The sequence below is a fragment of the Nuphar pumila genome, chromosome 15 (assembly GCF_984573655.1).
Source record: "Nuphar pumila chromosome 15, dmNupPumi1.hap1.1, whole genome shotgun sequence".
In the NCBI taxonomy this organism is placed as follows: domain Eukaryota; kingdom Viridiplantae; phylum Streptophyta; class Magnoliopsida; order Nymphaeales; family Nymphaeaceae; genus Nuphar; species Nuphar pumila.
The window spans coordinates 57,995,243-58,139,421 of NC_143263.1; the positions used below are offsets into that span (position 1 = coordinate 57,995,243).

Consider the following 144,179-nt stretch of genomic DNA (forward strand, 5'->3'; position numbering starts at 1 on the left):
AATTTTGTCAGTTAAAAAAAAAAAGCGGACACAATTTTAAAGATTTTTATCTCAAAACTTTTTGCAAAAAGATTTTAAATCTCTTTACCAAATTTCTGCATTTTCTTTATACATATTTTTGCCTTGAAAAACCATTTTTTTCCAAATTCTTGAAAAAAGACAAAGTTTTATCTCATATTATAAAAATTCCAAAAAGAAGTTATTTCTTTTGCCTTTTATTTTCAAATAAATGGTGTGGGACCCGCCTTGAACTAGCATCACACTCAGATTCTTAGATATGTTTCTTATTTTCAAGTGGGGTCCACCTGGAGATGGTACCAATTTGCAAATTCCTTTTTCTAGTATTATTTATCTTATAAAATAGTCAGTGGGCCCACACATGGGTGGCGCCCCACTTGAAAATAAGAGATTTGCCAAACAAAATAAAACTTTATTTTCAAAAGGATTTTAAAGTTGGCTGAGGTGGCATTTTCCCTAAAAGCCTCCCATTTATTCCACTTTTCATTTTTTTATAGAAGCAACCTTAGATGGCGCCACAACCAAAATTTCTTAAAATACTCATTTTACCTAAACCTTAGGCAAATGAACCATTTTTTTTTTAAAATCATAAGATTCGTCCCCTTTTGAAAATGGCAAATTTTCAAAGCATTGAAATTTCAGTTTCAAAATTTTTCAAAAGCTGTAACGGAACCCCTAAAAGAAAGCTGCGATTTTTTTGAAAGGAGGCTAAAAAATCTTTAAAAGTGGAGGTTTTAGATGAAAAAGGGAGGCCGATTGATTTGGTTTCTTCTTTTATTCTTATCGCAGGTACCCTCCTCTGGAGCTTGGAACTTTTCCCCTTTTGGAAGTTGTTTCTTCCATCCAGCGTGAAGAGCTTCATACCTTTCAACTTTTGTTGGGCTGTGTGAGAGTTCATTTGGGACAGGAGATCCAACCGTCTCTTCCCCCATTTCCTTCAGCCTAGAGGAAGAGGATCAACCTCTTGATAGTTGGCTACAAGTCGTTGGGGTGCAGAGGATTCACAAAGCTTTTTACCCATCTTCCTTCAGCCCAGCAGCAGAGAACGACTCTTACCTGTCTACAAGGTTCATTTGAGGCAGAAGATCTACAAGGCTGTTTACCCATTTCCTTCAGTCCAATAGAAGAAGATTGACCCTATCATCATTGGTTACAGCTTCATCGGGTGTAGGGGATGTACAAGGTAATGCAAAGCTATGATTCTACCATACTTTCATTCAATTTTATTAAATCAAAATCCTGTTTGCAGTTTGTTAGCTGGAGTAAACGTAAGATGAATGTCCATTTATTGTTTTATTTTCAGCATAATAGCAGGATTTTTTTTTCTGTTGTGCATCATATCTACAACCCATCTACTGTTACATTACCTCTTTCCTCTTTGACATTTCATTTTTTTTTCTTTCTGGTTTTTCTACATCTTTTGTTATCTTTAACATTTCACATTTTTTGTATCTCATGTTAGCTTTACCATTTCACGTTTTTCTGTTTTTTCTGCATCTTATGTCATCTTTTGACATTTCACATTTTCTGCATCTTATGTTAGCTTTACCATTTCACGTTTTTATGTTTTATGCATCTTATGTCATCTTTTGACATTTCATATTTTCTGCATCTTATGTTAGCTTTACCATTTCACGTTTTTCTGTTTTCTCAGCATAATTTAGATTTCTGCATCCTGTAGGATTTGACACTATTAATATTGGTTCAGGTAATTACCTATATTCATAGTAGATCTTAGTTCATATAACACCCATAGTTGTATTATATAGTGATAATCCTCTGTAATATCACAGCCTCTCTACTGTAAGATTTGTTTTTATTTTCTCTTCATCTTCTCTAGTTTTCACAACTCTATTTTCTCTTCTCTTAGTCTTCTTGAGTTATTGAAAGCAGGTTGTGCGTCATCAAGCTGCCTGTAGCAGCATTGATGCCATGTATTGGCAACAATATTGTTGCCCATTGGATTGGAGGCCAACATATATAACACAAGTTTACCCTTTTGCTTTAAGGTGTTATTTTCACCGTCTTTCTAGTTCTTCGTTTAAATGTCCATTATATTATTTAGATATGTTTGGTTCATTACAGTTTTCTTTTATTTCCTATTTTTAGCATACACAGATATGCAGTCTGTGATGCTAGTTTATTGCTAATATTCTTTGATATAGTTGATTAATTCTAAAACCTTTAACCTCTTAATAACATACAACCTACCTAGTAATGTTGTACAATATACGTTTTCCACCTATTGCATATTCCTGTTTAAGTTTTGCTGAATCACTGTGTTCCTGTTACCTGTCAAATTTCTGTTTTGGCTGCATAAACCAGTAAAATCTGCTGTAGATAAGAATACAGGTTTTTTAAAGAAGAAACCTGTCATAAATAGGGATATATAGGTAGATATTGTAGTTTCTAGCATTATAACATATTTCTTGTTTATGAACCTTCTTAATATCAGTTCATAGCAGATGGTTCATGTGAGTTACACTCAGCAGCTACTCACACATGCCATATTGCCTAACATTTCTCGGTTATTAGTCATCTCACCTAGTAATTCCTACACTTACTGCAAATTTCAGTAGTGTTGTCTTCACCATACCATGTTATTATTTTCCCATACACATCATCCTTATCTCATATATATACATATACAAGGGCGTCCATGTATAGTTATATCCAATACCTATCAATTTCATTGCATATTTTGGCTACTACACAGGTTGTCCATGTATACCAAATATGCACAACATCACTACCCTATTTGTTCACATTGCCATATAACACTAATGCTCATCTACCATTACTCTTCCCTTGTACACTTTAGCCACGACTCATCCATTGACATAGCTACCTAAATTCAGCATAAATTTTCTGTAAATCATTAGCCTTTTGCACAATAATCTCCATTATGTATAGCCCATTGATGTAGATATCTATTACCTATGGAAATTCAATTATTATGCATATTTTCCTTTTTATCTATATATATATATCTACATTTATATACACATATATATATATGCATATATATATATACCTATATATATATGTATCTCTTCATGTACATTGGTTTTCACGTATAAGCCTTTAGATTGATATTTTCTCCTATGAATACATCTCCATTACCACATTTCATTTAGCATAAATTTAAGCATTTAAAGATATATGTATATTTTTCATTTAAGTTTAAGCATGGTACCTAGATATTATCATAGGCATTTCAGTCATGTTTTAGCCATTGCATTGTGTATTCCAGTGTAATTACTTAGGCATTGTCATTAATGTGAAATTTGCACATCTCTTTTTTGTATGTCGTATTTCTCGTACTAATTCTCATTTTGCAGAAAAATATGGAAGATAGGGTTTCTGTTGGAGCTATCAAATATTTAGTTATATTTTTATTTTTGTCAACAATGTAATAATCAAATGTAAACTTTGGAATAATATTTATTTTTCTGCTTATATTAAGATGCATTTCATATAGTTTGAATTCCTGCAATATCCTGATTATGTGGTTCATGCATTTTATTTCAAAATCACTGTGGATGAACACGAATGGCACGTGCACCAACTCTTAGAGAGTTGATGAACTCGGTGGAGTCCATATTTACGGCCCTAGTCGGAATATGGACAAAACCCAGATTCAACATCTTTCTACTAGTCACACAGAGCCTACACTCTTAGGCTATCTTCAAAATTGCACATCATATTTCCAATTTTGCAAAATATTGTTAAACTCTAAACATGTTCATGGCCACAGTCACAATATGTAAAGGATTTACTTTGACTTAATACACTATTTTCCAACAAATTTCTCAGAAAATCTTTTCAAAGTGCATTCATTCATTCAAATCATCTGCATCACGGTATCGTCTGCTTTTCTCATGAAAATTTCACTCCATGGAAATCGATTCCTCAAGAAACTCTGAAAATTTTCGAAGTTGGATTTCCCAAGTCAAGTTTTCCTATGATTTTTCCTGGAAAATGTTATCTTCTCAAGATTCATTTTCAAAAGGAATTTCTCATCTTTCTCAAGAATCAAAATTGATTTTTAAATATTTCAAGGTCAATATTCCCAGGATTTCATTTTTTCGAGTTTTGATGTTCCTTCTCAAAAGAGTTTTCCAACAAATTTCAAGCATTTTTCAAAGAAGATTTTCAAAATCAGAGTTTTCCTGACAAACATTTTCCTTTTCGAATATTCATCTTTTCTCAAGAATTCTCTCTATTTTCTCAGGATTTTCTCATATCATCATAAACTTTCTGGTGATTTCCAAATCCTTTCATCTGAGTTTTCTGAGAGATTGATTTCCATCTTTTGACTGAGAAAGACTTTTCCAACTCCCAAATGTTTTCTAAGCATACATCAGGTTTTTCCAACTTGCATTTTACAAAATTACATAGCACGTGCCTAAATTCTCTGTGCATTTAGGATAGAACACAATTTTGATAATTTAACTAAGTCAAACATACTTTTGGTCCTTGGTTCGATTACCCCTGTTAAAGGCGACAGAAATGGTCGAACCTCGTACCGACAGGTTGAGCCCCATCCCATGGATTTTCCCGCTATTTTCAAAATGAAGGCGAGTATTTCAAAACAATTTTCTCAAACTCTGGTCAAGTTTGACTCGCGAAAGCATTTTTCTCTCTCTCCTGCAGGGAAGACAGAAAATTTTGCGACGATAACAGGTTTGGCGACCGTGATGGGACCTGTCCTTGTCTGATCAAAAGTGTGCTTGACTTAGTGCAATCATCGAAACTGTGTTCACAAAATGTCAACTCTTTACTTTCTGATATCATGCAAACCTAGGAGCCTAGATTTTGACCTAGCTGACATTGACTGCATATAGACTAAGCATGGTTTGGTAGGACTATATTGAGGAGACATTTTCATGCACACATAGACTTAGGTCTAAATACAACTCTCCTTAATTTAGGATCAGAATGCAAACAATGTATGCTTCTTCAAAGATTTTCAAAAATCTATCTCTCTAGGATTTAGAGCCTTCTATTTCTTGCATGTGATCATTTTTTCAAACCTCCCTTACCTACTTTTACCCGGTCTTCATGTTGCTGGGCTCTCTTCCAGAACCCTAGTTCGGGATAGAGCCTCACAACTGAGCCACTTATTTGGGTTAACGCCCCCCTACCACGTACCGCAGGCCACAGTCTGAAGTATATCAGTAGGCGCTCAAGGATGTTGGAAAACCTTACCTTAGAACCAGAGTTGAAATTATATGCCACGTACCTCGGATTTCGGTTCGGGTATATCAGAATAACTAGATTGAACAAAGATGATCTGAACCTAGAGTTAGGATTAGGGTCCTACAACTGTTTTTTAAAATGATGTATCTTACCTTCTAGGGAGTGTTGTTTGTGCATAAATGTTTGTGCAGTATGTGAATGTTTGTATGCTACCTTTATTTCTCTCATATTTTCCCCAAAAATATTTTCAAATATCCATATTCTCATCTTTTCCCTTTATTTTCTCAAACCCTGGATGATTTTCCCAAATATCCAATTTCTTTCAAAACTCTAGGTGATTTTTCATTCTTCCGTTCTACTGGATCTCGAATTTCCAACTGCATTTTATATCTTGCCTACTCTGAACACCCAAAATTTTTCAAAATCTTTTAAATATCCCCCTTTGCCCCTGATTTCATTTTCTGAGCAATTGAGTCGCTTTTAAATCTAAATTCCAGTTCATTTCTCAAGTTTTACTGAAATTAAATTTATTTTATATATCTTACTCGATTTCGGATCTGGATCCATTGTCAAGATCCAAATCTGAGCCTTGTTGTCCAACCTTTTAAATTAAAATTACAGAAAATACCAAAAATAGTTTTTAAATAGCTCAGACAGTCCATCTGGCATTCGTTTGGATCCATCGCGTTGTATTTCTCAATTCGAGTTTCAAAACTCGAACATTTTCTCTTAACCTGGATCCAAACCCATTCCTCTGAAGAAATTTCTCCAAAATAACCCAGACTTTTCAGGAAAACTCTTCTTTTGTAAATATTTTGAAATTTTGCAAAAGTAGTTTAAATTCCTTAGTTTTTAGAATTTTATCTTCAAAAAATATTGAAAATTTCAAGAAAAGAACAAAAAAATAAGAAAATAGAAAAAAACACAAAAAAATTGCCTTAAAAAATAAAAAAAAGAGCACCCTTTTGAAAAATCGAGTTTTGTGAAAATACTTTTTAGCAAAATTTGTTAAGGATCCCTATTTGTGAAAAATCTCAAAAATGAAAGGGACCCTTTTGCAATTTTTTTTTTAGGGTTGGAGAACCCTTCGTAAAAATCAGAGAGGGAGGACAACGCCTTTCTCCCTCTCCTTTTCTCCATCTCGGCCTTCTGAACCCTCCATCTCTGAACCCCCTTCCTCCGCCATCGATGCCCAACGACTCCTCTCCTTCCCGAACCCTCTTCCCCCTCTTTAAGAGGGGCACGAGGGGGAAACCTTCAGCCATCCGTTTCCACCCCTGCTCCCTTCTCTCTCTGATTAAGATCGACTTCACCCCTCCACACGACTCTAATCCTCTGCTTCCTTAGTTTTTGTTCTGAAGGAAGTCCTACAGCCGAGCGCCGTTCCTCTCCTCCTTCCTTCAAAATCCCTGCAACAATCAAGTAAGTAGTCATCCTCTTCCCCCTTTTCTTGATCTTCTGTAAAGCATCTTTTTGTTTTTACGTTGTTTTAAGTTTCCTTCTTTACCTTCTACGCTTTACTCCCGACTTGTTTTTTTTTTTCTCTCCCCATTTTCGCACCATCGATGATGTTGAGTTGCCTGTGCAATCTCAACTCATCTCTGTGCAACAATAAAAGGCATGAACTATTCCAACATTTTATTTCTGTAATTGTAAATTTTCCTCTGCTTTGAATTCCTCATCTTCTTTTATCTTGCATTTCTCCGTTGTATTTGCATTTCACGATATATATTCTCGCAACATATTTTTATGATCTCTGAGAACTTATTTGCCTCATTTAGAAGCCAAAGTCGTCGATCTCTTCTGCGATGGGTGCCTTTTGGGTTTATATTTTTGCGAAATGGTGTTTCAAGCAGATTGCCCACCTAGGCGATCCTTGTTCCCAGGGATGATGTTCCTGCGATGTTATCCTAAATGCATGTTTATACTCATTTGTAGCAGAGATGCACGATTTTGTCCCTGGATTTCGATCATGTGGTATGCCTGGATCATTATGTAGCAATTATTTTCGTTATGTCTTATATCTTTAATCTTCTCGTTCAACATATTTTTTTTATTCACCTGCATAGCTTAGCAGATACTGATCATGCATAATATTTGCATTTTAATAAACATTATTTATGTATGATCCATGTTAAAATTACTATAAAAACCCATTTTTATCGTTAGTTTTGAGAAACCGCATTGAATTGAATTTTATCAGAAAATCAGTTTTTTCAAAGCTTTCCCTGCAGTTTTAGTGTTTTTATTAGATTTAGATTTTTTAATTGTAGTTCAATTAGTTTAGGCTTGTATTAGCTAAAATTTAATTAGTTTAGTAAGTTTTGATTTTTAGAAAAACATGTTTTTCATAAGAGACCTTGTTTTGGAAATTAGCAAAAATCTTCAGACTCTTTGAAAAACCTGTTTTAACCTAATTAGATCATTATAAACTCATCTTTTCCAGCCATGGAGGTTGTTTTTCCAGCAGCCCACACACACCCTCCATCTTGCCTCTCTCTTCTCTCTCTCCCTTGCTATCTCTCCCTCTATTGCCGATTTCTCCTCCTCTCTTCTTCTCCCCTTTCTCTTTTTCCCCCTCTGTTTCATCAAGCCTCGAACCCCTTCTTCATCGGCAGCCTTTTCTTCTTCATCGGGACCGTGTGCACGCAGCTGGAATCACCACCCTCTTCTTCCCAATCCCTCAGTCGGAAGCAAATCACGGTTTACTCCTTTCTCCTTTTCTTTTCATCGTAACATAGGTTGCATTGCATTCCATGCATCATAACTATTTAATCTTTTCATAACTTGTGTATTGCATCTAGATCTGCATACTAGATTAGATTCATCATCTGAAAAAGAAAAAAAAATAATAATAAAAATGTTGTGTCGTTTTCTTTGATAGTCGTGTAGTTTTTTGTTTACTCGGTTTTGACACCAATGCTCTTCGTTTTCAACAGGTTAGTGTTGTTTCTTTTCAGCAATGTTTAGTTTTTTTTATTTCATTAGTCGGTTTTGGCATCTAGCGTTTGTTTTTATTATCTGTTTTTTTTAGTCGGCTTGCCTATTGCACACGTTTTTGGTTTAGTTTGTTTCCAGCCATTTGTTTTCATTAGCTAGGCAATAGTTATCCATTGAATTCGTTAGATAGTGATTCAGCCCAGCAGTAGTTGTTATTTCAGTAGGTCTGATAGCATTAGATGTTAGTGCTTATTTTAATAGTTTATTAAAGTAGCTAGTAGATTTCCATGATTTGCGCAACTTGCAGTTTGGCTTAACAGCAAATAGTGTTTTTATTTTATGCATTGCGTGTGGTTGTAGCTTAGGATAATTTTGAATTGTTTTAGTTAGTTTAAAGTGTGTTGGGTTCATGTTAGTGATTTTAGAGTTATAAATATTATTTAGTATGTATAGGTAGTTAATCACCAATAGCCAGTTGCCTTTTGTTTTTAATAATTTGTGTTTTATCACGCATAGGTTAGATTATTTCATTACATAGTTCTGTAATTTAGTGGGTACTAGGTCCAGCAGGTTTTGTTTGACTCACGTTAAGTAATTCAGATTAGTTTTATTCTTCATCTGCAAGTAACTTTAGATGTAGTGTGATTCGGATTAGCCAATTAGCATATTTACTATTAGCCAATGTTTGTTTTGTTTTTTTTAGTTCTTGTTCATGTTATTAACTTGTTAATATTAGTTTAATTACGTAGTTTGTCATGTTCAACTGAATGCTTTCTTGATCTTTAGTTTACTTTTGCTTTTTGAAGTCTTGCTTTCTTGAATTAGTTAGGTATTGGTTAGTTAGAAAATTAGTTCTTGAATTCGTGTAGTTCATTTGTTTTGTTCTCTTGTCTTTGAGTATTAGTATTTCATAGTTAGTTCATGTCTTTATATCAGGTAGTTGTGATTTTTCATCATATTTACTGTAAATTTTTCGTAGAATTTTCGTTTCTGCTTTGTTTTGTGTTGTTGTGTTTTGCAGGGAAGCGTTGGAATGTACGGTGAGCCCCTTTCTGTGCCCTCAAGGTACCCTCTGAGGTCCCCTCAAGCCCTCAGAAGTACCCTCATAAAAGCAAAAGTTCAAGAAAACATACATTACCTCAAGAAGGGACAAAAGGACTCGAAGCACTGAACCCTTTTCTTTTCTTTTTAGATTAGGGTTTTATTTTATTTTATTAATTGGGTTTGTAATAAAACCATTTATTTATTTTGTTTAAGCCCTATGCGTAGGGCCATACTCCCTTAGTTATTTAATTATTTAATTTATTCTTTTAGTTTTGGCAATAAAGAGTAGTTTAGCTTGTGTGTTTGAATACAAGTATTTCCCGTTCCCTGAGATCGACCCGGACTCCACCACTCGTGCGAGCCGGTTTTTATATTTTTTGTGTCTGGCTTTCACTTGATTTTGATTAAAAATATTATTTTAAAAATTGTTTTCATAAAACTCACACCAAATTTTGGCGCCGTTGCCAGCGAACGGCGTAATATTAGTATTCACTTTATTGCCTAGTGTTTGTTTGCATTTAGGTTTAGAACCACGTATGTGCATATCTTAGAGACGAGCTTACTTTTCTGCACAGCCCACCTACTAGGATCCCCTTAGAGGTGATTGTGTACGATTGGTACCGTACATATAGATTTCATATTTCTTTTGCATAATCTCTGTTATGTGTAACTGCGTGGTGTGTTTGTTTAGTTTTTGTTGTTTTTAGTTTACTCGCTTTGTGGTTTGCATGGTTTGGCCGCTTAGTGTGTTAGTTAGGTAGAAAACCCAAATTAGGGTGTGTGCTACACCGGTCTACTCCAAGGTGTACGCAATGGCTGACGATCATCATTTGATACGTCCTTTGAGGGAGTACTTCATGCCAAATACGTATACTCCCGCCTCTTGCATCACGAGACCTGATGTAGGAGCGAGCCATTTTGAGATTAAGGGCAGTGTGATTCAAATGCTACCTTCGTTTTATGGCCTTAGCAATGAGGACCCATATCGTCATCTCGACGAATTCCTTGAGATTTGCTCGACTGTGCGAATCAATAATTTTGGAGATGATGCTATGAGGTTGACTTTATTTCCGTTCTCTCTCAAGGATAAAGCCAAGCACTGGCTAAAATCTCTTGAGATGGTTCGTATTACTACTTGGGAAGGAATGCAGCGCGAATTCCTCAAAAAGTACTTCCCAATTGGTAAAACGAATCAGTTTCGTAAAGCTATAACCAGTTTTTCTCAAATTGAGGGAGAACAGTTTCACGAGTCTTGGGAGAGATTGAAAGATCTTCTCCGCAAGTGTCCCCATCACCAGGTGACTCGTTGGCAGTTGGTGCAGTATTTTTATGACGGGCTTACAGAGAAGCACCGTCAAATGGTTGATTCATCTTGTGGGGGCACTTTTATGCTCAAGAGTGAGGACGAGGCATGGTCTCTATTTGAGACCTTGAGTGAGAACAGGATGCATCATACCTTGTCTTCACGGCTCGATAGGACTACATCTCTGTCTAGTGGTCCTAGGAAAGTTGGGATTTCCGAAGTTGGGTCCGAGTTAGAATTGCGTACCATGGTTGACCAGTTGACTAGGAAGTTAGATCAATTCCTAGCCAATTCTTTGAGAAGTCCAGTAGGAAGAGTGTGCGAGCTATGTGCTAACCCTGCACATTGTGTTTCGGATTGTCCGGCAGCACCGCTATATCCTGAATTTGTTCAGGAGCAAGTGAATGTTGCCCAAGGTTTCGCTAAACCCATGCCTGATTCATTTGCACCATCATATAACCCAGATTGGCGAAACCAGTCCATTTCCCTATCCCATCAGCCCTCCCAGACACAGTATAGACACATTAACCCTTCACAAGGTTACTCGCATCCTATATTTCCACAGGTTCATCCCCAGTCTAGTCTACCTTCTCTTCAGGAGCCCATTCCAAGCTCATCATTTCAGGAGAAGATGTTAGAGGCCTTTTCTGACATCAAGGCCACTCTTTGCTCCCATACGCAGTCAATAGCCAAGCTAGAGACTCAAATCGGACAATTGGCTCAGGCCTTCAGTAGGCAAAGCGAAGGGGGCCTATCTAGTCAGTCTGTTGTCAACCCAAAGGGAAATGATCCTATGTCATTTGACCTGCACCCCACATATTCACATCCTGCGCAGGTTAAATCTGTTGCATCCCTTAGGAATGGGAAGGCGTGTCACCCCATTCAGGAATCGATTCATGAACCCAATGTCCTACTCACTGATGAGTCGATCTCCTCCATTAGGCCCCAGGAGAAGGGGCAAGGCCCACAACTTCTACAATCATCATATATTGACCAAGCCCCAGTCCCCCAAGCATTCAGACCGCCGATTGCTTTTAGCAAGCAAGAGGTGCAGATGTAAAAGATGCTTGACCTAGTCAAGAAGGATCATATTCACCACTTGTCTGAAGTTGCAGTCATTGATAGTCGGTCGGTCCTAGGCTCTCATTTACTGACCAGTCTCTCCGATGAGACTAATCTTCGTTCTTCATGTCGAGAGAGTCATGATACTACTTTTAGAGGTAGACGGGATGAAAACACAGTGCGTAGTGTCACAGATGACACTCTTTTCTTCATAGAGCCTGACTTCATGTCCATCGATCTCATAGACGATGAAGGTTTTTCCAGGGATCCGTCTGGCTGGGGACGTGAAACTTAGCGCTTTATGGGAGGCAACCCATATCTTGTATATTATTAGCTTTGCTTAGAATTTATAGATTTTATTTTGTTTTTACTTTTTAGTTTTATTCATGAGTTTTTCATGTTCTTTTTGTTTCATTCATGGTTTTCATGTCATGTCATGTATACATTGCATTCATTACATTCATAGAACGTACATTTTTAATTCATGTCAGGTTATTCTACTCTTTTCCCTCATTTATTTCCTCTCATGTGCATTCACTTAGTTTCATATAAGCATGGGGGAGTGCCACTGGGATAGTGTCATTCAAGCATGGGGGAGGGTGTAGTTTGCACACCTTGATATTTCTGTTTACGTTCTTGCACATGTTTACACATCTCTCATGAAAAGTAGATTTTTAAAGAAAAAATTTAAACTTATATGAATGTTATTTCAAATTTGATGTTTTTAGAGGATTTTTAAGCCCCACGAAAAATTTTCTGACATAGATCTAAAAATTATGGTTGTTTATGCGGATTTCGAAGAATTGATGATAAATACATGTTAGAATTTATTTTGAATTACAAATATGAATATGCACAATTTTATTTTTGACCAAGCAAATGGACAAAAGTGTAAAAATGAGCTCAAAAGAAAGTGAAAAAAGAGCATGCGTTAGGTTGTTTGGATAATTCCACAATCCTTAGTAGATGGAACTTAGATGCAAGTTGAAACTTTTAATTCCATTTCGAAAAGGAGAGTGAAAAACTTCATGACCCTAAGTAGCTGAGAACAGATACAAGTTGAAATGTTTAATTCTCATGTTATAAAGGTGAATGAAGGAAGTCATTTTTATGTCTTAGTTGATATCTTTTGGTATGTATTGAAAAAGTATAGAAGATATTGACATTGCACAAGGCATAAAAGCAGACCACACGCAAGCTATAAGAGAAGAATGAATGCGCAAAAAGAAAAAGCGTGAAAAAAATGAAAAAAATCGAGAAAAGAGCTGAAAAAGAAAGAAAAGTTCAATGTTTAGAAGTGTGATTGAGAAAACCTGTGCAGAAAACATATGAGTGAGGATAAGTAAATAATAATATGTTTTCTAAGAATAAAACATAAATAATTGTGATATTTAGAAAAGTGAAAGAAATTCTTTTTCTGTGGTGGTATATAAAAGATTCTAATTATGTTTTGATTTTGAAATAACATGAAATATTTGTGAAAATAAAGTCTTTGATTATATACTACTTATGAGGATGTGTAATATTATGCATACATGACAGAGATGTTTGTGGGTAGCATCACTGCAAACCCTCACGAGACCTTACTCGTTCACTGGGGTAACCCAGGGGTTGAAAGGGCTTGTTGCATGGGCTAAATGCAACCGTGATTCCTACGAAAGTGAGTTAGGTTTTTGTTTTGATTAGTTTATCATTTTTGTTTTTTCTTCAGTTTGCTCGAGGACTAGCAAACGATAAGCATGGGGGTATTTGATCATGCATAATATTTGCATTTTAATAATCATTATTTATGCACGATCCATGTTAAAATTACTATAAAAACCCATTTTTATCGTTAGTTTTGAGAAACCGCATTGAATTGAATTTTATCAGAAAATCAGTTTTTTCAAAGCTTTCCCTGCAGTTTTAGTGTTTTTATTAGATTTAGATTTTTTAATTGTAGTTCAATTAGTTTAGGCTTGTATTAGCTAAAATTTAATTAGTTTAGTAAGTTTTGTTTTTTAGAAAAACATGTTTTTCATAAGAGACCTTGTTTTGGAAATTAGCAAAAATCTTCAGACTCTTTTTGAAAAACCTGTTTTAACCTAATTAGATCATTATAAACTCATCTTTTCCAGCCATGGAGGCTGTTTTTCCAGCAGCCCACACACCCCCTCCATCTTGCCTCTCTCTTCTCTCTCTCCCTTGCTATCTCTCCCTCTATTGCCGATTTCTCCTCCTCTCTTCTTCTCCCCTTTCTCTTTTTCCCCCTCTGTTTCATCAAGCCTCGAACCCTTCTTCATCGGCAGCCTTTTCTTCTTCATCGGGACCGTGTGCACGCAGCTGGAATCACCACCCTCTTCTTCCCAATCCCTCAATCGGAAGCAAATCACGGTTTGCTCCTTTCTCCTTTCTTTTCATCGTAACATAGGTTGCATTGCATTCCATGCATCATAACTATTTAATCTTTTCATAACTTGTGTATTGCATCTAGATCTGCATACTAGATTAGATTCATCATCTGAAAAAGAAAAAAAAATAATAATAAAAATGTTGTGTCATTTTCTTTGATAGTCGTGTAGTTTTTTGTTTACTCGGTTTTGACACCAATGCTCTTCGTTTTCAACAGGTTAGTGTTGTTTCTTTTCAGCAATGTTTAGTTTTTTTTATTTCATTAGTGAGTTTTGGCATCTAGTGTTTGTTTTTATTATCTGTTTTTTTTAGTCGGCTTGCCTATTGCACACGTTTTTGGTTTAGTTTGTTTCCAGCCATTTGTTTTCATTAGCTAGGCAATAGTTATCCATTGAATTCGTTAGATAGTGATTCAGCCCAGCAGTAGTTGTTATTTCAGTAGGTCTGATAGCATTAGATGTTAGTGCTTATTTTAATAGTTTATTAAAGTAGCTAGTAGATTTCCATGATTTGCGCAACTTGCAGTTTGGCTTAACAGCAAATAGTGTTTTTATTTTATGCATTGCGTGTGGTTGTAGCTTAGGATAATTTTGAATTGTTTTAGTTAGTTTAAAGTGTGTTGGGTTCATGTTAGTGATTTTAGAGTTATAAATATTATTTAGTATGTATAGGTAGTTAATCACCAATAGCCAGTTGCCTTTTGTTTTTAATAATTTGTGTTTTATCACGCATAGGTTAGATTATTTCATTACATAGTTCTGTAATTTAGTGGGTACTAGGTCCAGCAGGTTTTGTTTGACTCACGTTAAGTAATTCAGATTAGTTTTATTCTTCATCTGCAAGTAACTTTAGATGTAGTGTGATTCAGATTAGCCAATTAGCATAGTTACTATTAGCCAATGTTTGTTTTGTTTTTTTTAGTTCTTGTTCATGTTATTAACTTGTTAATATTAGTTTAATTAAGTAGTTTGTCATGTTCAACTGAATGCTTTCTTGATCTTTAGTTTACTTTTGCTTTTTGAAGTCTTGCTTTCTTGAATTAGTTAGGTATTGGTTAGTTAGAAAATTAGTTATTGAATTCGTGTAGTTCATTTGTTTTGTTCTCTTGTCTTTGAGTATTAGTATTTCATAGTTAGTTCATGTCTTTATATCAGGTAGTTGTGATTTTTCATCATATTTACTGTAAATTTTTCGTAGAATTTTCGTTTCTGCTTTGTTTTGTGTTGTTGTGTTTTGCAGGGAAGCGTTGGAATGTACGGTGAGCCCCTTTCTGTGCCCTCAAGGTACCCTCTGAGGTCCCCTCAAGCCCTCAGAAGTACCCTCATAAAAGCAAAAGTTCAAGAAAACATACATTACCTCAAGAAGGGACAAAAGGACTCGAAGCACTAAACCCTTTTCTTTTCTTTTTAGATTAGGGTTTTATTTTATTTTATTAATTGGGTTTGTAATAAAACCATTTATTTATTTTGTTTAAGCCCTCTGCGTAGGGCCATACTCCCTTAGTTATTTAATTATTTAATTTATTCTTTTAGTTTTGGCAATAAAGAGTAGTTTAGCTTGTGTGTTTGAATACAAGTATTTCCCGTTCCCTGAGATCGACCCGGACTCCACCACTCGTGCGAGCCGGTTTTTATATTTTTGGTGTCTGGCTTTCACTTGATTTTGATTAAAAATATTATTTTAAAAATTGTTTTCATAAAACTCACACCAGATACCTTCGTTGTAATTCTGTTTATGTCAAGATATCATCGGTCTCATATCTGATTTGTATTCTCTTAAGTTTGTAGCATATTGATTAAACCAACATCGGTTCTTCTCCTTTTTCTTTATTATCCTGTGCATATGCTTCTATGATACCTTTGATTTCCCCACAACATCTCTTTTATCTTCCACATAGCAAGCAAAGCTCATGTTGGGATTGGGAATCCTGATATCTCTGTCACGATCTTGGAGGAATTTTTTTTAAAGACTGCTGAAGGTGACCTTGATATAAGTTAAGCTTGTTAGCCTTGCTAAAGCCCATAATCAGAGACGGATGAGTACTTCCATGTGCTTCTCATTCTTGTTCTCACTGGAAGACCTGCATGAAAAGTCATTATTAGGGGGCTATTAGGTGCCTCTTGGAAAATTCTTCTGCACTGAGATTTCCTGCGATATTTGATCATCATCATTTTGTTTAGTTTCTTGATCAGTATTCAAATCACCATGTTGTAGCTGTGGAAGATTGTGACCCTGTTGAGAATAGTCCAGGTAATGGTTCGCAATGCATGCCAGTATGGCAGCATTGTTGCAAAATGCTCTGTACATAGCACAATATCTCTATTCCCCCGTATTACGTGTTGTATTTACTATGTACAACTGATCTGCTGAGATCAATTCGCCATACGTGAACCTAAGTATATAACAGTGTTTGTTATTAATTCACAGAAAATTTCTTCTAGATGATTTAGTTTGATGAAACTGAGCCACTGGTGCATCTAGTCATTTGGTGGTCCATCAGAAGATTCATCTGGTTGTTTGACTTAAGGTATGTTCTTATTATTCAGCAAAATGAATGTTACATTAAGGTATTTCATGCTAGATCCCTGTGCATCCCATTCCCTTAGACCTACCACTTCCATTTATTGTATTTTATTATATCCTGTAATTGTATCTGTGCAGGTTTTCACATTTTTTTTTTGTAGTTATCGTCCCATAGTATTGCTATGCTATTAACGTGTTATGTTGTTGCACATCTTATAGCTTTTCTTCCTCTGTTTTCTTTTTTTTTCTTTCCTTTGTATAAATGCCATCTGACGTTGCCATATATCCTCATTGCATTTACGCAATGAGCATTTCATTCATTGTATCATTCTCATTAGATGCATTTCATCCTCATGCCTTGCGTGCTGTCTCTATTCTGGTTTCTCTTTAGATTCCCTGTAAAACCTACATAGCACACCACTTGATATAACATTTGCACAAAATTGTCTCCTGTTTATTTGGATAGGCTATTCTGAGAATCTGCTACAGGAAATATAAGGAAAATCAGAGAATTATGATTCGAAGTTGCTGTGTTTAGGGACCCATCCCTAAAGGTTAATAAAGAGGCTGAACAAAGCCTTAGCCAAATTGGGGAGTTCTGTAACAAAGAAGTCATCAGCTGTACAGTATTTAAACCTGTCACCTATTAACCTCTGTATATCCGAGTGGCAGAAATCAATTCACGTTTGGTTGAAGTATATTTATAATCCATGATAGTGTGATATTTGTATTCAACAAATAGCATTACTATTTGCATTTGGTCTGGGCATGACAGTAGTTTAGACACTCAGTAGGGTTGATTCAATTCAACAACTTTTTGTTTGAGATAATGCCTTATTTCTACTGTTTAAATGCTTTCATTATACTGTAAATGTGCATCACTAATGAATCATAAAACGTATCGTTGAATGGAGGTCAGTTTAGACTCTTGTCATTGTTTGGTTTGTTATCAATACTATCGCCATCTGTGGGAATCAGTTTGCAATTGTCTTCCTGATAAAATGTCGCTTAAGCTTAATTTCTCCTAATAAAATTGTTATTATAAGGCGATACACACCAATTGTCCTTGCTAGATAAGTTGATAAATTCATTAGCTTCTTTTTGATGAAGCCATAGAATTGCTACTTTGTCAATATCACATTCTTCTTTTCTTTTATTCTTTTGGGAATAAAAGGGGAGGTTCAGGTCATGGCTTTGGCCCAGTTACCCATTCTTTATAATTTACCAACAAAAAGAGTTCTCCAAAATTAAAACAGAGCTCTCAGGTAGGTCACATGATGCAATCAGTTAATTACATTGATTGGGTTAGGGTTGTTCTTAGGGATTCCCTATGATCGCGGTATGTTCTGGTTCTATTAATTATATTCTCATGGATTATGTTTTATGATGTATATCTATTTTCAAAATGATGAAATACCTAGTCAGGTTTTCCATTGGTACTACTGACAGTACAAGAAAAGGTCGGCTGATCAAAGGAGCAATGAGTTTATATAAGCATAGCTTATTTCCTACCACAGATATTGTATTTTTAATATAGAAGTAGGTTTGTGGTCAATGTTTAGAATCTCAATCCATGTTTCAGGTGCATGCAACCCTCAGTATGTTGTCCTTCTATATCCTCCTTATGACCCCTGCAATCTTCCACTCCTTACCTGCCACACTGGTTGCACTTTTGGAAGTGATATTTTTAAAACATATTTTTCAATGAAAACAAAGGAAAATCGTCAACCAAAGATATAAAACCGACTTTCCACCGAAGTGGCGAGTACGGGTCGAATCCACAGGGAACGGGATATTTCTAAAGTAATTCTAAAATAACACTTTATTAACATAAAAAGTTTACAATCTATGCCAATGTTTACAAGTTACATTAAATAACATTCTAACTATGAAAATAAACTACAATAGGCGGCTAAGTCTTCAGCAGGTCTCCAAGGGCATTTCTGTCTTTTCACATCAAGTGTAGTCGCACATCACAATTGAATTGCATCTGTTAACCTGTTCTAACTTAACAACCTACATAATAAAAACACAAAGTCACTAACTAAATCAATACTTAATCTAAATTACATCTATAACTAATTCTAAACTATTTCTACATTAAACTACAGTTAATTTAAATATATAAAACTAAAGTTATACTAACTAAGAGAACTAACTAAGCTAAGCAACTCTAATTACTCTTAATACTGTTAATATACTAACTACAATGTTAGAAAACAGTAAAACTACACGAAATCAGACAAATAGTTAAAAGACTGTTTTGTCCCTAAAGAAGGCAAAAATGGATTCTGATAGCTTTTCGCAAAATGACTTTTTGAGGAGTCAAACGAATTTCAAAATTTATCAAATCACTTCTATTCTGTAAAAGATAGATTTAAGAAACTGACACATTTTACAGAAGTGAAAAATACGTTCTGGATCTCCAGAACTAAGCGTTTCAAAATCAGGATAATTTGGGAAATCGCAGGACCCGAAATTTGAAAATCCGAAAAAGCTGTTTTCATAAAACGCTTAAAACACAGACCAAATCAACTCGAATTGAGCTGAAATTTGGTCTGCAGACAGTTAACACACCGATGTGGAAAATAGAAAAATAATTTTTGGAAAACTCAATAAAAATCTACATAAAATAACGCGTGCATGAAATGGTAAAAATTAGGGTTTTGGTAAAGTGCACTATTCATCGCTTTGAATCCACAATTGACATTTGGACATTGAACCACGTACAAAAACAGTCCTAACTCAACCTAACCTACTGTTAAACTACAACAAACAATAACAATTAAACTAAGTTATAAAATCTAAGAAATAACCTAACCTAAACTCACTAATACTCTAAATAAGATACCTAAATCAATATAAACTCTAACTAGACATAATATATAACATCTAATATCACTAACTAAATTAACTATCTATTCTAATATTAATTCTAACTTACTAAAACAACTACTAACTTACGGTTAGTCTAACTAGCTAAGATTACTTACTAACTAAATTAAACACTAACTATGTTAACTAACTATCTAGGGGTTTAACTAAGGCTAGGGTTAGTAGGGGTCGGTTAGGGTTAAATTAGGGGGTCGGTTAGTTCCTAACTAAGGTCAACTAGGGTTTAGTTGGAAATTCGACTAGGGTTAATTAGGTTAACTAAATACCTAGGGTTAATCTAACTAACGAGGGTTAGTTGACTAAGGGTAGGCTAACTAATTTTGGTCTACTAAAGTTGACTATGGTTAGATAAGGGTGGTTAGGGTTAGTAGCATTAACTAAGGAAATTAACTACTTAGGGTTAGGCTAATTACTAGAGTTAAGGGAGGAGCTAGGTGGCGGTTTTGGATATGCTTGAATAGGGTCCACGCCACCTTAGGGTTACTTCCTAACTAACTAAGGTAGGGGTAACTAACTATGGGTAGGTACCTAGGGTCAAGCACTAACTAGAGTTAGCTATGGTCGACTAGGGTTTGCTAGGGTTGACGAACTACTTAAGCCTAGTAATTAGCTATGGTTAGGTATTTAACTAGAGTTAACAACTTAACTATGATTAGCTAGGGTTAACTAATTAGTACTAACTACTAACTAAGGTTAGTTGAGGGTAAACTATAGTTAGACTAGGGGGTCGGTTGAGACTAACTAGGGGTTTGACTAAGCTAGTTAATGGGTCGGTTAGGATAACTAAGGTCGGTTAGGGTTAGGAGGGTGTAACTAGGGTTCGGTTGTGGTTAGCATCCTAACTAAGGTTGATTAAAGTTTTAACTAGGGTCGACTAGGGTATTTAGGTTCTAACTAAGGGAGTTAGGTTCTAATTGAAGTTTGACTAGGATTAGACTAAGGGTAAATGCTATAATAATTAATGGTTAGTTCCTAAAAACACTAAATTCAATCTAAATTAATTACTACATTAAATATACACTACAATTAGAATCTAACTAATTAGACCTACACGAATTTACAAACCTAATTTAATTCAATAGCTTACCCAAATTAAATACACACGATTTTCTAAAATCTAATTCTAATGCTACATTACTAATTTAATTAACACCTAATTAAGACTAAGTCAATCTAAGCAATACTAAATAGGGCTTTAAAAATAGCAATCCACGAATTTGGTATGAAACCAACAACTCCTCTTCTTGCATTAAAGACACATTGGGAAAGCTTTTGATTTCAAAAACCGTCCAACCCATTGGATTCACACGTTTTTTCCAAATAGGCATTAAAAGCTATTGAATCCTTTTTGAAAACCTTCAAAAATCACATTCCACGAATTTTGCTGGATATAAAAGAGGCTATAACATTAAATTCTTGCCTTAATTGCTCATTTGAAAAACTCTTATTTTTTAAAACCATCCAGCCGTTTTTCCTTCTTTTCATTAAAAGCATTAACTTTCTTTTTGAGAATCCTTCCCAAAGCACACTATACGATTTTGGCTAGATTTAAAAGAGCATATAGCATTTAATTCTTGCCAAACTCGTGGAAACCATTAGAAGGACCTTTGGAATTCCCAAGGGTTTCCAAAAATCGTGTACATGCGTTTTAAAGAGTCCTTGGAATTCCAAAGGTTTCCTCTTTGGAAAAAGAGAAGTCATTTATGACTTGGTTGGGAAATAGGGCTTTTATTAAAAGCAATTCACGGATTTAGAGGAGGTGTATTCATACCAAAATCGTCTTCTCACTACAAAGACCTCAATGCCCCTTCATCTAAAGGCTATCCTAATTAAATACCTATGCTAGAATAAAATTAATCTAACTACCTTAATATATCTACAAATCAATCAAAGGGCATAATGGGAAGACTATCAAAAATCAAAACCTATCTCTATTAACTACTCCACGAAAATTAAAAATCACTAAGTCAATACTACATTAGCTAAACGAAAATTCAAAGTTATAATATTCTAATTAACCTATACCTAGAACTAATATCAAACGAATCCAAACTTAAGTTAACCAACTCCTACCTATAGAAAATTGAATAAAAAACGGATTGAACAAAACCTATTATACAATCTATACTAAATGAACAACTAAAAGATACAAAACTACTACTCTAAGCAAAATCTACATTACACTATATCAACACACGTTAAAAACTGAAATATTAAACTATAAGTAACTAAAATAATCTAACTACTATACTATGAACAAATTAATTCAAACATGACCTGCTGAAACAGAAATCAAAAACAGAAAAACTCTAAGAAAGATTTTACTACAATCGACTCTTCTAAAACTAAAACAGAAAATTCGAACGAAAATTAAAATTGAAATACCAACTTCAAACACCTAATTACATTCTAAACTGATCTAAATACAAACTTGTTAACACATAACTGGACGACAAACAGCACCAAGAAAAATCAGAAAATTGAAATCACTATTCACTTTCTAAATCTAAAGAAAACGTCTAGCACAAAGAGTTTACATCTACACGAATCCTAATATAATAAACTCGACTAAATCGAAGTACATGAAGCTTGATAACAATGAAACAAATTGCAGACAACACACAACCGAAAAACATATCACACGCACATGCATCCTAAACACCAAAAGCTTCCAATGTTGGAATAAAAAACAATATTTTTAATAACCCAAACCCCTAAACATTCTACATGCTGGTTTATGCATGAAATTTTCTACACTATGGCTGACGAAAATACAGAAAAACATCCAACACATTACACACGCACATGATAGGTTTTAGCTAGAAGAGAAGGGAGAAGAAGACCTACCTCTTAGGCGATCCGAAGACTGAGGGGAAAAAGAGAAGAGCGGACTTTGCTTGGCTTTGCACCGTTTGGGACCTCGTTGATGCTGGAAATACACCATGGTACCATGTCCTACAGCTGCAACACGTTGGAAATCCATCGAAGATGAAATGTGAACTGATTCTCGATCGGGGGGCGTAGAAGATCAGATGGAGGTAGAGCCGGCCCTTCGCGTTGGAGTGTTTCGCACTTCCAAATGAGAATAGATGTTTCCCACCTCTGCTGCACCTGCAAAACACAGCACACATGAAGATTAGCCAACATTGGAGATTAAAGAAATGGAGAGATTGTGAAAGAAGGCAAGAAAAAGCTTGAATCTCAAGCTTGTCTTCATGCTCTAATGGAGATGGCGTGAGGTGGAAGATGAGAAGGGGGCTGGAGTTAGAATCATGCCCCTAGAGCACAAAATCCAAAGCAAAGATAGATGAAATGGGCGCCCCTCTCCCTTTTGACGTTTTGGCTTCTTTTGACTATTTTACAAAAACAGTGTTAAAATAAAAATAATTCCTGGGCACCTCATTTTACAGGGGGTTTTTAGAAAATGTTTTTACAGAACTTAAGTGGGATGGAGCTGGGTTAAATCCATGTAATTTGGTCCAGATCCAAAGTCCAAATTGGCGTCTGGATCCAAATCTCTCAAATCAGATCCGATATTTGACCCATTACACTGTAAATGCCATAATTTCTTCAAATTAACTCCGATTTTGATGAAATTTGAACCAGAGCTCCCTAAGATCATTATGCACCTAAGTGTATGCTTTTAACCTATAAATAATGCATTTATGCAGTGAAATTGTATTAATAAAATATGATATTTATGCATCATCAAATACCCCCATGCTAGAATAATTGCTAGTCCCTAGCAATTTACTCTACCATGCAATGAAAATATGGAGTACCCATTTAACCTGAAAGCTCTTATTAAATAAAATAAAATAAATAATAAATAAAAAACTAACTCACTTTTGTAGGAATCACGGTTGCATTTAGCTCATGCAACAAGCCCTTTAAACCCCTGGGTTACCCTAGTGGACGAGTAAGGTCTCATGAGGGTTTGCAGAGATGCTACCCACAAACATCAAAATCATGCATGAATAATTTTTCAGAAATAATAGGCAATTAAAAACTTATTGTAAACAAATATTTCATGTACTCTACATTTTCAAAACAAATTCAGAAATTTCTATGCCACCACAGTAAAAATTATTTTTCTTTCACTTCTCTAAACTTGTAATTATTTATGATTTTTCTCAGAAAATCAAGTACTATCATTTTTTACTCATTAATCCTCACCTGTATATTTTCTGCACAGTAATTCAATAATTCTTCTTAAGAATTGAATTTCCCTCTTTAAGCTCATTCTTTTTCTTTTGATATTCTATTTTTCACTCTTTTTCATTATTCTAAATTGAGCACTATTTCGAATATCAAGTTTTCATGACCCGTGTAGCGAGCTTTAGGTCAGTGACTCCCAAGCCGACCGGCCTTAGGGCACTAGATACAAAGTATCCCTCAGACTTAATTGCTCGAGTCACTAAACCTTCAATTCTAATAGTTACGTATAGTTTTCCTTTCATCACATGCAATGTCTCTATCTCTTAGGCTTTCTATGCAGTCCATGTAACAAGCTTTCGAATCAGTCGCTCCCAAACCAGCTGGCTTTAGGGCACCAGGTGTAAAACACCCTTCAGACTCTACTTACTCGAACTACAAAGGCCACAGATGTCGACTAGATAAGAGAATGATCTCCTTCGTTATCCATTTCGTAAGAGACTCAAACATTTCAACTCGTGTCTGAGTTCTACTACTTGGATTCATGAAGAAATCAACAACTAAACGTAGTTCTATTCTATTAAGCTCATTTTTCAAAAACATCATTCAATTGCTCACTTTTCTCATAAACCACACTGTGCATACTTATACTAAAGTGATTCAAAACTTTATAACATGTAAATACTATCTTTTCTTTATCTATTTCATAAACAACTACTCTATTCAAATCCGATCAGAAAAAAAAGTTCACATGGGGCTTGTACATTTCTAATTTGTCAGATCATGCAGAAATTCATTCATAAATGCTACAAATAATTCTTAAAAGACCTACTTTTATGAGTTTTAAGCTATCAGACATAAAGAATTTTTTTTAAAATTTGTGCATCTAAACCATCCCCCCATGCTTGAATGACACTGTCCCTAGTGGCATACAGAATAATGTAAACATGTAATGCAGATGCACACTATAGAACAATAAAATGAATAAGGAGAAAGGATTGATACAACCTGGCATACTCGACCCTCTGGAGTTTTTCATTGACTGGACTCTGCACTACCACTATGCATGTACAAATGCATAGTTTTCTGCTCATTTGGTCAATGTTCTACTCTTGAAGGCTTCTTCATATCCGATTACTTGGACTCATACATTGATGGATCGATTTTCATACATGACAATCATGAAATTCAAATGAAATCAAAATAAAATTCAAAATAAAACACATGAATACTAACTACTTTATTTTAATATACATATGATACATCCAATACTACAGTTAATAATCTAAGAACACTAATACATAAAACAACTAGACTATGTTAGTCTTATTCTATCAATGCAATTAATAACATAAATCTAGATCTAAATCAGTAAAACACTAAACAAAATAGCAGCTAACCTATGTTAGAATTAAACTAAGATAATCAATCTAATCTAAATCAACAAGTTAGCAATTACTCTACTTTACTCTATGTCCGACTAATCTAATTACTTAACAAAATAAAAGATACATCTACTCTAAATCAGAAAGTTAAACAACTAACTGTTTTAAACTATGTTAAAGCTATCTAATTAATCTATGAAATGAAAGACAATATAAATTAAATAACTAAGTCAATAAACACAGAAAATCACAACTATTTCTCTAAGAATCACCTATCTAATTGATCATTGAAGCATGAAATTAAGTGAATCTCATAAAAAACAGCAAGTGAACCTATATTTGTCCAACTATGTTAATTCTACAAACTAAAACAATTAAAACAAACTAAACTAAACTAAACACATATATTAATAAAATGATATCTCAAAAATAATCAGAATAAATCGCCGTTCCCCGGCAACGGCGCCAAAATTTGGTTGCACTTTTGGAAGTGATATTTTTAAAACATATTTTTCAATGAAAACAAAGGAAAATCGTCAACCAAAGATATAAAACCGACTTTCCACCGAAGTGGCGAGTACGGGTCGAATCCACAGGGAACGGGATATTTCTGAAGTAATTCTAAAATAACACTTTATTAACATAAAAAGTTTACAATCTATGTCAATGTTTACAAGTTACATTAAATAACATTCTAACTATGAAAATAAACTACAATAGGCGGCTAAGTCTTCAGCAGGTCTCCAGGGGCATTTCTGTCTTTTCACATCAAGTGCAGTCGCACATCACAATTGAATTGCATCTGTTAACCTGTTCTAACTTAACAACCTATATAATAAAAACACAAAGTCAGTAACTAAATCAATACTTAATCTAAATTACATCTATAACTAATTCTAAACTATTTCTACATTAAACTATAGTTAATTTAAATATATAAAACTAAAGTTATACTAACTAAGAGAACTAACTAAGCTAAGCAACTCTAATTACTCTAAATACTGTTAATATACTAACTACAATGTTAGAAAACAGTAAAACTACACGAAATCAGATAAATAGTTAAAAGACTGTTTTGTCCCTAAAGAAGGCAAAAATGGATTCTGACAGCTTTTCACAAAACGAATTTTTGAGGGGTCAAACGAATTTCAAAATTCATCAAATCACTTCTATTCTGTAAAAAACAGATTCAAAAAACTGACACATTTTACAGAAGTCAAAAATACGTTCTGGATCTCCAGAACTAAGTGTTTCAAAATCAGGATAATTTGGGAAATCGCAGGACCCGAAATTTGAAAATCCAAAAAAGCTGTTTTCATAAAACGCTTAAAACACAAACCAAATCAACTCGAATCAATCTGAAATTTGGTCTGCAGATAGTTAACACCCCAATGTAGAAAATAGAAAAATAATTTTTGGAAAACTCAATAAAAATCCACATAAAATAACGCGTGCACAAAATGGTAAAAATTAGGGTTTTGGTTCAGTGCACTATTCATCCCTTTGAATCCACAATTGACATTTGGACATTGAACCACGTACAAAAAAAGTCCTAACTGAACCTAACCTACTGTTAAACTACAACAAACAATAACAATTAAACTAAGTTATAAAATCTAAGAAATAACCTAACCTAAACTCACTAATACTCTAAATAAGATACTTAAATCAATATAAACTCTAACTAGACATAATATATAACATCTAATATCACTAACTAAATTAACTATCTATTCTAATATTAATTCTAACTTACTAAAACAACTACTAACTTACGGTTAGTCTAACTAGCTAAGATTACTTACTAACTAAATTAAACACTAACTATGTTAACTAACTATCTAGGGTTATTTTACTAACTAAGGCTAGGGGTTTAACTAAGGCTAGGGTTAGTAGGGGTCGGTTAGGGTTAGATTAGGGGGTCGGTTAGTTCCTAACTAAGGTCAACTAGGGTTTAGTTGGAAATTCGACTAGGGTTAATTAGGTTAACTAAATACCTAGGGTTAATCTAACTAACGAGGGTTAGTTGACTAAGGGTAGGCTAACTAATTTTGGTCTACTAAAGTTGACTATGGTTAGATAAGGGTGGTTAGGGTTAGTAGCATTAACTAAGGTAATTAACTACTTAGGGTTAGGCTAATTACTAGAGTTAAGGGAGGAGCTAGGTGGCGGTTTTGGATATGCTTGAATAGGGTCCACGCCACCTTAGGGTTACTTCCTAACTAACTAAGGTAGGGGTAACTAACTATGGGTAGGTACCTAGGGTCAAGCACTAACTAGAGTTAGCTAGGGTCGACTAGGGTTTGCTATGGTTGACTAACTACTTAAGCCTAGTAACTAGCTAGGGTTAGGTATTTAACTAGAGTTAACAACTTAACTATGATTAGCTAGGGTTAACTAATTAGTACTAACTACTAACTAAGGTTAGTTGAGGGTAAACTATAGTTAGACTAGGGGGGCGGTTGAGACTAACTAGGGGTTTGACTAAGCTAGTTAATGGGTCGGTTAGGATAACTAAGGTCGGTTAGGGTTAAGAGGGTGTAACTAGGGTTCGGTTGTGGTTAGCATCCTAACTAAGGTTGATTAAGGTTTTAACTAGGGTCGACTAGGGTATTTAGGTTCTAACTAAGGGAGTTAGGTTCTAATTGAAGTTTGACTAGGATTAGACTAAGGGTAAATGCTATAATAATTAATGGTTAGTTCCTAAAAACACTAAATTCAATCTAAATTAATTACTACATTAAATATACACTACAATTAGAATCTAACTAATTAGACCTACACGAATTTACAAACCTAATTTAATTCAATAGCTTACCCTAATTAAATACACACGATTTTCTAAAATCTAATTCTAATGCTACATTACTAATTTAATTAACACCTAATTAAGACTAAGTCAATCTAAGCAATACTAAATAGGGCTTTAAAAATAGCAATCCACGAATTTGGTATAAAACCAACTCCTCCTCTTCTTGCATTAAAGACACATTGGGAAAGCTTTTGATTTCAAAAACGTTCCAACCCATTGGATTCACACATTTTTTCCAAATAGGCATTAAAAGCTATTGAATCCTTTTTGAAAACCTTCAAAAATCACATTCCATGAATTTTGCTGGATATAAAAGAGGCTATAACATTAAATTCTTGCCTTAATTGCTCATTTGAAAAACTCTTATTTTTTAAAACCATCCAGCCGTTTTTCCTTCTTTTCATTAAAAGCATTAACTTTCTTTTTGAGAATTCTTCCCAAAGCACACTATACGATTTTGGCTAGATTTGAAAGAGCATATAGCATTTATATCTTGCCAAATTCGTGGAAACCATTAGAAGGACCTTTGGAATTCCCAAGGGTTTCCAAAAATCGCGTACATGCGTTTTAAAGAGTCCTTAGAATTCCAAAGGTTTCCTCTTTGGAAAAAGAGAAGTCATTTATGATTTGGTTGGGAAATAGAGCTTTTATTAAAAGCAATTCACGGATTTAGAGGAGGTGTATTCATACCAAAATCGTCTTCTCACTACAAAGACCTCAATGCCCCTTCATCTAAAGGCTATCCTAATTAAATACCTATGCTAGAATAAAATTAATCTAACTACCTTAATATATCTACAAATCAATCAAAGGGCATAATGGGAAGACTATCAAAAATCAAAACCTATCTCTATTAACTACTCCACGAAAATTAAAAATCACTAAGTCAATACTACATTAGCTAAACGAAAATTCAAAGTTATAATATTCTAATTAACCTATACCTAGAACTAATATCAAACTAATCCAAACTTAAGTTAACCAACTCCTACCTATAGAAAATTGAATAAAAAACGGATTGAACAAAACCTATTATACAATCTACACTAAATGAACAACTAAAAGATACAAAACTACTACTCTAAGCAAGATCTACATTACACTATATCAACACACGTTAAAAACTGGAATATTAAACTATAAATAACTAAAATAATCTAACTACTATACTATGAACTAATTAATTCAAACATGACCTGCTGAAACATAAATCAAAAACAGAAAAACGCTAAGAAAGATTTTACTACAATCGACTCTTCTAAAACTAAAACAGAAAAGTCGAATAAAATTAAAATTGAAATACCAACTTCAAACACCTAATTACATACTAAACTGATCTAAATACAAACTTGTTAACACATAACTGGACGACAAACAACACCAAGAAAAATCAGAAAATTAAAATCACTATTCACTTTCTAAATCTAAAGAAAACGTCTAGCACAAAGAGTTTACATCTACACGAATCCTAATATAATAAATTCGACTAAATCAAAGTACATGAAGCTTGATAACAATGAAACAAATTGCAGACAACACACAACCGAAAAACATATCACACGCACATGCATCCTAAACACCAAAAGCTTCCAACGTTGGAATAAAAAACAATATTTTTAATAACCCAAACCCCTAAACATTCTACATGCTGGTTTATGCATGACATTTTCTACACTATGGCTGACGAAAATACAGAAAAACATCCAACACATTACACACGCACATGATAGGTTTTAGCTAGAAGAGAAGGGAGAAGAAGACCTACCTCTTGGGCGATCCGAAGACTGAGGGGAAAAAGAGAAGACCGGACTTTGCTTGGCTTCGCACCGTTTGGGACCTCGTTGATGCTGAAAATACACCATGGTACCATGTCCTACAGCTGCAACACGTTGGAAATCCATCGAAGATGAAATGTGAACCGATTCTCGATCGGGGGGCGTAGAAGACTGGATGGAGGTAGAGCCGACCCTTCTCGTTGGAGTGTTTTGCACTTCCAAACGAGAATAGATGTTTCCCACCTCTGCTGCACCTACAAAACACAGCACACATGGAGATTAGCCAATATTGGAGATTAAAGAAATGGAGAGATTGTGAAAGAAGGCAAGAAAAAGCTTGAATCTCAAGCTTGTCTTCATGCTCTAATGGAGATGGCGTGAGGTGGAAGATGAGAAGGGGGATGGAGTTAGAATCATGCCCCTAGGGCACGAAATCCAAAGCAAAGATAGATGGAATGGGCGCCCCTCTCCCTTTTGATGTTTTGGCTATTTTACAAAAACAGTGTTAAAATAAAAATAATTCTTGGGCGCCTCATTTTATAGGGGTTTTTAGAAAATGTTTTTACAAAACTTAAGTGGGTTAGAGCTGGGTTAAATCCATGTAATTTGGTCCAGATCCAAAGTCCAAATGGGCGTTTGGATCCAAATCTCTCAAATCGGATCCGATATTTGACCCGTTACACTGTAAATGCCATAATTCCTTCAAATTAACTCTGATTTTGATGAAATTCGAACCAGAGCTCCCTAACATCATTATGCACCTAAGTGTATGCTTTTAACCTATAGATGATGCATTTAAGCAGTGAAATTGTATTAATAAAATGTGATATTTATGCATCATCACACACCTACCTTACCCTGTTTATAACTATCAATTCTCAGCCTTGCTGCATGTCACCATCTTCAGCAGCATTCTCACAGACACATTCTCACTGGCTGTAGTATCTCTTTACTGTCATAAATCCCAGCTACCCTTCCTTACCTTGTGCATTCAGATTTATAAACCATCAAACACCACTCAATCCCTACCACTTCAGCATTTTCATTATACCTACATTATCTCCCTGCACCATGTCTTACCCCTTACTGAATTCCTGTGTATCCATAACACAACAGCCCTATGGGCTGCTGTGATTGACTTTGCTTTCATAACTTAGATCTACCTATCTCACTTACCATCTAGTGATAGTCATCATATCTCAATCCGGTGCCTGTTCCAAGATCTAGTTATGTTAGGCATTATTACAAAAACTAGTCCCCAGTAACACAACATGAGTGCATACCCAGTTTTCACCTCTCCTATCTCACAAGCTATTGTATATGTCATATATATATGTGTATATATATATATATATATATATATATATATATATATATATATATATATATATGTACCTATATATATGTGTGTGTGTATATATATATATATATATATATATATATACATATATATGCATATATATATATGTATGTATATAGGTATATATGTCACTTTCCCTTTTTCCATCATGAATATCTTGGCATATGAGCATTTTACCATTGGTATCTTTGACATCCATATGATATGTGCAATTTTCTTCTATTTTCATACTAACCCAGTGTTTTGCAAGGAATACGTGGAAAATGTCATTACTTGGGAGTTGTATTTTCAATTTTGAGTGTTGTAATAAGTTAGGTCTTAATGAGAAGGTACATTTTCTGCACTAGATAGAATGAATGAGCATATAAATATCATAAACCACTTGCTTTCATATCATTTTCATCTTATTTTCTAAAAAAAAATCACGAATGGGAACACGAATGACACGTGCACCATTCTAATAAAAGGTGATTAAATCCTAAGTTGATGATTCATATCAATGGCCATAGTTAGGATGTGGACAAAACTTAGGATTTTCACCTTTTATGGAATAACATTGGATCCACACTGGATTCTCTTAAAAAATCATCATATTTTCAAATATTTCCTTATTTTATTAGAGTTTAATTTAAAATTAACTCAATATATATATATATATATATATATATATATATATATATATATATATCAATGGCCATAGTATGGATATATTGAGAGTTAATTTCATTTTAAACTCTATAAAAGCACCAAAAATGTGTTTTATTCTTCATCTGAATTCCAATATGATTATTATATAATACATTTCAATGACCATAATCATGAGTGTATTATATCCTTAATCTTATTTTAATTCACTTAAAGAATGAAATAAGATTTTCAAAATTTAATTTCAAATTCCTTCTTCATCCATCATTTAGGATAGAATTACATCATATTTTCAAAATTCTTTTTGAAAACTCCAAGTGATCTCAAATATCTTTCCTCCATCTCTATTTCAATTCATTCTTATATCTTATTTCAAAGATTTAAATTTCGATTTCAAAGTCCAATTTGACTTTGAGATTTCAAATTCAATTTTATATTCAAAATTCTATTTCCAAAAATTCAAACTCAAAGTTCAAATTAACTTTGAGATCTCTGATTTATCTTCTGATTCCAAATTCAAACTTCAAATTCAAAGTCCAAATTGACTTTGAAATTCATTTGTATATTCAAGATTCAATTTCTAAATTTCAAATCAAATTTCCAAGTTTAATTCAAACTTTGGAATTCTAAATTCATCTTCAGAATTCAAATTCAAATTCAAATCAACATCTCAAATCCAAAATCAAAGCTTTAAGATTGATTCTGAATCTCAAAATTCCAGTCTCTTCTAAAGTTTTAAATTCAATCTGGGTTTTCAAAACCCAGATCCATCTTCAAAAGTCCCATTTGGACTTTCAAAATCCAAATACAAAGTCAGATCCCAATCCTAACTTGGATCCAGATTTTCAAGTGCAATCTCCACTTTTGGATCTCAGACTTCAAATCCAAAAATCTATTCTAGGATCCAGAATCTAATTTCATCTTGGATCTCAGACTTCAGATCCAAAAACCATTTTAGGATCCAGAATCCAACCTTATCTTGGATCTCAAACTTCAGATCCAAAATCCCTTTTAGGATCCAGAATCCAATTTTATCTTGTATCTCAGACTTCAGATCCAAATTCCATTCCAAATTTTGGATCCAATTTCATCTTGGATCTTAGACTTCAGATCCAAATTTCATCATTAGATCTCAGATTTCAGATCCAATTCCATTTTAGGATCCAGAATCCAATTCCACTTTGAATTCAGATTCCAGATCCAATTCCATATTGAATCTTAGACTTTGGATCCAATTCCACTTAGGGTTCCAGAGTTCAACTTCATTTTTTGGATCTCAGACTCTAGATCCAAATTCCATTTAGGATTCATACTTTGAATCCAAATCTATCTTAATTTCCATATTTCAAAACCAATTCCATTTTTAAATCCCATCTGGATTTCTTAAATCCATTTCTATTTTTAATACCATTTAGACCCTGATTTCAAATTCTAAATATGGAATTCAATTCCACTCCAAATTTCATTTTCTCTCCTAAATCTAAGTTTAAAATTCAAATTTAAAGTCCATTTCTGACTTTGAAGTTTCATTTCTTTTTCTCTAAATCTTCAAATCATTCTTCTGAAAATCAAAGATTTATTCTAACAAACTCTGATTATTTTCGAAGACTTAAAACTTCAAATGTCTCTCTCGATCTATCTCAAGTTCTAAATCATTTCTTCACTCTATTATCAAATTCATCTCAGGAACACTTGGAGATTTCCAAATCAATTTTTCAAAGAGAGTATACATCCTTGCATGGCACAAGCATGATTCTTTGTGCATTTAGATTCAGAATAAATTCTTATATAATATTTAGGCAAAGCAAAAAGACATAAATTCGACCCTTAGTTCGATTACCTCTGGTAAAGGCGCCAAGAACGGTTGAACCTCGTACCGATGAGCGAATCCCATCTCCCAATTTTTCCCGCAAATATTTCAAAACAGAGGCGAGTAATTTTCTAAATATTTTCAAATCAAGGACAAGTGAGACCCCGCAAAAGAGTTCCTCCTCTCTCTTCTCTTCTTTCTTTTCTCTTCTCTCTTCTTTTCTGTCTTTTATTTTACTCCCCTGAAAAAGGAGGAAAATAGAGGTCAGAAAGGAAAAAAGAAGGAAGAGAGAGAAATACCAAGAGAGGAAAAATTTTGCGATGATCACAGGTTTGGCCACCGTGATGGGACTCATCTTTGTCCGGTTGAATTTGTGTTTTTGCTTTGCTTTGATATTATCTAAGTCTTTATTCTTTTAATGTCAGCTTCATTTCCATGCAAACCTTAGGAGCCTAGACTTTGTCCTAAGCTGACATCATTGCATATAGGATCTAAGTATGGTTTGGTAGGACCATATTGAGGAGATTATTCCATGTTCATATTAGATTTAGGACTGAAAATACAACTCTCCTCAATTTTAGGGATTGAATGCAAACAATGTATGCAAGTGTATGCTTCTCTTCATTTAAATTCTATCTCTTTTAGGACTTGCATTAGAGCTTTCTGGTTTTATTGCATGTTGAGCATATTTTGAAAACCTCCCTACCTATATTGTCTCGGTCTTCACGTTGCTGGGCTGTCTCACTGAACCATAGTTTGGGAGAGAGCCTCACAACTGGACCACTTATTTGGGTTCACGCCCCCCTACCACATACCTAAGGGCCATAGTCCGAGGTATATCGGTAGGTGCTCAAGGATGTTGGGAAGCCATTACCTTAGAACCGGAGAAATATTTCTATGCCACGTACTTCAAGCTTCAGCTAGGGTATATCGGCGTATCTTGATTGAAATCAGATGATCTAAATCTTAGAGTTCGGATTAAGGTTCTATCAGCCATTTCAAATATTGCATTTAGAGTCAGCCTTTTGGGAGTTCTGTTTGTGCATCCTTGCTTGTATATCTGTGATTGTATGATATTTTATATCTTCCTTATATTATCCAAAACCCTGGGTATATATTATTCAAATATTTCTATTTGTTTTTAAAACCCAGGTGTATTTTCCCTTCTCTTCTTCTAAATTTCTTCAAAATTCTTCTGATCCTGCCTGCAAGTTCTTCAAATTTTAAATCTTTCCCATTTATTCTCAAATTTCATTTTCCCTTCTATTTTTCTTCTGATTTTATATTCTTGTTTATATTTTTTATAAATAAAATCTCTTTTCATCAAGAGATATTGTGAACACCCCAAATTTTTCAAAATGTTGTAAATATTCCCTTTTTGCCCCTGACATCATTTTATGGGTAATTGAGTCACTTTTAAATCTAAATTCCATTTTATTTCTCAAGTTTTACTGAAATTAAATTCATTTTATGTATTTGACTCAATTTCGGATCCGGATCCAGATAAAAGATCCAAATCTGAGCTTCGTTGTCCAATTTTTAAATCAAATTCTTAAAATTATCAAAATAACCTTTTAAAAGGCTCAGACAGTTCATCCGTTATCCGTTTAGATCCATCGCGTTATATTCCTCAATTCGAGGTTTAAAACTCGAATATTTTCTCAAAACTTGGGTCCAAACCCATTTTCTGAAGAAATTTCCCCAAAATAGCTTTGAAAATCCTCTTTTGTAAATATTTCTTAAAAAATTATAAAATGATTTTTTACTTTCTCCCTAGTTTTATAGTTTTATTTCAAATAATAAAATACCAAAAAAATGGAAAATACAAAGAAAAAAAAAGAAATATATATATAGAAAAGAAACAAAAATTGGTTTTTGAAAACTTCTTTTTGAAAAATAAGCCTTTTGACAAAAACCAGTTTTTTTGCAAAAGCCTTTGGAAAAGAATCGGCCTTTTAAAAATCTTTTGATAAAAAGCTTTTTAATGAAAAAAAAATGAGGGTTACGGCGCCTCTTCTCTCTCTCTCTTTTCGCAAATCCTCCCTCCAGAACCTTCTTCACCTCCTGCTTCCATTAGTCACCCGAACCCTCCATAGCCATGGCTCCAGAACCGTCGATGGCCAACGGCCTCACATGCCTTCCCCTATCTCCAAACCCTTCATCACCAACAGCCTTCCCTCAGTCTCCACCGTCGATCGCCAACCACTCATCTGCAACGGAAGCCTCTTCTGGAGGTTTCTTCTTCCTCTTTAAGAAGGGGCACACAGGGGAAGAGAGGGAGCATCGGTTTTCCTCTTGATTAGCATCGCGTCCTCCTTCATTTTCTTTCCTACAACCGATCGTGAAAAGGTTGATCCTCCTCCAGTTCTAGTGAAGGAGTATCGCCTTTACCCGGATTCTCGTAGTGCTTCGCTAAAGAAAGAGGAAGATTCGACTTCCCCCCTTTCAGAACCCCCACGACTATAGGTAAGCCATCATTTTACTTTCCTTATTTCAATAAAATCTCTGCTTTACTTTTCCTTCTTCTGTTGCTTATTTCCAGCATAATTCGCAAGATCAACCTGCATATAGCAGTGACAATCTGTGTAATGCTACATCAACGAAACAACTTTGTTCCAATACATTTTCTGTGCTTTTTCTCATTTTCCATTTTCATTTTTTTTCAATGCTTTTAGTCCCCTCGATAATCAGACAACGCATTAATTTTCTCTAATTTTTTTTCTCAATCATCGTATTGTCGATTTCTATTAGCATCTGTATTAATCCCCAACCCGTTTCTGTTTGGCCTCCCACTTCGATCATCGTTATTACCATTTTTTTTATGTAGAGCATCATCTCTATTCTATTTTAGCATTTTGAGGTGTTTAAAATCTCGTTCCATCATGTGAGCATCGCCCCATACCAGCCTCCATGCACGCCAGGCCTCCCAGTCTGCAGAAACTATCTTCTAAGGAAGGGAAAGTCCAATGTGAGCCGTACGGATCGTTTGTCCCCTTTCTTAGGTGGGTGTTCACGGGTGATGGTCCAGAAGCTAATGGCCCTCGTTGGCCGTGACCCCTTGTTTTCCCTTAAATACTATCATTGTTGGGTACCACTCAGAACTGATGACCATTACAGATCATTTAGTTCTTTATGAAGTTTTCATGTCTATGCTCTATATCGTTACATGCTGCCATCTCCTTTTACCTGTTCTTAATAGTTTCATTTTAGCATTACACTCTAGGCTAGAGTTGATATAGATCATCCTACAAAGTCTCATAACCGCACTCGTTATGAGATCATGTTTTTTTGCATCTGCTACTCTAGGTGTCAATCCTTTAGTTTCGTCATTTTATATGTATGAATGCTCTGTTTTGATATCATAACTTTGTGTATTGTTTTTCTTAATAATAAGATTGGTAATCTAATTCATTTGTTAGATCCAAAAAAAAAATGGGTAAGAAGGGTAAGGTTGGTTGTCAAAGATGGTGATGGAGCTCTTTTTCCATCCATTCGATATCTCCTGTAATTATGGTTATTTTTGCACTTACAGTATGATGATCCCATCTTGCTTGAAGAAATCTCAGACTTATTAGGGAGGTTCATTGCATAACCTGTTCGCAAATAGCGAATTCATCATGATTTTTCAGATAGTTCTGCATAATTCACTATTTACTTTCACGAGAATTTGTTTACAGAGTCAACTGTTGTGAAAGTTATTGAATATCTGCTCACCATATATCTCCATTTTTGTATAATTCATTGTATAGATCATCGTTTGTCTTTAAGCTGTTATCTTGCAGAGTTGATTTCTCACCGCAATATTCATTAATTGCAACTGCCGAGTTAACTGAGTTTCATTGATAAATATTAAATTGCAATTTCTACTGTTTGTTTTATTAAAGCTCTTTTGCTACTTCAACCGAATTCTATTAAGTTTCATTAGATCTTTAACTAAGTTCTTCACTAAACTGGGTTGATTAAGTTTAGTAGAATTTGATATGTATAGATGATTGCCTGAGTCCTCCTAGTTTGATTCCCCACCAAAGGGGGTCATTGGTTTTCAGACATCATGGAGATCAAGACAAATAGGGATGGGAAATTGAATGTAAGATCACCTTGTGCACCCAAGTGGGCTAACAAGGATTAACAAGAGAGAAGCTCTGTGGCCTGTGAATAAATTTCATCTTATCTTATCATCTTTGTCATTGTCATTCCTTTTTTTTTATTTACAATATTGTCGCACCTATGGCACATATCACTCACCACATCTCACCATCATCTCGGTTCACGACTGTATCTCCAACACACTTGTGGATACATCAGTATTTTATTTCCATTTATATTTCCGTCATTTATGATATCCGTTAGTGCCTATCAAGTTTCATTAATGTACCAAGTCATACCCATCACAAAAACACACTAAATATTAGCAGATTTGTGATAAGCAAAGAAGAAATATCCATCTCGGTGTACTTTTGTTTTCTTTAATTTTACTAAAAAAGAAAGAAAGAGAGGTGTCCAAAGTGGTTTCGAACTCGAAATCGAGTGCCGAAGGAAACCATCTATTGAATTCGTATCACTATGATCCAATATGTCTGTTGGACCTTCAAGGTGAGTTGTTGGTTATTCATTGGACCTTTTCCCATCTATCTCTGGTAGAGAGGGTAATTCGGTGGAATTCTGAAAGAGACCATCTGTTGGTAACCTGAGTCGAGCCCCAAAGAAAACTTCTTGTTGGATTTGGAGTTTTTCCATGGCTAAAGGGCCAAAAATCCCTAACCCCAGCTTCGCAGGGAACTAACTCACAGGGAATTGTCTTGTACGATTTAGCATACTATGCCATCTGTGTCTTTGGAACACGAACTCTTTCTTTTGTATTACAGGTTTCACTCTCCAGTCTTCTGCAACTACGAAGTCCTTCATCCTGTATGATTCCTTTCTCTTTTCCTCTTACTAATCCTTGATTATTGGTTGGCATTATTGTTTAATTCCTCTAGTCCTTGATATAGCATAGAAATTATTTTCTTCACCTGCGGCGGGATATGCTCTTAACGATCCAGGAGTCTATAAAGCTTAGCATGTTAACATTAATGTTGTTAAATTTACAGTAGTTTGATTCTTATGCAGTTGGAATTTCTTTTTCATAAAGCTCAGTATATTAATATTATCTGTATTTTACATCAGCTTAACCTTTCTTTTCCATCTAGTTTGGATTTCCTGTAACCCCAACAGTTGGTGTTAATGCTAGTTTCGATTTCAGCAGCTTGATGTCCTTTACAAAACTGAATATATCCAAGTGTATACAATAATTTTATCTTTAGTCGTAGATGTTGGTCTTAGTCATGACAGAGCATATACATGGCTGAACACAACTGATTTAGTTTGGAATTTACCTGCTTCACATCATAACTCAACAATATTGGTTTCATTCAGAGACGCTGGATCGATTCAGCATCACATTTTCATTGTTTAAATGGTCTCCCTGTATGGTAAAAAGCATACTACTAATGAATCATGGAATAAAGGTCAATTCAAGCCCCCTATTATTGATTGTTTGTTGTTAATAATATCATCTTCTGTAGAAATCAGTTTTGCACTTGCAGGAAACAATGCACAGGGATGACCGTTTTCACTACCAAGAATAAATTGAGGATTGTTTGAGTTACAAGAACTGAATCTCATTGATTATCTCACATTCCCACGAGTCATCTTATCCTCTTAGACACCCATCGTGCATAGCATTTGCCGCAACATGTCACCAGTCCAAAACCCGGTTCCATCTCCCATTTCATCTCTCCAGTATAACTATTATGACTCACTATGTGTTGTGACTCTCGTCCTTTCACAACAATTCAATAAGTTGCTATGTTTCCTTGAGATACCCAGCAGAACCACTGAGTTTTGCATTTTTCACATCAATTCCAAGAATTGCTGTGTCATTTCTCCGGTTGTTGTGATTCCCTTTGTTTCCACAATAGAACTCTTGCATCAGTATAGTCTTCCAAACATCACTACTTACATGCATTTAACCCTTGCACTTAGATATCTTATATCACTGTATATGCTCATCATGGTTCAAAATCCATATACATATCAACCCCTTGTACATCATATGTATATTACCCCTACATTTGTGTTCTGTCATAACATATTACATAAGCATTATAGGTATTCGTTCCATCATGTAAATACATAGGCTTCCTCATTTATGACACATTGGAATTTCATTAATTTGAAACATAGGCATTAGCATTCCATCATTTACCCTTTTTTTCCAATATGATATTTGTCTCTATACCCCTTTTACCTTGTCAAAACTTGAATTTTGCAGGAAATATGGGGAAAATGTCATTACTTGAGGATTGTAAATGCTGTAATAAGTTAGGTCTTAATGAGAATTTACATTTTCAGCTTTTAGATAGAATGAATGAACATTGTAAATGTCATAAATTGCTTATTTTCATGCTTTTTGCCTTTATTTTCCAAAATCTCACAATGGTGAAACACGAATGGCACATGCACCATTTCATAAAAGGTAATTAATCCTAAGTTGATGATTTACATCAATGACCATAGTCAGGATGTAAACAAAACTTAGGATTTTTATCTTTTATAAAATAACACTGAATTCACACTGGATCCTTTTTCAAAACTCATCATATTTCCTTTAAATATTTTCCTCGTTTATCATAGTTTAGTTTAAAATTAATTCAATACATATATCAATGGCCATAGTCAGAATATATTGAGGGTTAATTTCATTCTAAACTCTATAAAAGCACCAAAATATGTTTGATTCTTCACTTGAATTTAGACATGATTATTATATAATACATTCAATGACCATAGTCAAGAGTGTATTATATCATTAATCTTATTTACATTCATATAAAGAATGAAATATGATTTTCAAATCCAATTTCAAAATTATTTAAATTCATTCATCATTTAGGATAGAATTGCATCATATTTTCAAAATTTCGAGTGATTCTTCTTCTTCATTTCTCAGATCAAATCTTATTTATAGATTCAAATTCAATTCTATCTCATTACAAGATTCAAAAAGTCAATTTCAAAGTCCAATTTGACTTTGAAATTTCAAAATCATTTTGTATTCAAACTTCAAATTTCCAATTCAATTCAAAATTCAACTTCAAAGTTCAGTTTGACTTTGAAGTTCTTGATTCATCTTCTGATTCAAAATCAAGTTTATTTTCTTATTTTCAAATTCAAAGTTTGAGATTGATTCTGAATATCAAAACTTAATCTTCCTAAGTTTTAAATTCAATCTGGGTCTTTCAAAACCCAGATCCATCTTCAAAAGTCCCATTTAGACTTTCAAAATCCAAAATCCGTTCTAGGATCCAGAATCCAATTTCACCTCGAATCTCAGATTTTAGATCCAAATTCCATTTAGGATCCGGAATCCAATTTTACCTTGGATCTCAGATTTTAGATCCAAATTCTCTTTAGGATCCAGAATCCAATTCCATCTTGGATCTTAGACTTCAGATCCAAAATCCGTTTTGGATTCCAGATCTTGGATCCAATTCCATTTTAAAATTCAGAATTCAACTTCATCATTGGATCTTAGATTTCAGATTCAATTCCCATTTAGGATTCTAAATCCAGAATTCAATTTCATCTTGGATTTCAACTCTATTTAAGATCCAGACTTTGGATTCAAATTCCATCTTGAATTCCAGATTTCAAATCCAATTCCATTCTCAATTCCATATCTCAAATCCAAATCTATCTTAATTTCCAGATTTCAAATCCAATTCCATTTTCAAATCTAATATGGACTTCTTAAATCCATTTCTAGTTTTAATACCATTTAGATCCTGATTTCAAATTTTAAATATGGAATTCAATATCACTTTAAATTTCATCTCCTTCTCTTAAATCCAGATTCAAAATTCAAATTCAAAGTTCATTTCTGACTTTGAAACTTCATTTTTTTCTCATCTTCAAAATCATTTTCCCAACTTTGATCATTTTAAAGACTCAGAACTTCAAAATATCCTTCCTAATCCATCTCAAGTTCTAAGTTAGATTCAACTATTTTCATTATCACATTCACTTCATTTTCACTTGGGAAAATCCCAGATTTCCAAAGTTATTTTTTTTTCAAAAGAGCATACATCCTTGCATTGCACAAGCATGATTCTTTGTGCATTTAGATATAGAATAAAATCTTAGGTAATATTTGGGCAAAGCAAAAAGGCATAAATTCGATCCTTGGTTCGATTACCCCTAGTAAAGGCGCCAGGAATGGTCGAACCTCGTACCGACGAGCGAATCCTGTCTCCCCATTTTTCCCGCAAATATTTTTCAAAACGGGGGCGAGTAATTTTCTAAATATTTTCAAATCAAGGTCAAGTGAGACCCCGCAAAAGAGTTCTTCTCTCTTCTCTTTCTTTTCTTTTCTCTTTTCTCTTCTTTTCTGTCTTTTATTTTCTCCCTTCAAAAAGGAGGAAATAGAGGCTGGAAAATAAAGAAGAGAAGGAAGAGAGAGAAATATACAAGAGAGGAAAAATTTTGCGATGATCACAGGTTTGGCGATCGTGATGGGACCTCGTCTTCGTCCGGTTGAATTTGTGCCTTTGCTTTGCTTTTATATAATCTAAGTCTTTATTCTAACATATGTCAGCTACATTTCCATGCAAACCTTAGGATCCTAGACTCTATCTTAAGCTGACATCATTGCATATATGATCTAAGTATGGTTTGGTAGGACCATATTGAGGAGATTATTCCATGTTCACATTAGATTTAGGACTGAAAATACAACTCTCCTCAATTTTAGGGATTGAATACAAACAATGTATGCAAGTGTATGCTTCTTTTCATTTAAATTCTATCTCTTTAGTACTTGCATTAGAGCTTTCTGGTTTTATTGCATGTTGAACATGTTTTTGAAAACATCCCTACCTATATTGTCCCGGTCTTCACGTTGCTGGGCTATCTCACTGAACCATAGTTCGGGAGAGAGCCTCACAACTGAACTACTTATTTGGGTTCGCCCCCCCTACCACGTACCTAAGGGCCATAGTCCGAGGTATATCGGTAGGCGCTCAAAGATGTTGGGAAGCCATTACGTTAGAACCAGAGAAATATTTTATATGCCACGTACTTCGAGCTTCGGCTTGAGTATATCTACATACCTTGATTGGAATCAGATGATCTGAACCATAGAGTTAGGATTAATGTCCTACAAGCCATTTCAAATATTGCATTTAGAGTCAGCCTTTAGGGAGTGGTGTGTACTCATCTTTGTTTGTGCAGCTCTGATTGTGCGATGTTTCCTTGTATTCTCCTATATATATCAAACCTTCTCGAAACCCTGGGTATATTATTCAAAATTTCCTCTTATTTTCAAAAACCCCAAGTGTATATTTTTCCTTCTCCTATATTCTTTCTTTCCTTTTGTGTCAACTTTTCTTTAAAAACCCTAGAAATCCCTTCTTCTAAAAATACCTTGATCTTTCAAATATTTCCAGGATCTATGTCTGTCCCCTTTTCATCAAAATATCTATCTGTAAGTCCTAAATTTTTTTATTCTCCTCATTCTCTTTGCCTCAGTATCATTTCGATGGCGTCTGATTCCCTCAATGTTGTATTTCCCAGAGATCATATCTTCTATCAAATGAGGGATGAAACTCCAGATCATCGGGTCATCCAGTCTCACTCCTTCTTCCCCCAGTGGTATTATTCTTGGTTCGCCACCTTCTTGTGTATGTTCCCAGACCACTTGGATGATTGTGGATTGGAGATGGCATCGACAGTGGGCAAGCGAACCATCAACGAAAGTTTGATTCAGGCTATGACAGAACGGTGGAATCCACGTACCTGCACATTTTGGTTTCCATGAGGAGAGATGACTCTGCTAATGGACGAGTTTAGTGACATCATGGGACTGCCAGAGTCAGCTGGTCAGCCAGATGACCCGGTCGAACAACAGTTCCTGATCAATGACAAGGGGGTAGATGTTTAAGAAGCGTTAGCCAGAGCTACAGGGAGCAGATCTTGGCCTCTCACTGAGATCAATGGAAGTCAGTTCATCGACCTGTTTGAACTCTATCGCAAGTATGGAGCCTACGAGGAAGTCGACACCTTGTCCCGAGCAACGAGAGAAAGAATCCAGCATGCCATGATCATATGCACAGTGGGATTAACATTCTTTCATGATGGTCAGAATTTCATCGATGTCAGAGTCACCCAACTCTTTCGAAGATGGGGAAGCAAGCAGACCCGTCAGCTTTCAGTGTCTGTGGCAGCTCTAGCCTTTCTCTACAGAGGCTTAGCTCGTTTTGCCCTCGAAGAGACCATTTTGGTAGAAGGATGCACGTATGCTTTACAGTCTTGGTTCCTGCAACACGTACCATCGAAGGTCAGTTTCTTCAGGTTTAGCAGCAAGAAGCCGAAGTCTGTTGTTCAGTATCGAACTTTGATTGAGAGTCTGCATCAGGAAGAGATCCTTTGGGATTACTTCGACAGACAAGAATCAGTTTCTCGCTACACTTATGCTCGTAGCAAGCGTTACAAACTGCTTGGTCCTTTCTTCTGTGTCGACTATCAGCCAGAGAGGTGTCTCAAACAGTTCTCGCAGCGGCAGGTTCGCGCCAACATTTGTTTTCCAGCAGACCATATGCCAGAATTCGATCTGCAGTCGGATCAGTGGTCTGGGGCATATCATGTAACCAAATACACTTGGGACTCCTTCATTCCTTTGTCTGTATTTCTTGATCCTAATATATCTTTGGAATATCGAGAATGGTGGAAAATTGTCTACCCACCTTCTCTTTGTATTTAAATTTTGTCATCAATAAAAATGCAACTTTGTGTTCTGTTAAAAAGCTCTTTGTGGCCAAAATTTTATTCTTTTTTGCTTATGTGGTCACGATTCCCGTGACGACCTCATCCCTAGTGATGAGACTTTTTATCTTATATTCTTCTTCAAAATTATCTCTTATCATGATGGATGACCTCGCCTAGGTAACAAGGCATATTTTTTTCCGTTATCACAAAAATGGTGACACAATTATCACAAAATTTGTGATGACCCGATTTCTGGTAATGGGATAACCTGTTTAATTGTCTATCAATTCCTCCTTCCTCGTTTTTTTTAAAAGGTCATATTTTCAAAAATTCTTCCGAGCTCTAACCATTCCTTTATTCCGCAGAAATCATTGGCATTGACAAGATGGTTCAGACAAGAGCCGAAAAAGAGACTGCTCCTTAGGACAGTGACAACGAAATTGAAGCAATGGATTCTACCAAGTTGGTCAGAGGACAGAGTCAAGGCAAAACCGATGATATAGATCCAGCCATGTATAATCTGTTTTAGAGAATGATGGCCAGAATGATGTCAGAGCAAGCTGAGGCCAGTCAGAAGAAGGTTGTTCCAAAAAGCAAACCAAAGAAGAAAGTTGTGAAAAAGCCAGTCAGGATCATCAAAAAGAAGATCCAACCTAACACCACTTCTGAGGAATCAGAATCAGTTGAAGAAGAATCAGAGGAAGAAGAACAGCTTGTCTACCATCATAATCCTCCGCAGCAGTTTATGAAGATCGCTGCAGAACCCGAATCAATAAACAAACCTATTCCGACTAATGATCCAATGCACGGACAAATGAAAGAAATGAATCAGGCCATTAAGGATATCCAGGACAAAAGAAAAGGCAAACAGACTTATTCTGGTAAAAATTTCTATAATGGCCTGAACGGGGATGACAATCTGGAAAATCTCCCTCGCAAGTTCCTCAAATTTGATGGAACAGGCAACCCTAAGGCTCATTTGGCTACATTCTATGCAGAGTGCGACCGTTTTAAGAAAGACAACCAGGCGTTATTCATTTGCTTTCCTCGCAGCCTAGAGGGAATAGCGGCCAGGTGGTATGCAGACCACATCAATCCTATCGAACTACTAGAGTTCGATAAAGTCGTAAACTTGTTCATTGAGCGCTTCATGTTCAATGTTGAAGCATCACCAACTCTCAACCATCTGTACAATCTAAAGCAGAATGAGAATGAGAGAGCCAACGAATTCATTCACAGGTGAAGGAGCACCTGTAATAGAATGAAGGTTCCCATCCCAGAGGAGCACGCGTTGCAAATTATCTTGAACAACTTTGCTCAGCCTCTGAGGAACCTCGTTTCTACATCTCCTGCAAAGTCATTCATCAAACTGATTGAGAGAGCCGAGTGGCTCGAGACTGAATTGGACAACGGCCTATATGAAGGGTACCCTTTTGTCAAAGGGAATCCTGAGCAAAAGAAGAAGGCACACATGGCTTACTCCACGGATTTTTTCGATAACAACAGTAATTCTGGCAGCAAGAAGAGCAAGAAAAATTGCAACAAGAATGCCAAACACTCTAGGGCTGAAAGAACAAACTCTGTGGCCCAGAAAGGGAAATTTGTTAAGCCACAACCTGTCCAATCAGCACCGTAGCCTGAAGCGAAGCAACCAGAGAAGCTGAAACATGAGGGATGGAGTTATGATCGGGAGTTTACAACTTTAGAATAGTCCCGCGAAGACATCTTGGAATATATGACGTCGAAAGGAATGATCAAACTCCCCAAGGTGGCAGATCCTCCTGTGGCTATGGGTAAATGGACTGATAAATTTTGCAAGTTTCACCGGATTGTTGGACATGACACCGAGCACTGTTTTGTCCTTAAAAACATCATCTAGGACTGTATTGACAAGAATTTGTTGATCGAGGATGAGCAACAACTAAAAATCTTGTCCAAACCATTTCTTAAGCATTCAACTTCAGTCATCACAGAACAAAAATTTTCTCTGCAAGACAATATTCAGCCATGTTCCAGTCAGGACATTCAGGATCAACATCAGGTCCTCGTCCTTCGTCAAGCGTAGTCTTCTGCCAAGAGGGTGGATATTACTGCATTTTCTAGTAACAATAAACCAACCAAGGAGCCAGCAAAAGTGACGACAGAGATTGCCAAGTCAGTTCCTAAGATTCCGAAACGCTTCATCAAAGCAGCCTCGAAGAAAGGAGAAGCTTCAGGGTCAGTACAGAAGCCAATCAATGCTCTATCAAACATTTCTATCCTGGATCTGACCCATGCTTCCCTAGAGCACCAACAAGTGCTAGAAGATCTGCTAAGAAAGATCAAGGTCCAACCTAGCACCACTCCGCAGGATATGGCCCAAATAGTCAATCAGGCTATGACGAATGCACCAATCACATTTTCGGATGAGGATTTGCCAAAGCCCCATTCATTTCATAACAACGCCTTATACATAGTGATGCGGAACAGGGGCATGACAATCCCTCATGTGTTGGTTGATGGAGGCAACAACCTTAATATCAGTCCGGAGATGACGGCTAAGGCTTTGGGCCTGAAGGAAGAAGAATACACCCCAGATCCCATAACGATCTACGGTTTCGATAACCACGGGCAGACAACCAAGGGGAAGAAATTTCTTAAAATTTTTATCAACTACTCGGTGCATACCGTGCTCTTCCATGTGGTCAATGTGCCGCCCACATACGACCTTTTGCTCGGGCGCACTTGGAACCACAACGCCAACGTTGTTCCTTCAACCCTTCATTAGTGCATCAAATGGTCGAAGGGAGGCATGATTACCACGGTCCTAGGAGAGGATCCGGAAGAGCGACTCCCACAGCCAATGATCCCCCATCCTACTTTCACTGTCGACATCCCGAGCATCCGGGAAGTCGATGAAATCAGTTTGAGTGAAAACCTGGACATGTTGAAGTTGAAAGAAGTTCAGCCGACAGAAAGCGTGGCAACAGTAATCCAGTGGCAGGGACCTCACTTCTTCAAGCTAAGTGGGCGTCTCGATTGCACGTCATTCAAGGATCATCCTCTGTTTCGTCAATTTGCAAAAACCAAGAAGGGATTTGATCTTCTGATGAAGCATGGCTATCAGCCCTTCAGAGGCCTTGGTAAGAATGGGAATGGCGTTCTGGAGCCAATCGTCCCCGCTCGGCATGCCACCAGCGCATGTTTGGGTTTTTCAGGCCAGTCTTCAGGCAGAAAGACCACCTTTGTCAAGGGAGCAGAATGAAGAAGACAATGCCAATGTTTTCTGCTTTCTTTTCTTTAAATGTCATCCTATAGGGGCAAAAATCCGCCCAGGTCTCTTCTTTTTTTTAACTCATATGTAAATATCAAGAGTATTTCAATCAATAAAATTTTGATTTCCTATTTCTCATTTTTGGCATACACAAATTCTTTGCTTATATCCTTGTTTGTGTTGTCATTCTTTGTTTCTGTACAAAAGGCTGTTTTCAAACCTTTTATCCTTTTCTCAAAAACTTTCTCTTGCGCTTTCAGGATTGCCAGAATCATGACTCCTAAATCGCTCAAAATGCTCGTTATCAATACCAACTTTTCTCAAAATAAATCCAAACCGGCCAAAATCTGCAAGGCAAAGGCAGGGGCATAAGTCAGCAAGGTAATAGGGCAGATCGAAGAGTTAGCAGAGTTCGACTCAGCGATTCAAGAATTGCCAGTATTTAGAAGTAGGACGAACCATCGCCGTTGGTTCAAGATCCGACAGAGGATGTCAATATTGGTTCAGAAGACGATCCGAAGATCCTCAAAGTTGGTTCCAGCCTAAGTCCAGAAGAGAAGGAAAAGCTCATCCATTTCCTCAAACAACATCAGAAAGTCTTTGCTTGGACTTATGAGGATATGCCAGGCTTAGACCCCAAACTGGTCGAGCATCGTCTCGTGCTGAAGCCAGACTGCAAGCCAATCAAGCAAAAATTGAGAAAAATGGATCCCTGAGTGGCACCACAAGTTAAAAAAGGACTTGAGGAGTTGTTAAAAGCAGGATTCATCCGGACTATCGAATACTCAGACTGGTTGGCGAACATCGTGGTAGTTCCCAAAAAGAATGACAAAGTCTGGATTTGTATTGATTTCAGGGATCTGAACAAAGCAACCCCGAAAGATGATTATCCACTCCCCAACATCGATCTTTTGATCGACAGTACGATAGGCCATGCCATGTTTTCCTTTATGGATGGATACTCAGGCTACAATCAGATCAAATTGGCCGCTCGTAACCAATCCAAAACTTCTTTTACCACGCCTTGGAGCACATTTTGCTACACAGTTATGCCATTTAGACTCAAGAATGTTGGGGCAACCTATCAGAGAGCAATGACAGTTATTTTTCATGACCAGATGCATAAGAACATGGATGCTTATGTGGATGACATCCTAGTCAAGTCTAAAGGAGAGGATCATCTTGATGCTCTCGGCCAAGTCTTCGAAAGACTTATTCTCTACAAGGTGAGGCTCAATCCGCAAAAGTGTGTCTTCGGGGTGGAGTCAGGCAAGCTGCTTTGGCTACATGATCAGCAAGAAAGACATAGAGGTGGATCCTGCCAAGGCAAAGGCGATCATTGATATGTCGTCTGCCACCAATCTCAAAGAGCTGAGGAGCCTTCAAGGGCGCATTCAGCATGATTTTATTATTGTTCATGCTTATTATAATTTCCAAAGCTATTTACCAAAGTTTACTTTATCTTTTCTTACCATTTTTATTATAATCTCTCAAATACGTTTTTAACTTTTTTTCTTTTATGTCTCATCATCTTTGCATGCCATTTTTGATCTCTCTCTCAACACTATTCAAAGTTAAAATATGTCCTCATATTCACTTATACTCATAAAAGCTATAAATATTAAAACACATTAATCATGACAAATTATTTATGTCATTCATATCTTTCAAATATGTCATCTCTTTCAAGTACACGTCACATGATTACCCCATGTCCTATCTCCTTTCACGCCTATCCATAAGAACTATTTACACTAAATAAGTTATCATGACATTGCTTTATATCATTCATCTCATAACTCTCTTTAAATTACTTTTGTCTTTTTCTCAAAACATCCCTTACGAAAATTGAGCCTATCTCCTTTATGTTGCCTCAAATCAAATATATTGACCCATGTCTTGTATTTTAAAATTTCAACTTGTTATTTATTTTATTAGGCCATTTTTGAACATTATCTCTTATTCACACTATCATATCACTGGTCACTCACTCTATATCATTCGTACATTCAAATAATACTTTATTTCATAACACCTTTTCACATCATTTTTTTTTTGCCCTTCTTATTCTCAAAAATTATTATGACACGTATACTCAATGTCTCATCACTCCTATGATCGAATTCTTTAAAAATTTGTGGTTCATTTTTTTTAACATCTTGCTATGCATTTTTTTGTCACTATTCATCCTTCATTTATGTCTTGTCTATGCTTATCAATCATTCATAAAGAACTTGTCCTAAATTGAACCTTATGTCCTTATTCTCACACGTAAAATGTATTGTTGTTGTCACTTTATCTCAAAACCATGTCTCTCTCTCTATTATATTCTCAAACAAGAATTCAAACCACCCTTGTATCTTCTTGTTTGCCTCTAACTTGTGGATCACCCCTACATATACTCAATATCACATTAAACTACCTTCCAAAATTTGATCTGACCATACATTCACTAGCCTTATTTCTTTTTAATAAAGAAATAACCCAACCTTCTCTATTTAATGAACTCTTGCATTCATACCTCTATCACTTGAAAAATTCATCATACCTTCGCAAGTTTTTTTATCTCTTGTATTCCCTATCTCTTGGTATCACACTCGTTCTTCGTTATCCACTTCTTCAATTTTCAAATGGCCTCCTCTTCATCAAAACCCTACCTCAATGATTTCGATATCATTGATTTTTTTGAACTACGATATCCGGACCTTATACAACATTAAAACTTTGTAATCTCTCTCCAAATTCAACCCGGAAGGTTAATCTCCTTTGAAGATTTTCCCTCCTTTGATCTCGAAACCTCTCTACAAGATTTTGTGCATAATTCAGGATCTTCAAACAATGCTTCATACTATCCCGCTCTCATTAAACTATTCTATACCAATCTGTTTGTGGATCATGACCAAACAACTATCACCACCATGGTTCATGAAAAAATCATCTCTTTTGATACTTACTCTTTAGGACACATTCTGAATCTCCCTTCCTATGGCATTGACCTACCCAACATAGTACCCATTGATCGTACTGTGTTTAAAAAAATCCTTCACTCAACAAGATCTACCCACTTCCCATGGCACACTTGTAATCTAAAACCGCATGCCAGACTTCTCTCACAAATCCTATCTCATAATGTCTTTCACAAGCAACCTTCCAAGGGATTCGTACCAAATGAGATATCCCTCCTACTATATGCAATTTTTTTATCCTTTCCCATCAACTGGTTATCCATTATCTTATAAAACATGATAAACTTTCGAGTGTTTTGTCTCCTTCCTTTTGGCTGTTTTATCACCTCTATTCTTCAACACTTTAATGTGTCACTGCAAAACAAAGTCATATGCTATTCTACCACTATCTTTAATGAGTCTGTTTTCTTGCAAGAAGGATCACAACCACAACAAACTCAAGATGAAGGATATGATGATGCCAATCCTACTCAGACATCCCAAACTGATGTCTTCTCTGCTCTCACAGATGTCCAAACCACACAAGATCTTCTCTTGGAAAATCAAGCATCATTACATGCCGCCTTTCAGTCCTTCAAGACTGAACACAAATTCATCCTCAAGAAACTACATTCTCCATCCTCTTCAAAATGAGTTTTTATTCATTGGTCTGTAATATTAAACTTACCTACTCTGATCCCTCCTTTTTGTCAATGACAAAGGGAGAGAACTACCTCTCATATGTAGGAGAAAAATGATACACACACTATTTATTATTGTGTTCTCTTTTATTTATGATTGCTATTTTTTTCATAAAATGCATGTTTCATGCTTTGATATCATATTTAAAACATTATATATATATGACTTATTGACAGGGGAAGCATATATTGTCATCATAAAAAAAAGGGAGAATGTTGAGAAACTATGTTTTGATGATACATGATAAATATGATATGCTTTCATGAGATATGATAAATATGATATGCTTTCATATTTGAAACTGGATATGATGTGCTATGCATTTAACGTGTATTTGATGCAAGGTTATTTCACTTAAGAGGAGTGAAGACAACTTGATCAAGTGCAAAAATTTGATGCAATCATAATACTCTGAAGAAAAAGCTTGATGAGCCAAAGAGATGCATTAAAGATTATCCAAGAAAATCGGCTACTTTAAGATGAAGATTTTTTCTTTTTTAGAGTAATATATAATAGAACCTTCAGAAGCATGCATATTTCATATTAGATTATATGCTTTAAAATCATACAAGCCATTCATATTAAAAAAGACAAGCTTTCATAAAAAGAACGTTATGTATTTCAAAAACACCTTTTTGAAACAAATCATTATACTTCATACAAACATTTATGAAAAAAACAAATTGACAAGATATAAAAAGATCATGATTTCAAAAGCATTTATGTAAGAAAAGAAAAATGCATTGGTTCATAATACACAAACATTTGCGTAAGAAATTTTGGTTCATAATACATAAACATTTATATAAGAAAAGACAAATTGTGAAAAGATATATTGGTTTATAATACACAAGCATTTATTTGAGAAATGACTATTTGTAATATAAGTATTACTCAAGCATTTATTGTACTTCAAATCATTCATTTTAGAAATAACGATTTGAGAAAATAAATATTATTTTATACACAAATATTTATTGTTGAACAAAACAATTAATTTAAGAAATGACCATTTATTTCTTTAAGCATTAAATACAATTTAAAAAACACTCACTAAAAAAGTGACGACTTATATTTGAAGTCATTATTCTTTTAGTAAGCATTAAATGGTACTTCAAAAGCATTTACTCAAGAAATGACCATTTGTAAAATAAAGTACTAAACAAGCATTTATTGTACTTACATGCATTTAAATAAAAAAGTGACGATTTGTAATAGAAATGAACTCAAACAATTAATGTACTATAAATCATTTATTTGAGTAATGATAAATTATAATATAAATTACATTTCTAAATACTTAAACATTTAATGTATTACAAAACATTTATTTGAGAAAAGACATATTATAAATTAAATCTCATTTTTAAATACACCAATGTATATTGTACCTCAAAATATTTAATTTAGAAATGATGACTTGAAGAAACTATCATAATTTAAATACATCAAACATTTATTACTTAATAATTATTTAATGTATGGAATGACGATTTTTGAAAAAGCAATATATAGTACACACATTATTACACACATTTTCTCATAAAAAGTTGTTTTTGAGATGACCTGGCATCTCACATCACAAAAGGATAATTATTTTAAAGCATTTCAAAAAGCAACGACTATTTTTGAACATCTACATATACAAACAAAATAATATTTCAAAGTAAGATACATGTGAGCTTTCAAAGAGAAATATTCTTACTTGATACACTAAAAAAGAGCTTAGAAAAAGACAAGAAAAGCTCTCTGACAAAAAAATCAAGTGTGTGTCTAAAGAAAAAGAGAAAAAGAACATTTTATTCTCCTGAAAGATTATTCTGCCTATTTTCAAAAGAGAGAAAATTTTAAGAGAATCTTCATACGTGCATTCATACTCTGCATATCATTCTGAAGGTTCTATAGGAAAGTGTTGTAACTTTCTACTTTCTGCTGTATTCTTTCTCTGTTGAGAGAAGTAGACCTCTGAGGAAGAGGGTGTTTCTCTACTCTGTTGAGAGAAGTAGACCTCTGAAGAAAAGGGTATTGTATTATTTATCCCGTAACACAAATTTTATAGTAAAAGGCTCAAGTGTTTTACCTGAGGACTGGATGTCGGTCAGTAACTCGGCCAAACCAGTATAAATCCTATGTTTATTGTGTTGTGCCTAATTATCTTATTTTTTATATTATCGATCTTTAACGAAATTCACTATTCACCCCCCTCTAGTGAAATTTCAGTCGACCCTCCGGCAACCCGAAACAGAGAGAGGGGAGGGCACGGTAGGGGTTGCCGGCTCTTCGGCAACCCGAAAGAGAGTGAGGGGGGCGGGACCAAGAAGAAGGTGAAGAAGAGGGGTGTGGGGTCACCTCCAGTTGTCGAACGAGAGGACGACGACCAGCGAGTGGGCGACGGGAGGATGCGGGGCGACGGGCGGCCGACGGGAGGTCATGGGGTGGTAGGCGACCGACGGGAGGTCGTGGGGCGGCGGGTAGTCGACGGTAGGTCAACGGGTGGGCGGGCGACGGGAGCTCGAGAACCGGCAGCAGAGAAAAGAAAGGGAACAATGGCTCAAATTAGGGATTTATGAGAAATTTATCGATGGATTAGCGACGACCAAATGTTGTCGCCTATTCCATCACAACTGTGCGACAGAGTAGCGACAAAATTTGTATGTCGCTAATCTGTCATTAGGTAGTGACGGATGAGTGTCAGACTAATTTCCGTTGCTAATTTCATAAATAATTTGAATGGTAGCGACGAATATTTTGCTCTCGCTAAGCCGTCACTAATGGGCGACGGAAAAAATTCGTCGCCAATATCCATCTCTATTTGAAGTTTTTCTTGTAGTGTTTGTCGTATGTAATTATTGTAAGCACATATGTTATGTCACATATGTTATGTCTGTAAGAAACTCTTATGTCCTAACTTGTTTATATATGTGTATTTCATGCTATATACGATTAATGATATTTTACCTATGTACTTTATGCAATTATATGTGAAATTGTTAAATTGCTTATTCAGTTATGCAAATGAATGTCATAGATGTGAATGAATGAATGTTATGGATGTGAATAAATGAATGAATGTCATTTATGTAAATGAATGAATGAAAGTAATGTGTATGTTGATGTGGATTCCTTTAAACCTCATTTAATAAATGATGAGAACCACACTTTGGTTATATTATTTCAAACTTGATTTGTATTCTTCAAGTTTGGTTTTTGATTTTCTACTGGCATATTGTTAATGCCCTACAACATTACCGATATCAACCTGGAAGATTGGAGTGAAGACGGATTGCTGCATACTCAAATAAACACTTTTACCCATTACAAACCCTGGGAGATCCACACTTTATTCCTTTTTAAGACTTATAAACATTAAATTTTTGTTCTGAATCATTACCATTTCAAGACTTGTAAATATTTTGGAATGATATAAATTTGTGGATATTGTCCTTTCTTTTATGTAATAATAAAAAATATGATTACAAAATCTTAACTTTTATATAATTCCTTAAATGTCTCAATCTTTCAATAAATTTCGTCTTTCGCATTTTAATATATGAAATTCTCTAGAGTAATAAACTCAACCAGGTTATATCTATGAATGGTTTCATATTGTATCTAATATAGAGAGGCTAATATACATTCGCACTTGCGTTCAGGTGGGCCGTTCAGTATTTAGAATGTGGTCCTAGATGAACTTGTTGACACATTACTTTTAGGAGTCATGTAAAACTTTATATCAAATAAAAAAATTAAATTTTCTCAAAATTTTGGGTTTTGAAAAATATTTTAAAATGTTAGTTTTTTTTAGAGAAGTTACAACCTTATAGCTGGGGTGTTTCAAATATGTTTACATTCTTGATAGACTCACCTATGTGAGTGCAAAGGTGGTGGTCGCCTTCTATGGCACTTGAGCTATGTCTCTAGAGCACTCATGAAAATGGGATACAATACAAAACCCTTAATATGTATCTTTTATATATTTATAGTCACACTATGATCACCTAAAGTGAAAGTGTGTATTACTGTACCTGAAAAGTTAATTAAAATTATCAATTTTTTAGACTAACTATAATTAAGTAATACTAATGTGAAGATTCAAATCCAAAAGGTATTTTCATTTATGCACTAGATCTTTGCAAATAACCTCTTGAGTATTTTTATAGTTTTGATTCATGTGAAGAAATGGTGGGGTTTTATATATAAACTATTAGGTTAAAACCTGGTGTAGTGTATTTATTGTTCTATATTTACCTAAGTTTGTGTGTTTATTTAACCCTTCAAAAGTTTAGTCATATATTGAAGTATATGAGAACTTCACCTAGCTTTAAATAATATATAGTTGTTTTTATAGATAATGCCCATTGGGGGGATATCAATTAAACTTTAAACTTTAAACTTTCAACTTTCAACTTTCAACTTTCAACTTTGGACCTTGAGTTTGGGTTTGGGTTTAGGTTTAGACTTTGAACATTCTTTTTGGTACTTGAAACGATTTTATCCCCAAAACCAAGATGTTCTCACTTTAAAACTTTTGACTTTGGAGCTTAGAGCTTGGACTTGCTTGGATTTGGATTTGGCTTTAGACTTAAATTTGAATTTGGGTTTCGATTTAGGTTTAGGTTTTGGTTCAATTCAGTCTGGTTTGTTCCAACTCGACTTGACACAGTCTTGGTCATTCTTGAACTTTAGCCAATCTTTTTGGAAATTGGGATGGTTTTATCCCCAAGGCCAAGACAATCTCACTTTAACTTTTTGACTGACTCACTATGAGCCTTGACCAAACCAGTTCCTTGACCAAAACTTGTTCAATAATTTTTACATGGGGTAATTATGGTTAAACAGTCCATTAGGAGCTCCTCCATGTTGACCAAGGTCCAAATATTGGACTTACTTAACCCTTTTAAGTTCATTTTTGATAAGGGTTATACAATTTTTGTTCATTGATTTGACCTAACCTCTAGCCAATGTTGACTAGCCGTTTGGCTAGCCCAAACCATTTATTGCTAGCCATTGGGATTGGGGCATATATATACCCCAACCCTCTCACATTCTTCTTATCACCCAACTAGCCTCTCCCCTCTGTCTCTAGAGTTCACGGACTCTCTTTATCTCTAGTGCTCTCTGAGCTTTGAAGCCCCCCCCCCCCCCCCCCTCCTTTCACTCTCTTGAGTAAGTTCAGACCTTGACTTAGTCAAGGTTTTACCTTAGTCGAGCCCAGAGCCTAAACCTATGGTAAGCCTAAGGCTTACGTAACCTAAGTCAAGAGGCTATTGAAGGTGGTTCGTGTCAAGTTGCTCGGGCTCACCCAGTCAAAGGAGTGGGCCGATCTTTGCGAGTAAGCAAAAACTTGGTTGTATCCTGAGAAAAAAGCTACACAAATACTCATTCCACAATGTACTTGATCCTAAGTGGGACAACTATCGCTTGAAAGATCAGGCGTGTAACACATGCCTTCGAGCACACCTAGTTCAAGCCCTATTGCATAAAATTTTCTTCTTGTGAGTAAACATACCTACTATAGAACTAATATGATTTGCAAAAGGTCAATTTCATAAATTGAAAAGAAACTATTAAAATTTACTTATTTAAGTTCTCTATTGGTGGATAGTGTTTTGGACAAGGTCACATGTTGTCCATATTTGAAATTTCTAACTTAGAAAATCTTAGCAGGGAATAAACTTGCAATACATTAAAGCTTTTATTTTTGGAAAAATCACTAGAATTTTAGTTTTAGGTTTATAAACTGGTTGGCTAAAAAGTGTATGCCATCTTAGTTTTAGGTAACTAATTATTTGTTACCTTTTTAAAGGAAAATAAGGGGAGAGATAGAATGTAGCACTTGTTTTTTTGAAAAAAAATACAAATGCTTCAACAAATTTCATAATTACATACCAAAAGAACATGGTATGAGAGTAATTTAAAAACGGATCATAAAGAACAAAAAAAATGGCATTGAATACTCCTGCTTTTGCTTTTATATGGATAGAATCGATTCATCAACTAAGGTAAAATTATTAAGGTTATATCAAAATTTGAGATCTATCTCTGTTAACCCAATACATTACATCCTTCTTACTATAAATTAAAATATACAATATGTTTTTTTTCAAAAATAAGTAATTAAATATTTTAAATAACAAGTATCTCAACCTTATACTGCAAAAGAAATTTTTTATTTAAGGTAAGCTTGCAAGAACTGCCCAACAAATATTCTCAAATAAGAGAAACTAGTTTTCTATATAAGGATGCAGATTTCTCACATAATGAGAAACAAGGTTTTCACTTTCTCATGCATTTTCGCAAGTTTATCAGTTTCAGAACTGCCAACTTTTTTATTCTGGAAACAGTTTTTCAGAAAGTGAGTTTCCCACATGTAAATGGAGTTTCCAACAACCCTAGATTGACTTCTTTTCTTTTCTTAGACTTTAATGAGAACTCAATCATGAGTTTGGTCTAACATTGAGGCAGTTGCATTCTGGTTTAAATTCGGCTTGACTCCAAAACTGAGTTCGTAGTGCCAAGTTACACAGTGAAGCCTAAACCCAACCGATTACCTATTATTTTATCTCAAGCTAGGGCAGCTAGGCTCATGTTCAATATTCAATTATTCATGATAAGCTTGGACAAATAACCAATCAGAGTTGAGAATCCATTGAGAGTTGATGGGAGGAAAAGACAAAATGTGGTATGGAACATAACATGTAGTAGATGAATGAGTCCAAAGAGCTTGTTCATTGTTAGCATAAGCACTAGGGTAAAGGGTTTTAGCCACAAAGTTTTTCTCGTTGAGGGGTTAATCCATGATTACATGTCGCTCTGGGTTTCTTTATGTAACTAAATAAAAAAAAAACTCACAAGGGCTCTACTCATCTAGTAAGCGCCACTTGTGAATGTCACCAAGTTGACGAGACTTTATAAGTTCAAAACTCACAAGTGGCATCCCTTGCCACAAGGTTAGAATTGGGTGTACTCTTCGGTACCAAAGGGGAATTCAAGGGTTTTACCAACCGGAATCCAGCCAATGTGTGGTATGTAAAAGCAGGAGGGGAGGGGGTGAGGGGGAGCTTGTTAATGTCACCAAGTTTACAAGACTTTATAAGTTTGAAACTCACAAGTGGCATCCCTTGCCTCAAGGGGGTGTACTCCTTGATACCAAAGGGGACTTCAAGGGTTTTACCAACTAGAATCCAGCCAATGTGTGGTATGTAAAAGTGGGGCAGGGGCGAGGGGGGTTCCCTTTCTCTTCTCTCTCTCTTCTTTTTTTCTCATCCATGTCACAATCACCATGTCTCCATGAACCAGGGGATTATTGACTTGAGTGGTCATGGTAGAATGAGAGATAAAAGAGTAATTAAGATGTTTAAGAAATTTAGGTTTGTTGAATATTTTTGAAAAGTTAGGTGTTTTTTCAAAATATCTTTGAGTAAAATGGTAATGGTAACACATATTTAATGACAACTTTTATAGAAGATTAAATCTAGATGGTTTTAATTGACCATGAAACTTGGGTATATTTTGACATCTTCCAAAACTTAGGTGTTTTTTATTATTCCCTAAAACTTAAGTGTGTTTTTTAAAACTTCCTTGTTCATAAATATAATTTCATACATGGAAGCTATTGGATGCATTTTGCATATATTAAATAGTTAAAAATTACATGCCCATGTCTCCTAGTTTTCATAAAAATCACATATTTGTGTCTCTTAGCCAATATCAGTGTCATTAAATTGATCTGAAACGGTCTGGATTGACTGATTCAGATCAAATTGGCTTTGAAATGATCCAATTAAAAAGTTATTGGATTCGATTTGTTTATGATGAATTTTATCCTCTTTTTTTTGTTAAACGATTTTATGTATCAATTTTAACAACATTGGTTATAATGGATCAGGTACAGGTCCAAGTTTTGAGCTCAGTCCAAAATCAGTTTTGATGAAACCTAAACAGCATCAGACCTGACCCAATTACAACCTTCCTACTCAATGAATCAGATTTGGATTTATCTGCACTTAATCCAGAAGAATATTCACCCGATTGTAAAGGTCCGAATACACCCAAGTCTTGGTCCAACTTTTTAATATCAATAGCTCATAGTTTAGGCTCTAGGTTTAATTTGTCTGGTTGGGTTTGATGGAGTCAGAAACAATATCATGATGCAAATCAGATTACAAAACAACATGATATACATGTTTAACAATAGATTCAAACTGTAACAGGGTTCAATCATGTTAAGTATCGTTTTATACCAAAATCCAAACAAGGACAACATATCAAACAGATGCATAGAACAAAATAAAAACAACAATGACATGTTAATATTATGTAATAGGCTAAGGCGTATAAAAATACTCTCCTTAGAGAAGATTCACCCCCACATATGGTGCAAAAAGGGTCCAACATCCTTCTCTGATGATACAATAGCCTCGGCAATCTGAATCGGTGCACTCTGATGGTAGATCACCCTTCGAAAATAGCCTTTGCGAACAACTGCTAGAGAACTTCCCTTTCTAGGAAACACCCTTCAGAGAAGCAAGAAAGAGCAGCAAGAGAGAAAACAAATTTGGTAGGTCAATTATCGAGCATCTCCGTAACCGTAACCGTAACCCTTTAACCATATTTTATAACCCTGAACGGATACTAAAGACATGGAAGAGATCTATTATCTGTTATGAAGTGATGTGACCCATCAACGGAAGGATCTATTATCCATTTTTTTCTTTTTCTTTATTTAATCCAAATAAAACAATTAATGCAAGACAAAAAGAACATTGAACTTAGATTAATAGATATAGCCCTAAAGGGCAAATTACCCAAACCTGACTCGACACGACGCAACAGGCGAGCATGTGTGTGTGGGTTACCATCTCATCCCCTTGTTCTTGAAACAAATGATAGAATCACCATGTAAGATATAAACCCCACTACTATTTTGTGATTCATCAATATGGGACTATTCCACATCATTAAAGTCCAAACAAAGGTACTAAAAGAAAAATGAGTGGTCCCCAAATTATTTTCTTCTTTGAATTATTTTCTCATCTCTTCTTACATCCAACATTCTCCCACAAATTCAAAGAATGAAAACAGGAGGAAACATAGATGCAAGATGGAGTAATCTGAAGTAGGACATATTATGCTTTCAGTAATGGTACCTTCTGATTTGAACCATTACCTTAGTTGGCTAACTTTACCCCCACAGGAACGAAGTGAACTAAAATCTTGAACTTGAACCTTTGGTGTAGGAGTATCCATTAGCAACAACATGATAAAGGTTCTGGTTGTAATCTTAGGGGCGACGTGTTAATGACCATGCACCGAAATCTTGTTTCATGTGTGACTTCAGGAACAACCCAATTCTTTAAACTGCGGCCACACAGTCACACACACATAGGTGGGCTTCTCTAGAGATGCACTGCTAACATCTTGCCTAGAAGGCTTTGAACTCATTCAGAATTTTCACTCTTCCTTTACTTGCAGCTACAACAGCTACAACACCTTTCCAGAGTAATCAGGGGAAAAGACACAGATACATAGTATCACATTAAGAATGTGCTATCTAGTTCACCCTATAACTTGTTATTACGTCATTGAACCTACTTTGTGGGATCTCCACTCAGATAGGTTGGGTTGCCACTATAGATGAACTACTGATGTGTTTCAGTCTCATCCACTCTCTAAATTTCAGGACTAATGAATTATCTAGTCCTTTCGTTAATGGGTCAGTTGTGTTCTCTTTGGATCCAACATAGTCCACAACAACCACTAATTGAGACACCAGTTCCCTTATAGATTTTATTATGACTTGGATGTGTCTTCCTTATTTTTTATTATATTTTGTGCTTTTAATTTTTCTAATTGTGGTCATATTGTCACAATGCAAAAATATAATAGGAATTTGTTTGCTCATTAAAAGAAGTTCTTCTGAAAATCCATTTAACCATTCAGCTTCCATTCCTATGATATCTAAAGCATAGAGCTCAACCTCAAAAGTAGATTGTGACAAGATGGTCTACTTTACTGACCTCCAGGTGACTGCGCCGCCGCCCAAGGTAAATACATAACCTGTTATGCCATAACTCCCAGAGTTCATAACTATCCAGCTTGCATCACTATATCCCTTAAGTACGGTAGGGAATCTTTTGTAATGCAAACTCAAGAAAATAGTTCTTTTTAGGTACCTAAGTACCTTGTTCAATGCCTTCCAATGAGTGTGATTTAGACAACTTGTGTATCTACTTAATTTTGTCACAGAGAACGCAATATTCGGTCTTGTGCAATTCGCAAGATACATCAAACTTCTAATAATATGAGAATACCTTAATTGAGACACATGAACACCAGTCGTATTCTTATAAAGAGGAGTAGAAGGTTCATATGAAGTTGCTACAAATATTTCTTTGTTATAGCCAAATTTTTCAAGTACTTTCTCAACATAATGAGATTGATAAATAGCTATACCATCAGCTGAACGAGTCAACTTTAAGCCTAAGATCATAGTTACAATACCCATATCCTTCATATCAAATTTACTACTAAGAAACGACTTCGTCTCATTCGCAATTCTCATATTAGAACCAAACAATGGAATGCCATCTACATACATGCATAAAATGATACATGTATAACCTTTAACTTTACAACAAACACATTTATCAAATTCATTGACAACAAAGTTAAATGATAAAATAACTTTATCAATTTTTTCATGCCATTGTTTAGGGCTACAAAACCCTCAGGTTGATCCATATAGATCTCCTTTTCAAGTTCGCTAACCAAAAAGACAGTCTTCACGTCCATTTAATGGACCGAAAGATCACAAATAGAAGCCAATGCAATAATCACCCTAATTATGGTCATCTATGTAACTGGAGAATATATGTCAAAATAATATATTTCTTTCTTTTGTTTGAATCCCTTGGCAATCAGTCTAGCCTTGTACTTATTAATGAATTCATCTGGTTTTAACTTCTTCTTAAAGATCCATTTGCACCCGATAGTAGAGCTACCACGAGAGAGGTCAACCAGTTCTCAAGTGTCATTAGAGTCAATGGAGTCCATTTCACTCTTTATGGCTTATTTGTAATGTCTTTCTTCAGGTGAATCCATTACATCTTGAAAAGTGGTAAGATCATTCTCGATATGGTAAGTGATATAATCACTTTCCAAATCCTTGATGATATGTGGTCTCTTGCTCCTTCTTGGTTCAACCACTTTTTCAAACTTATTTGGTCCAAAGTGGGAATAAGATGGCTCAACAACCACATTTGTCATCTTTTCCACATGTTCGGGAATGAAACCAGAAGTTGAAGGTATATCTGAAGAAGAAAGATTCTGAGGTACACCAACTTTCATGAGAAATACATCCTCAAAGAATGTAGCTTCTTGAAGCTCAATAATAGAGTTTACATCTATGCCAAATATCTCAGACTTAATTACTAAGAACTTATAGGCATAGATGTTCTCTACATAACCCAAAAAGACATCATCTATGGTTTTAGGACCCAGTTTTTTCCTGTTGTGCTATGAGACAAGTACCTTGGCAAGACACCCCCACACTTTGAGGTATTTTAAGCTAGATTTTTTATTTCTTCAGAGTTCAAATGAGCTATTGTCCTTATGCTTCTAGGAAACTCTATTCAGAATATGGCAAGTCGTATTCAGAGCATCCCCCCACATATAGGTAGGTAATCCAAAACTCTCAAGTAGAGCATTTAGCATGTCAGTTAGGGTTCTATTCTTTCTTTCTTTCTGCAATCTCATTAAATTGAGGAGAATATGGAGTGGTAAACTCATGAACTATGCAAACAGATTGACAATATTCATCTAATTTGTTAGACGTATATTCTCCTCCTCTATCAGACCTCAATCTTTTAAGTTTTCTACTAGTTTGTGTTTCTGTTTTATTCTTAAAAATAAGAAACTTATCAAAAACTTCATCTTTTGATTTTAGCATATACACATAACAATATTTAGTGCAATCATCTATAAAAATGATAAAGTACTTTTTATGATTTCTAGTTAACACTCAATTAAACTCACAGATATCTGTGTGCACCAAATCCAATATTTCAGAATCTCTTACAATCATATGAAATGGTTTCCTACATTTTTTTGCTTGCACACAAATTTCACATTTTTTAGTTTTATCTATGGAATATTCAGGAATCATCTTCAAGTTTATCATGCATTTTACAAAATTAAAATTCACATGACCTAATCTTTTATGCCACAAATCAGATGATTTTATATTGTAAGCAACATTAGATAATGAATCAAAAGAAATATCATTCTCTAATTTATTACTGCAAACATGTTCAACACAAAGTTTAAACAAACCATCATCTAAATACCCCTTGCCAATAAATATTTCAGAATGCAAAATAACAACTTTATTATATTTAAAGTTAAATTCATAACCCTCTCTAACTAGACATGAACCACTTAAAATATTTTTTTTAACTATAGGCACATAGTGCACTCTGTGTAGAGATAAAACTCGTCATGAAGGAAACTTCAGGTCCATGTGTCCAATCCCCAATACCTTTTCAGTTGTGGAGTTGCCTATAGTCACAGATCTACTTTCAATGGCCTGGTAAGAGACAAAGACAGACTTATTAGCACAAACATGCACATTAGCCCCAATGTCAACCAACCACTCAATTGACTCATAAACCAGATAGATTTGAGGGTTAACAAAAACATACTCAACACTAGTCCCAACTTCCTCAGTCACCATATTGACTTGAAGAGTTTCATCTGTGGTCCTGTGAGCTTTGGCCTTTTTAGAAGAATATTCCTTGGCTCAATGCCTAACCTGTCCATAGTTTTAACAAGATTTGTTCTTTATTTTTTTCTAGATTTTAGCTTTGGGTTTGAATTAGTTTTTCATTGCAGGTTTAGCTTTTTGACAATTGCTTTTAAATGATATGGTCATCATATTAACTTTAGGCTGTTCAGTTGGCATCACAACTTGTTTCTGACTCCTATGCTCTTCCTCAATGGCTATGGATACCATAAGATCATCCAGAAAAATCTTTCTTCTACGGTGCTTGAGAGACATGCTAAAGTCTACTCAAGACTTAGAAAATTTTTCCACGATGGTCATGACTTGAAACTTTTCAGGAAGTTTCATATCTGCCTCAGTCAAACTATGAAGCAATAGCAGAAACTCATGTGCTTGTTCAGTAACTAACTTGCCCTCAACCATTTGATACTTCAAAAACTTGGCAATAGAATACTTCTCAAGACCTTGGTCTTCAGTATTGTACTTTTTGTTAAGTTGATCCCATAGAGCTTTAGCAGTGGTAGAGGAGGAACTGTATACGTTGAACAAAGTGTTGGACAAAACCAATACAATGCAACCACAACATATACCATCATTCTCTTTCCACTCTACAATCGCAGTAATAGTGGTGGGATCAGGATCAGTATCAGAAACCGTAGGGCATTCGAACTCTAGAACAAAAATCAAACCTATAGTCGTGAACCAGATTTTTATATGTTATTGCCAACGCTTGAAATTCTGATCGGCAAACTTTTCAGGCATACCAGACATGTCTACTTTCAGTATAAAACTAGATGAAATTGACATGCTTAAAATCTTCTTTAAGACTGATGGAGTCAGAAACAATATCATGATGCAAATCAGATTACAAAACAACATGATATGCATGTTTAACAATAGATTTAAACCGTAACAGGGTTCAATCATGTCAAGTATCATTTTATAACAAAATCCAAACAAGGACAACAGATCAAACAGATGCATAAAACAGAATAAGAACAACAATGACAACAAGTTAATATTCTATAATAGGCTAAGGCATATAAAAATACTCTCCTTAGAGAAGATTTGCCCCACATACGGTGCAAAAAGGGTTCAGCGTCCTTCTCCGAGGATATAATAGCCTCAGCGATTTGAATCAGTGTACTCCGATGGTAGATCACCCTTCGAAAACAAGCTCTGCGAACAACTGCTACATAATTTTCCTTTTCAGAAAATGCCCTTCAAAGAAGCAAGAGAGAGTAGGCTGAGATAAAACAAATTTTGTAGGTCAATTATTGAGCGTCTCCGTAACCACAACCCTCTAACCACATGACCTGTCAACAAAAGGATCTATTATCCATTTTTTTTCTCTTTATTTAATTCAAATAAAATAATTAATGCGGGACAAAAAAAACATTGAACTTAGATTAATGGATATGGCTCTAAAGGGCCAATTACCTGAATCCGAACCCAGTCAGGCGGGCACATGTGTGGGTTACCATCCCATCCCCTTGTTCTTAGAACAAATGATAGAATCACCATGTAGGATATAAATCCCACCACAATTTTGTGATTCATCAATATGAGATTATTCTACATCATCAAAGTACAAACAAAGGTACTTCAAAAAAAAATAATCCCCAAATTGTTTTCTTCTTTGAATCATTTTCTCATCTCTCTTCTTATGTCCAACATGGTTTCCTCCTTCATTTGTCCTTATCACATGGATTGCATTTTTCACTGATAAAAGAGAAAAATCATCACGTCTCCACCAAAGTCTCCACCTTTTGCAGGACAAAAGATTCTCCATCTTTTTGAATAACAGTAAAACCATTTTTTTAATATTTTAATGTAAAAAAATGCATATTTTTTTTAAAATAATATTGTAAAAACATTAAAATATTAAAATGATATTATAAATATTATCTCTGCATGTCCTATCCGTGTCCACATGTCCGCTTGTGTCACCTGGGGCAAGGTGTATCCCTATGACATAGGATGTGCTGGTATCCCATGTGGTAAGTAGGGTCCTGTGTCAAGATGAAGGCAATCCCTCTGCCACATGGGGCTGCTGTTGTTCTGGTAGGGGTTCCGAACCCCAGCTTGCTTTTGAAAAAAAAAAAGGATGTGCTATGTAGTGCCCAACCAGATACAGATCCAAGACATGCTTCCAGGAGACAACTATCAGATCTTAATTAGCTGGATCAAGATCCTAAATATAGGTGTCAATGGATAGAGTATGACCTGATCTTAACCTGTACTGGATCTGGTAGGGTCTGAGTTTGGTAATAAAGAAGAAAGTTCATTAGGGACTGATCCATAGGATCCTATTAGTATACTGAGCCTGCGTGTACTAAATTTTATACGGTCTAAACCAAGTTTTGATTTTTTTTTTATTCTTTTACTTACCTCGGGATAGAGACCTAGTCCTGCTAGCTATACCTGCCATACTTACAGTCGGCTATCCTGGCAGCTTAAAACTCGCAGAGCTTACCAACCAAGTTCTGATTAAGATATGAAAATTTTCAATGTAAAAGAACATCAGAAAATTACTTTAGTGGGTATGGGTCTGATTTATGTAAATCATATGGGACCCACATGAGATTCAAAAAGATTCATATTGAAGTTCCAGTTGAACTGATCCCAACTATGCATATTGAAGGGACAATGAGATTCAAAAAGATTGTAGGTACAACTGTACCAAATATATATATATATATATATATATATATATATATATATATATATATATATATGAATTTATTGGCTATTGTCCAATTACCTAAAAAAAGCCCTTTATTTTTTTTTTGTTTTTTTTAATATTTATCGTGAAACCAACCTCACATTTGAATCGTTAGATTACAACACATAAGTCAGATTTTATATGACTTCAAAAATTAACGGCCTACAATATGTGATACTTTTCTGCATCATAAAATCATGTTTTTTTACCAAAAAAAACAAGATCCAAAATCTGGTTCCCACTATTTTTAACACGATCAAAACAACTTGTGCATAAAAAATCCAAACTCTTTTTATGTAAAACACCCACATATATATATATAGGGGTGGCAATTGGGTCGGGTTGGCGGGTTAGCATACCTCAACATGAACCCGACCCGTTTATTAAATGGGTAACCCCACACGACACGGTTAACCCGTTTAATAAACGGGTCCGGTCGGGTAAATGAGTTGACGGGTTAGTGGGTTGGGTTTGGGTAAATGGTTAAAAGGGTTGATGGGCGGGTTGGCAGGTCGGGTTCGAGTAAATGGGTTGGCGGGCAGGTCGGGGTCGGGTAAACGGGTTGACCCGCCCACCTAACCCATTTATTAAACGGGTCATCCAGGTTGGCGGGTTGGCATACTCTAACACGAACCCAACCCGTTTAATAAACGGGTTAGGCGGGTCAACCCGTTTACGACACAAACCCGAACCCGGCTAAGAAGCGGGTTGGCGGATCGGGTTAGCCGGTTCTGTCAAATTTTGCCACCCTTTATATATATATATATATATATATATATATATATATATATATATATATATATATATATATATAGAGAGAGAGAGAGAGAGAGAGAGAGAGAGGGTGGTGTATGTTGTCCCCCAATGATTCACTGAATCCCACGTCTGTGTTCGGGGGGTCTGAAAGAGCACCACGTATACAAGCACCTGAGGCTCATATTCTCATGTATGTTGACATCACTTAACATTGGAGTCTGGTGTGGTTGCAAAGATTTAAGTACCCTTTCTTGCTATTTTTCTCATAAAACGATGGTTTGAGAAAATGACAAAAATGCCCTTTATTCAAAAAAGAAAAAACAAACGGTTCAAAAAAAGGACAAACATGTCCTCCATCCATAAAGTCAAGGATGATGTTGACTCTTCAAAGTCTACACAACGAAATGAACCTTAGCCGACGATCCGATGGTGATCCGGCGAAACGATGGTGAGCCAACGATCCGATGGTGAGCCGGCAATCCGATGGTCATCCGGAGAAACGAACCTGAGCCATCAAAAATATCTATTTGAACTTTTAATCGTCATCTTCTTCTTCTTTCTTCTTCGTAAAATACTGTAAAACCCCCTCTCTCTCTAGAGAAGAAATCAAGGGAGGCAAAGAGTTCCCCCTGGAGAAGGCCATGAACATCAACCCTCTCACTCTCTCTCCCTTCTCTTTCTACTTGTGTGTACATCCAACAGACGATCCTACATTTCTCCATCAAACATCGACGGACCTGCACACTGACTATAGCATCGTTCAACTTGATGAGTTATGGAGCTTGATTCATAGTTTTTGCCCTTACAGTAGAGGATTTGGGGGCTCCTCCCAGCGTGGGTAGCATCATTCAACTTGATGAGTTGTGGAGCCTGATTTAGAGTTTTTGCCCTTACAGGAGGGGGGTCCGGGGGCTCCTCCCGGCACGGGTCCTTTCTGCGCGGTCAGCGGGCAGGGGTCCAGGGGGGCAGCGCCCCCCGGACCAATTTTTTTTGAGGCCTTGTATAATTTATTTATTTTCTTTCCCTCTTTTATATATAGAGGTGGCACCAATCCAGAGTCCCACTTGGCTTCCTCTCTTTTATTTAATATATTTTTGAATAAAAATAGCCCCATGAGGTGGCGCCACCTGAGAGCTCCCTGCAAAAGCCAAATTCGAATTTCAAACCCCCAGATAGCACCCCCTGAGATGGCGCCACATGGAGGGCTCAGATTGAGCCTGTTTGAAATTCAAATTTTTTCAAAAAATCTATAAAAACAAGGCTCCACGCCCAACATAGGGAGACCATTTTTTTTAGCTTTGGTGAACTTGGAAATTCGACCTAGCCTTCCTGAAAATCCGATTTTTGCACTTTGGAATTCAAGCCCCCTTTGGCTCAGTGAAGAAGGCACGGTGGATCGATCTTGGTGAATCATTCGAAGCCCGAAGCGAAGGACGAACAAAGCTCGTGATAGCTGTCCCTTTCAAGAGCTTCAACGCTGCCTAACGAAGCAATGTGCACCTCTTTTCCTCTTGATTTGATTTCATAATTCGATTCGAGAGTCGTTTGAAGAAAGAGCTCATCCGAGAGATGGATTGAGCTATTCTCATGAAACGACATATATAAAAATACATGATTATGCTTCCTTGATGAATTTTAACATTCATGCATTTAGCTAGATTTAATTTGCATTTTATTTCATTAATTTAGCACGTTTCATGAATTAATTAGGATTAATTTGGCATTTATTTCAATTCTGTTCATTTTCAGTAGTTCTCTGTTTTTATCAGTCAGTCCACACGTCATTTCATGCATTTATATTTTATTAAAAATTTCAAAAAAATCACGAAATGCGCCCATAGGTGTCCCTAGAATTGTGCCAAAAATTAGGAAGCATTTGAATTTGTTTACTGTGGTAAACATTCAAAATGGCAGGTCGGGTTTTGTTACCCGGGAGGCGTTTTGAAAATCATTTGCCGATTTGTAAAATCAAGATCTCCCTCATGGGATATCCGATTTTCTATCTGAAAGATGTTCTGAACTCGGGAGAATGTCTAGTTTTTAACCTGATTTTCCCAGATTTTTCTAATGTTTTTAATGTCTGATAAAAATCCGATAGTTCGGGACACGTGTCAGAGCCTGATTTAGGCCTCTGAGATCTTGGATCGACTTAGGGCTATGGTTTCTCTTTGTGTGTTGCTCCAAATCCAAAACTGTAAAAAGCGAAAGTTATGTCTGAGGTGTCCTCTGTTTTTCATCTAAAAGCCTATTATTTTTAGAATAGTGTTCATACCTGCTTCGGATTTTTCTTGTCAGTCCCCTGTTTGGTCACATTGGTCTGTTCTGTCAATTTAGGAACACAAAGTTATATTTTTATCCATGTTTATGTTGATCAAATGCCAAAGTCATGAACATGAAAGTTGTTCATGTAGGTGTCGTGAGTAACTCTGATTAATTTCATAAATTTCCATAGCTGTTTTATATTTTTTTAGCATTTTACATCAGATTAGGGTGATTTTACCTCTGTCAGAACTAAATCTCTGTTATTGAACTCACCATGGCTCAAATCCTGAGGCTGTAAAAACCAAAAATGTTCCATTTCGGGTCCTTTATTAGTCTTCAAAATATCAGAAGTTTTCATGGTGTAAATTTTGCATTATCATGTTAAGCAGTGCATTTGGTTCGGATCCATAGGCAAAATCCACCATTTTAGGACTTTCTTTAAATTTTAGCATTTAAATCATATCATTTCATGATTTTTAGCATTCTAGGCTGTTTATCAAAGTAAGTAGATGCTTCATACCGAATTTGGTGCAATTTGGAATCCATTTGAGGTTCGAATTAGCCATAATACCAAAACAGGGTCCCGCAGGACCCGGATCCAAGTGAAAAACAAGCAAAATTCGTTATTTTGGATAAATTGCAAAATGTCAAATTCTGATTTTACAGTCCTAATGTGTTTAGCAGTATGTCATACTGCATTTCATCATCATTTGATTCAATTTGAATTTCAAAATCTCAATTTTTATCAAAATTTCCTTCAAAAACCCTGATTTTAAATGTATAACTTTATAATTAGGGGTATTTTGGTTATTTTGACCACCATTTCGAATTTCAAACTATTTTCCACCGAATTTCATGCATTTACATCATTTCAAATATCAAGGAAGCATGAGATCAGGGTTTATATCCAATTAAATCCAATAATTTCATAATATTATTGGAAAATCTTGGAAAAACCCACATATTTGAGCTAACCTTATTTCAAGTTTGGCAGGGATATTCAAAAGAAGGAGCTGAAGTCTGCAATTTCCTTTTATTTCATTTATTTAGTGATGTAATAATGTAAATTTTGAAATAAGATATTTAATTTTCTGCTTAGACTAGGATGCATATCATATAGTTTAAATTTATGCAATATCCTGCTTATATGATTCATGCATTTTATTCCAAAAGCACTATGGATGTTCATGAATGGCAGTGCACCAACTCTTAGGGAGTTGATGAACTCGGTGGAATCCATATTTACGGCCCTAGTCGGAGTATGGACGAGACCCAGATCCATCATCTTTCTACTAGTCGCATTGAGCCTACACTCTTAGGCTATCTTAAAATGCACATCATATTTCCAAGGTTTTCAAAATCATGTGCATTAAATCAAATAAACTCTGAACATATTCATGGCCATAGTCAGAATATGTGAAGGATTTACTTTGACTTAATACACATTTTTCCAACAAATTTTCTTAGAAAATCTTTCAAAGTGCATTCATTCACTCATATCATTGGCATCATGAAACCATTGGTTTTCTCATGATTTTCTTAAGAAAGTGGCATTCTTAAGAAATCGATTTCTCAAGAAACTCTAAGAATTTTCCAAAATCGGCTTTCCCCAAGTCAAGTTTTTCACAATTTTCCTTGGAAAATGTTATTTTCTTAAGAGATTCAAAAGAGTTTTCCAATCTTTCTCCAAGATCCAAAATCGATTTCCAAGTATTTCAAAGGTAAAATTCCCAGGATTTCGATTCCCAAGTTTTGAATTTCCTTCTCCAATGAGTTTTCCTATAAATTTTCCATCCTTTTCCTAAGAAAATTCTCGAAGTCTGAGTTTTCGCGAGAAGTGTTTCCCTTTTCAAAGGTTCACCTTTTTCTCAAGAATCACTTCCATTTTCCCAGGATTTTCAACCATTCATGATTTTCCCACAACTTCATGAACTTTCCCGTGATTTCAAAAAACCCTTTTTCACATGAGTTTTCCTGAGAAATTGACTTTCAGCTTTTTCCTGATAAATTCTTTTCAACTCCAAATATTTTCCAAGCATACATCATGCTTTCCCAAGTTGCATTTTCCCAAAACCTCATAGCACATGCCTGAATTCTCTGTGCATTTAGGATAGAACATAACTTCAATAATTTCGCTAAGTCAAGCACAATTTTGGTCCTTGGTTCGATTACCCCTGTTAAAGGCGGCAGGAACGGTCGAACCTCGTACCGACAGGTCGAGCCCCATCCCATGGATTTTCCCGCAATTTTCAAAACGGAGGTGAGTATTTCAAAACAATTTCCAAAATCCGATCAAGTTTGAAGTGCGAAAGCGTTTCCTCTTTCTCTCTTCCGCAAGGAAGGGAAGACGGGGGAAAATTTTCGCGACGATAACAGACGCGACGGCAAAGGTAAATTACATAGCCTGTGCGATATAGGACGCGTCAGCAGAATCAACAGATATACACCTAGATCCGCATCCAACGATAGTTGCGAGGTGAGCGGGTGAACACCAAAGTATTCTGAAGGGCTCAACCAAGAACTAGGGCAAGATACCATTTTAAAAACGATATACTGCGTTGCGTGTTTGAACATAGATATATCCGACGATAGTTACGAGACGAGCGGGTGAACACTGAAGTGTCCAAAAAGGGCTCAATCAAGAACTAAAGCAAGATATTACTTCAGAAAATATATGCTATATACAAACAATCAAATACTTGAGAGAGATGAATCAACGAAGCGAACTTACTTCAAATCGTGGAAGAAACGGCTCTGGGTTGCTTCTTTGGCTTCGAGCCTTCCTTCAAAAGGTCAGACTAAGTCAGATAAAGCTGACTTAGTTGAGAAAGAGGTAGAGCAGGTCAAGCTACTCAACCTAAGTGGTTTGAACCAAACAGGGTTCGGTCCAAGTCAACTGGGTTCAGCAGGTTCGAACTCAGCTCAAGTAGGCTAAGTTTGGGTTCAGAAATCCAAACTGGAATCTGGACCAAAAAGGACTTTGACCTTGACTTTAAACCCAACTAGGTTCAAGTCAAGTCAACTAGGTTTGGACCAGGTCAAGTGGGTTCATACCCAGGTCAAGTGAGATAGGACAAAGTTAGGCAGGCTCAGACCAGGTCAGGTGGGTTCAGGCCAAGTCAGGTGGGCTCAGACTCACTTGGGCTCACTAGGGGAGCTTTAGGAGAGAGAGAAGGCAAGAGAGAGAGAGAGGGGGTCAAAATTATGAGAAGAGAGAGAGAGTGGGGAGGGCTATTTATAGCCCAAGCCCACCTCCTTTAGGGATTTTCCATTCCCTTTTTGCCCCTTGGCTTTATTTTAATTCCAAGAGGTTCCTCTTGAGGTGGGGCCCACTAGATATTTCCATAGGATATTTTGTGGGTCCCACAAGATATTTTCTAAGGAATATTTCTGTGGGTCCCACCAACATTTCTGTGGGTCCCGCAAAAATTTCGGGTTTTCGGTGATTTTTTTTTGAAAAATTCTGAGTACGCCATTCTCTTCGTATTGACGTAACTAAGAAAGTTGGCTCGAGAAAATCCTTTGATTTCGTTTAGGTAGGAAGTTATGGCTTCTAGAGTATTTGAGCATATATTCGTGAATCGACGAATATCCTAAATATAATTGGTTCGTACAAATCGATCTGATTCGTATTTCAGGTTCAGATGCTATTTTTACTCGAAAATGCCTCGTGAATTTTTTTCAGAAAGATACTGAAAAATTGCAGGTCTTACAGCCCACGCTGGGAGGAGCCCCCAAACCCTCCTCCTGTAAGGGTAAAAACTCTGAATCAGGCTCTACAACAGTCAATGTGCAGGTCAGTCGGTGCTTGATGAAGCAATGCAGGATCTTCTGCTGGATGTGCACAGAAGCAGAAAGAGAATTGAGAGTGAGAGTGAGAGAGTTGATGTTCATGACCTCATCCAGGAGAGATTTCTTTCTCGGATAATCCTGCAGTGCAGAGACTGGGTCTTAAATAATCATCTTTGGGGCACTTAAGTCTTTACAATCACTTATTTTCTAAAATCGTTATTTTTTTTAGCACCAATGGAGAAGAGGGTACTTAAGTCTTTGCATTCGTATCAAACTCCAATGCTAGTTAATGCTGACAAACATGGGGATACGAGATACATAGGCTTAAATACGTAGTGTTTTTTGGGACCCCCGAGCATGAGATGCCCTGTTCGGGGGGGAACATATAACCTGCTTCGAGAAAATTGCGCTTGTGTGCAGTGGTTTTTTTTTTTTTTATAAAACACAAAACACAGAAAACCGCTGCAGGTGCCACGATTTTTTGTGATTTGTGTGGTCTGAATACTTTATAAAGTACTTGGGCTCGATCAGTGGATCTGCTCGGCATCATTTATTTTTTTATTCCCGCAACACAATGACTCGGATCAGCAGATTGGTTATGTTGAGTCCCTACCGCACATCTCACTTGGGAACCGTTAGAACGGGACCCACCTGCTTCCATGTTTAGTGTAAACAAACAGGATTACAGTCTCGTCATTTCATGAAAAACGTCACGGTCCATGTTTCTCCTAATTTTTTGTTAATAAAATCATGATTCCTTGTTCGATTGTGAATCAGGATTGGAGGGTCCGGTACTGACCTTCGTAGCAAAGCAAGGGTAACATTCTTATCAGCTCTATCTTTTTTACAACCTTTTTTCTTTTTCTCTTCTGAGAGGTTAAAAAAAATTAATTAAAAAAATAGTGTTTAAAGATACAAAATGGTGGAACATCAACCAAAATATGGCATAGGAGATAGACATGAAGGCCATTCAAATCTCTCCTTGGATATTGGGTTGCAAATGGATTGGTTCAGTTGGACTAAACCTGAACATTATATCCAAATGAACATTTAGATCAGTTCAAACTAATGTGACTGATTTTTGTTTGGTTCTGGATCCAGATTTTAATCAATGTTTCCCCAAGAACTGTGGTATAAAATTCGGTCTGTTTGCGTTTTTTAAAAGTAAAACCCTTGTTTCGGAGCATTTTTACCGGACCAGGTACCAACATTTACAAATCAGATCAGCTTCAATTTAGTTTTTGTTGGATCTAAGATGGTTTTGGATGGGTATTTGGATCAGCTGCTTAAAGTTTGGATAAACTATGATCTAATTCTGTATCTGACCCATATTTCATCCTTACATTCAAACTAGTAGACCCAGAAGGGGCCTCTGAATCAACCAAGGGTGCTCTTTCAAGTTGAAATTCAAGAACCCTCACCTTTACAAACATGCTCTAACTATTGAATTTGTTTCATTTGTGCACTTTCTCAGACAATATCTCGTCCTGTTGAGCACCCCTCTGAGCTCCCCAAATGGAACTATGATGGATCCAGTACCGGTCAAGCACCCGGAGAAGATAGTGAAGTCATTCTTTAGTAAGCTCCACATCTCAGACTTCTTATATCTGCTTACTTGAACCAACTTGGAAAGGCCAAGGACGAGGTTAAGTCCTAGGCCAACCAAGTGAGCTACATCCCTCATTTGCAAGTAAGGTTGGGTATTGTTATAGCTTGCATGTTAGGCTAATTAATGGTCTGGCAATGCAAACATGACCATGTTTGTGCAAGTTCTGGCCTTCTTGGACAGGTTGATCAATGAGGCCTACCAACCCTTTTCACGCCCCCATTTAGTAGGTGCATGTCAGGAGCACTCGACCATTCTCCAATCCATTTCTTTTTTTTGAAAGGCAAGCTGGGGTTAGGCAGACCCCCTCAGTTATACAACTATACCATTGGGTTTTGAAACTGCAACTTCCCAACACAAGGTGACGTGCACTAGCTGCTCCTACCAGTAGGGATGGCAGTGGATCAGGGCGGGGGATAAGGTCTCCACTTTCGCCCCGTCTCAAAATCCTACCCTCCATCCCTACACAGGTTTTGATTTTAACCTTCATCCTCGCCTTCATCCCCATTTCATGTCCTCCATCCCTGGTCCAAACGGGGTGAGGTGGGGCGGGGCCCCGTTTTTCCTCGGTTCACTGCCATCCCCTTCTCCATCCCTACACAGGTTTTGATTTTAACCTCCATCCCCATTTCATGTCATTCATCTTCAGTCCAAACAAGGTGAGGCAGGGCGGGGCCTCATTCCCCCTCCCCCCCCCCCGTTCACTGCCAGACAAGCAGAGCCCCGTTGGTACCATTCTCCAATCCATACTCATGTTGATCATGTTTGAAGTTCTAGAATGAAGATACGCATTACGAGCTAGCTGACTTAGACCTTGTCCAGCACAGTCAAGCCAAGCTGGGCATAACCACTGAACATGGGTCAGCCACCACCAAGAGCAGATTCAGTGCTTGGGGCCAAATACTTGGGAACTATTTGGATGACACCCAAAGTCAAGGTGAAAACCTGGGTTTGGGTGTCAAACTAGGTTTTACTGAAAAAAAAACGGGGTTGGTGGCTGTTTGGGTGTCACCAAACCAGGTTTAAAGTAAAATCTGGTTTGGTAAAACCGGGTTTTCAATCTAGGGTACTCGGCCCTGTCATTGGATGGGGCCTCCAAGCCACCTGAGCTAAGCTAGTTAAGCTAGAGGGTTTTTTGTATAGGCATTTAATTAATTGTTGGGTCAAGTTCAAGGGCTTTTCAATCATCATGGGCTATTCTTAAAGGTAAAAGAATTACCAGTCTTTTTATTTTTTCTTTCACAGCCCTCAGGCTATTTTCAAGGTCCCTTTTAGAGGAGGCAATAACATACTGGTGAGTAGATATTGTTGTTCTTTCTTCTCATTTGAGCACCACTGCTTTGTGGTTTTTGGTGATCATAAGTTTGTGAATCCTCAAAGGCATAAACCAGTGGCTTAGTCCCAAAAGAATGGTTTGCTACTTGTGGTGTGGTTGGATAACAAGGAGCATTTCCTTTGTTGTGAGTGTTTGCTTGAGGTGGCATAGCTTGAATATAGAGTTGTCAACTGGTCGGGTTTATATGGGAAACCAACATGACCCTAATGTGAATACTGGGATATGAGAATAAAGAACCCTGACACCGACCCGATCTGAGTAATATGCAGGTCGTGTTTGGGTTATGATTTTTTCGGATATCCAAACCCACCCAGATTGACTCGAGTATTTTATATGTATTTTTAGTTTAATATAATCCGCAATTATATAGATAGGGGCTTGGAATTTCGTTTCTTGCCCCGACAAAATCTGAAACCAAACCTGAATCTGGTAACTAGTTATTTCAGCAGGGTTGGGTACCCTGATGGGTCAGATACCCAGCCTGTTTACGGTCCTAGCTTGAAAGACTGGTGTTTGTTTAAGCAAATATGTCTCAGAACAGGGGTTAAACCAGAAAATTTATATAGGAGGGTCCGGACACACACACACACATATATATATATATATATATATATATACATGGAGTAATGAGTCCCTGCTAAACTCATTTAGTGCTAAACCATGCACTAAATAGGTTTTTTAGGCTTTTTTCATTTTATTTTTAAATTCTGACTGTACACATGTGATCTATGTACTTGATTTTATAGGGATCAGCCCTTGAAGCGTTTGATTCCAATACATGAGCGGGTTTTTATAAAGTTCAAAAAATCAACGGTCCAAAATCTTTGTAAATTTTGGAGTCTCCAAACATCATTTTTTTCATCAAAAACACATGATCCAGGTGTGGATTCTTAGTAAATCCACCATGCCCAACACATTTACGTAGTCGGAACCACATAAAAGGCACCGGATAACCCCGAAAAACCCATTTAGCATGCGGTTTAGCACCAAATGGGTTTATCACGGACCCATTTTCCTATATATATATATATATATATATATATATATATATATATATATATATATATATATATATATATATATATATATATATATATATGCGTGTGTGTGTGTGTAAGTGGCGTTTGAGAGAGAGAGAGAAAAAACTAAAATGGAAGGGGTCCTGTTTTTGGTCCACACATAAGGTAAAATGAGAATACTTGATTCATTACTACAGCAATAATTGGCATGACCAAGGGTGTTTGAGAAAGAGAAAAATTCTAAAATGATATATTTTTCACATTTTATATCCTTTTCAACTCCATAGAAGGTAAACGATTGCCAGATGTGCTACAGGTAATGAACTTCTTTGTATGCATTACAAGTCTGTATTACCAAGGTCCTGTCCCAAGCAATGTTTTCTGAGTGTGCTTTGAATTTGCTGTAAAAGAGGAGCATATTAGTGATTTCAAATTTGCATGTAATTCACTAATCTTTCATAAAGGAAATGCATATAGAAGATTTCAAAATATATCTGAAAAAGTATACTTGCTAGCACTGATCATATACCTGCTGTGTTGATAATACATTTCAGAGAGAGAGAGAGAGAGAGAGAGAGAGAGAGAGAGAGATGAACTCACTTAAGACTGCAACTACAAAGTCGGTGAGGACTACAAAAGTGTCACAATATGGAAAGTGCAGAAGACAGGATGAGAAGGGATGCAATAGGGTGCTGATTTTGTTTAACAATGAGGGATTCCAATGACCTTCACCCTTATCAAAGAAAATTCTAAAAAACCTAAGGGCCCGTTTGCATGTTAAGGAAAAGGGTTTTTCCGTGGAAATGCCTAGGCACCTGTGCCATTTCCGCAGGCCCCACAATGCAACACAAACATGGGAGATTCTTTCCTCGGAATTAGCATTGGTTCTGAACCAGACCCAATCCATGTTTTCTCATTGTAGGTGATTTGTGATTCCTACACACCAAGCGGAGAACCTATTCCAACAAACAAACGCCACAGGGCTGCTCAGATCTTTGGCGAGAAGAAGGTCATAGGTGAGGTCCCATGGTGAGTCCCTAAGCTCTCTCATGTATGTAATTGTACTTGTGTGCAAGTATAGACGCACACAATTTTGTGTATGCCCATGCATTTTTCTATGTATACATGTTGCTTGCTAGTACCCAATTGTGGCCATATAAAATTATTAAAGATGTGTTGCACAGACATGCTGTTATAGCTTAATAAAGAGCACTAGTGTACTGGGGGCAAAGGGTAACCCACGGAGTTTTATGCTGCCAGGATAGTGACCATAAGTACTGCAGGCAGAGCCAGTTCGGCTAGGTCTCTATTCCTGAGGACGCCCTGTAAATATTAAAAAGAAAAAGAAAAAGAGCACTAGTATGATGCTCTGTTTTTCTTATTTGCTGTGTTTATGCTATATATAGGTATGGTATAGAGCAAGAGTACACTTTGCTTCAACCAAATGTCCCCTGGGGTGGCCCCAGGGAGGGTACCCTGGGCTTCAGGGACCCTACTATTGTGGGACGGGTGCAGACAAGGCGTTTGGGCGTGACATCTCGGATGCACATTACAAGGAGTGCTTATATGCAGGCATCAACATCAGTGTCACCAATGGGGAATTAATGCCTGGTCAGGTTAGCTTCTCTTCTCTTTATGCATGCATGAATGCATGTCAGCAAACACAGATGGTGATGATCTCCAAAAGAAGCAAATGTAATTAGTGTTCGCATTATATGCAGCGATCTGCTTGACAGCCACCCATCTTGGCATTTCTCTAGATGTGTGTGGTGTCCATCTCGAAAAATGTTGAGATGGATGGTCATCAGAAGTGGAGCTGCATGCTAAGCATGGAGGGCCGCTGCATAAAAAGTGACTTCATGGGAAAGATCCATTCTTATTTAAAAACAAAAATAAAAATCAATATGGGTATAAGGTTCAATGAGGCTACAACTACAAGAAGGTATATCAACTGCTTAGAGGGTCGGGTATCTGTTCAAACCCGAATCCATTTGCTTGGTTCTGTGGGTCTTCTCCATCTGACTCTGAACCCAACTTCAAATGCTGTTGGGCTAAATCATGATCCAAGTCCAACCTTAGTTTGAACCTTTTATATCCCTATCTACAAGGTCCTTTTTAGATGTAGTTACATGACTCTCTGGGTCTGGGTTTGGGCCTGACTAAGACATGTTCAATGTCTGAACTAATAATGTGGTAATTTCAACTGAGGCTTCCCTACACATACAATACAATGGGGTTGGACCTGGGAGTGCAAAGTATTATTAATTTATAGTGGGATTAACTCTTACGAAGGTGAGTCCGGGGTTTGGCCACTAGAGCAGGTGGTCAGGATCACATTTTCATGAGTACTGACGAGGGCAAGGTCTAAGCCCTTGCTCGGAGGGGAAACTCCTTAAGAGCAAGGGGTGTGCCACAGGTTTACACTGTTGGGAATGCGACAGTAAATATAAGTACGGCAGGCTGAGCCACCGCACCGCGACTAAGTCTCTGATCTCCAGGGTGGTTTCTCTGTCCATGAAAAAAAACTCTTACAAAGGTACTATTTTTATTCTGACAGTGGGAATACCAAGTGGGCCCAAGCGTGGGGATTGATGCAGGAGATCACGTTTGGTGTTCTAGGTACATACTTGAGGTAATCTCGCAAATGTTTTTCATGTTTAATCATTTTCCAGAAATGTGCCTGTTAGCAAAATTTACTGAGTATGGTTTTGTTTGGCAGCATTGAAGAATTCCATCAAGTTCATGAATTCTACCAGTACAAAGGTTGGGATTCATGATACTGGGAATTCCACGTTATACGTGCCCAAACATGATTTAAATTTTGTAAAAAAAAGAATAGAAAAAGTTAAAGAAACGTTAAATTTGAGAATATATCTTCCCTTAACTTTTAGGCAGGGAGCAATTTTACATTTTTTAACCGTTACATCTGTTGGCAAGATTTTCAAATGCTCCACTGGTGTGATATCAAACTTGTCTTTAACTATACACAAACAATTGACTTATTACAGAGAATTACAGAAATGGCTGGAGTGGTTCTGACCCTTGATCCAAAACCAATTGAGGTATGTCATTCATCTTCTCATTTGTGTTTTGTATCACATAAAATCAGAAGTTCATAAACTCTAAAATTCCTATTTTATTGGAGTTCATGAACTTGGCCAATTTCATAATTATTTGAAAGCTCTTAATTTATTAAATTTCTCTTGTTATTAACTTGTACCACCGGACTGTCGTTGGGCAGGGTGACTGGAATGGAGCAGGATGCCATACAAACTACATGTGAGTCCCTAAGTGTGCAATCTTCCAAAATTTTCAAGGGCATTTTTCATCATATTCTTTTTTGAAGATTTTTTTTTTAAGAAAACATTTTTCTTCATATTCAAAAGAATCAAAAATTCATTTTTTGAGTCCTGAATTTTCAGCTATCCTTTGTCACATGGGAGCCTATCTTACATAATATTCTAAGCCATGTTTCTACATCATGTGGAACATATCCTAACTTCATAAACTATCACAATTGTAGAATTTTTGAACATGATCACTTGATGTCAAACATACCTTTAATTATAACCTTTGGAAACCAAGAGTTTGGATTCTAATTAGCTCAATGAATTGATAGTCATGAGATATAGAATGTTGGTTTTAGAAGTGATTTTGGGAGCTATATATGAAGTCTCACTAAGCCACAACTTATTCAACTTCTGGCCATGCAGCACAAAGAGCATGAGAGATGAAGGAGGATTTGAAGTCATCAAGAAGGCAATCCTCAACCTCTCACTTCGCCATAAGGAGCACATTAGCACGTATGGTAAGGGCAACGTGCGGCGATTAACAGGAAAGCATGAAACTGCTAGCATCGACACATTTTCTTGGGTAAGATCGATTGAGTTCTTTCATCCCACCTTACATACATTTCTTGGTTGCTTAAATTCATGTGGTTTCTTCATTTGTCAAGGGGGTTGCCAACCGTGGTTGCTCAATCCGTGTGGGACGAGAGACTGAGAAACAAGGCAAAGGTGTGTATGTGTTGCCATTTTTTTTATTTAGAAATCTAGGGTTAGGCCGACCCAACCAGTTATACAACTATATATCATTGGGATTCAAACTTGCAATGTCACAACCAAAAGCTTCTTAGATAGGTGAAAAGCTCACTTCTCGAAAACTCGCTTTGGAAGTGTAATACTCCTTACTTTCAAAAACTTGATGAGAATCCTCATACTTCCATGCTTTTCACACACTTCATTTATTCTTCTTATATGTTTTAGCACTCTACTTTTCATGTTTTTTTGTGTTTTCTCTCACTCACTTTCAGGTGCTTTCTCTAAATTATCAATCATCATCTTTAGATTATGTTAAAAATTTAGTTTACACTAAAAATCAAGAAATCTAAGAATAGTCACTTATTTTAGTTTTTATGTGTATTTCATTTTGATTCTCATTCAATTCTTATATTGATTTTTTTATTCCTCGCTTCCCGCTTTCTATACATTTTAAAATGCATTGCTTCTCGCTTTCGCTTCCTAATCTGGCAATGTTGGTCACAACACAAGGTGACATGCACTAACTGCCAGACAAGTGGACCCCCCCCCCCCCTTGGTGTGTTGCCATTTTTGGCTAACTCATCCTTTAATAATGAGACCAAATATTAAGTCTACTACTTAAGTCACTGAAGTACTTCAATCCTTACATTATGGTACACTACCAAGACACAACCATATTGTTCTTGTTGCAGCTGTCACTGTTTTACTGTTCTTTCTAAAGAGATGTATAGACTCAGAGTTAAGACTTCATGTTTCAGGCTACTCGGAGGATCAGTGCCCGACAGAGATGTATAGCCATTTGAATTATATTGGATCCCAGATATTTTATTTGGATCTTTGATATCGGATGCTAGATATCTTATTGAGATATCTAATATTGGATCCCGGATATTTGTACTATCGAATCCAGGATGTCTTAATTGAACTTTATATAGGAATCACAATGGTCCAATTAGATCTTTAATAATGAACCCATAGCATTTTATGTGGATCCACAAATCTTAATTGAATCTTGTATTAGAATCTTAATATGGAATCCATAACATTTTATTTGGATCTTTGGATGGACTCGGATAGTCTTAATATGGATCCAAAAACATAATGAATCTTGGGTCCTCGTGAAGTAGATTCAATATATATATATATATATATATATATATATATATATATATATATATATATATATATATATATATATATCATAATAATAGCAAATCACAATATTTTATCACGTGCTTGGGGGGCATGGCAGAATTTGAAAAAAAGAAGAAAAAAAATGATGAAAATAATAGTGTGTCACATGTGGATGGGTTCATTGTTGAACCCTAATAACGTGGACACTTAATAAAAATGAAGGGGGGGGGGGGCACATGAAACCCCATTCATGCACATTTGGAGTGGGAGGGAAAAAACTTCACTAACTTTTCACTTTTCCCCTCTTCTCACCCACGATCTCCCTCTTCCTTTCCATTCTCCTCTAACTCCCTCTCACAATATCTCTCTCTCCCTCTCACAAAAGTCATAAAACCCTATCAGTTATGACCCTCCTACCTCTACGCTCTAGAGGAGGGGGTCTTCACGCAGCTACTGCAGCAAAGAGGAAGCCGCCAAGAAGTTGGATTCTCGATTCAACGTAGAGGTAGGATTCCTATACAACATTATGTTTAATGTTCAGGCTGTAGTACTATGCATTTTCGATACATACCTGTAAAAGAAAAAGAAAGGGATTAACAACCTGTATATTTTGTTATGGGGTATTTATTGTAAGATGATTCAATGGCAAAATCAGTACCTGTATGTTCATATAATACGTTACTTCTTTTTTTGTATAATAAGTTAATGGCAGAAATCATTGAATCAGATATTCGCATAAGACAATAGTTTATTTTTTTGTGTTAAGTTCCATGACAAAAATTGACTGCTGCGTATTTTTCTGAAAGGGGTTTGCGTGTTTTCATTTGTTAAATTTTTATGTGATTAACTACGATGATAGAAATCAGTGTCTCCGGTTCACATCAGTTAGTTTCCTATGTAAAATTCAAAGACAGAAATCGATGACTGTGTATTTATAGTAGTATATTTTTATGTCAAGTTCCATGACTAAAAATATGTGTTTGCATATTTATTTTATGTGTAAGTTCAATAATAGAAATCAGTGACTGCATATTTCTGCTGAAACTTTTCTTTCACGATAAATGGGGAACTATGTATTTTCCTCTGAATATTCCCTTTCATGACAACCGTGAACTGCGTACTTGCCTCTGGAAATTTTTGTTAATGACAGAATAGTGACACACATGGTTTGCCTCTAAAAGTTTCTATAACCTATTCATATAAAAATTTTAAATATATACTGTAGAGTTTGTGTACCCTAAAAGTTATTGCGTATAAAACTTAAAAGTTGTACAAACATTAGTACTATGCTATTTGCCTATATTGGTTCATATGAAACTTGAATACAAACTGGAATCTATGTGGCCTGCATAAGACGTTAAGTGTTATGCTAAATGTCAAACCTGTTTGCAAGAAATTTTAATATAGACTGTATACATTCTGTACCCTACATGTCTTACTCATAAAATTTAAAAACTGCATAAGACGTTAAGTACTATGCCAATGGTCAAATCCTGTTGATATAAATTTTTAATACAAACGATAGAGTTTATGTGTCCTACTCATAAAATTTTATTGTAGTATTGTTGATTAAGTGATAAGGGAATTATGCCACATGCAATGATTTTTTTTTTATGAAGTTTTGCAACTATATTTATGTTAATGATTATTGATTTTAACCTACCTGTGATTCTTACAACATGGCCTCATAATCAAACTTGCGGTTAGTGTGAACCATCATATGCTTGTAAGCACGGGTTATAGATTTATTTGTACTTTAGATGTAAGGTGTGATAATGATTTAATGTAGGCACATGGGATGCCGGACCAGAGATTTCAAACCAAAATATTTGAAGGGTACTACATATATACTTAAAGCTTTATAAATTTAGTATGCCTACACATATAACCATGATTATTAACCAACTGGTTTAAAGGTATTTGAGGCACTTGTGCTCACCTGGTTTGAAGGTACCAGTGTACATTGAGTGAAATTGCATAATTAAATAGAAGATTGGCAACCTACCTACCTAAGGTAGAAATTTCTAGGATCATGCCACTAAGGTAGTATGATTCGTTGCCTATGTGAGTACTTGCAACATTGGGCTATTGGGTTCAAAACATGTTGAACTCTTGAGAGATCAGATAATAAAATTAATAAGATAAATAAACCACTTAGACTTGGGCTTACCTTGGAGAGGGTAAGTGGTACAAAACTTCGAGGATGGCTGTATTATCATACTTCAAGTGGCAATGGCTCATCGGTCCCTAGTCTTCAGAGTTAAGGGGTCAGACTACCAATTTGTCCTAGATGGTAGATCTAAGGTCTTCTTCAAAAGTTAAGGGTACATCCTGTTTATTTGGCGTTTGGGAGTATCTCTCGGTAATTATACCGCTCTCTTTGAATTTCAGTTTTAATTAGACACTGGTTAACAAAATATATAGCATAATAACCCCCTGGTGTTCGCTTCTTTTACAGTTGCCTTGACTTGCGAGTACCCACAAGATAATAAAAGAGAAAAAAAAACCACTTAATTCTTTTATGTTTTCATTTATATGAAACTTGTGTTATAATGTGTCAGAAAATGCTTGTAAAGAGTGATGCTTATTTACATGTCATAATTGAACCATGAGATGAATTATTTCATGTAATATTTAGTTAGTCATGTCATGTTATGTTATAGTTTTACTTATTGATAATCCATAATATCATACTTCCTTGTTACATTAAATATATGCATAGTTATAGTAATCCTACTATTTAGACCGGCTGTAGTCTGATCGTATTATTATTTCATCATTTCAGGTGAAAATAGATGACGTAGAGCGGTTGTGTGATGATGTAGGGACTATGATGCATGAATTTTTGATGTTCCCGAGATAACTTGAAATAACTTAGTTATTTCTATTTTTGCTTTTGTAATGAACATAACATTTTATCTCCTATTAAACTTTATTGGTACTTGAATGGATAATGTTGCTTTGATTACCCTGTAACGTGCCTTAGACGTTTACCCAAAGCAAACTTAACAGTTTTGCTGTAATTTAAAAAAAATCTTAAAAATTGGGTTAAGTTTTTGGGTTGTTATAGATTTGGTATCGCAGTAAATCACAATAGCGTAAGCTAAAAAATATTGTGACTTGCGCTTACCTTGGAGAGGGTAAGTAGTACAAAACTCAAGGAACAACTATATTATCATGCTTCGAGTGACAATGGCTCGTCGATCCCCAGTCCTCGAACTTAGGGGGGCAAACTACCAATTTGTCCTAGGTGGTAGATCAAAGTTCTTTTGCAAAAGTTAAGTGTGCATCCTGTTTATTTGGCCTTTAGGAGTATCTCTTAGTTATTATACCACTTCCTTTGAATTTCAGTTTTAGTTAGATCTTGGCTTAACAAAACACATAGCATAATAAACCCTCATGTGTTCTATTCTATTATGGTTGCCTTTACCTGCAAGTACCCGCAAGATAATAAAAGAGAAAAAAATTAACTTAATTCTTTTATGTTTTCATTTATATAGAACTTGTGTTATAATGTGTCAGAAAAAGCTTGTAAAGAGTGATGTTTAATTACATGTCATAATTGAACCATGAGATGAATTATTTCATTAAATATTCAGTTAGTCATATCATGATATATTATAGTTTTACTTATTGATAATCCATAGTATCATACTTACTTTTTACATTGAACATATGCTTAGGTATAATAATCTTACTGTTCAGACTGGTTGTAGTCTAATCCTATTATTATTTCACTTCATGTGAATATATATCGTAGAGCGGTTGTGGGATGATAAAGGGACTATGATGTACAATTTTTTTATGTTCACGGGACAACTTAAAATAACTTAGTTATTTTCATTTTTGCTTTTGTAATGAACTTAATATTATATCTCTTTGTTAAACTTTATTAGTACTTGAATGAATAATGTTGCTTTGATTGCCCTGTGACGTGCCTAAGACGTTTATCCAAAGCAAACTTAACAACTCCGCAGTAATTTAAAAAAAAAAAAATCAAAAATTGGGTTAAGTTTTCTAGTTGTTACAGATTTGATATCAGAGCAAATCACGATAGTGTGAGCTAAAAAATATCGTAACTTGTACTTACCTTAGAGAGGGTAAGTAGTACAAAACTCAAGGAACAACTATATTATCATGCTTCAAGTGACAATGGCTCGTCGGTCCCTAGTCTTCAGAGTTAGGGGGCCAAACTACCAATTTGTTCAAGGTAGTAGATCTAAGTTCTTCTCCTATAATTTTCATTTCTGTTTTTGTAATGAACTTAACATTTTATCTCCTGTTAAACTTTATTGGTACTTGAATGGATAATGTTGCTTTGATTGCCTTGTGACGTACCTCAGATGTTTACCCAAAGCAAACTTAACAGTTCTGCTATAATTAAAAAAAAAAAGAAAACTCAAAAAATTGGGTTAAGCTTTTCGGTCGTTAGATATTTGGTATCAGAGTAAATCACGCTAGTGTAAGCTAAAAAATTTCGTGACTTGGCTTACCTTTGGTAGGGTAAGTGATACAAAACTTAAGGAACAATTGTATTATCATGCTTCGAGTGGCAATAGCTCATCGGTCTCTATTCTTCAGAGTTAGCGGGTCAGACTACCAATTTATCCTACGTGGTAGATCCAAGTTTCTCTATAGAAGTTAAGGGTGCAATCTGTTTATTTAGCATTTAGGAGTATCTCTCGGTTATTATACCGTTACCTATGGATTTCAGTTTTAGTAAGACACTTGGGTAAACAAAATACACAGTATAATAAACCCCCAGATGTTCTCCTCTATTACGGTTGCCTTGGCCTGCAAGTGCCCACGGGATAATAAAAGAGAAAAAGATTAACTTAATTCTTTTATGTTTTCATTTACTTAGAACATGTGTTATAATGTGTCAGAAAATGATTGTAAAGAGTGGTGCTTATTTACATGTCATAATTAAACCATGCAATGGATTATTTAATGTAATATTCAGTTAGTCATGTCATGATATGTTATAGTTTTACTTATTGATAATACATAGTATCACTTCCTTGTTACATTAAATATATGCATAGGTATAGTAATCTTACTGTTCAGACTGGTTGTAGTTTGATCCTATTATTATTTCACCATTTCAGGTGTAGAATAGATTATGCAAAGTGGTTGCGTGATGATGTAGGAACTATGATGCACAATTTTTTTATGTTTTCGGGATAACTTGAAATAGCTTAGTTATTTTCATTTCTGCTTTTTTAATGAACTTAACATTTTATCTCCTGTTAAACTTTATTGGTACTTGAATGAATAATGTTGCTTTGATTGCCTTGTGACATGCCAGAGACATTGACACAAAGCAAACTTATCAGTTCTGCTCTGATTAAAAAAAAATCTCAAAAATTGGGTTAAGTTTTCAGGTCATTACAGATTTGGTATGAGAGAAAATCATGATAGTGTGAGCTAAAAAATATCGTGACATGTGCTTACCTTGAAGAAGGTAAGTGGTGTAAAACTCAAGGGACAACTGTATTATCATGCTTCGAGTGACAATGGCTCGTCTGTCCCTAGTCCTTGGAGTTAGGGTGTCAGACTACCAATTTGTCATAGGTGGTAGGTCCAAGTTCTTCTGCAGAAGTTAAATGTACATCATGTTTATTTGGCCTTTGGGAGTATCTCTCGGTTGTTATACCGCTCCCTTTGGATTTTAGTTTCAGTTAGACACTCGAGTTTGCAAAAAATATAGCATAATAACCCCCCTAGTGTTCTCTTTTGTTATAGTTACCTTGCCTTGCAAGTACTCGCGTGATAATAAAAGAGAAAATTTTTAACTTAATTCTTTTATGAAATAGATTTTTAAAGAGACATTTTTGATAAAAACGTTTTGTGAAAGCCAGATGCCAAATAATAAAAACTGGCTCACACTAGGGTGAGATCTCCATCAAACTAAGGGAATGGGAGAAGAAACTTTGTATTCCACACAAATTGCAAACTCTATTGTCTTAAAAATAAATAAATAAAAGTAACTAGCTATTACAATGAATTACCCTCTTGCAAAGGGGGCTCAAAAATAATAAATGGCTTTATACAAACCGAAATTAATGAATTAAATAAACATAATCTAAAAGAAAAGAAAAAGGGATCTTCAATTGCTTGAGCTTCTAGTGCCTTTAATCTTCACTGCTTTCCTTTGACCTCAGGATGCTACAAAAGGTTTTTAGTTTTTCACTCTTAAAAGGTTTTGACTCTTCTGAGGGCTTGAAAGGCCTTTTGAGGGAACCTTTTGGAGACCTCAAAAGACTCTTTAGAGACACTTTTGAGGGCCTATCACACATCTAACTGCTTTCTTGCAAAATAAAATGACAAAACACCAAAACAAATGAAGAAAACTATACCAAAATCTAAGGTTAGTTTTATCAAAAATCACAAAAAAAGGATTCTAACAAATTAATCTAGCAAACTCAAAACAACTAACCAACATGTTACAAATTTAAAACTAACTTGAAACTAACATGCAGCAACTAACTAATTAAATAACAAACTATGAAACAAACAAACCGGCATGAAATAATACAAAAACTAACTTAGTTACAATCAGATCTAACCGAATTTAGACTTAATCAATTAACATTAATAAACAAAACAATAACTGGCAATTAAATTAAAACTAATTAACTACAAAAAAGATACTAGAATAAAACAATTATTCTTAATCTAATTACTTAAATTAAATTGCTAAAATTAAACCAAACTGAAATTTAACTAATCAAATGAGAATTCAATCCTACTCTATTCAATAAAATTAAACAACTATCTTATTTTATTGATTTCAAGAAAATAAATTAATTAAATAGAAACTAATTAAAAGAAAAGCAAAACGTTGACTAATCTAATAGAATAACACAAAGACGTGTATAAAATAATTAAATAACTAAAATATAATTTGTACTATGGTATTTAAAATAATTAAAAAAAGAAAGACAACACTCTAAACTAATCGGGTACTTAAACTACTCTATTTTAACTCTAATCAAGAACTAAACATGAAAAACTATTTTAAACTAAACTTGAATTAAATTTGTCCTAAACTGAATGAAATATAACGTGATTAATGGAAAACATCTAACTACATGCATTGATCAAATTAAAATAATACGATTAGGCACAAAAATTGAGAAAATCAGTTAAAACTAAATTAATCTATTTTATTTTTTTATTTTTCTTTTGCAGTTTATAAATACAAAACTCATCTAAACTATATGCAACAATTAAACTATGCTATATGCAATGATAAAATACTATTCATGTATTCTACAAAATAAAAAAAACTAATCTAAATAATAAACTATGGAGAGACTGGAGAGAAGATTCAAACCTTATGATTCACCTCCAATAGAGAGGTTGAGAAGAAGAAACGATCTTTCCTCCAAGTTGCACGTGCCTCCGACGATGAGGACAAGAAGAACCGGCGCCAGAAGAGATTAGGAGCAAGAAGAATAGGAGGGAAAAAGAGGAAGAGCAAAAGGGAGAACCAGTTAGAAACGAAGAGAAGAAGAGAAGAGAGGGAGAGAAAGAAGAGGATGTGTTTTCTCAAGAGGGAGACGCCCCTCTTTGCTGAAAAAGATATTTTTATATTAAAAAAACTAGGTCACATGATTTTTTCAGAAGATGTCCAATTAATTTTGAAAATTTTGAACGTGTTTTCATAAAAGAGCACTTCTAAACAAAATAAAATATTAGTTGAACACTTCTAAACTAATTAGACTAATAATTAAAAAGTCCTAAACTAATCAAAACATTGAAAACTACAGGAAAGGATTTAAATATGTGATTTTATCTTTATTTTGAATTTCAAAGCAGTTTCTCAAAAACACTGATAAGAATGAGTTTTTAATACAATTTTTGATAGATCATGAATAAAAATATATGTATTCGATGCAAAATATATACATGATTAGTTAACAAAACACATAGCTTAATAAACCCTTAGGTGTTCTCTTCTGTTACGATTGCCTTGGCCTACGAATACTCGCGAGATAATAAAAAGAAAAAAATTAACTTAATTCTTTTATGTTTTCATTTATGTGAAACTTGTGTTATAAAGTGTTAGAAAATGTTTGTAAAGAGTAGTGCTTGTAAACTTATTTATATGTCATAATTTAACCATGAAATGAATTGTTTCATGTAATATTTAGTTAGTGATGTTATGATATGTCATAGGTTTACTTATTGATAATCCATAGTATCATACTTGTTACATTGAACATATGCATAGGTATAGTAATTCTACTGTTCAGACTCATTATAGTCTGATTCTATTATTTTTTCATCATTTCAAGTGAAGAATAGATGACATAGAGCAGTTGCATGATGATGTAGGGACTATGATATACAAATTTTTGATATTTCTGGAACAACTTGAAATAACTTAGTTATTTTCATTTTTGCTTTTGTAATGAACTTAACATTTTATCTTATGTTAACCTTTATTGGTATTTGAATGCATAATGTTGCTTTGATTGCCCCGTGATGTTACTGAGACATTGGCCCAAAGCAAACTTAACAGTTCTGCCGTGATTTAAAAAAAAAATCTCAAAAATCGGGTTACGTTTTTGGGTCATTATAGATTTGGTATTAGAGCAAATTGCAATAGTGTGAGTTAAAAACTATCATGACTTTGGCTTACCTTAGAGAGGGTAAGTCATACAAAACTAAAAGAGACAATTGTATTATCATGCTTCAAGTGGTAATGGCTCGTTGGTCCCCAGTCCACCTAGTTAGGGGGCAAGACTACCAATTTATTATAGGTGGTAGATCCAAGTTCGTCTTCAGATGTTAAGGGTGCATCTTGTTTATTTGGCATTTGAGAGTATCTCTGAGTTATTATACTACTTTATTTGGATTTCAGTTTCTATTAGACACTTGATTTAATAAAATACATAGTATAATAAACCCCCAGATGTTCTCTTCTGTTACAGTTGTCTTGACCCATGAGTACCGAGAGGATAATGAAAGAGAAAAAAATTAACTTACTTTTTTTATGTTTACTTTATATAGAACTTATGTTATGTGTTAGAAAATGCTTGTAAAGAGTGGTGCATATTCACATGTCATAATTGAACCATGAGATGAATTATTTCATGTAATATTCAGTTAATCATGTCATGATATATTATAGTTTTACTTATTGATAATCCATAGTATCATACTTGTTACATTGAACTTATGAATATGTATATAATCCTACTGTTCAGACTTGTTGTAGTTTGATCCTATTATTGTTTCATTATTTTAGGTGAAGAATAGATGATGTACAGCGGTTGCAGAATGATGTAGGGACTATGATGCACAAATTTTTGATGTTCTCGGGATAACTTAAAATAGCCTTGTTATTTTCATTTCTGCTTTTGTAATGAACTTAACATTTTATCTCTTGTTAAACTTTATTGGTACTTGAATGGATAATGTTGCTTTGATTGCCCTGTGACGTGCCTAAGATGTTTACCCAAAGCAAACTTAACAGTTTCATAATAATTTAAAAAAAAAATCTCAAAAATTGGGTTAAGTTTTTGAGTCATTACAGATTTGATATCAGAGCAAATCACGATAGCGTGAGATAAAAAAATATCATAGCTTGTGCTTACCTTAGAGAGGGTAAGTGGTATAAAACTCAAGGGACAACTATATTATCATACTTCGAGTGATAATGGCTCGTCGGTACTCAATCTTTGAAGTTAGGGGGCCAGACTACCAATTTGTCTGAGGCAATAGATCCAAGTTCTTCTGCACAAGTTAAGGGTACATCCTTTTTATTTGACCTTTAAAAGTATCGTTCGGCTATTATATCACTTTCTTTGGATTTCTGTTTCAGTTAGACACTTAGGTTAACAAAATACATAGCATAATAAACCCTCAGGTGTTCTCTTCTATTATGGTTGCCTTGGCCTGCGAGTACCGGCAGAATAATAAAATAGAAAAAAATTAACTTAATTCTTTTATATTTTAATTTATGTGGAACTTGTGTTATAATGTGTCAGAAAATGCTTGTAAAGAGTGGTGCGTATTCATATGTCATAATTGAACAATGAGATGAATTATTTCATGTAATATTCAATTAGTCATGTCATGATATGTTATAGTTTTACTTATTAATAATCTGTATAATACTTTCATGTTTCATTGAACATATTCATACATATAGTAATCCTACTATTTACACTGGTTGTAATCTGATGCTATTATTATTTCATCATTTTAGGTGAGGAAGAGATGACATATAGTGGTTGTGGGTTAATATAGGGACTATGATGCATGAATTTTAGATGTTCTCAGGACAACTTGAAATAGTTTAGTTATTTTTTCATTTTTGCTTTTATAATAAACTTAACATTTTATCTCTTATTAAACTTTATTGATACTTGAATGAATAATGTTGCTTTGATTGCCATGTGACGTGCCTGAGATGTTGACCCAAAGCAAACTTAACAGTTCTACTGTAATTTTGAAAAAAAAAATCTCAAAAATTGGGTTAAGTTTTTTGTTCATTACGAATTTTGTACCAGAGCAAATCACGATTGTTTAAAATAAAAAAAGCATGACTTGGGCTTAGCTTGGAGTGGATAAGTGGTACAAAACTCTAGGAACAACTGTACTATCATGCTTTGAGTGGCAATAGATCGTCGATCTCCATTCGTCGGAGTTAGGTGGTGCGACTACCAATTTTTTCTATGTGGAAGACTCAAGTTCTTTTACGCAAGTTAAAGGTGCATCATGTTTATTTGGTCTTTGGGTGCATCTCTGAGTTATTATACCGCTTCTTTTAAAATTTAGTTTTAATTAAAAAGTTGAGTTAACAAAACACATAACATAATAAACCCCCAGGTGTTCTCTTCTGTTACGGTTGCCTTGACTTGCAAATACCCGCAAGATAATAAAAAAGAAAAAAATTAACTTAATTCGTTTATGTTTTCATTTATATAAAACTTGTGTTATAATGTGTTAGAAAATGCTTGTAAAGAGTGGTGCTTATAAACTTATTTACATGTCATAGTTGAACCATGAGATGAATTATTTCATGTAATATTCAGTTAGTCATGTCATGATATATTATAGGTTTACTTATTGATATACTTGTTATATTGAATATATGCATAGGTATAGTAATCCTACTGTTCAGACTCGTTGTAGTCTGATCTTATTATTATTTCATATTTCAGGTGAAGAATAGATGACGTAGAATGGTTGCGAGATGATGCACAGACTATGATGCACAAATTTTAGATGTTCTTCGGATAACTTGAAATAGCTTAGCTATTTCTATTTTTGCTTTTGTAATGAACTTAACATTTTGTCTCTTGTTAAAATTTATTAGTACTTGAATAGATAATGTTGCTTTGATTACCCTGTGACGTGCTTGAGACGTTGACCTAAAGCAAACTTAACAGTTTCGCTGTAATTTAAAAAAAAAATCTTAAAAATTGGGCCAAGTTTTTTTGTTATTGCAGATTTGATACCAGAGCAAATCATGATAGTATGAGCTAAAAAATATCGTGACTTGGGCTTACCTTAGAGGGGGTAAGTGGTACAAAACTCTAGGGATAACTGTATGATCATGCTTTGAGTGACAATGGATCATTGGTCCCCATTCGTCGGAGTTAAAGGACCACACTACCAATTTCTGCTATGTGGATGATTTAAATTCTTCTATACAAGTTAAAGGTACATCCAGTTTATTTAGCCTTTGGGAGTATCTCTCAATTATTATACCACTCCCTTTGGATTTCAATTTTAGTTACACACTTGAGTTAACTAAACACATAGCATAATAAACCCTCAGGTGTTTTCTTCTGTTATGGTTGCCTTGGCCTACGAATAGCTGCGGGATAATAAAACATAAAAAAATTAACTTAAATTTTTTATATTTTTATTTATATAAAACTTGTTTTACAATGTGTTAGAAAATGCTTACGAAGAGTAGTGCTTGTATACTTATTTACATGTCATAATTGAACCATGAGATGAATTGTTTTATGTAATATTCAATTAGTCATGTCATGATATGTTATAGGTTTACTTATTGATAATCCATAATATCATACTTGTTGCACTGAACGTATGAATAAGTATAATAATCCTACGGTTCAGACTCATTGTAGTCTGATCCTATTATTATTTCATCATTTTAGGTGAAGAATAGATAACATAGAGCGGTTGCGAGATGATGTAGGGACTATGATGCATGAATTTTAGATGTTTCTAGGACAACTTGAAATAGCTTAGTTACTTCTATTTTTGCTTTTGTAATGAACTTAACATTTTATCTCTTGTTAAACTTTATTGGTACTTGAATGGATAATGTTGCTTTGATTGCCCTATGACATGCTTAAAATGTTGATACAAAGCAAATTTAATAATTTCTTTGTAATTTAAAAAAAAACTCAAAAAATTGGGTTAAGTTTTTGGTTCGTTGCAGATTTAGTACCAGAGCAAATCATGTTAATCTGAGCTAAAAAATATCGTGACTTGAGCTTACCTTGGAGGGGGTAAGTGGTACAAAACTCTAAGAACAATTATATTATCATGCTTCGAGTGACAATGGATTGTCAGTCCCCATTCATTGGAGTTAGGGGACAAAACTACCAATTTGTCCTATGTGGAAGATCCAAATTCTTTTATGAAAGTTAAAGGTACATCTCATTTATTTGGATTTTGGAAGTATCTCTCAATTATTATATTGCTCCCTTTGGATTTTAGTTTTATTTAAAAAGTTGAGTTAACAAAATATATAGCATAATAAATCTCCAGGTGTTTTCTTCTGTTGTGGTTGTCTTGGCCTACCAATACCCGCGGGATAATAAAAGAGAAAAAATTAACTTAATTCTTTTATATTTTCATTTATGTAGAATTTGTGTTATAATGTGTCAGAAAATGCTTGTAAAGAGTGGTGCTTGTAAACTTATTCACATGTCATAAGAGTGGTATAGTAATCTTATTGTTCAGACTCATTGTAGTTTGATCCTATTATTATTTCATCATTTCAGGTGTAGAATCGATGACGTAGAGCGGTTGCGAGATGATGTAGGGACTATGGTGCACGAATTTTTTATGTTCTCGAGACAACTTGAAATAGCTTAGTTATTTTCATTTCTGCTTTTGTAACGAACTTAACATTTTATCTCCTATTAAACTTTATTGGTACTTGAATGAATAATGTTGCTATGATTGCCGTGTGACGTGACTCAGACATTGACCCAAGGCAAACTTAACAATTTCTCTGTGATTTAAAAAAAATCTCAAAAGTTGAATTATGTTATCGAGTCATTATAGATTTGGTATCAGAGCAAATCACGATAGTATGATTTAAAAAATATTATGACTTGGTTTTACCTTGAAGAGGGTAAGTGGTACAAAACTCAAGAGACAATCGTATTATCATGCTTCGAGTGGCAATGACCCGTTGGTCTCTAGTACTCGAAGTTAGGGGGCTAGACTACTAATTTGTCATAGGTGGTAGATCCAAGTTTTTCTTTAGAAGTTAAGAGTGTATCCTATTTATTTGGCCTTTGGGAGTATCTCTCGGTTATTATATCACTCTCTTTGGATTTCAGTTTCAGTTAGACACTTAAGTTAACAAAATATATAGTACAATAACCACTAGGTGTTCTCTTCTATTGCAGTTGTTTTGGCCTGCGAGTACCCACAAGATAATAAAAGAGAAAAAAATTAACTTAATTCTTTTATGTTTTTATTTATAGAGAATTTGTGTTATAATGTGTCAGAAAATGCTTGTTAAGAGTTGTGCATGTAAACTTATTTACATATCATAATTGAACCATAAGATAAATTGTTTCATGTAATATTCTTTTAGTCATGCCATTATATGTTATAGGTTTCCTTATTGATAATTCATACTCTCATACTTGTTACATTGAACGTAGGAATATGTATAGTAATTCTGCTATTCAGACTCGTTATAGACTGATCCTATTATTATTTCATCATTTCAGATAAAGAATAGATGGCGTAGCGCGGTTGTGGGATAATATAAGAACTGTGAAGCATGAATTTTAGATGTTCTCGAGACAACTTTAAATAGCTTAGTTATTTATATTTTGCTTTTGTAATAAACTTAACATTTTATCTCATGTTAAACTTTATTGGTACTTGAATGGATAATGTTGCTTTGATTGTCCTGTGACGTGCTTGAGACGTTAAACCAAAGCAAACTTAACAATTTTTCTGTAATTTAAAAAAAAAATCTCAAAAATTGGGTTAAGTTTTTTGGTCATTATAGATTTGGTACTAGAGCAAATCATGATAGTGAGAAATAAAAAAAATCGTGACTTAGGCATACCTTGGAGGGGGTAAGTAGTACAAAACTCTAGGGACAACTGTATTATCATGCTTCGAGTGCCAATGGATTGTCGGTCCCCATTCGTTGGAGTTAGGAGGCCAGACTACCAATTTTTCATAGGTGAAAGATTCAAGTTCTTCTACGGAAGTTAAGTGTGCATCCTGTTTATTTGGCCTTTGGGAGTATCTCTCAGTTATTATATCGCTCCCTTTGGATTTCAGTTTCAGTTAAATACTTGAGTTAACAAAACACATAGCATAATAAACCCCTAGGTGTTCTCTTCTGTTATGGTTGCCTCAGACTACAAATACCCACGAGATAATAAAAGAGAAAAAAATTAACTTAATTCTTTTATGTTTTCATTTATGTGAAACTTGTATTATAATGTGTTAGAAAATATTTATAAAGAGTGGTGCTTGTAAACTTATTTATATGTCATAATTAAACCATCAGATGAATTATTTCATATAATATTCAATTAGTCTTGTCATGATATGTTATAGGTTTACTTATTGATAATCCATAGTATCATACTTGTTACATTGAACGTATGCATAGATATAATAATCCTATTGTTTAAACTCATAGTCTGATCCTATTAATATTTCATCATTTCGGGTAAAGAATAGATGACATAGAGCGGTTGCGGGATGATGTAGGGACTATGATGCACAATTTTTTGTTGTTCTCGAGACAACTTGAAATATTTAGTTATTTCCATTTCTGCTTTTGTAAAGAACTTAACATTTTATCTCCTGTTATACTTTATTGGTACTTGAATGTATAATATTTCTTTAATTGCCTTATGATGTGCCTGAGATATTTGACCCAAAGCAAACTTAATTATTCCATAGTAATTTTAAAAGAAATTCTCAAAAATCGGGTTAAGTTTGCATGTCATTAGAGATTTGGCATCAGAGCAAATCACGATAGTGTGAGTTAAAAAATATCATGACTTGGGCTTACATTTGAGAGGGTAAGTGGTACAAAACTCAAGGTATAATTATATTATTATGCTTCGAGTGATAATAGCTTGTTGATGCTGAGTCCTCAAAGTTACGGAGCCAGACTACCAGTTTGTCTTAGGTGGTAGATCCAAGTTCTTCTATAGAAGTTAAGGGTGCATCCTGTTTATCTGGCCTTTGAGAGTATCTCTCAGTTATTATACTACTCTCTTTGGATTCCAGTTTCAGTTAGACACTTGAGTTAACAAAATATATAGCATAATAAACCCCCACATATTCTCTTCTATTATGGTTGCCTTGGACTACGAGTACCCATAGAATAATAAAAGAGAAAAAAATAACTTAATTCTTTTATGTTTTTATTTATGTGAAACTTGTGTTATAATGTATCAAAAAATGCTTGTAAAGAGTGGTGCTTATATATATGTCATAATTGTACCATGAGAGAGATTGTTTCTTGTAATATTTAGTTAGTCAAATCATAATATATTATAATTTTACTTATTGATAATCCGTAGTGTCATACTTCTATGTTACATTGAACATATACATAGGTATACTAATCCTACTATTCAAGCTGGTTGAAATCTAATCCTATTATTATTTCATCATTTCAGGTGAAGAATAGATGACAGAGAGAGATTGCAGAATGATATAGGGACTATGATGCATGAATTTTTTATATTCTCGAGATAACTTGAAATAACTTAGTTATTTTCATTTCAGTTTTTATAATGAACTTAACATTTTATCTCATGTTAAACTTTATTGGTACACAAATGGATAATGTTGCTTTGATTACCCTCTGATGTGCATGAGTCATTGACCCAAAGCAAACTTAACAGTTCTGATGTAATTTAAAAAAAATTTCTTAAAAAATTGGGTTAAGTTTTTGGGTCATTGTAGATTTGGTATGAAAGCAAATCATAATAGTGTGAGCTAAAAAATAATGTGACTTAAGCTTACTTTGGAGAGGGTAAGTGGTACAAAACTCTAGGGACAACTGTATTATCGTGCTTCGAGTGGCAATGACTCGTCGGTCTCCAATCCTCAAAGTAGGGGTTTAGACTACCAATTTGTCTTAAATAGTTGATCAAAATTCTTCTGTAGAAGTTAAGGGTGTATCCTATTTATTTGGCCTTTTGGAGTATCTTTCGGATATTATACTTCTCTCTTTGGATTTTAGTTTTAGTTAGACACTTGAGTTAACAAAATACACACCATAATAAACCCCAAGATGTTCTCTTTTATTATGGTTGCTTTTGTCGGCTAGTACTCGTGGGATAATAAAAGAAAAAAAAATTAACTTAATTCTTTTATGTTTTAATTTACTTGGAACTTAATTGAAACATGAGATGGATTGTTTAATGTAATATTCAGTTATTCATGTCATGATATGTTATAATTTTACTTATTCATAATCCATAGTATCATACTTTCTTGTTACATTGAACATATGCATGGGTATAATAATCTTACTATTCAGACTAGTTGCAGTCTGAAGATATTATTATTTCATCATTTTAGGTGAAGAATAGATGACGTAGAGCGGTTGCAGAAAGATGTTAGAACTACGATGCTCGAATTTTTGATGTTTCCAGGACAACTTGAAATAACTTAGTTATTTACATTTTTGCTTTTATAATAAACTTAACATTTTATCTCATATTAAACTTTATTGGTTCTTGAATGGATAATGTTTCTTTGATTACCCTGTGACGTGCCTGAGATGTTTGATTCAAAGCAAACTTAACAGTTTCGTTGTGATTTAAAAAAAAATCTCAAAAATTGGTTTAAGTTTTTAGGACGTTACAAATATGGTATCAGAGCAAATCACGATAGTATGAGCTAAAAAATATCGTGACTTGGTATTACCTTAGATAGTGTAAGTGGTACAAAACTTTAGGGACAAATGTGTTATTATGCTTCGAGTGACAATGGTTTGTTGATCCCCAATCCTCAGAGTTAGGGGGCTAGAGTACCAATTTGTCTTAAGTGGTAAATCCAAGTTCTTCTACAGAAGTTAAGGGTGTATCATGTTTATTTGGTCTTTAGGAGTATCTCTCGGTTATTATACAACTTCTTTTGGATTTCAGTTTCAGTTAGACACTTGGGTTAACAAAATATATAGCATAATAAATCTCAATGTGTTCTCTTCTATTACAGTTTTCTTGGCCAGCGAGTACCCGCAGAATAATAAAAGAGAAAAAAATTAACTTAATTCTTTTATATTTTCATTTATGTGGAACTTATGCTATAAAGTTTTTAAAAAATGCTTGTCAAGAGTGGTGCTTATTTACATGTTATAATTGGACCATGAGATGGATTGTTTAATGTAATATTCAGGTAGGTATGTCATGATATGTTATACTTTTACTTATTGATAATCCATAGTATCATACTTATATGTTACATTGAACATATGCATATGTATAGTAATCCTACTGTTCAGACTTGTTGTAGTTTGATCCTATTATTATTTCATCATTTTAAGTGAAGAATAAATGATACAGATCGGTTGCAAAATGATGTAGGGACTATGATACATGATTTTTTGATGTTCTCGGGACAACTTAAAATAACTTAGTTATTTTCGTTCCTGCTTTTATAATGAACTTAACATTTTATCTCCTATTGAACTTTATTAGTACTTGAATGGATAATGTTGCTTTGATTGCTCTGTGGCATGCCTGTGATATTGACTCAAAGCAAACTTAAATGTTTCCCTGTGATTTAAAAAAAATCTCAAAAATTGGGTTAAGTTTTTGGGTCGTTATAGATTTGGTATCAAAACAAATCATGATAGTGTGAGCTAGAAAATATCGTGACTTGGACTTACCTTAAAGAGTGTAAGTAGTCCAAAACTCTAGGGACAACTGTATTGTCATTCTTTGAGTGTCAATGGTTCGTCGGTCCCTAGTCGTCATAGTTAGGGGGCCAGACTACTAGTTTGTCCTAGGTGGTAGATTCAATTTCTTCTACTTAAGTTAATTGTGCATCATGTTTATCTGACCTTTGGGAGTATCTTTCGATTATTATACCGCTCTCTTTGAATTTCAGTTTCAGTTAGACACTTGGTTTAACAAAATAAATAGCATAATAAACCCGCAGGTATAGTAATCCTACTATTGAGACTGGTTGTAGTATGATCCTATTATTATTTCATACGAAAAATCAAATATGCAGAGTGGTTGTGGGATGATGTAGGGACTATGATGCACAAATTTTTGATGTTTTTGGGATAATCTGAAATAGCTTAGTTATTTTCATTTCTGCTTTTGTAATGAACTTAATATTTTATCTTCTGTTAAACTTTATTGGAACTTGAATGGATAATGTTGCTTTGATTGCCTTATGATGTAACTGAGACGTTGACCGAAAGCAAACTTAACAGTTACACTGTGATTTAAAAAAAATCTCAAAAATTGGGTTAAGTTTTTGGTTCATTATAGATTTGGTATAAGAGCAAATCATAATAGTGTGAGCTAAAAAATATCGTGACTTGGTCTCACCTTGAAAAGGGTAAGTGGTACAAAACTCTTAGGACAACTGTATTATCATGCTTCGAGTGACAATAGATCGTCAGTCCCAAGTCATCGGAGTTAAGGGGGCAGACTACGAATTTGTTCTAGGTGGTAGATCCAAGTTCTTCTGCGAAAGTTAAGGGCGTCTCCTATTTATTTGGCCTTTAAGAGTATCTCTCAGTTATTATGTCGCTCCCTTTAGATTTCAGTTTCAATTAGACACTTGAGTTAGCAAAACACATAGCATAATAAACCTCCAAGTGTTGTCTTCTGTTACAGTTGCCTTGGCTTGCGAGTACCCGCGGGGTAATAGAAGAGAAAAAAATTAACTTAATTTTTTATGTTTTCATTCATGTGAAACTTATGTTATAATGTGTTAAAAAATGCTTATAAAGAGTGGTACTTATTTACATGTTATAATTAAACCATGGGATAAATTATTTCATGTAATATTCAGTTAGTCATGTCATGATATATTATAGTTTTAATTATTGATAATCGATAGTATCATTCTTCCATGTTACATTGAACATATGCATAGATATAGTAATCCTACTGTTTAGACTGGTTGTAGTCTGATCCTATTATTATTTCATTATTTCAGGTGAAGAATAGATGATGTAGGGTAGTTGGGAGATGATGTAGAGACTATGATGCATGATTTTTTTATGTTCTTGGGACTACTTGAAATAGCGTAGTTATATTCTATTTCTGCTTTTATAATAAACTCAACATTTTATCTCTTAAACTTTATTGGTACTTGAATGGATAATATTGCTTTGATTTTCCTCTGACGTGCCTGAGACGTTTGACCCAAGGCAAACTTAATAGTTTTGTTGTAATTTAAAAAAAATAAAAAAAATTTCAGAAATTGGGTTAAGTTTTTTGGTCATTACAGATTTGGTATTAGAGTTTGGGAACAAAAATTCTTGAATCATGGTCATACAACAACCCGAAAAGCTTTTTGTGAGTATAATTCACCTTAGTCATTTATTTTTCATTGGTGTTATTTAAATTGTAAAAAAAAAATTAATGATTGTAGGAATACTACAATTTAATAGATTCATAGATTATAAATTGTGTATTTTGATGGAATGATTCATAGATGTATCATCGAGCCAATATCAGTGTGAGTGCGGCCAACAAATGGCAGGAGCAGAGGGGTTTCGTCATGGAAGCCCTCAACGACGTGGCTCAAACGATGAATACGCACTTGCGTAACTGGAATGAGCAGGCGACGGCTATCAGTGTATATCATAACTTCGGTTCAGTGACATGAAAATTTTCTAAAGCTCGACCCACCAACCTTTTTCGAAAAGGTTGACCCAAAAATGGCTGAGTGCTAGATTGAAGAAATTGAACAGGCATTTCGTGTTCTGCCTCTACCTAAGGATAGACAGAGGAATTTCGGTACTTATAGATTGAAGGGCGATACAAGGAAATGGTGGGATACTGTACGAGAGGTCAATTTTGCTTAGATGATTCCTATTCCCTAGGGAGTCTTTCAGGGGCATTTTTGGAGACATTTTCCCCAGCATGCTCGTGACAGAAAGCAACAAGAATTCCTAAAGCTGGCGTAAGGAAGCATGAACCTAGTAAACTATACCACCAAGTTCTGAACCTTGGAGAGATATTGCCCGAATTTGTTCACCAACGACAAGACGAGTATGACTAAATACATTCGTGGACTCAAGGACGATTTGAGATATCGAGTGATGACTAGCCGACCGTCGACCTTCCACATCGCCATTGAAGTTGCCACCACATTAAATGAGGAATGGAAAATATCCAGGAAGGATCAAAATAAGTCCTCGGGTAAGGGTAGAGCCATCAAGCAGCAGTACCAGAGTGGTAAGAGGCATTAACCACCATTCAAGACACAAAAGCAACACGGAAAAAATCATCCGCAGTAGAATCAAAATCAAGTATTTCAGAAATACAACCGTTTCCACAATAGGCAGCCCTACCCTAGGGATACGGGTGCATGTCTTTATTGCGGGAAGATGGATCATTATGCCTGTCAGTGTCATAAAAAGATGACATATATGCAAAGGTGATCAAATGGAGGAGGGTAGCCCCAACAACAACCACCTCAACAACAATGTCAACAACAACAAAACATCGAGAAGGGAGTGTCAGGACACGTATATGCCATCACCGTCGAGAATCTAGAGAAGGGTAACCTAGTGCAAGGTACAGTCTTAGTTGATGGTCATGCTGCACTTGTTCTTTTTTATTGTGGTGTCACACATTCTTTTACATCTATAGACTTTGTTAAATAATTGGGTCTGAACATTGAACCATTAAAACATGTATTAGATATGTATAACACTATCGGATATAACTCCATTTGTGTAAATTATATACTGGACATAGAAATATCATTGGACGAGCAAAGTTTACCTGTTGACCTGATCCTACTCGATATAACTGAGTATGATGTCATATTTGGTATGGATTGGTTATATGAACATTATGCCAACGTTCTATGCCATAAAAAAATTTGGTGTTATCCTGACCATGACTGCCGAAAATAGAATTCAGGCTTTCAAGACTTGCGGTGAAGGACTGAGTGATTTCAGCGTTGAAGGTTTAGAAATATATGTGACAAGGATGCAGGGCCTTTCTAGTTAATGTGTCCTTGATAGAACCAAAGGTCACACCAATTGATGAACTTGAGGTAGTTCATGAATTTTCGAAAGTGTTTTCGGAGAAACTGCACGAACTTTCTCCACAGCGTGAAGTGGACTTTTGTGTCGAGTTTGTGCCCGAAACTACGCCAATATCTAAGGCACCTTATCGCATGGCACCAGAGGAACTCGAAGAATTAAATAAATAATTACAAGAATTAATGGAATGGGGCTTTATCCGACCAAGCGTATCACCATGGGAAGCACCAGTCCTATTGGTGAAGAAGAAGGATGGGTCTATGAGATTATGTATAGACTATCAGATGCTTAATCAAGCGACTATCAAAAGCAAGTATCCACTACTCTGTATTGAAGACTTGTTCGATCAGTTACAAAAGGCTAGGGTTTTCTCTAAAATTGATCTTAGATCTAGGTATCACCAACTCAAAATAAGGGACGATGATATTTCAAAGATAGCCTTCCGAACAAGTTACGAATATTATGAGTTTGTGATAATGTCATTCGGACTCACGAATACGCCTGCCATTTTTATAGACATGATGAATCGGGTATTCAGACCATACCTGGATACACTCGTGATCGTCTTTATTGATGATATTTTGATATGCTCAGAGGATATGGAGCAACATTCGAGTCACTTGAGGATTGTATTGGAGACTCTTAGAGGACATCAGTTGTTCGATAAATTCTCCAAATATAAGTTTTGGCTTTTGAAGGTCATGTTCTCAAAGGATGGAGTATCCATAGACCCAGCTAAGGTAACTACTCTTTCATATTTATGTCAGAAAATAATATGTAATTCTTATAATAAATGATTGAGAAACCGTAATAATGGGTGTTGAATGTATAGGTGGATGCCATATTAAACTGGGAGCAATCGAAAAATATCGAAGATATCAGGAGTTTTCTCGGGTTGGCAGGCTATTATCGAAGGTTCATTCAGGACTTCTCACAAATCACCCTACCCATGACCAAACTCCTTAGAAAGGGAGTCAAGTTTGAGTGGACTGATAAGTGCGAGGAAAACTTCCAGACCCTAAAGAAGAAGCTTACGACTACCTCTGTCTTGACTTTGTTGTCGAGTTAGGGTGGTTTTATAGTGTACACTGATGTTTTGGGTTCAGGGTTAGGGTGCGTCTTAATGCAAAATGGTAAAGTTATAGCATATGCATCCCGCCAACTGAAGATCCACGAGCGAAACTATCCGACCCATGATCTAGAATTGGCAGTTGTAGTGTTCGGTTTGAAGATATGGCGATATTATGTGTAAGGAGAATAATTTGAAGTATGTACAGATCACAAAAGCCTTAAATATTTGTTCTTGCAGAAGGAGTAGAATATGTAGTGGCAGTGTTGGTTGAAATTCATATAGGACTACTAGTTTACTATTTTCTATCAATCGAGAAAAGCAAACGTCATAGCAAATTCTCTTAGTCGCAAGGCGGGCAACATTTTTGCCAGTTTGGTTGAAAAATGATGAAAAATGGTGAAAATTTTTACGGACTGAAATCCCTTTGAAGACAAACATGGGACTATCAAGTTGTCCAGTCGTTCTGCTCATCTTGAGATCCTTACAAGAATTATTGAGAGTCTCATTCATACTTAAAGAAGATGATAGTATCTGGATGCAAAAGCGACTTTGGGTTCCTAGTGACCCTAAATTAAAGAAAGAATTATTGGGTGAAGCCCATAAGTCTAAGTATACCATACACCCAGGAAATACAAAAATGTTTAAAGATTTACAACAGGGTTATTGGTGGAACGACATGAAACGGTAAGTCGTAAGGTAAGATGAGTGATTAAGTTTTACTTGCTTATTTTTGTGAGTTCATTACTTTCATGACTCAATATAACTCTATTTATTGGCTTGAGTTTGCCAGTTATGTCTCGAAGTGCTTGACTTGCCAGCAAGTCAAGATCAAACATCAGAAACCCAACAGAATGTTATAGCAGATGGAAATCCCGCAATTAAAATGGGAGGAGATTACCATGAATTTCGTGGTGGGTTTACCCAAAACTCAAAGACAACATGACACCATCGAGGTAATAGTGGACAGACTTACCAAATCGGCTCATTTTTTTTTTCATCTGAATCAGCCAAACCGTAGAAAGCCTAGCAAACTTATATATTTGAAAGATAGTTCGCTTGCACAGAGTGCTAGTCTCGATCATATCTTATTGGGATCCATGTTTCACTTCACGATTTTGGGGGCAGTTACAATAGGCTTTGGGTACAAAGTTAAAGGTGAGTATTGTTAAACTGTATCTCTCTTATGTGTATATATATATAAAGAGAGATACATATGCATATATATATATATATATATATATATATATATATATATATATGTATCTATCTTTATATATATGTAAATATATATGTTTCTCTCTTCTTGTAAAACCCGCAAGGGTATTATAGTCATTTCTCCTCTTTTGCGTATGTTCATAATTATGAATATGCTGTAATGTTTTTGTACTTTTATTTTTTCTTCTTTTCTTTTTTTTTCTTTTTCATTTTCTTCTCTTTTTCTTGATAGTTGACTAAAGTCAACTTGGAGGGGGCTCAACACTAGCTGTTGGGCCTCTCCAACGGTTAGAATTCTAACTGTTGGAGGGGCTCCAACAGCTAGTGGAGCCCCTCCAAGGCCCCTTGCTAGCTTATAAATAGGGGAGTTCCCCCTTTGTAAAAACTACTTCTTGGAGCTTTTATTCTCCATTCTTCTCAATAAAATCTCTTTATATTTTATATGCCTTTATGCACTTGTGTTTCCTTATTGTACCTTTGTGTACATTTGTTCTAAGTGTTCTTGTGCCTTTGTGCACATACCTATTGGTGGTGGTGGTGTTATATCACACTTTATCTCCTTTTGAGATATTTTCACATGGTATCAGAGCAAGGTTAAAGTTTGAAGATCATGTGATTCCTCATATTTGCTAGTGCCTCAAAAAGCGTGCCTTTGGTTTCTTGGTAAAAGGTGTGGGGCTTCTCTTCTTTTAATATTTTGAAAGATTTTTACGTCAAGTAAGATTTGAAAGTCTCTTTGTGTTACATATTTTTTCTCCACTCTTCCCTCTCTATTGGGTGAAAAAGAGTCTCATTTTTTACTTGATTTTAAATTGAATGACTCCAACTACCATGTTTGGGCCAGAAATATTGAGGCTCACATTAGGGGAAAAGGCTTTTGGGGATACGTCAAAGGAACCATTTCCGAACCTAAGATCACCATTATTGAGAGCGGTGAAATCAAAGTTCTTGATGGTGAAGAGAGAGAGAAAGCATTTGAAGAATACAACAAAAAGCATGAAGAATGGGAGATGAAGAACTACAAAATTCTTTTATGGTTCTTTTCTTTCGTTGAAACCAAAATAAATGCCAATATTTTGAAGTTCAAAAAAGCCTTTCAAGTATAAGAGTATCTTGAAAGAATGTATACTTCAAGAGATTTGTCCCATGAATACTATCTCCAAAAGAAGGCTTAAACCCTTCAACAAGGAGAAATATTTGTTAGAGAGTATTTTGCCGAGCTATCCACTATTTGGGATGAACTTGCTCTCCAAGAACCTAAATGGAATGGAGAGGCTATTGAATTGAGGGCCAAACAATTAGAATATGATCATTTCTTTAACTTTTTAAATGGGCTTAGACCCGAGTTCGAACAAACTAGATCCTCTCTCTTGTCTTCTTTCTCTTCTCCTCAGTTGGAAGATGTGCTTACCAAACTTAGTGGAGAAGAAACTAGATTGGGGATGAATAAAACCAATTTAAGTGTGTTGGTTGTTCCCTCTAAGGATGAGGATGAAGGTGCTTATGTCGTCTCAAGACCGGGGAATAATGTTAAAACTTATAAACTCCCTCATTTCAACAAAAATAAGGAGAAAGAGAAAATGGTGGACATTATGGAAGAAGAAATTATAGTAAAATCATATGCCACTTTTGCAAAGAACCGAGACACATTAAACCGGTATGCCCTAAATGGAAAAAGATGGTGGCTATGTCTACTACTTTCCAACCAACCAAGGAGGAAGGATCATCAACTTCCAACAATGCTACTTTGTCTCTAAATCAAATCATGGAAGCTCTTCAACCACTCCTCAAGGGATCCGTTTCCAGAGCCGCCATAACCACCTTCTCTCCTTCCGGTAAGATTCTTTGGCTCTTAGACTCGGGTATATCCTTTCATATGACTCCAAATATTTTTGCACTTTTTAAATACTCAAAAAAATTGTCACCCTCTTTTGTCTCTACCACGGATGGGGCTTCTCTTGAAATAAAAAGAATTGGTGATTTTGAAAGACAAGTTTTTTCTATTCCTAAAGTTAGATTTATACTAAAACTAAATTCAAATTTGCTTTCCATCTCTCAACTATCGGATCATGGGTGTGATATCAAATTCTCATCAAATAAATGTTGGATACAGGATCGCCGGTCTGAGAAGTTGATTGGGGAAGGCTCTAGGAATGAAGATCTTTACCTTATGGAATTTGAAGATGAAATTTCTTCAAATTCCAAAACCCTTCTTTTGTAATGTTGCCCAACATAAAGATATAAATGTTTGGCTAAACGCCTTGGGCATCCAAATATTGTCAAGCTTTCTTATTTACATTTTGCTAAAACTTTATGTAAAGACAACTTCAATCGTAATGATTGTATTCTTGGTAAAATGAGAAGCTTACCTTTTGGACAAAGAACTATGTTTTCAACTAAGCCTTTTGAAATTATGCATTCGAATATTTAGGGACCGGCACCCGTAGTATCTAAGAGAGGGTTTTCGTATTATGTTATTTATGTGGATGATTTCTCAAGATATAGTTGCATATACTTCCTCAAACATAAACATGAGGTTTTCTCTACTTTTAAGGTTTTTCATATGATAATACAAAATCAATTCAATAGTAAATTACAAATTCTTAGAACCGATTTTGGTGGAGAATATCTCTCAAATGATTTCAAAAGTTATATTGAAAATAATGGGATTGTTCATCAAAGGTCTTGCCCCAAAACACCTCAATAAAATGGGTTGGCTGAACAAAACATAAACATATAATTGAAACTATAAGGACTTTGCTCATTTCTCAAAAAATTCCAAAAAGATTTTGGGCCGAAGCGGCTCTTGCATCGGTTTATCTCATAAACTGATTTCCATCCAAAATTTTGAATCAAATATCTCAATATGAAACCTTGTATAAAAAAGAACCCAATTACAATAGGTTAAGAATTTTTTGTTGTAAATGTTTTGTTCTCACCTACAAGAATGATAAACTATCTCCCAAAGCTATTCTTTGTGCGTTTTTAGGATATTCGGAAACACAAAAAGGTTTTAGGTGTTATGATATTAAAAATGATAAACTCTATGTTTCAAGAAACGTAACCTTTTTAGAAAACATGAGTGGTTTTGAAGAACACAAAACTCATGAAGATAATGCCGATTACTCTTTCTTGTTTGAACTATTATCTAGAAATGAAGACTTTTTTAGCGACGATGAATTGAATGAGAATGAGGATATAAGTGAAAGTATTCCTCAAACCATCCAACATGAAGAAGAAATGATAATTGGACCAATTACCTATACACATAGAAATAAAAGTACTTTTAGAAGTGCGATAGAGAAATATAGTGACCCTAGTGAACCTTCCAATCACTCTCAAAGAACTGAAAGATCTAAGAAAAATCCTTCTAGATTTATATCCTATGAGTTTTTTTCTCCAAAGCATAGGGCATGTCTTAGTGCCATTTACTCATATCAAGAACCTAGAAATTTTGAAGAAGCTAAGGAAATGATAGAGTAGAGGGATGCCATGGATAACGAACTTAGAGCCCTCAACAAAGCCAAAACTTGGGTTTTTCAATGTCTTCCAAAAGGAAAGAAAATAATAAGATGTAGACGGGTTTTTAAAGTCAAAACCAAGAGTGATAGCACTCTCGAAAGATATAAAGCCTGCCTTGTCGCAAAAAGATATAGTCAAGAATACGGCATCGATTACGAAGAAACCTTTGCCCCCGTTGCATAAATGGTTACTGTAAGATGTTTGATCACTATTGCATCTATTAAAAAATAGAACATTTACCAAATGGATGTTAAAAATGATTTTTTAAATGGGAACCTTAATGAAGAAGTCTACATGGATGCTCCTCCTGATATGGACGTACCAAAGGGAAAAGTCTTTTGTTTGCAAAAAGCGCTTTATGGTTTAAAACAAGCCCCTAAGGCTTGGTATGATCGATTTAATGAAGTAATGGTTCAAGATGGTTTTACTTCATGCTACACTGACACTGCTCTGTTTGTCAAAAAGTCTGATGCAGGAATTGTGATTTTACTGTTGTATGTTGATGATATGTTGATAACAGGTAGTGACATAAAGGGCATCAGAAACATTAAAACCACTTTAAAAGAAAAGTTTGAAATGTCAGACTTGGGGTATCTGACTTATTTTCTTGGTATCGAGGTAGCCTACTCTCATAGAGGCTATTTTTTGTCTTAAACTAAACTTGCATGTGAGATTCTTGACAGATCAGGTATTACTGACGATAAAATCTGTGAGACCCCTGAAATTGTGGGATAAAAAATGAAGATCGATGATGAGATACCTTTGGAAGATCCTACCCCCTATCGGCAACTTGTGGGGTCTCTAATGTATCTTAGCATCACAAGGCCAAACATCTCTCATACCGTGCATACCACAAGCCAATTTCAGCATGCTCTTATATCCGTCCATATGAGCGTCGTTCTCAGAGTTGTCAGATACATAAGGGGAACTTTAAACAAGAGAGTTTTTCTTTCCTCATCTTCTGAGTTAAATTTAATTGCATATACTGACTCTAATTAGGGAGGTGACCCAAATAATTGTCACTCCACTACAGGCTTTTGCATTTTTTTAGGTGAATCCCTGATCTCATGGAGATGCAAGAAACAACAGATGGTGTCTCTATCATCCACCGAAGCAGAATATTGAGCCATGACTTCTACAATTATGGAGATTGTCTGAATTCATCAGTTGCTGCAAGACATGGGAATTCAAATTCAAGAACCCACAAAGTTGTGTTATATAATAAGAGTGCAATCTATATTGCTAAGAATCACACTTTTCATGAGCGAACAAAGCATATTGAGATGGACTGCCATTATGTCAGAGAAGCATATCTACAAAAAGTCATCGACCTTCCTTATGTGACTTCAGAATATCAGTTGGCAGATTTCTTCACCAAGGTGCTTTGCTCTCTAAGATTCAACTTTCTCCTTGGCAAACTTTCGGTCATTGCGCCCTAAGTTTGAGGGAGGGTGTTAAACTGTATCTCTTTTATGTATATATATTTACATATACATATATAAAGAGAGATACATATACATATATATATATATGATATATATATGTATATGCATCTATCTTTATATATGTAAATATATATGTTTCTCTCTCTTCTTGTAAAACCTGCAAGGGTATTATAGTCATTTCCCCTCTTTTGCGCATGTTCATAATTATGAATATGCTGTAATGTTTTATACTTTTATTTTTTCTTCTTTTTTTTTTATTTTCTTTTCTCTTTTTCTTGTTTGTTGACTAAAGTCAACTTAGAGGGGGCTCAACACTAGTTGTTGGGCCTCTCCAACGGTTAGAATTCTAACCGTTGGAGGGGCTCCAACAGCTAGTGGAGCCCCAAGGCCCCTTGCTAGCTTATAAATAGAGGAGTTCCCCCTTTGTAAAAACTACTTCTTAGAGCTTTTGTTCTCCATTCTTCTCAATAAAAATTCTTTATATTTTATATGCCTTTTTTGCATTTGTGTTTCCTTATTGTACCTTTGTGTGCATTTGTTCTAAGTGTTCTTGTGCATTTGTGCACGTACCTATTGGTGGTGGTGTGCTTATAGCACACTTTATTTTCTTTTGAGATATTTTCACAAGTACTGTTTTTCATTCCCAAATCGATGGAAAATCAGAGAGGACCATACAAATTCTGGAGGATATGTTACGAGCTTGTGTGCTAGATTTGAAGGGTGATTGAGACAAACATGTGGTTTTGACCGATTTTGCTTACAATAACAGTTACCATGCGAGCATAGATATGGCTCCTTTCGAGGCTTTGTATGGACGACCCTACAAATCACCAGTGTATTGTGATGAGGTAGGTGGATGATCCATTAAATCATCAATCGTGCTAAAACACTATACTCAACAAGTTTATATGATAAGGAATAGATTGCAGATAACTCAGAGCCGACAGAAGAAATATAAGGACCAAAGACGCAGAGAACTCACTTTTGAAGTCGAAGATCAGGTTTTTGTAAAAGTTTCACTGACCAAAAGTGTTTTCTGATTTGGCAAGAAAGGAAAATTGAGTCCCAGATATGTAGGTCCATTTAATGTTTTGGAGTGAGTTGGTGAAATGGCATACCGGGTAGCTCTACCCTCTCAGTACGCACAAATTCTTAATATATTGCATGTGTCTATGTTAAGGAAGTATATTCATGATCCATCTCATGTGATTCAATACAATACTGTGGATATACGAGAAGACATAACTATTGAAGAGAAGCCAGTGGAGATTTTAGAATGAAGGAAATGAGTGCTCAGATCTAAAACCATTCCTCTCGACAAGGTTAGATGGCAACATCATGATATCAAAGAAAGTACGTGAGAACCTAAGGCCAGTATGAGAGAAAAGTACTCTGGTCTTTTTTAGTAGTCCTTGAATGAGAATTTCGATGAAGAAATTCTTTTAAGTGGAAGAGGATGTAACACTTGTGAATTTTATCACATAGATAAACTTGAATTTTCTTGGCCAAAATGTTATTTGAGGGTATTTTTATTTTGAATTTGAATTATATTGGATCCCAGATATTTTATTTGGATCTTTGATATCAGATGCTAGATATCTTATTGGGATATCTAATATTGGATCCTGGATATTTGTACTATCAAATCCAGGATATCTTAATTGAACTTTATATACGAATCACAATTGTCCAATTGGATCTTTAATAATGAACCCATAGCATTTTATGTGGATCCACGAATCTTAATTGAATCTTGTATTAGAATCTTAATATGGAATCCATAACATTTTATTTGGATCTTTGGATGGACTTGGATAGTCTTAATATGGATCCAAAAACATAATGGATCTTGGGTCCTTGTGAAGTAGATCCAATATATATATATATATATATATATATATATATATATATATATATATATATCATAATAATAGCAAATCACAATATTTTATCATGTGCTTGGGGGCATGGCAGAATTGAAGAAAAAGAAAAAAAATGATGAAAATAATAGTGTGTCACACGTGGTTGGGTTTATTGTTGAACCCTAATAACGTGGGCACTTAAGTAAAAGGGGGCGGGGGGGTGAAAAACCCCGTTCACTCACATTTGGAGTGCGAGGGGGAAAACTTCTCTAACTTACCACTTTCCCCCTCTTCTCACCCACGATCTCCCTCTTCCTCCCCATTCTCCTCTAACTCCCTCTCCCGATATCTCTCTCCCTCTCACAAAAGTCATAAAATCCTATCAGTCGTGACCCCCCCCCCCCCTTCTCTCTCTCTCTCTCTTTCTTACACAACCTAGAGGAGGGGGTCTTCACGCAAGTACTGCAGCAAGGAGGAAGCCGCCAAGAAGTTGGGTTCTCGATTCAACGTAGAGGTAGGATTCATATACTACATTATGTTTAATGTTCAGGGCTGTAGTGAAATGCATTTTCGATACATACCTGTAAAAGAAAGAGAAAGGGATTAACAGTCTGCATATTTTGTTATTGGGTATTTGATGTAAGATGATTCAATGACAAAATTAGTAGATGTATGTTCATATAATATGTTACTTCTTTTCTATATAATAAGTTAAAGGAAGAAATCATTGAATCACATATTCGCATAAGACAATAGTTTGTTTTTCTGTGTTAAGTTCCATGACAAAAATAGACTGCTGCGTATTTTTCTGAAAGGGGTTTGCGTGTTTTCATTTGTTAATTTTTTCTATGATTAACTTCAATGATAAAAATTAGTGTCTCCGGTTCACATTAGTTAGTTTCCTACGTAAAATTCAATGACAGAAATCGATGACTGCGTATTTACTGTAGTATATTTTTGTGTCAAGTTCCATGACTAAAAAACCGTGTTTGCATATTTATTTTATGTGTAAGTTCAATAATAGAAATCAGTGACTGCATATTTCTGCTGAAACTTTTCTTTCACGATAAATGGGGAATTACGTATTTTCCTCTGAAAATACCCTTTCATGACAACCGTGAACTGTGTACTTGCCTCTGGAAATTTTCGTTAATGACAGAATAGTTCATATGAAAATTTTAAATATATATTATAGAGTTTGTGTACCCTACAAGTTATTGCGTATAAAACTTGAAAACTGTACAGACATTAGTACTATGCTATTTGCCTATATTAGGTTCATATGAAACTTGAATACAAACTAGAATCTATGTGGCCTGCATAAGACGTTAAGTGCAATGCTAAATGTCAAACTTGTTTGTAAGAAATTTTAATACATTCTGGCATGTCTTACTCATGAAATTTTAAAACTGCATAAGACGTTAAGTACTATGCCAATGGTCAAATCCTGTTTATATAAATTTTTAATATAGATGATAGAGTTTGTGTCCTGCTTATATAAAATTTTATTGCAGTATTGTCGATTGGGTGATAAGGGAATTATGCCACATGCAATGATTTTTTTTATGAAGTTTTACAACTATATTTATGTTAATGATTATTGAGTTTAACCTACCTGTGATTCTCACAACAAGGGCTCATAATCAAACTTGCGGTTCGTGTGAACCATCATATGCTTGTAAGCACGGGTTATAGCCTTATTTGTACTTTAGATGTAAGGTGTGGTAATGATTTAATGTAGGCACATGGGTTGCCGGACCAGTGATTTTAAACAGAAATATTTGAAGGGTACTACATATATACTTAAAGCTTTATAAATTTAATATACCCGCACATATAACCAGGATTATTGCCTGACTGGTTTAAAGGTATTGAGGCACTTATGCTCGCCCCGTTTAAAGGTACTAGAGCACACTGGGTAGGATTGCATAATTAAGTAAAAAATTGAAAACCTTCCTACCTAAGGTGGAAATCTCTGAAATTATGCCACTAAGGTAGTATGATTTGTTGCCTATGTGAGTACCTGCAACATTGGGCTATTAGGTTCAAAACATGTTGAACTCTTGAGAGATCAGGTAATGAAATTAATAAGATAAATAAATCACTCAAACTTTGGTTTACCTTGGAGATGATAAGTGATACAAAACTTCGAGGAGAAATATATTATTATGCTTCGAGTGGCAATGGCTCATTGGTCCTCAATCTTCAGAGTTAGGGGGGCAGACTACGAATTTGTCCTAGGTGGTAGATCCAAGTTCTCCTGCAGAAGTTTATGGTGCATCCTATTTATTTGGCCTTTAGGAGTATCTCTCGGTTATTATAGCGCTCCCTTTATATTTCAATTTTAGTTAGACACTTGGGTTAACAAAATACATATCATAATAAACCTCCAGATATTCTCTTCTGTTATGGTTGCCTTGGTTTGCAAGTACCCGTGGATAATAAAAGAAAAATAAATTAACTTAATTCTTTTATGTTTTCATTTATGTGGAACTTGTGTTATAATGTGTCAGAAAATGCTTGTAAAGAGTGGTGCTTATTTACATGTTATAATTGAACCATGAGAATAATTGTTCATGTAATATTCAATTAGTCATATCATGATATGTTATAATTTTACTTATTGATAATCCATAGTATTATATTTTCTTGTTACATTGAACATATGCAAGGGTATAATAATCCTACTGTTCAGATTGGTTGTAGTCGGATTCTATTATTATTTCATCATTTCAGGTGAAGAATAGATGTCGCAGAGCGGTTGCGGGATAATGTAGGAACTATGATGCACAAATTTTTTATGTTCCTGAGACAACTTGAAATAACTTAGTTATTTTCATTTCTGCTTTTGTAATAAACTTAACATTTTATCTCATGTTAAACTTTATTGGTACTTGAATGAATAATGTTGCTTTGATTGCCCTCTGACGTGGCTGAAATATTTGACCCAAAACAAACTTAACAGTTTTGCTATGATTTAAAAAAAAAAAATCTCAAAAATTACGTTAAGTTTTTGGGTTATTACAAAAAGAGCACCATGATGCATCACGTCCTTTATGGACCCCCTTCTTCCTTACTTTCGTTGTGGTCATCTCTGTTGTGGAAAGATGAGCTCTCTTATTATTGGATACAAATCCGTCTTTTGCTTAGTAAAACAATCAATTGCTTCTGAGCATTTGTCAAGATGAACATCTTCTTATCCTAACGAAGAACTTGGACTTGTGTCGAACACTTTACCTTTTTGATGATACAAATTAATATATATATATATATATATATATATATAGTTTGTTAGGAAATAGGTTTTGGATTTTTTTACTAGCATGAATATTTAATTAGGTTTTAGGGTTTTTTTGTGTTTTATTTTTCAATTAGCATTTTAGTTTTTTATTTTGTTCTTTTTAATGAGTTGAATATTTAATTAGGTATTTTTGTTTCTTTTAAATCAACATTAAACATGATTCCACATGCTTGTCTTTAGTTAGAAATTTAAGTTTTTTTTGTATCAAGTAGCCCATAAAATGAGTGATGCTTATTAGGATTTAAGGTTTTGATTTGGTTTTTCTTTAAATGGCATAAATGCTTTTATGGTTTCAGGTTTTTTATTTTTATTTTTTTCAATGGTAATTAGACATGAATCCATGAATACTCAATAATAAATGCTTGACTTTAGTTAAAATATTAAGGGTTTTGTTTCTTAATCAATTAATATAAATGCATAACTACAATATTTGTAGGAATTAAGGTTTTTTATAAAAGTTATGTTTTAGAATAATTGATTTTTTTGGAAATGTTGTTACTATAGTTTATTAGGAATTGTTTTTCCTTTTCACCGTGCATTCGTGCCCACCCTAGTTTAATTTCCTGGCTTCGCCCTACCTGAATCCCAACTCATCATGAATATCACCAAGTTGATGAGATTAGTTCGAACTGACAAGTGTATGCCCTTTGCCTCAAGGAGGGAGCTAGGTGTACTCCTTGGTGGGTAAAGGCGACCTAGGGTTTTATACTAATGAACTTAGTAAGCAAAGAAGTTAGTCCAAGACCATAAAATTAGGTTAGCCACTTGGAACATAGGGTCTTTAACTGGTAAGTTGGTAGAGTTAGTAGATGTTATGTGTAGGAGAAAGATTGATATTTTATGTCTTCAAGAGACCATATGGGTAGGTGAGAAAGCTAAAGTGATAGAACCTTGGGGATATAAGATTTGGTATACAGGAATAAATAGGAATAGGAATGGAGTAGGGATTGTTATGAGTCGTCAGTTTATAGATAATGTAGTTGAGGTCCGTAGGAAGGGTGATAGAATTTTACTTATTAAATTAGTATTAGGTACGGATATTATTAATATTATTAGTGTTTATGCACCTCAAGTAGGTTTAGATGATTCCATTAAGCATCAATTTTGGGAAGATTTAGATGGAGTAGTACAAGAGACATCTTATGGAGAAAAGCTTTTCATCGGCGGTGACCTTAATGGACATGTAGGCATTAGTAGGGATGGATTTGAGAATATCCATGGAGGCTATGGTATAGGAGAAAGAAATGAAAGTGGAGAAAGGATTTTAGATTTTTGTTTGTCCTATGATATGATCTTAGCAAACACTTGGTTTAGGAAGAGGGAGTCTCACCTAGTAACATTTAAAAGTGGGGTTAATACGAGTCAGATAGATTTTTTCCTACTTAGAAAGAGAGATAGGGGTTGTTGCATCGATTGTAAGGTTATACCAGGAGAAAGTGTAGCTACACAACATAGAGTCTTAATTTTAGATCTTAGAATTAGACAATGCCGCAAAAGGGATAGACATAGGATAGATCCTAGAATTAAGTGGTGGGCACTGAAAGGAGCTAAACAAGGAATGTTTGTAGAGCAGGTAGTTAAGGAAGTTGATTGGTGTCTCGAGGAGGATTCAGAATCAATGTGGAATAAGATAGCGGGTGGTATGAGAAAAGTAGCTAAGGAGGTATTGGGTGAGTCTAAAGGCGGTGCACCACTAGGTAAGGATACATCATGGTGGAACGAGGATGTCAAATTAGCTATTAAGGTTAAAAGAGAGTGTTATAGAAATCTAAGTAAGAGTCGTGATAATGAGAATTTGGAGAAGTATATGATAGCAAAGAAGGAAGCTAAAAAAGTTGTTCGAAACGCGAGGGCTAAGGTATATAAGGAGGTTTATGACAAGTTGGATACCAAAGAAGGCGAGAAGGATATTTATAGGCTTGCAAAGATGAGAGATAGGAAATCGAAGGATTTGGGTATGGTTAGATGTATCAAAGATGAAACACAAAGGGTTTTAGTCAAAGATGAGGAGATTAAGGAGAGATGGAAAGATTATTTTGATAAGCTATTTAATGATAGTCATGCTCAAGATCTTGGAGACTTCTCCATTCCTTTTCATGAGATAAATCGTGACTTCATGCGCAAGATTCAAAAGAAAGAAATTGCAGAGGCTTTGAAGAAAATGAAATCAAGAAGGGCAGTTGGCCCAGATGGTATACCTATCGAGGCTTGGAAATGCTTGGGAGAGAAAGGTTTAGAATGGTTGACAAATCTTTTTAACTTGATTTGGCGAACAAATAAGATGCCTAATGAGTGGAGGAAGAGTACTTTGGTGCCTTTATATAAGAATAAGGGTGATATACAAGATTGCACAAACTATCGTGGTATAAAACTCATGAGTCATACTATGAAACTTTGGGAGAGGGTGATTGAGTCTAGGTTGAGGAAGGTTGTCATGATATCGAAGAATCAATTTGGTTTTATGCCTGGAAGATCAACTATGGAAGCTATACATCTTCTTAGACAACTTATTGAAAGATATAGAGAGAGGAACAAAGATTTGCATATGGTTTTTATTGATTTAGAGAAGGCATACGATAGAGTACCTAGGGACGTTCTCTGGTGAACAATGATGAAGAAAGGTGTTTCTCTCAAGTACATTAGTATAATTAAAGATATGTATGAAGGAGTAGTAACCAATGTCCGCACTTGTGGAGGGGTGACAACCAATTTTCCGATAACGGTTGGGTTACATCAAGGATCTGCTTTAAGCCCTTTCCTATTTGCGATAGTGATGGATGAGCTTACGAGATCAATTCAAGAAAATGTACCGTGGTGTATGTTGTTTGCTGATGATATTGTTTTGATTGATGAGTCTAGAGCTGGGGTTAATGCTAAGTTAGAATTATGGAGACAGACATTGGAAGCTAGAGGTTTTAAGTTGAGTAAGAGTAAGACTGAATATATGGAATGTCGGTTTAGTAAGCAACGAAGTAGTGATGGGAGTGTAGTGAAGCTTGGTGAGCAAGATATACCGGTGAATGATTATTTCAAATATTTGGGATCCATCATTCAAAAGTATGGAGAAATTGATGGAGATGTAAATCATAGGATAAAGGTTGGGTGGATGAAATGGAAAAGTGCTACTGGAGTGCTGTGCGATCGTAGAATGCCATTGCGGTTGAAGGGAAAGTTTTATAGGACGACTATTAGACCCGCTTTACTATATGGTACGGAATGTTGGGCTGCCAAGAGACATCATATTCAAAAAATGAGTGTAGCTGAGATGCGGATGCTTAGATGGATGTGTGGAAATACAATAAAAGATAAGATTCGGAACGAAGAGATACGTAAGAAGGTAGGTGTTGCACCCATTGAAAATAAGATGCGAGAGAATCGTTTACGGTGGTTTGGACATATTCGGCGAAGGCCTAATGATGCTCCAGTTAGAAGGTTGGAGAAATGGGAAAATATATTAGTTAAAAGAGGTCGGGGTAGGCCTAGGAAGACTTGGATGGAGATGATAGGAAAGGATATGAATGCTTTGAACCTCACCGAGGACATGGCGTTGGATAGAAATGATTGGAGGAAAAGGATTCATGTGGAAGACCCAAAATGAATTTCTTTTTTGGTTCATATCGCTGACCCCAATTGTTTTGGGATGAAGGCGTAGTTGTTGTTGTTGTTGTTGTAACTTAGTAAGCAAAGCAGTTTTTTTTCTTAATTATCTTAAAAAAAAAATTAAACCCTATAAAAAAAAGAGAGCAACTATAGCTAAATATTCAAGAACAAGAGAAACAGAACCCATTCATCGTTTTTTAAGGAAGGAAAAATAAAGGCCCATCAAATCAGAACATTGGTGATGGCTCGAGCATTCTTTTTCCATCCTAAAGGAATAAAAAAACTGACAGAATATGTCAACAGCATAAAAATCATACCTCAACACCAAAGGCCAAAGCTTTTCTTTTTCTTTTTCAAATATGGAGAGAGAGAGAGAGAGAGAGAGATGTTGGTCTTGTTTATCAAGAATACTTGGATCTAATGACTGTAATAAGGTAGCAATGAACCACAAAAAATGGAAATAGGCGTGAGATGTGTACCGAAGATCCTTGTCTTCAGGGACTGACCAAAAATGGGTCCTCTCTATTCTTACCTTCTTTTCTTCTCCTTCCTTTTTTCTTCTCCTTTTCCCTGAGCTCCTTGTGCAATTCCTTTGCCCACAATGTTGATATTTACAAGATCCCAAAGATGGGATGGGAGTTGATCCTCCCATCTCCCAGATCCAGCTACCATCTCCCAGATCCAGCTACATCCTTGAGAGGATATAGTTGCCAAATTCATCCTCTCATCTCTCAAGGTACTGTCAGCCTTAAGTATTATTTTCTCCCTTCTTGGGTGCTCATGTGTCTGTTTGATAGCTGTATTTGAGAAGGACATGCCCAGTACAGTCCAACTCCTAAAATGGTCTCCCCCCCCCCCTCCACCAAAAAAAAGAAAAAAGAAAAAGATTTGATAATTCCTTATTTGAAAAATCCAAGATTTATCATTTAATATGCCAAATCCATTTTTCAAACAAAGCCTAACACCAATGATGGGCTTAACTATACCAACAGGGCTCTGCTTGGTTGGTAGGAGCTGTCAGTGCACGTCTCCTTGTGGTGGGAGGTTGCATGTTCAAAACCCAGTGGTACAGTTGAATAATTGGTGGGGTCTGCCTAACCCCAGCTTGCCTTTCAAAAAAAATGATGGGCTTAACTATTCTTTTCCTTTTTTTTCCTTAAAAAAACTGTTATTTTCCTTTTTCATTCTTTTATTGGTCCTCTGTTTCTTATTACTTTAACAGGAAGTGGAGTAGAGCCTAGAGATTCATCAGTGTAGCTAATCTAGAATAGGATGTACAAGTTGCAAGTAACTCAAATAAATCCCCCCAAAATTTTGTATTTGAAGATATTTAAATTTTACTTCATTATTCTACAACTTAATTAGTCATGTATTATCTTGTTCATATCTCATGCACAACTTAGCACCAAAAAAACATTTAGGTTTGAGCTTGTCCAAAAGTGACCCAAAAGTCAAGTTCCATCTTGCCATGCTGCCAGCTGTACAAAGTCAGGGGTATCCATTGAATTAACAAAAAAGTGAAGGCTAATTTGGGGAGAAAAATGTTGTAACGAATATAAGCTTTGAAAACTTATTTTCCAGACTTGCAGGAATCACTTCAAATTTCCCTTGGTTGCCTACGACACAATGAAAGCAATTCTTAAGAAATAAAACTAAGAAAAAATATATCTTCCAATTTTTTTTCTCAATGCTAATTTTTCTATTCATTCCTTCACAGAAAATTCTTGAGCACTAGTCCTTTAGTCATTGTCCCTTTTTTAAATAGGAAAGAGTCCTAAAGAGAAAATATATCTTATAAATTTTTTTATACGAATTTTTCGATTCTTTCCTTAAGAAAAATCTTGAGCACTAGTCTTTTGGTTATTTTCCTTTTCTTACATAGGAATTTTGCAGACCAAAAGGGATACTCTTCCCTCTGAAAGAAAGCATAGAGCCACAGCTAAGAAAAAGTATGGTATAGAGTCTTTTCCTCATCCTTAAGAAAGCTTTGTCATTGTATACACGCAAAGAACAAACAAAATGAAAAAAAAAAGTAAATATTTATATAATCTAAAGCATTGTCCAATTCTCAAAACAATTCACTTTTAGCCCCACATCTTTCTGTATATATAGATATCTACATGTATGGTACAAGTAAAATCCTATTGAATTAGAATTCTTGTTGATCCCCAGCATTCAATCATGGCAACTGAAGGCACAAAGCCTGTTGTTGCTCCTCTGATCATACTCAATCTAGCCATGTACGCGGTAGTCGCTGCCATTGCTGGGTGGTCAATCAATTTCAGCATCAATGAAACTTATGAAACAGGTAGGAACCGGCAGCGATCACATAAGTATGTATCAGCATTTTGTTCCATCTTGTGTGTTTGATAATGTCTCATGAGATTCAGACTCTCATGTTACCTCGCAGGGAAGCGGGACCATTAAGTGACCCGATTCTTGGCGAGGGTTTTCCTTCATCATTAAAAAAACAAACAAACAGAGATTCAGACTCACTCAAACGAGAAAATGAATCTCATTTGCACAGCTAACCAAACATCTGAAAATGCGCCATGAGAAACAGAAAGTGATTTGAAATCACATTTGTTTACTCATGTCTCATATGATGTCAAATCATATATTCAACCTTGTGATTCGGAATCTCATGCGATGGCTCGGTCACTCCGCCTTCTTGGCTAGGGGCAATCGTGGTTTGTTATCTGACATAGGATGAGCATGGTTTAAAACCCACAGGGGGCATCCCTTGCCACAAGATTGAAGCTGGCTGTATGGTGTGCATGTACACACTCTAATTGAAACTAACTGGGAGTTATGGTGGTGCAGCATCCAGGTTATCATATCCACTTCGGCTCTTTCCAATATATCTCCCAATGGGAAACATGGCCACTGGGTTATTTGTGATATTTGCATTGGTAGCCGGAGTCGTTGGCATCGGAAGTTCGATCGCCGGAATTCTTAATATACAGCAAGAAGAGCTAGGGAGCTGGGCATCAGCTGCTTCTTTTGCGCTTGTTGCTTGGTCCCTCACACTTTTGGCCATGGGGTATGTACACGACTCAAAACCAAGATACAACTAGCAGAACTAAAAACTGGGTTTGAAGAAAATTGTGGTAGAAAATAAAACGAGTGATGACCAAAAACTTTCATATTGAAGAATTATCATTTTTTACACTCTTTTTTTTTCACAAAATCGTCTTCCCTGCCCGCATTTCATCCTACTAAAAGCAGAGCACATGCTTATTATTTTATATTAAGAGAATTATTTTGCCTCCAAAGGCCTTGCTTTCATAAATTCAATTTTTCTGGTTATATTAATCTCCATCAATGGATGGATAATTCCTAGCTTGATGAAAAATAATTTTCTTTATTTAGTTGTGTTCTTTTTTTTTTAAGAAAATTGACCAAGCTTATAGTGAGTTTGGAAAAGTAAAACATTCTCATTCTTGTACAGAAGAATGAGAAGCATTGTAGATGGTGCAAAGTTGAGACCGTGGATACAAACTAAAATGGTATTTGGGTTAATCAATTTATCCAGAAAAAGTGAGCTTTGTTGGAAATTTTGATTTTACCCCATAACGCAAGTTTCCAATTTATCGCGATAAAAAAGCGCCGAACACAGTCTAGAAGAAATTGTTTGCACTTTTATCTTTGATTTGTTTGATACTGACTTTTTTATCCCAAACAATGTATGTGAGCTTTCAGGTTGGCATGCAAAGAGATTGATCTCAGGGGCAGGAACGCAAGCCTGGTAATCTTTTGTCATAATAAAAAATGAATTTAAACAGAAAAAAAGATCTTTCTATTGAGACCTGCAGTGCAGGTCACCAGGATGCCCCTGACTCTATGTTGAAGGGACATTCTGGTCTTATAGAATTGATGCAGGAGCTGTGCATCGCTACGCGCACAGCAATTTTCTGTGTTTTATATGAGCCAAGTACTTTTTTCTGGATTTATAACCTGAAGAAATCACACCCGGCTCGTAGACCTAATCGCGCTGGCTCAGCCTGCCATACCTACAGCCGTCATGCCGAGGCTAGGACCCTTGTCCCCAGGGCCTATGCTTAGTGTTGGCTTGTGCAGAGGAGTGACGCCCATGGAAATCAAACCTTGACTGCCCGTCTAGCAGCCAAGGGCCCACCCCACTACACCAACCCCCCTTGGGGCATGAACCAAGTACTTCAATAAGTACTCAGACATGGTCACGAGAACATGCCTCTAGGTCTGCTCAATGTGGCCCAGTTCCTCTGGCACAAACCTATTTCCCAGGACAGGGCTATCAATGGTGGGCCTGGACCAGGATCAAGCTTTAAGGTGCTGGACCTGCTGGCACCAGCTCCAGGTCCGTGTCTGACTTGACCTGGCTTAGGCAGGACCGGACCCAAAAATTTGGATTCAGATAGCAAAGAACTTGAAACAGTAAAATTTTTATTTCTTTTAAAGATGTTACATAAAAGTTCCCAGTCTCAATCAGATTTTGGGTCGGACTCAGACATGGCTTATAAAGGATCCATATACAACTTGGATCATGAGCCCAACCCCATTATCCAATGATGTATTTACGGGCCTAAATAATGCCAGGTTCATAGCCGGGTTAATCCAATCTAGAACTTAAACGAAGTGGTGTCAGTTGAATATCTGACCCAAACCCGTACCTTTTCCATGTGAAAATCAATATGTAGTGGATTCAGCGATACAGGATCTCATGTAATAAGCGCATCTGACACTCCATTGTGACTGTGCGATCCAAGTTTGGATCCAGACCCATACCCGAACCCACTCTTTAAGCTAGATGCAGTATTCAGTATTTTTGTGCTGCAGAGAACACTGGAGGCCTTCACCATCATCCTGAGCGGTACACAGTTGTTCTGCGTGGGAGCCATCCACTCAGGGGTCGACAGCATAGCCAGCCAGCAACGAAGGCGCCAAGGTGGAAGGGTTTAAGACTGCCGCAACCTATGTCACAGGGATACTCCAACTTGCTCCCTGTGTCTTGTTCCCTTGTATACTTAATAGAGATTTGCACAAAAATGGTGTGTCCCGTGTCCCTTTAGTTGTGTCGTAACCCTCCTCCCTGGTTGCAGATTGGTATGATTCCAAGCCTGGTTTCCTTTCACCTTTTGGCTTTCCACAACCCCTCTCCACCGGTTTCATCTCTCTCCTCCTGTGTGTTACCAGCACTCTTGGTTTGTATTCTTGTGTGAAGCAAGAATCCAATAAATATATTTTAAGAGAAACACTTGTTTTTTGCAACCCCCCCACCACACACACATACTGACACGCGCGCGAAAAGAATCACTACCAACCTCCCCAACAATCAGAACTGCACCTGCCAAAGCAAATGTAGATCTGGAGGATCCAAATATTAGATGGATGTAGATCAAGAGTTTGAAAGTTGAGACTCGTGCAGGATCAATTAAGATAACATAAGTTGAGTCATTAGAATACGAGAACTACTCTGAACAAAAATTTTCATGATTTTTTTGTTCTTTTCTCTTAAATCTAACCACACGGATGTGATCTACATGCTTGGTTTTACAAGGACCAGCTCTTGAATCATCCAATTATGATGCATAAATAATATTTTTTAAGGTTTTTAAAATCAACGACTCATAATCTTCATAAATATTCAACCATCCACAAATTGCATTTTTTCACTAAAAATACACAATCCAACAATTGATTCCTAGCAAATTATATGAAATTCACCATGCAAAAACACATCTAAATGATTGGATTTGCAAAAAAAAAGTTGGAAATGCCTAGTTCCCACAATAATTCTCATATTTATAGTGAATCACATAAGCTATACATATATGGGTTAATATTTTAGTGTCTTTGAAGGCACCAAATTATATGAAATTATTGAGCTAAAAATCACGGGTTCAAGCTTTAGCTTGATGTGTTCGTGAAGGTTTGTTTGCTAAGGATCAAACCTTGGAGATCTAAAAATATGATTTTTTGAGTCATGAAATTTTAGTGCATTGTGAACTGTTCATTTTTAAGCCCTTAAAAATCTGCTTGTCACAGTCATATGATTCAAAACTCATTTCCCACTAAACAAACATTGTAGATCACATCTATAAGATTTAATTTCAAAACAAAAAAAAACAAAACCTACTATTTTCAGCTCAGTAGTTTCATATAATTTGGTGCCTTCAAAGGCACCAAATATTAACCCTATATATATATATATATATATATATATATATATATATATATATATAGGGAAATTTTCAAAAAGGCACCTAAGTTTTGAAATTTTTTAAAAATGGTTCTAAAAAATATCATGGTTAATTAAAAAGTCTCATGAGTATATTACCATCAAGTTTGATGTTAAATGTGATGTGGAATTATCATTTTATCCTCAAAATCATATTTTCAAAATGCAACTAAAAAAGAGGGAAGAAGTATGTGAAGGGATAACTAGTAAATTAACTCTCTTAATTCATCTTAGGTTAGTGATAACCTAGGTTAAATGGATGGAAGTTTGTTTTTTTTATTAACGGTGCAAAATTTTAGGTGCCTTTTTAAAATTTTCCAAAACTTAGGTGTATTTTTTATTAATGCCCAAACTTTAGGTGCATTTTTTAAAATTTCTCATATATGTCCCGAAAAATGAGGTCTTACCTGATTAAGCCAGGTATAGTCACTATCCATCTAGATGGAAATTTGGAAGCAGAAGCCGATCCAAATCAAACTCAGACCCTATATATATTATTTATTTATTTGTTTGTTTGTTTATTTATTTATATATTTATATATTTATAAACAGATTTTCCAAGGGCTACAAAATTCAACAGTATACAATGCATCAAAATTTCAATATTAAGAAAACCACATTTTTACGATGAGACCACCTAAACCAAAGTGCATTTAATAGTAAATGGACCATGCCAAATGCATTAGTAGGGTCAAATTGGCCAAGTAAAATTTGCACCTATGAGATTCAGCTAAAAAGTACCAGGCTAGAGTGTTTCCAATACTTTCCTTATGTGGTGAGGTGTTGAAATTATTGAAATGCTCTAACTAAACTTTCTAAAAGGTTCAATAACACAAAACAGGTAGAACTTGGCAGAAGCCTCCATGTACATAAGCTAACAAAAGCAACTCTACAGTTGTATCATCACAAATTCATACTTTGAAATATGAAACTTCCACAGTTGGCACATTTGCGCTTTTGAGAAGTCACCATACATATGCATATGGGTAGTTTGGTAACTACTCAAGAGGTCAGGGGCATTATTGTAAATAAGGTGTTTTAGTCTAATCTTTTTATTTAAGTGAGATTAGATCTAATGAGATTTATGATTTATCGCTCTCTCTCTCTTGTTTTGCTAGAAACCCCAACCGACTTCAACATGGTATCAGAGCCACCCATCCTGGGTGACTAACATCGCCAACGATGACGCTGTTGCAACCGTCGTGAGACGTCGTTGCATGAAGATGCCTCTGCAGCCACTGTGCGCAGGCGTCGTCGTTGCCACGACAATCGTCGCTACTGTTGCAACTGTGACGCTGACGCGACTGCTTTGAAAGTCATTGTCGCGGTTGCAACAAGGGTTGTTGCTTCTGGTGTCATTGTCGTCATTGCTTCTATCGTAATTGAACCATCGTGTGGAAGACTGATCTGGGTTTCAGATCTGTGTCGTGATCACTGCCGAGGTCTGAACGCAACAGGTTGACCGATGGTAATACAGTCAGTTTCGAATATGGCTGAAGTTGTAATCGATGGAGCAGGTATGTGCGTGTAGCAGCAGGGAGACCCCTACCATGTCGATGGTGGCTGATAATGGTTGTGTAGATGTCAAAAAGGTCTGCAGTCTCCATCATGATGCAATCGTGGTATGCATCTTGTCGCAGTTTTTTTTAAGGTGAATAGTTCAGATTTTATCAGTATGATTAAAATCTAGTATAGTCGGCTTCCCAGTTGGCAGTTGGTGTGCATGTCAGATCCAAGTTTTCAGCTGTTAGTAGTTGTGTATAGTTGTTTTTTCCATGGCTGAAATGCAGAAGTCAGACATGAAGACCGAAACTATGTTTGGTTATAAAGCCTTTGCAAATCCATTTTCATATGGATCATATGTAAAGTTGGATGAGACTAACTATGCTAGATGGTCGTACGTTCATGATGTCTAATTCAGGACATCATAGAAAATATATTTTGTTGGAAAATGAGTCTAAGGACAAAACTGACAAGTATGCTACATGGGAAGAGGACAATGATATTGTCATGTCTTAGATTATGAATAGTGTGCAACCTCACATAGCCGACAGACTTATTTATTACACCTCTGCAAAACAACTGTGGAATAATTTGCAAGACACTTATTCTCAAGAAACTAATGTTAGTCGTATTCTTCAAGTAGGAGATTTATAAATTGCAATAAGGAGAGCAAACTCTAGCCCAGTATTATGCCTTTGTGAAGGTAGCTTTTGAGAGACTAAATACTCATAGACCATTATGTTGTGACAAACAAAAACAACACCAGGAGCATACCATGGTCGCACGATTCCTGACTGGCTTGTCAGCTGAATTCTCTATTGCCAAAGTTCAGATGTTGACATGCTCAGATGTTCTCACTCTTATTGAGGCATATAATCGACTGAGCAGGCTTGCCATGTCCCTTCCTTCATCTCAGTTGAAATCACAAACCTCTGCTCTGTCTGTTTCCTATGGCCGAGGTTTTCTTCCTAATTCTCGAGGTCATGGACGTGGTCGAGGCACGGGAGGACGAGAAAAGCTCCAGTGTACCTACTGCGGGAGATTTGGGCATTTAGAAGACATGTTTTGACAAGAATGGATGACCTCCCACATCTCCAGCTAAAGTGGTTCCTACAACACAAGTGGCCAAACCCGAGTCCCCCACTGTTCCTCCTAGTGATTCGATTACACTCACTCGTGCTGAGTATGATGATATGTTAGCACATCTTTCATCCAGTTCCCACGTGGTTGATATTGCATGCTCTGCAAGTGATGAATTATCTTGCCAAGGTAGTAGGTGGATTATTGATTCAGGAGCATCCAACCATTTGTGTAGAAATAAATGTGATTTTTCAAATTTGAATAGTGTTGCTAATCATGAAAAGGTTGTTCTTGCCGATGGGAGTTCATCTCCCATTGTTGGCCAGGGAAATATCTTCATCTCCCCTACTCTTCAGTTATCAAATGTTCTCCATGCCCCTTCATTCCCTCAAAATTTGTTGTCTGTTAGTCGTGTTGCCAAGGAATTGAATTGTCGAGTAATATTTGATCTTGCTTGTTGCACTTTTCAGGACTTGCTGATGGGGAAGACGATTGGTGGAGGCTATGAGGAAGGTGGAATCTATTATCTACACCAACCAGTTGGCTCTGTTCACTCGGCAGTTGAGTCCTCTTCTGGTTCGCTGCTTTGGCATCATCGTCTTGGTCATCTTCCGTTGTTTAAATTGCGTAGTGTTATTTCTCATATCTCATTGTCTACTACTCTACTGTGTGAAGCATGCCACCTTGAAAAGCACCATAGGAGTTCATTTTCGTTTAGTCAGAGTCCTTCAAGTCAAAATTTGTTTGATCTTCTTGATGTTGATGTTTGGGATCCAAGTAGAGTTCCTAGTTGTTCTAAGTGTCGTTATCATTTAGTCATTGTAGATGATTTTCCCAAATTATCTTGGGTATTCCTTTTAAAAGATAGGGTTGAAGCCCCCATTATTCTCAAATCCTTGATTATTAAAATAAAAACTCATTTTAATTCTTGCGTCAAAGTGGTTCGCATTGGCAATGCTCTTGAGTTCAAATCCTTTGAATTATTACATTTTTACAAAAATCTTGGGATCCAACCTCAGACTTCTTGCCCTCATACCTCGCAACAGAATGGAGTAGCGGAGAGCAGGCATAGACAATGTTGCCAATTGCCTTATGATTCAGTCTAATATGCCTGCATTTTACTGGAGAGATGTTGTTCTAACTGCAGGATACCTAATAAAATGTATGCCTTCAACCTCTGTGGGGGATCGTATTCCCATTCAAATTCTCAGGCCTGAAGCTCATCTTTTTCCTATATCTCCAAAGGTGTTTGGTTGTGTGTGCTTTGTTCATAAACTTGGTCCCAACCGAGATAAATTGTCATCCCAATCTATAAAATGTGTTTTTGTTGGGTATCCCAAGCATAAAAAAGGATATCGGTGTTATGATCCCATATCCCAGAGAGAGTATGTCAATGCAGATGTTTCCTTCTTTGAGTCTATCCCATATTTTTTTAGTACTTCTCCAAGAATACATGCTAGTCAAGGTGATTCCTTTTCTCTTCCTGTTCCTCCTTTTCCATTAGAGTCAGTCTGTCTTGAGCCTCTTGTTCCCAGTCCGACTTCATCTCGTTACAAAAATCCTCCTGTGGTGTACACACATCAAGCTCCACCCAACTCTATGTCTGTGCCATCAACTTCTTCAGAGGTAAGTGTTATTGACCCTACTGGCGTTCCTCTTGTTGATGGTGATTTACCTATTGCTCTTCGAAAAGGAAAAAGGCAATGTACATTTCATCCTATTTCTCAGTTTGTTTTCGAGGCCATACTTGGTGACAATATGAAGAATTTTGTATTAGCATTATATGCTGCATCAGTTTCTCTCAATCATCATCAAGCTCTTCTGGACCCCCAATGGGCGAAGGCCATGGAGGATGAAATGGATGCCCGGCTTTCTCGTAGAACATGAGATTTAGTTGATCCTCCACCTGAGGCTAATATTGTTGGTTGTAAATGGGTCTATACTATTAAGTATAACTCTGATGGATCGATTGAAAGGTTTAAAGCTCGTCTGGTTGCGAAAGACTATACTCAAACTTATGGGGTGGACTTCTTTGAAACGTTCTCTCTGAAATTGTAGTAGGATCGAGGCAACGAGCACTAGAGGGGGGTGAATAGTGCTTTTAAATATCGTCTGCGGAATTTTGACGGATTTTGCAATTCGCAAAGCAATCACACAAAGAACACAATAATTTATCCTGGTTCGGTCTTTCCCGACCTACATCTAGTCCCCAAGCAAAACCAGCTTGAGATTTCCACTATCAACCTTGTGTAACTACAAGATTATACAGACCAAATCTGGTCTCACTTTCAGTAACACACCTACTGAAAGCAAACAACTCCTTTAAACCAAGGAGTCCTTTCTTTTACAGAAAATTGAAATAAGTAACAACTTACAAAACAACCTACAAGCCCTTCTTATGAATGCAAATGAGATGCAATTGGCTTTTGAGGTTGTTGAAATACTCAACTCACGAATTCACTGTCTCTCAAAGAAATTTGAGTGAAAAACTGAAGTCAAAAATATCAAGTGAGTGAGAAAATGAATATGAGTGAAAAGCAAAGAGTAATTCAATGAAATAGCTTTCAATTTGATTAATTTTGCATGTAGAATGCACTCATATTTATAGTTGAAAGATTTCATACGTTGAGGTTATGAAAGGGTGTCAAAACAGTCAATTTTGAACGATCAAAACGCTTGAAAAATGAAAATACACGCCTTTTTAAAAGTTACAGAAAAACAACAAAATTAGTCGACTGGAACAGTAGTTAGTCGACTGATTTTCAAATATTAGTAGACTGACAGTTATCGTTGATCGACTGATGTGTTTATCGAGCCGTTTGAAAATCTGAAGATTTGAAACTTAGTCGACTAGCGAAAAAGTTAGTCGACTGATAATATCATCAGTAGACTGAAAAACCTTTCAGTCGACTGCTGCTAAATTTTTCTGAAAATACATGTTCTGTCCAGTCGACTGATAAAACCTTCGGTCGACTAATTTGACAAAAATGACATTTTTTTTTAGAAAATTTGGCACGAAAGGATTAGTCGACTGGTGAGTCTATTGGTCGACTAATAAACACGAAAAATTAAATAAAGAGTTTTCTAAAAAGATTTTCATGAAGGGTTCTTTTAGAAAAGTTTTTCTAAAGACTTTTTAGGTGAAATGCAACTTAAATATGCACTCTAAGTAAGGCTCTTACAAGAATCTAAGACTTTTAATGAATTTTATATTTTCACACAAGTCTTCAAAGATTCTTCATTGAATTCTTCAATTCTTGTCATTTTTCTTCATTGTCTTAGCTGAAATACAGTTGCTTTACTTGTTCATCATTAAAACCTTGTACTTGAAGTATCATGTACGGCTTCATTGTCGTAACAATCTCTCCCTTTTTTATGATGACAAACTAATCAAAGATGGAGCATTTAGATGCATAGATGAAGATTTTACTCCCCTTATCAATATGTTGCAAATCATAAGAAGTTAGTATAATTAAAGCACATATATCACATATTGATTGTTTTACATTTCCATCATTACTTCATGCATTTCTAAAACTTTTTCAAGAATGCAATTTTCAATGCTTTCACATGATGCAATTTCCATGTTTGTCCTTTTCTCCAATTTTCAATTTCCATGCAAGTTCTATCTTCTATCTTTTCTCAGGCAAGTCTATCTTTTTCTCTTAATTTCTCATGTTTTATCTATTTCTCCCCCTTTGTCATAATAAAAAAGAGTAAGGGCAGACATAGCATAAGCAAAATGTAAATTCAAGTTCAAAATATTACAACTCATAAAATATCAAAGTTCAGTAAGGACAGTAAACAAAGATCAGAAGAGTTGGTTGAGCATCTCCTTGAGTTCAGTAATATCTTTCTGAATTGAAGAAAGTTGTTGAGTCATATCTTCACGAAAAGTGTGTTGATGCAGCTCCAAAGCTGTCATTCACTGCAAAAGTTCATCATTGTCTTGACTGAGAATTTCTTTCGTTTTGCTTGAGATGAAGGTGTCACAGAAGATGGTGAGGGTTCAGAGGGTGATGGTTCATATGGTTCAGTTTGATCAAAGTTTAAAGGAGACAGATATTTGACTTTCATACGTTTAAAAATAGTTTGATCAAAGAACTCCTTTTGTTCAATATATTTTTCATTGGTTAGGGGTACTTTGAAATATCTGAAAATACGAGTAAGAAGACATTCATACGAAAGAAATGGTTTTTGTTTCCACAAATTAGTAAAATACACGTTGGCCCAATTTACAGAAATATTTCCAAATAAGATATAAAGAGTCGTAAAGAGATTTGTGGAATAGTAATCAAAAGATCCAGTTTTAGGTAGAACATTATGGGCAAGAATTCGTCAAGCAATACGTGCATGAGTTTGAAGATTGGTATTTTTGAAATAAGGACAATGAGGTACATTGGGAAGAAGAATTTGTTCAAAAATTCTTTCATCATTAAGTTCAATAGTATTGAAAAGAGTTTCTGAAGGTGGAATATCTAGGATTTGTCCAAGCAGTTTAGAATCAAACTCAATTTCAACATCACGAACAAGAGAGGAAAGAAATCTAGTTTCATGATCAATTTGTAAATTTGTGTAAAACAAATGGATCAGTAAAGGATAATGAAGGAGGTCTGCACTGGCGTCAAAAAGGTGAGAAATGCCTGGGAATAACTCTTTGATTTTGTAACGAGAAAATAGGTGAAAGAGGATATTTCAGACTGGTAAAATAGGAAGTGCAGAAATCGATCCAAAAGTATCATATAAAAGAGGATTTCTGAGTAGTCTGAGAGAAAATCCATGACGTGCTTGTGGTGTAGTTGGAGGAGAACCTTGTGCGGATGCAGTCTTCTGACGAGGCATGGTTGATAAGGAATGAAACGGATTCACCTGTCAAAGAAAAAATCACAGTTGCAGTGTGTGGTTGTTCAACACAGTCGTTGAGAGGAACAGTTGGAGATGGTGTTGATGTCGGCTTCCAAATGCTTTAAAAATGACGTCTGACTGGAGAAAGATATTATCCGGCGTCGTGGCGGAGAACCAATGCAACAGAAAAGTGAAAGGTGTGCCTTCTACGATCAAGATCGTTGGTAGTGGCCAAAATAATCGACAGGTGAGAGGAGGTTGCCACCGAAAAGGGATGTCGATTAGGCACAAGGGAAGAGGCGTGGAGGAGTCTGTCTGCTACAGAAATAGAGGATGACGCGGTGGTTGACGGCAAGTGTGAGGAGGCTGCCACAAGAGGATTCCGGCGATGAGGGGTGCGACCGGCACGCTTAGGGATTTTGGAGGGACGGAGGAGAGAGAGAGAGAGAAAGAGGGTTTCAAAAAAGGGAAAAACAATGAATGGGCGTAAAAGTGAAACAATGCCTCTTTTAAAAAAATGAACGGGTAAAAAAAATCAAACGGTATCGGGTCCCTTTAAAAAAAAATTTAAAAAAATTATCAGTCGACTAATAAGGTGTGATTCCTTCAGTAAAAAAAAAATTAAATCATCAGTCGACTAGAAGTTTATCGGTCGACTAATAAGGTGTGATTTTGAGATTTTGTTCAAAAAAGCATTTTAAAAACAAATTTTCTAAATCTAAAAATGAGCAAATTCCTAGTTCTCTTCTAATTCTCATAAAATCTTCATTTTTAAGTGGTTTAGTGAAGATATCGGCATGTTGTTCATTAGTGGATATAAAATTTAACGAAATATCTCCTTTTAATACATGATCTCTTAAGAAATGATGTCTAACTTCAATATGCTTAGTTCTTGAGTGTTAACAAGATTTTTTGAAAGATTTATAGCACTAGTGTTATCACAATAAATAGTTGTTGTGAAGTAATTCAAACCAAAATCTTTTAAGGTTTGTTTCATCCATAGTACTTGTGAACACGCTAAACTAGCCGCTATATATTCTGCTTCAGTTGTTGAGAGTGACACTGAATTTTGCTTTTTACTAAACCAAGAGACTAAGGCATTTCCTAAGAAATGACAAGTTCCGCTAGTACTCTTGCGATCAGATTTACTTCCTGCAAAATCTGCATCACTATATGAAACTAAATCAAAGGAAAATGATTTTGGGTAAAACAAACCAAAATCTAAAGTATCTTTCAAGTAACGAAGAATTCGTTTTACTGCAGTTAAATGAGATTCCTTTGGATTAGCTTGAAATCTAGCACATATACAAACACTAAACATTATATCAGGTCGACTAACAGTTAAGTATAATAGAGATCCGATCATACCTATGTAGAGCTTAATATCTATATTTTTACCATTTTCATCTTTATCAAGAGAAGTAGTTGTGCTCATAGGATTTCTTCTTGATTTTGATGAGTCCATCCCAAATCTCTTGAGAAGTTCTTTTGTATACTTAGCCTGATTGATGAAGATTCCTTCTTCAGTTTGCTTTATTTGAAGTCCAAGGAAGTAGTTTAATTCGCCCATCAAGCTCATTTCAAACTCTTCCTGCATAGCTTTAGCAAACTCTTTACAAAGAGAATCATTAGTAGAACCAAATATTATGTCATCAACATAAATTTGCACAATAAGAATATCTGAATTAAGATTTTTAATAAATAAAGTGGAGTCTACCCGACCAATGAAAAAACCAGATTGTTCTAGAAAATTTCGTAGTCTTTCATACCACGCTCTTGGTGCTTGTTTAAGTCCGTACAAAGCTCTTTTTAATTTGTAGACTTTTTCTGGGTATTTCTCATTTTCAAAGCCTGGAGGTTGCTCTACATAAACTTCTTCATTGATGTGTCCATTTAAGAATGCACTCTTAACATCAATTTGATATAACTTAAAATTCATGTAACTAGCAAAAGCAAGCATCATTCGAATTGACTCCAATCGAGCCACTGGTGCATAGGTTTCATCGAAATCTATGCCTTTCTCTTGATTATAGCCTTGTGCTACTAGCTTTGCTTTGTTTCAAATGACTTCGCCATTTTTCATCCAGCTTATTTCGGAAGACCCATCTTGTTCCAATTACTAGATGATCCTTTGGTCTATCAACTAGATCCCATACATCATTCCTAGTAAATTGGTTAAGTTCTTCAGACATGGCCAAAAGCCAAAATTCATCATCACAAGCCTCATTGATATTCTTTGGTTCTATTTTAGATATGAAAGCAATATTTGCAATATGTTGCAATTGCCTTCTAGTTTGAACACCACTCTTTATTTCTCCAATAACGTGTTCATGTGGATGATTGGGAACTTCTTTCCAAACCGGTTGAAGAAGAACATTTTCTTGAGAAGTACTCTCTATCAAAGGTTCTTCTTGAAGTATGACTTCTTCTCCTTCGCTTAGAGGTATAACCTGCTCACAATTCTCATCAAATGCAACATGTAAAGATTCTTCAATGCAAGATGTTCTTTTATTAAAAACACGATAAGCTTTACTTCTAGAAGAATATCCAAGAAATATTGATTGATCTGATTTTGAATCAAACTTATCAAGATTATCTTTGGTATTTAACAAGAAGCATTTACTATCAAAAATTTTGAAATATGAGATCTTTGGTATACGATCATAATACAATTCAATACATGTTTTATGTAAGATTGGTCGAATAAGAACACAGTTTAAAACATAACATGCTGTATTTATTGCTTCGGCCCAAAAGTATTTTGGTAAATTTTTATCTTGAAGCATGGTTCTAGCACATTCTTACAAAGTTCTATTCTTTCTTTCAACAACTTCATTTTGTGGAACCGCTCTAGGAAAAGCAAAGTTGTGAGATATACCATGTAGATCACAAAACTTTAGAAAAGATTCATTTTCAAATTCACCACCATGATCACTACAAATTTTAATAATAGATGTAGATTTTCCATTTGTAATTCTTCTACAAAGTTTGAAAAATTCAGAAAAAGCGTCATTTTTGCTTTTTAGAAAAATCACCCATGTAAATCGAGAATAATCATCTACTATAACAAAAGCATACTTGCTACCATTCAAACTTTGAATTCTAGATGATCCAAATATATCTAAATGTAAAAGTTCAAGAGGACGTTTTGTTGAAACTATATCTTTTGCTTTAAAAAAACTCTTGATTTGTTTACCCATTTGGCAAGCATCACATAAGTGATCCTTCTTATATGGTATTCTAGGTAGGCCTCTAACAAGATCATTCTTGGATAACTTGAAAATAATTTTAAAGTTAACATGTCCAAGTCTTTTGTGTCATAACCATTGAATTTCATTTGAAACAATAAGACATTTTTCATTAAAAGTGGGTAACTCATCTAGATAAAGTTCATACACATTGTTCCTTCTTTTACCTTTAAAAATGATTTTTTTAGATTGAAAATCAGAAATTAAGCATAAATCATGTTCAAAAGAAACAAGATAACCTTTATCACATAATTGACTAATAGATAATAAATTATGCATTAAACCATCTACTAAAAGAATATTTTCTATCAAGGAAAATTTTGGATTACCAATGTTACCAATACCGATTACTTTTCCCTTGTTATTGTCACCAAAGGTGACGGTTCCTCCATCCTTACTTTGAAGGGTGGAAAATAACTCCGACCTTCCAGTCATATGTTTGGAACAACCGCTGTCCAATATCCATTTGCTTCTTATTTTGTGTACCTACAACTAAATTAGAAGACAAATATTTGACCCTTTTTTATTTTTGGGTCCATGAGAGTTAGTCTTAGGAACCCATATCCATTTGGATTTTGGATTCCATTGATAAAAAGATTTAGCATTTCTAGAGTAATCATGTCTAGGCTTATAAGCATTATAAGTTCCATGATTAGATGCATTTTTATTATAATTAGAAAATTTAGTTCTTTGAACAAATGGTTGAGAATATTGTCTTGATTCTTCACCACATAGTTTGGTCTATTTTGAGTATCAAAGAAGCTATATCTCAATCCGGTTTTATTAACCGAGCATCTTTGAGAACCAAGAAGTCTTTCTAGATTCTCTTGACCATTTGTGAATTTGGTCACTATAGAAAGAAGATCATTTGGTTTTTCTTTTAGACTAGTTATTTCTTTTTGTAAGAGATTGGTTTTAATTTCAATATCTTTTATCTCAAATGCTTGACATGAGTTTTCCTTCTTAAGATCTTCTATCTCTTGAAGTAACACTTTGTTTTGAGAGTCAAGAGTCGAATTTTCAGTTTTTAACTCTTTGTTTTTAGAACTTAGACTCTTAAATTTAGCATATAAATCATTAAATGCGTCTAATAAATCATCATACTCAAATTGACTTACCGAGTCTTCTTGTGCTATAAAACACATGTTGGCGACTTCTTCATTTGATTCTTCATCAGAAGAGGAGTCACTATCATCCCAACATGCTTGAAATGCCTTTTTCTTCTTGAATTGGTCCTTAGGCTTGATTTTGAGAATACGACAATCTTTCTTGATGTGTCTTGCCTTTTTGCAGTTAAAGCACTTGACTTCATTAGGATTGGAAGAATCTGCTTTCTTTACCTTTCTTTGAAATCTTCCTTTTTTGATGAATCTTTTGAATTGCCTTGTAATAAGGGCAATATCTTCATCTTCATCTTCTTCTGAATTTTCATAGTCAGAAATAGCCTTAAAAGCAAGAGATTTCTTCTTGGGTTTTTCTTCTTATCTGTCTTGAAGTTGGACTTCATATGTCATTAGGTTATCAACCAAATCTTCAAGAGTGAGAGTGTTTAAATCATTTGCTTCTTCAATAGTTGTGGTTTTTCTCTCTCATTCAGGAGTTAAACACCTTAGAATTTTTCTGACTAAATCCACTTGTGAATATTCTTTTCCAAGGGATTTTACAGTGTTAGTGATATCGGTCATTCTTGTTACCATGTCCGATATAGATTCATTTTGCTTCATTTTAAACAATTCAAATTTATGAACTAAAGAAGCAATTTTAGATTCATTTACCTTTGACGTACCTTCGTGAGTCACGAGAAGAGTATGCCAGATTTCATTTGTTGTAGAGCATTGAGAGATGCGATTAAACTCTACCTTGTCAACGACACAATACAATGCATTCATAGCCTTGGCATTAAGTGAAACAGTTTTCTTTTCTTCATTGGTCCATTGGCTGAAATTAATTGATGGCATTTGGTACTTTTCTGAAGCAACTCTCCAAATTTCGAGATCCATGGATTGTAAGAATATTGTCATTCTCACTTTCCAGTATCCATAGTTTGTTCTGTCGAAGAGAGGAGGACGAACAGATGAGCATCCTTCTTTGTGTTGAGATGATGTTGTTGTCATGCTAGATGATGGTCAAATCAAAATAATAGCAAACTTGCTCTGATATCAAATGAAAGTGTGGTGGGATCGAGGCAACGAGCACTAGAGGGGGGGTGAATAGTGCTTTTAAATATCGTCTGCGGAATTTTGACAAATTTTGCAATTCGCAAAGCAATCATACAAAGAACACAATAATTTATCCTGGTTCGGTCTTTCCCGACCTACATCCAGTCCCCAAGCAAAACCAACTTGAGATTTCCACTATCAACCTTGAGTAACTACAAGATCATACAGACCAAATCCGGTCTCACTTTCAGTAAGACACCTACTGAAAGCAAACAACTTCTTTAAACCAAGGAGTCCTTTCTTTTACAGAAAATTGAAATAAGTAACAACTTACAAAACAATCTACGAGCCCTTCTTATGAATGCAAATGAGATGCAATTAACTTTTGAGGTTGTTGAAATACTCAACTCACGAATTCACTGTCTCTCAAAGAAATTTGAGTGAAAAACTGAAGTGAAAAATATCAAGTGAGTGAGAAAATGAATATGAGTGAAAAGCAAAGAGTAATTCAATGAAATAGCTTTCAATTTGATTGATTTTTCATGTAGAATGCACTCATATTTATAGTTGAAAGATTTCATACGTTGAGGGTATGAAAGAGTGTCAAAACATTCCATTTTGAACGATCAAAACGCTTGAAAAATGAAAAGACATGCCTTTTTAAAAGTTACAGAAAAACGACAAAATTAGTCGACTGGAACAGTAGTTAGTCGACTGATTTTCAAATATTAGTAGACTGACAGTTATCGTTGGTCGACTGATGTGTTTATCGAGCCGTTTGAAAATCTGAAGATTTGAAACTTAGTCGACTAGCGAAAAAGTTAGTCGACTGATAATATCATCAGTAGACTGAAAAACCTTTCAGTCGACTGCTGCTAAATTTTTCTGAAAATACATGTTCTGTCCAGTCGACTGATAAAACCTTCGGTCGACTAATTTGACAAAATAACATTTTTTTTTAGAAAATTTGGCACGAAAGGATTAGTCGACTGGTGAGTCTATTGGTCGACTAATAAACACGAAAAATTAAATAAAGAGTTTTCTAAAAAGATTTTCATGAAGGGTTCTTTTAGAAAAGTTTTTCTAAAGACTTTTTAGGTGAAATGCAACTTAAATATGCACTCTAAGTAAGGCTCTTACAAGAATCTAAGACTTTTAATGAATTTTATATTTTCACACAAGTCTTCAAAGATTCTTCATTGAATTCTTCAATTCTTGTCATTTTTCTTCATTGTCTTAGCTGAAATGCAGTTGTTTTACTTGTTCGTCATTAAAACCTTGTACTTGAAGTATCATGTACGGCTTCATTGTCGTAACACTCTCATGTTGCTCATCTTGGGACTATTCATCTTGTTTTGTCAGTCGCAGTGCACCATGGTTGGTCTCTATGTCAGTTTGATGTGAAAAATGCCTTTTTGTATGGAGACTTAGAGGAGACCGGTTACATGCAGCAACCACTGGGGTTTGAAGTTTCGGGTGAGTGTCAAAAGGTATGCAAGTTGAACAATGCCATCTATGGTCTCAAACAGAGTCCCCGTGCATGGTTCTCCAAGCTGGTTGAGGTCATGTCAACATTTGGGTTTGTCTGATCTGCCTCAGGTCACTCTCTTTTTATTAAAAAGACTTGCACATGAATTGGGGTCATGATAGTATATGTTGATGACATTATAGTCACAAGAAGCAGTGAAAAATATATTTCTGACACAAAGTCCCATCTTAAGAAACACTTTGTGACTAAGGATCTGGGACCACTCGGATATTTCTTAGGCATAGAGGTTGCAAGGAGTAAAGAAGGATTGGTTCTGTCACAACGAAAATATGTCTTGGACCTGTTGAAGGAGACAGAGATGTTTGGTGCCAAACTTGCAAGGATTCCTATAGATCCCAAGTCTCATCTATTTGATGAACAATCCGAGTATGTGGATTGTAGCCGTTATCGCTCCTTGGTTGGCAAGCTATTGTATGTGACAGTGACCAGACCTGACATATCCTTAGTCATGAGCAAGATAAGTCAATTTACGGGCAAACCTATAAAGACTCACTGGGATACTGCAATGATGATTCTCAAATATCTAAAGTTCTCTCCTGGTAAAGGACTATGGTTTAAACAAAACCCGTCTTTAAATGTTACTGCCTATTCAGATGCAGATTATGTAGGGTCGGTTGTTGATAGAAAATCCACAACTAGATTTTGTGTATTTGTTGGAGGGAATCTGGTTTCTTGGAGAAGTAAGAAATAAATTGTTGTTGCCAGGTCGAGCGCTGAGTCAGAATATCGGGCTATGGCTCAATATGCTGCTGAGATGATGTGGGTTAAATCTGTGTTGACTGATCTCCAAGTGCAAGTCTCATTACCTATGGAGATGATATGTGATAATAGAGTTGCTACTTATATTGCCAATAACCCAGTATTTCATGAATGGACAAAGCATATTAAGGTGGATTGTCACTATGTATGTGACCTGGTCCAGACTGGGTACATATGCACCAAGCACATATCTTCAGAGAACCAAATTGCTAATGTTTTCACAAAACCCTTAGCGAGTTCAAATTTTTCAAAATGTTGTGACAAGCTGAGCATTATTGATATATATGCTCCAATTTGAGGGGGAGTGTTGAGAAGTAGTCACCGTACATATGCATATGGGTAGTTTGGTAACTACTCAAGAGGTCAGGGGCATTATTATAAATAAGGTATTTTAGTCTAATCTCTCTATTTAAGTGAGATTAGACCTAATGAGATTTATGATTTCTTTCTCTCTCTTAATGAAATGGTAGGCTCCACGAATGCACTTGAATCTACTCAAAAGGAAGCATCTAAAAGATACTTTAGACAAGACCCATAAAAGGGTATAAATGGAAAAGCATAAAAATAAATAACACTTTATTTATGAGAGCAGAATGCTTAAAAAACATTTTAGAAGAATAATTTACACAAGGGGATGCACCCCTATTTATACAAGAGTATTAAGGAGAGCTCATAAGGAGCTCTCCCTTTCTAGCTATTGGAACTTCCAACCGCTAGAATTTTAGTCGTTGGACTAGTTTCAACAACTAGAAAGTTGGTCAAGTTCCAACCAAAACTTGACCAAACTAGATTTATCTAGTTATAATAGAACTAGATACAAAAAACAAAAAGAAAAATTACAAAAAATTAAAAAGTATAAATACAAAAATATATAATAATAATATTATTATTATATTATTATTATTATTACATATGTGTTGTTTACATTTTAACACTCTCCCTCAAACTTACGTTACAATGAGCAAAAGTTTGTCTAAGAAGAAGTGAAATATGGGAGTCACGAGAGGCTTGGTGAAGAAGTCTGCTAATTGGTATTCTGACGTCACATATGGCAGATCAATGGTTCCATGCAAGTACTCATCTCTGATATAGTGACAATCCATCTCAATGTGTTGTGCGTTCATGGAAAGTCTGGTTGCTTGCGATGTAGATTGCACTCTTGTTGTCATAACACATTTGTGAGGCCTATGTTGTTTCAGCTCCTATATCAGCGAGCAGTCGCCTGAGCCAAACAACTTCCATTGTGATGGTTGCCATGACTCTATATTCAGCTTCAGTGGAGGAAAGAGAAACCTTCTGCTGCTTCTTGCACCTCTATGATATTAGAGATTCACCTAAAAATACACAGAAACCAGTGGTTGAGTGTCTATTATTAGGACCATCTTCCCAGTCAGCATCAGTATAAGCAATTAAATCTAATGATGGCGATGCAGACAAGAAGAGACCTCATGAGAGAGAACTCTTTAAATATCTAATAATACATAAAATCGCTCTCATGTGAACAGAAGAGAGAGCATGTTGAAACTGGCTAGCTGTGTGTACAACATGTGCTATGTCTGGCCGAGTGATAGAGAGATAGAAAAGTGCTCCAACAAGTTGTCTGAACGGAGTGAGATCATCAAGACGCTCTCCATCATCAATTTTTATTTCAACATTGACCACTTCTAGAGTGTCAACCTTTTTATCATCTGTAATGTCAGACCTGAAAACAATATCAAAAGCAAATTTCGATTAAGATATCAAATACCCACGAGGGGAATAAACAACTTTTATTCCTAAAAAGTATCTCAATAATCCTAAATCAGACATTTCAAAATGAGTTTTAAGAAGAGTTTTGATATTGGTAACTCCCTGTTTGTCGTCTCTAGTGATGATCATGTTATCCACATAAAGAAGGATGATGATACCTGCATCAGATTGCTTAATAAACAAGGCAGTGTCAGTCAAACAAAAATGAAATCCAATATCAATCATAATATGACTAAATCTGTCATACCAGGCTTTTAGTGCATGTTTGAGGCCATAAAGGGCCTTCTCAAGACAAAGTGTTTTACCCTTAGGAATATTAATATCAGGCGGAGCTTCCATGTAGACTTTTTCAACAACACTCCCATTTAAGAAAACATTTTTTATATCCATTTGAAATATAGGTCATTTTTTGATAGAAGCCAAAGCAATTAAAGTTCTAACAGTGGTCATACGGGCCATAAGGGCAAAGGTTTCTTCGTAGTCAATGTCATACTCTTGAGCATAACCTTTGGCTACGAGTCATGCCTTATATCTTTCTAGGGTCCCATCACTTTTGGTTTTGACTTTATAGACCCATCTACAACCTATAGGTTTCTTTTCGAGAGAAAGGTCTTGAATGGACCAAGTGTTGGCCTTCTCTAATGCATCCAATTCTATTTTCATAGCTTCAACCCATTCTTCATGATTTTTCGCTTCAAAATAGGAGGAAGGTTCAACATAGGATTGGATTAATACAAGGGTTGCCCTATACGAGGGTGAAAAAGATTCGTAAGAGACAATTTTTTTGGGAGGTCGAGAAATTCTAGAAGTCCTATGAGGGAGAACTTCAAAAAACATTTCTAATGCACATGGTGGGTGTTGCTCTCCAAATCTTCGTCTTGAATATTGCAGACCAACATCCCTATTGGTTTGGTCTTCGCTATCATTTTAAAAAAATAATAGGACTTTGATCATTGTCAAAGTTATATTCAAAATCCTCTTCACTAAATTTTGAAGTTAAATCGATTAAAAAGGAATATTCACTAATATCTTTGGATTTTTCACTTTCAAAAGAACTTCCGTTTTCTAGAAAAAACATATTTTTTGATACATATAATTTGT

The 144,179-nt window shown here is 35.4% G+C and overlaps 1 pseudogene; it reads left to right on the plus strand.

Annotated features, from left to right (window-relative positions):
* Positions 1–47,046: 47,046 nt before the first annotated feature.
* Positions 47,047–121,223, plus strand: LOC149815425 (glutamine synthetase cytosolic isozyme-like; annotated as a pseudogene).
* Positions 121,224–144,179: the final 22,956 nt, after the last annotated feature.